The following is a 116735-nucleotide window of genomic DNA, read 5'->3' on the forward strand; positions in this document are numbered from 1 at the left end:
GTTTAGGAGATATTTACAGTACCTATAGGTAAGCCTTATTATAGGCTTACCTATAGGTACAAACATTACGGTGGGGTTTAGAACCTCTTTTTTGCATAGAATGCACCTTCTGCCTTTACAACTCCTTTAAAATACGCTGTTGAGAAAAAAAAAATTATAAACCCTTAATTTATTTGTAAGTGGGAAAACTTACAAAATCTGCAGGGGATCAAATAATTATTTTCCCCACCATATATACTGTAAAAAGCATACGTATATATTTACATGGTATCTCTGTCTATATAAACCTCTATATGTGGCAAATGAGGTTTAATATTGATAAATGTAAAGTTATGCACTTGGGGCTAAGAATATGCATGCATTATACATACTAGGTGGAGTAGAACTGGGGGAATCCATAGCGGAGAAGGATCTGGGTCTTCTGGTAGATCATATGCTTAATAACAGCATGCAATGCCAAGCTGCGGTTTCCAAAGCAAGCAAAGTCCTTTCTTGTATTAGGAGAGGTATGGACTCCAGAGAGAGATATATCATTTTGCCCCTGTACAAATCATTAGTAAGACCTCATCTGGAAAATTAAGTTCAGTTTTGGGCACCAGTTCTTATAAAGGATATCGGGGAACTGGAAAAAAGTGCAGCCAAGGGCAACCAAACTGATAAGAGGCATGGAGGAGCTCAGCTATGAGGAGAGATTAGAGGAACTGAATTTATTCTCTCTTGAGAAGAGGAGATTAAGGGGGTATATGATCACTATGAATAAATACATAAGGGGTACATATAGTGAACTTGGTGTTGAGTTATTCACTTTAAGGTCAACGCAGAGGACAAGGGGGCACTCTTTACATCTAGAGGAAAACAGATTTCGTCTCCAAATACGGAAAGGTTTCTTCACCGTAAGAGCTGTGAAAATGTGGAATAGATTCCCTCCAGAGGTGGTTCTGGCCAGCTCAGTAGATTGCTTTAAAAAGGCCTGAATTCTTTCCTGGGTGTACTTAATATAAGTGGGTACTAAAATTTATAGATAAAGTTGACCAAGGGAATATCAGATTGCCTCTCGGGGGATCAGGAAGTAATTTTTTCCCCTACTGTAGTAAATTGGATCATGCTTTGCTGGGGGTTTTTTCGCCTTCCTCTGGATCAACTGCGGGTATAGGGATGTGTATATGGGATTGTATGGTTGGGTTTTCTTTACTGGTTTTTTTTTTTGTATTGGGTTAACCAGATGGACTTGTGTCTTTTTTCAACCTGACTAACTATGTAACTATATATACAGTATAAATTGGATTTATATAATTACATAGTATCCTATGTTGTCTGTGTATGGAAGTGTATGTATATAATTACATTGTATCCACTCTGAGCCTTCTGCCTACTCTCTGCTTTGCGTCTTATCTCTGGGTGTGAACACAGAAGAAATTTTTTCTAGAATCCTGTAATAATGAATGGTTAGAGGAACCCGTCTAGTTGGTCGTTGCTAGTCATTTTCTGGGATGGAACTGTTTGGCCTGGAGGGAGTGTTCTATTATCTACCGGTAAACCCAACGCTCCCTCACTTTCCCCCTTGTCACGGTGAGAAGTGTTCTCAACATTTCCTATATAAAGCCCGTCAGCCTTCATTTTCCCATTCTTAGGGTTTGCAGAGAGGACATCCTATAGACACCTGATAGGAAATCATGGCGGGTGAGTACCAGGCAGAATCTGCCATTATTTCTGTTGGGGTATGGCTGTCCAGAGACAAATTGCTGTAAGTTCACACCTTCACTAATTGTTTGATGTCTGAGATATAGATGACCTGTGTGAGAGATGTAGGTGACTATGGATTTAGGTTGGTGCATTACAATCTGATTGTACAATCTATGTACAACTTCTATATAATCTCCTTTGAGGGCTCATTCACACTAGCCTTGCTGTTTGAAGAGCAATCCATGCTCAGATCGCTCTTTGGAGAGCATTTAACTAGCAGTGGGATGGCGTTGTATCACCTCTTCACCACCTGCTTTAACTCCTTGGACCCCGCACTAGTGTACCACAACCACATGCTTTGCATGTGATTGCAGGGTGCTTGCAGATTGGCCCCATTAACTTGAAAGCGACAGAGGGTATAGTTCCTGCCTGGGGTGCAATACTTCACCACAGCGTGTGTACACCCCCAACCGCTGCCTCTGTAGCTATAAGGGTAGCAGTTGGGGGATGGTTAAACTGAAGGTAGAACACTGTGTTTTACCGCTCCCTTCTGCTAGTGTGAATAAGCCCTGAAAGTTGTTGGTACATCTTGCAAAAGCTTGTCATACGTGTTACAATCTTACTGTATAATCTGCTTTAGATTCACCACCAAGTATGAATGATTGGATACAAATTGATTGGAGAGTCAGATAAGCCCCCATCATAGGCATGTTCACAGGGTGTGCCAGGTGTGCCTGGGCACACCCTAATCCAGGGTTTCTCAACTCCGGTCCTCAAGGCACACTAACAGGCCAGATTTTAAGTATTACCTTGGGGAGATGCAGATTAGAATACTGCAATCACTGAGTAGCAAATGATTTCACCTGCGATGTATTTCAGTTTTCTTGCAAACCTGGCCTGTTAGTGTGCCTTGAGGACTGCCCTAATCACCCTGGTCTGGGTAGATTCCCCCTGCTGCTTGGCTGCAGAGAAAAGGACTGGGGAATCTCTGTCCTCAGTCCCTTTCTCTGTCTCAAAAGTGAGACATCAGGGGTCTGTTTAGACCCCTGATATTTCACCAAAGCCCAAATATTTCACCAAATGGGGCTCCTAAAAAAACTGTAAAAAAAAAAAAAAAAAAACAATTAAAAAAATGATTGTAAAAATTAATACAATTATAAAAAAAGTAGTAATAAAAAAAAATATAAAAAATAAAGGACTGACATCGTCCGCTGCTCTACCTATGGCCCCCATGTTAGTTTTGGGAACTCTAATGGTGCCCACTCACACTTCAATTTTATTATCCAATCCTTGTGCAATTCGATCAAAAGCATAAACAACTGAATAGCTGCAACATCCAAATTGATTTAAACTCCACTTCGGATTCGATCAAACTGAGTCGATCAGCCAGGGTAGAAAACTATTGATCCTTTTGCATCAATTGGCAGCACTGAGTTACTTTGCTATGAATATGATTCAGATGATGAGATTCCATGGTGGAAAATGAGAGGTGATCAAAAACGTACACAAGTTACATTTGTATCTTTACTATCAACCAAATTCCAGTTCCCCGCGTGTGGCATATAGATCGATGGGTTGTCAACTATTCCTATTGGAAGAAAAATCGATAGTTTATCAAAGTGTGTATGGCCAATCAGAAAGGAGATTATATGGATAATCCGCCCTAAGTGCAGCTGGGCTTCCACCGGTTGGCGTGGGGTTCGATTGACAGTTGACAGCTGCAACTGTCAATTGGACCCCGCATCAGCCGAGGAGTTTTGTAGCTGGGTTGGCAGAGCCTGATACTAGTTTCCCATCAGGGCCGCTCCCCTTGTGATTGACAGCCAGCAGTGGATGGATCCATAGGCAATAGACAGCTAGCTATTGTTTACAGCAGCCTTTCTCAACCATTTCAACACAGAGGAACCCTTGAAATAGATGTCTGGTCTCGGGGAACCCCTGCTAAAAAGTAAACATCTACAACTCATGACACATTAGTGAGACAGTCAGTGGGAGGAATGCTCCTTACTCTTGTTATCATTGGGAAGATTTACCCCCTTACAGATAGCTAAAAGAAACAATGGTGTCATTGGGAACTTATCTGAGAGGCAGAAAATTGCCCATTGCTCAAGGAACCCCTAGCAACCTCAGGACGAGCCCTAGGATTACATGGAACCCTGGTTGAGAAACCTTGGTCTCCCAACGTTCTAAACAGGGGGCCAGCTTACTGTCCTTCAGACTTTAGGGGCACCTTTGGGAGTAGAAAAGGTCCCAACATCAGAAGGGAAAAACAATGACCCTTCTTTGGTGTCAGTGGGAGACATTGTACCCATCGTTGGTGTCAGTGGGAGGAATTGTGCCCCATTCTTGGTGTAATTTTGCCAAATTGTTGGTGTCATTGGAAGGAATTGCCCCACCGTTTGTTTCGTTGTGAGGAATTGTGCCCCCTCATTGGTCTCAGTCAGGTGGAATTATGCCCCATTGTTGGTATGAGTGGATGAAATAGTGCCCCTAGAGCCAGATGAAATGAAGCAAAGGGTCAAATCTGGCCCCTGGGCCGCAGTTAGGAGACCACTGGTCTATAGAATCATCCAACTGCCTGTTGTCAATTACAAGAGAGAGCGGATGGGGAACTAGTGTCTTATCTTCCCCATCAGGCTACGCCTTCTGTTATCTTCACTGGTCCCTTGGAGGCTGTTGGTTGTGAAGCACACAGTGTCCTTAACAACCATTTACAGGTGGGGAGGGGGTGGTTGTGGTGGCAAACAAGAGTTCCTGCAGAGGAAGAGGACTTCTCAGGAATGACCGGAATGAAGAAGGGTTCGGTAGGGCAAACGGCAGAATATTTCTCATTTCATTTTATGAGGAGGTAAGTAAAACCTTGCACAGAGGAGTGGCTGTGGACGTGGTATGCTTGGACAGAGAAATGGCTGTGGACGTGGTATACTTGGACAGAGGGGTGGCTGTGGATGTGGTAAAATTGGGCAGAGGGGTGGCTGTGGACGTGGTATACTTGGACAGAGGGGTGGCTTTGGACGTGGTATACTTGGATGGAGGGGTGGCTGTGGACGTGGTATACTTGGACAGAGGGGTGGCTGTGGACGTGGTATACTTGGACAGAGGGGTGGCTGTGGACGTGGTAAAATTGGGCAGAGGGGTGGCTGTGGACGTGGTATACTTGGACAGAGGGGTGGCTGTGGACGGGGTATACTTGGACGGAGGGGTGGCTGTGGATGTAGTATACTTGGACAGAGGGGTGGCTTTGGACGTGGTGTACTTGGACAGAGGGGTGGCTGTGGACTTGGTATACTTGGACAGAGGGGTGGCTGTGGACGTGGTATACTTGGACAGAGGGGTGGCTGTGGACGTGGTATACTTGGACAGAGAGGTGGCTGTGGAGGTGGTGTACTTGGACAGGGGGGTGGCTGTGGAGGTGGTATACTTGGACAGGGGGGTGGCTGTGGACGTGGTATACTTGGACAGAGGGGTGGCTTTGGACATGGTATACTTGGACAGAAGGGTGGCTGTGGACATGGTATACTTGGACAGAGGGGTGGCTGTGGATGTGGTGTACTTAGACAGAGGGGTGGCTGTGGATGTGGTGTACTTAGACAGAGGGGTGGCTGTGGACGTGGTATACTTGGACAGTGGGGTGGCTTTGAACGTGGTGTACTTGGACAGAGGGGTGGCTGTGGACGTGGTATACTTGGACAGAGGGGTAGCTGTGGACGTGGTATACTTGGATTTTGCAAAAGCGTTTGACGCAGTTCCCCACACACAGCTAATGTGTAAGGTAAAGTCTACAGGCTTGGAAAGATCGGTTTGTAAATGGATAGAAAATTGGCTAAAAGATAGAATTCAGAGAGTAGTGGTTAGTGATTCTTACTCTGAATGGTGTAAGGTTATCAGTGGTGTACCCCAAGGTTCAGTGTCATTAGTGGTGTACCCCAAGGTTCAGTGTTGGGACCCTTACGTTTTAATATCTTTATAAATTATATTGGGTCTGGGATTAAAAGTAAAAGAGATATAATTTTGCCCCTGTACAAATCATTAGTAAGACCTCATCTGGAATATGCAGTTCAGTTTTGGGCACCAGTTCTCAAAAAGGATATCATGGAAATGGAGAAAGTGCAGAGAAGAGTAACTAAACTGATAAGAGGCAAAGAGGAGCTCAGCTATGAGGAGAGATTAGAGGAACTGAATTTATTCTCCCTTCAGAAGAGGAGATTAAGGGGGGATATGATAAACATGTATAAATACATAAGGGGGGATATGATAAACATGTATAAATACATAAGGGGGGATGTGATCACCATGTATAAATACATAACACCCTAACCCTAAAAAAAAAAAAAAAAATCAATAATAATAATAAATAACTCTTATCCAAATCCCAACCCCTAATCCTGACCCTAACCTAACCTTAACTCTAACCCTTTACCCTAACAAAAAAATGAATAAATGAATAATAATAAAAAAAAAAGAAATAAAAGCTAATGAAAAAGCTAAAAAAGCTGAAATGCCTAGCCACAAAGGATGCAACAGATGATAATTTTCTCTATTGGCTAATAAAAAAAACCCCAAAGCTCAAAAACGCTGTATAAAAACGCCCAAATCGCACATAAAAAAACACCAGAAAAATTACCAAAGACGCTACGCTCAAGTGTGAATGCAGCCTAACTGACTATAAAGTGTGAGCTGGAGTTTGGTTTCAATATGTTAGTGTATCTAAATCTGCTAGATCATTTAACTCTTTCCTCCTCCCAATGCTGTGCTCCCTGTGCACCCTGTGCGCCTTCATCCAGAGAGTGTGTGTGTGGTATGTGTGTGTTGGAGGGGGGGGGGGGGGGGGTGCTCTAATACAGGAGGTGCGTTATGACCAGATCACCAGATGAAAACAGCAAATGAAAAAAGGTTTGCTACGCCTGCAGGAAAGCTTGGTCTGTTGAAAACCAACAGACTTGCTGGCTGTTTTACCAGGTGAAAACAGAAGGTGGAAAAAAAGCCAAAAAAAAAAACAACGGATGCAGCCATCACATCTAGTGATTGGAAAGCTGCAATACATTACATTTTAGGTTTGGGTTTAATACCGCTTAAAGGCTACCCAGCAGTAAAACACAAGCATCTTCTAGGGGCACCGTGGTCTTGGGGCAAGGGGCACTGTGGTCTTGGGGCAAGGGGCACTGTGGTCTTGATCTTCAACTGGCCACCTTGCTAGCTGAGCCTAGGGCTACAAGGCAGCTGCAATTTTATTTTTACACCATATCTGTGCATATTTTCAGGAAATTAAAACAATAAAAGGAATTTTGTTTTTTAAATGCTTTTTATTGAAAAGTTTCAAACTTTTATAAAACACTCATAAAAGGAAAAAAAAAAAAGTATACATAGAATATCAGATTATAGAGGACTACCACCAGTCTAATGTCTGAGAGACAACACAGATAGGTGGGGGACATAGCAGCAGAAACAGAAATATCCCAAAATCCCAAATAATAAGTAAATTGCTTTAAAAACAATTGTGGTAATTGTTTTGAATGAACTTAAGTGCACACAAACTCTATATAATACCCAATTTTTGGTAAAAAATAAACAATGGAGTTGCATCAAGTAAATAGATAACAAACATGTCAAGACTCAAAACTGCGTGCGCCCATAAAATAGCAAAAAACTTTTGCACACATTCTTTAATAGGTGATGCTTTAAAAGACACTTAAGATGCAAGACCTACGCGTATCTTTGCATTCTCATGCATCAGGGGGTGAGGGGATCATGCTCTGCTTCAGTATGTCACAGTACATGTTGGCATTCGTGATTCCCTCAATGAACTGTAGCTCCCCAGTGCTGGCAGCACTCATGCAGCCCCAGACCATGACACTCCCACCACCATGCTTGACTGTAGGTAAGACACACTTGTCTTTGTACTCCTCACCTGGTTGCCACCACACACGCCTGACACCATCTGAACCAAATAAGTTTATCTTGGTCTCATCAGACCACAGGAGATGGTTCCAGTAATCCATGTCCTTAGTCGGCTTGTCTTTAGCAAACTGTTTGCGGGCTTTCTTGTGCATCATCTTTAGAAGAGGCTTCCTTCTGGGACGACAGTCATGCAGACCAATTTGATGCAGTGTGCGGCGTATGGTCTGAGCACTGACAGGCTGACCCCCCACCCCTTCAACCTCTGCAGCAATGCTGGCAGCACTCATACGTCTATTTCCCAAAGACAACCTCTGGATATGACGCTGAGCACGTGCACTCAACTCCTTTGGTTGACCACGGCGAGGCCTGTTCTGAGTGGAACCTGTCCTGTTAAACCGCTGTATGGTCTTGGCCACCATGCTGCAGCTCAGTTTCAGTGTCTTGGCAATCTTGTTAAAGCCTAGGCCATCTTTATGTAGAGCAACAATTCTTTTTTTCAGATCCTCAGAGAGTTCTTTGCCATGAGGTGCCATGTTGAACTTCCAGTGACCAGTATGAGAGTGAGAGCGATAACACCAAATTTAACACACCTGCTCCCCATTCACACCTGAGACCTTGTAACACTAACGAGTCACATGACACCGGGGAGGGGAAATTGCTAATTGGGCCCAATTTGGACATTTTCACTTAGGGGTGTACTCACTTTTGTTGCCAGCAGTTTAGAAATTAACGGCTGTGTGTTGAGTTATTTTGAGGGGACAGCAAATTTACACTGTTATACAAGCTGTACACTCACTACTTTACATTGTAGCAAAGCATCATTTCTTCAGTGTTGTCACATGAAAAGGTATAATGAAATATTTACAAAAATGTGAGGGGTGTACAAAGACAGGGTTTAGGTTAGTCAATGTCTTCTGACCAGGGCTTGCTTTCTCACACAATAGGTGTAGGTACTCCTCCCTTGCACGTCAACCCTTGTCTCTGCCCCCTACCCACCCCTGAGCACCCCCTAGCCGCCTCCCAATCTGCCCCTTGTTAAGAACACAGAACCAAGTATAATTTTGTGGTGCTAAGTAATTTGCATGGAATTTGTAAATGATATCAAGAAAAGCAGAAAAGAGATCCTCTCTAGTAATAAACAATAGACCCCTCCCCCAGCAAAAATAGACCCCCCCCGCCCCGCAATAAAATACCCTCAGAAACAATTGATCCACCCCAGCAGCCATGGAACCCCCTGCAACAAAATACCTCCCCAGTAACAATAAATAAACCTCAGCAACAATAGATCCATACCAGCAACAATAGTCCTCCCAGCAGCCAGTATCAATAGACCCTCCAGCAGCCAGCAACAGTAGATGCCTCCCTCCAAAGTAGATCACGCCCAGTAACAATTATTGACTCCCTTCAAGCAACAAATGATCCCACAACAGCAACAACTAACCCCCCCCAACAGTAGATCTCCCCCCAATGGCAATAGGTCCCCCAGCAGCCAGCTACAACAGGCCCCCCAGCACCCCTTGTCATTACATACATTCAGTGCTAGAGGTGTCAGAACTACGTTTCTCCACGTTCTTGCCGAATAAAAGCTCTGCTTCTTACACTTCAAAAAACTGGAAAAACATCCTCTGTCTTTACTGCAATCATCTGAAGTAAAATTGTATTGGATTCAACTTCTGTGTGTTAGTGAAGAGTTAAGCTGCCTGTGGAAGGTGCCATGTAAGCAGGTGCCCATCCAGACAGTCAAGACTTCTAAAGAGTTATGTCAATGCATGAAGCCACATTTGAAATAGAACTATTCTGTCCATCTGTTCCCAGGTAAAACAGCGCTGATTGTTTTAGCTCACCAGGAGCGCACTTCTTTTAATTACGCCATGAAGGAGGCGGCAGCGAGCGCCCTGAAGAAGAAAGGATGGAAAGTGATTGAGTCTGACCTCTATGCCTTGAAATTCAATCCCGTGTCATCTCGGGATGATATTAAAGGTAATTTATTCCACATTGGAAAAATAAATCTACTGCTTTATATTATTATTGATTAGCTTATATGTGTAGGAACATGGTGAGGAACAAAGTGAGGGCGCATTCCCATCGCTGGCCACTGGTGGGCGCTGTGTGGTTAGTTGTGCCGATGCATTGTAAATTATGTATGCTAGTTCCTTTTTTTTTCAACTTCATTGGAGTTTCATAAAGTGGCAGCTCATTCCTCTTTAGGCTTTGTTTACACGTGGTGGTGTGGGGGGGGGGGGGGGGGGTTCTACATCATAGATTTTGAAGCTAATGGACTTCCCCAAAGGAAAACCAAATCCCCCATTAGAAAATAAAAAATTTAAAAACGTTTGTAGCACCCTCCTAGTATAGAGTAGGCTCCCATGTAAATTTAGTTAGCTTCTCTGTAATCAGTGGAGTAGGAGTTGATTATCTAGGGCTACTCAGTGTTTCACATGCTGCTGCTCTGCTAATTCCCCCTGCCTTCTAAAGGATTCTAGAAGTATAGTGGGAGGAAGAACAGAGCAGGGAGTCTGAATATTTATGGAACTCCAGCCAATCCCTGGGGAGGTGTGCCCAGAAGATGGTGAGAGAACCCATAAATAGTGTGAGGCCTGAGCAGCAGCAGTGTTCCTGGGTCCAGTCTTGCTGGAGGGGACCCCTTTGCAGGGGCTCTGCCCCTGGGGCAGCTTTCTGGAAAGATCTGTAGGAAGAAGACACTGAGGTCCCAGTTATGTTTAGCTGGGGAAGGCTATTCACACCTGAAATTCAAGGATTGAATTGGGTCTGGAGAAGCTCACTGGAGGGAGCCATGAGGAAATGGGTGGGAAAGAGTCCAGCTGTCCTATGGTGGTGTGAGTCTACATCTCCCTCACTAGGTAGAGCCTTGTGGATATTCGCAGTAGGCAACCGATGATCCTGTGGCTAAATAAATACCTTTAAACAAGAGAGGGGTTCGGGATACTCCAAAACAATCAATAGAAGGACAGACTTCTAGCACAAATCTTTATAGTTGCAGGCATACAATAAAGACCCAAACCCAGGTCTTTCTTACAATGTCCCAGGAGCTGTCTGATACCCTGCCTCCACAGGTAGATACTCAGTGAGCGAGACAAAAGATCCTTCTCCAGACAAGGACTTCAGGACAATGCCCTCCATGAAATTATCCTTTAGCAATCAAACACAGGCCCTCAGCCCAGTACCTGCTGAGGCCCAGACTGCAGTTCCTTTCTCAGTGTAGCTGCCTCCCAGGGGCAGCAGCCCCAGGAGAACAGCAACCCTTCTAGCAGAGAGGGAACACTTTGGAAAGGCCTCCCAATCACCTCCCCCGCCTCTTTCTGGACACCTTCTTTCAGGGATTGGCTGGGGCATGAAGATATATTCATACTGTTCATTTGACTCTCCCTGCTCTAAGTTCTGGAAGTTTCTCCCAGAATTAAGTGAGAGAAATCAAAAACGCAGCTAGGAAACCCTGACTAGAGGACAGAATTCTAGCATTAATCCTTATAGTAGCAGGCATACATTAAAGTCCCAAACTCAGGTCTTACAATGTCCCAGGAGCTGCCTGATACCCAGCCTCCACAGGGAGATCCTCAGTGAGGGAAATAAGAGACCATTCTCCAGATCAGGACTTCAGGTCATTGCCCTCCAGCCAATTATTCTTTAGCATTAATTTCTAGTGCCTCAACCCAATACCTGCTGAGACCCAATATCAATTCTTCAGACCACTCTAGCTGCCTCCTAGGAGCAGTAGCCCCTGGAACCCTTCTAGCACAGAAAGAACACCCTGGAAAGGCCTCCCAAACAGCTAATACCCCCCCAGCCACCTTCTGGATGCCACCTTCCAGAGACTGGCTGGGGCATGATAAATATTCCTACTGGTCATTTGACTCTCCCTGCCCTAAGTTCTGGAAGCTTCTCCCAGAAACAGGTGAAAGAAATAAAACGCCCAGCTAGGAAAGCCTGACCAGACAAAAACAAGAGATCACTTCCTAACTGGTTACAGTGAGGCCAAAAACTAGATTTAGACTAACAATCTAACTAGAGGAGGGTGCTACATCTAAAAAAACAAAAAACAAATGTGGAACAGAGGGCTTGGGGGTGGTGATTGGATGGAAGATTTAAAGAAAACAGAACATAATTATTTTTTGCTTTATTGCTGATGGGAATACATTGTCGAAGATGACATGGCCCCAAATGTCTGGGGGTGGATAGAAGAGGGAAACAACCAAGAATAAGTCATCAGAGGTTCTAGGCCAAGGGATGGTCTTATAGACCTTCTATAGACCTGATTGTAACCTAAACATTTTCATTTTTTCCGCAGGTAAACCTAAGGATCCAAAACATTTCAAATATGGAGCAGAGACTGCAGAAGCGTATAAGGAAGGCCGTCTTGCCAAAGACATTGTTGAAGAACAGAAAAAGATTGAAAAGGCCGACCTTATAGTTTTCCAGGTATGTCTATTGAAGTATGTCTATAATGTAGTGCTACTTCCATAGGATGGGATACTCCAAAAACAAGAACTATTTACAACCTGAGGACTTAGGTATTCTTTCAGGACAAGCTATAGTCCGTGCTTGTAGCAGACAGTAGACTTCAGCTTTAAGGTAGTAGTAGTAGTAGTTAACTGACCTCTTTTCTTAGAACCAAAAGAGCAGAGTCCCTTTAAGTAGCAGATTAGATGGACAAAGCTCTTCAGGACACCAGCCATTATCCCCTTTACTAGATCCACAGCTGACTCCCTAGCACCAGAGGGGTGGCAGAAGCACAAAAGTCCCCAAGATCTTTCAAAAGTGTCTGCAATTACACAAAGCCCAAGGACAGCTGGTTGCCTCCTTCCAATTTCCAAGGGATTCTATTGATACCAGACTAGATCTTCAGTGGACAACCCCCCACGGGCAGCTTTCTTTCTAGCTCCAGGGTCTTAGCATCCCAGGCCCTCAGGTCCACCACCTGAGGTGCCCACCATACTGGATTAATCTTTTCCAGGAAAAGACCTCAAGCTCAGTGTGCGCCCAGCATACCATCAGACCCGGCCTCTCTGAGATAGGCCAGGGCTGTATCTATAATCATGATTCCATCTGCATAGTTCCACACCTATCATCCAGAAACTTCTCAAGCTTTCTAGATGCAGAGAGAGCTATCAGACTGGCAGCAGCTGAACACACTGAGCAGACCCTAACTAGCAGAAGGCAGCTACACTGAGTACAGCGAGCAAACTATGCTTTTACCTAACAAGCAATCACAGCCACACTGGCTACAGGGTGGCAATAAAATCTACCTATCAAAACAGTTAGAACCCCTGTCAGGTTGTTATTGTTGATACATACATATTCTCCGGCACACCATGGATCTTGCAAAAGCAGTCCAAAAGCTTTTTATTGCAGAGAAGCTCACATCAGAAACAGTGCAATGTTTCGGAGCCTCGCAGTACCCCTTTTTCAGGCATGTTGTCTATACCCCTGAAGAGCAGATTCACCCTCTCTGTTCTGGTGACCGTTATCACGATAGGAAATCCAAAAATGTCACATTTGTACCTGAAACAAGAATAGAGGAGAAAGCGTGTTCTGGTGACAACTAAGTGGGGATTTCACTCACTTCCTCCCACTTCCTGTTGTGTCTCTGGGACAGCAAGTAAAGGAAAAACTACCCCATTGGACAACCAAAAAGTAAAAAAAAACTGAAAGGGATAGGCAACATTGTTGGGAAGTCTAAAGCCGGCCATACACTAGTAAAATTGTGTTCAAAATAGTTCATTTTAAGAACGTTGTTAGATTCTCTGCTGGTTAGTGGGGGTCAAATTGACATTTGTTTTCGACCGTAGTGGCGAGAAAATTCAAAGGAGTAGGATGGACATTTTTTCTTGAATGAATGAATTTCTAATGATGTAGGTGGTTCTCAAGTTATCGGATGTACTGAGAATTTATTACACGAATGTTGGTATGATTGTCGTTCGAAAATCTGGTCATTTATGGCCAGATTTAGGAAGTTTGGCAGAACTGCTTGATGCTGCATGTTGGCTTTGGTCTCCTGAAACCCGTGCTGCTCTGTAATACCAACCCACACCTATCTCCCCCTATTAGTTAATATTGGTTAGTCAGGCTGCCCATCAAAGTAATGGGCAGATTGGTTGTGTGCAAGAGACAACCACAGAAGCATTTACCCAATGCTACCCCATATATTAGATTATTTGCTGGCCATCGTCTTTTATCTTTCTGTAGATGTTTGTTTGGGGTTTGTTATGTGTATTAGTTTAGTATTTGGTGTACATTGTTATGTAATATAATAATGCTTTATATGTAGTGATAATGATAATAAAAGCTATGTGTTATGTATTACAGTTTCCCCTGTATTGGTTCGGGATGCCCGCCATAATGAAAGGCTGGCTTGAGCGAGTGTTAACTTTGGGATTTGCCTACAGTTTTCAGACCATGTACTCTGAAGGACCATTCAAGGTAAGAAATAAACATGGACCATTGCAACGAATAGGGGGCAGGGTGGGGCAGGGAGTGGTCCTGGTGGCCTTTTTGGGGGGTAGGTGGTGCTTCTGGCATCAATGGCAGAAGGTCAGCGCAGGGGAAGGATTCTCCCTCACGCCTGCCCTAAGTGTAGCCCGGTTGGGATAGGGGGCTCGGTTAGTATTGGGGAATGGGGAATTGCTTGTCATAGCAGCAGGCAGAGGTCGATGGGTTTTGAAGGCAGGGGATGGTTACGTTCTTTGGAGAACGATGGGTTGGGCCCTTCTTCGGTATGGGTGTACCTGCCCTCTTAAGTGTCAGAAGTGATGTGTTTTGGATTGGTTGGCTGTATCAGCTGGAGTATTGATTAACAATTGTCCCAGAGCCGGTGTAGTTGCGCCTGGGTGCCGTGGAAATGTGAGTGGGTGCCAGATACAGCCAGTTGGTCATTCAAGGGGTGCATTCATAATCCTAAGACCTGGTGGAAGGCAAATAGTTACATCAGGCTGTTAGGTTATGTTATGTGAATATTATGTTATGAAAAACTGAAAATGTTATTGTTAATTACAGTTGTTGTTTAACCACTTGCCGACTGCCGCATGACTATTTACGGCGGCAGTCAGCCCCTCACAGGCAAAGTGACGTAGAGGTACGTCACTAGCCTGTGAGGCTCTAGGGGGCGCGCTCCCGCCCCCGCTCGCTCCCTAACTTCCCCGCGCGTGTGACCGGCGGACCCGAGGGAGAAAGGCAGGCGGCTAATGTAAACAAAGCCGCCTGTCATTCTCCCCTGTGTAAGTGCAGAGATCATACGGTCCTGCTATGCACATAGCCACATCCCTGCACAGTTAGAATCACGCCCCTAGGGACACACTTAACCCCTCCTTCTCCAATAAAGTTAACCCCTTCCCTCCCAGTGTCATTTTTACAGTAACGGTGCATATGTATAGCACTGATTACTGTAGTAATGTCACTGGTACCCCCAAAAGTGTCAAAAATGTCAGTCAGGGGTCCGATCTGTCCGCCGCAATGTCGCAGTCCCGCAAAAAAAAATGGCAGATCGCCGCCATTAAAAAAACAATAAAAATGACAAAAATCTTTCCCTTAGTTAGTAAACGCAATAACTTTTGCGCAAACCAATCAAAATACGCTTATTGCGATTTTTTTTTACCAAAAATATGTAGCAGAAAACAAATGGGCCTAAAATGTTAAAAAATTTTGATTTTTACATTTTTTTGGGGGGGAATTTCATATAAAAAAATGTGAAAAATATTGTTATTTTTGCAAAATTGTCGCTCTTTTTTTGTTCATAGCGCATGATCAAAAAATTGCACATGTGATCAAATACCACCAAAAGAAAGCTCTGTTTGTGGGGGAAAAAGGACGTCAAATTCGTTCAGGTACAGCGTCGCACGACCGCGCAATTGTCTGTTAAAGTCATGCAGTGCCGAATCGCAAAATACCCCCTGGTCAGGAAGGGGGTAAAATCTTCTGGGGCTTAAGTGATTAATAAAAGGCTGCTATGGCCATTTAAACCCAGTGGTGTTTAATTATTGCTTTGTGGGGTAAAGTATATAAGGGAGGTGTTGGGTTTTAAAAGGGGGCACCATGGCAGCAGCGGTATGGGCATCAAGCAAATAATAAAAAAATATGAGTGCCCTTGGATCATGTAAGTTTTTTATCCAGGCTTGGCTATATTGCATCAGTCCACCCCATTCTCTTCTGTTGATGTCGAAAACTAGTCCTATTATATTTGAACCAGTCTTGGAGGTTTGATTCTGGTGATATGTGGCCAGCTTTAGATGTGGTCATTTCACAAAGAGAAAGGGACCTGGACAATGCAACACAACATAACATGAATGGAAGCCTCATGTTTTATATGACACTTGGTTACCTCTCTATGAAGGATCTGGAACAGAGGATAGTGAACTCGGGGTTACCCTAAGATTTGGTTTTAATTTTTTTTTTTCATGTATTCATTACAGAATAAGAAAGCTTTATTTTCCTTAACAACTGGTGGCCCACAATCAATGTACACAAATTCAGGATTGAATGGAGACATAAATGTCACTCTATGGCCACTCCAGGTAAGGAATTGTCTTTTTTATGTTAAAATAGGAATAATATTAATAATCAGGGTTTTTTTCTCAGGAAATAGGTGCAGGAATTCCCCCCCCCCCCCTTCTGAGTCACTCTTCCTTTCTACTCCCTACCCACCTCCGAGCATCCTTGGATCCACCTCCCACCCACCTCCCAGCACCACCCCTTTTAGAGAATACAGAGCCAAGTATAATTTTGTGCTACTAACTGAATTTCACAGAATTTGTTAATGATAACAAGAAAGACAGAAAAATAGATCCCCTGCAGTGTGCAACAATAGACCCCACCCCAGCAACAGTAGACCTCCCCCCAACAATGATAGACCTCACCCCAGCAACGATAAATCCCCCACACAACAATCGATCCCCCCCAGCAACAATGAACCCCCTGCAACAAAATGTCACCCCAGCAACAATGGATCCTAGCAGCAACAACGGCTCTCCCAGGAGCCAGAAACAATAGAGCTCTCCCTTAACAGAATATCCTTCCCAGCAACAATTGGATAAGAAAAGCCACTCATCTAGGTAGGGCGGGGTGTTATATGGCCAACATCCCAGATAAACTGCAAAGGAAAACCCCCCCTGATAGGGAATGGGACTTTAAAGCGGAGTTCCGGGCACAAAATCGACCTAATCGATTTTGTGCCCATCCGCTGGCTCTTCTTCACCTGAAAAGGAATTGGATAGTTAGGTATAAATTTTTTTTTTTACTCACCTTGTAATTGTAGATAGAAAATACTCACCTATTCTCCACTTCCTCCCTCTGTGCCGCGGCCCGAGCCGTCACTTCCTCTTTGCGATGATTCCTGGGAGCTGAACGTCATCGCTCCCAGGAATCAATGCAACGGCACCGGCCCCGCTCGTCACTTCCGGGGCGACCCGGAAGTGACGAGAGGGGCCGGTCTGGGAGAAGAAGACACGGAAGAGGACGCAGAAGAGGATCGCGCCGGCTTCAGCTGCCCACAACAGAGATGGCAACGCTGTAGAAGAAATTTTATAAGTAAGTACTGTATTTCTTCTTGCAGGTAAGTGCAAACCGGGACAGATCAGAGGCTATCCATTGTGGAATGTACTAGCCCTGACTGTCCCGGGGGTATGTTTATTGAAAAACTGTTTTTGTGCCCGGAACTCCGCTTTAACGGCCAAAATAACACCACAATTGTAAAATTTAAAACATGTTTTTAATGACTAAACATAAAATCAACATAATAGAAAAAACACATGTAATACAAAACATATATCACAATAAAATACTTGTCATACTGAGACTGGGTGTTGGGTGCCCATTGGAAATCTGTGCTTTACTACATTCTTGTCTCAATATGACAAGTATTTTATTGTGATATATGTTTTGTATTACATGTGTTTTTTCTATTATGTTGATTTTATGTTTATTCATTAAAAACATGTTTTAAATTTTACAATTGTGGTGTTATTTTGGCCATTAAAGTCCCATTCCCTATCAGGGGGGGTTTTTCCTTCCCAGCAACAATTGACCCCCTACTAGCAACAGTAGACCTACCCAGAAACAATAGACCTCCACGCAAAAATAGATCCCCACCGGCAACAATAGATCCCCCAGCTTGAAGGAAAGAAAGATCTGCTGCTCCAGGTGATATGAGTGAGTCTGATGATACCTCCTCATGAGTGCTAGCCCCGGCTCGCCTTCGTGAACAATATCAAGATAAGAAGAAACGGCCGCACGTCACTGGAGTTCCAAGTACCTTTATTGTGATTTCCAAGGTAGCACAACAAAACACCAACCTGTCCAGGTAGATAGATCAGCAAGCATCAATAGACCCTCCGGCACACCCCAGCGCTCTTTACCCTTTTGCCATTACATACATTCAGTGCTGGAGGTTCCGGAACTGCGTTTCCCCACATTCATGCTGAAAAAAAGCCCCGATAATAACCCATCCTGACGTCCCATCCTGTCCAGGGTTGGCGATGTATTGAAGGATTTGGGTTCTGTGGCTGATTAGAGATTGGCTCAATCTGATTTGCCACACTTGCCAATATAATCTTACAAAGATTAATGGAAACATTGTAAGTGCAAAAATGTCTGATATTGATCGATACCCAATCAGATACATTAGTCAGAGTCCTTTTCCAGCTTGAAAATCATTCTCCATAAAAGGTCTTTTTTTTTTTTTTTTGCTCCATAACAAATTTACGGCTACAGGATGGGTGCTCTGTGCAGAATCATGTGTACAGTATCTCACAAAAGTGAGTACACCCCTCACATTTTTGTAAATATTTTTATTATATCTTTTCATGTGACAACACTGAAGAAATTACACTTTGTGGTATCCCTGATGAAGTCAATACACTATATTGTCAAAAGTATTGGGACGCCTGCCTTTACACGCACATGAACTTTAATGGTATCCCAGTCTTAGTCCGTAGGATTCAATATTGAGTTGGTCCACCCTTTGCAGCTATAACAGCTTTAAATCTTTTTGGAAGACTCTCCACAGGGTTTAGGAGTGTGTCTCTGAATATTTGACCATTCTTCCAGAAGCACATTTATAAAGCCAGGCACTGCTATTGGACGAGAAGGACTGGCTCGCTCTAATTCTCTAATTTATCCCAAAGGTGTTCTGTTGGGTTGAGGTCAGGACTCTGTGAAGGCCAGTATAGTTCATTCACCCCAAACTCACTTGTCCATGTCTTTATGGACCTTTATGAACTGCTAGAACACCTTTGTTATGAATTAGAGCAAAGACTGCAAGCCAGGCCTCACAATATGGGCTTCTAGAAGAATGGTCAACATTCCCATGGACACACTCCTAAACCTTGTGGACAGTCTTCCCAGAAGAGTTGAAGCTGTTATAGCTGCAAAGGGTGGGCCAACTCAATATTGAGCCTGATGGACTAAAACTGGGATGCCATTAAAGTTCATGTGCGTGTAAAGGTAGGCGTCCCAATACTTTTGACAATACCTCTTCATCAGGGTAGTAGTTTATACTTTGTTATACCTTAGAAAGATATAATGTATCAGTCCACCATCTTTAGGAACAGGCACATAGGTTGAGATGCGTTATAGTTGGGTCAATTTATGGAGTTATATCTGATCACTGTTCTATGCAGCAGGAATAACAATAGGTACCCTCAAATTTCATGCATCACATGTTCATGACCCAACCATTATTGCTATAACTCACCATGATATCTCATTCTATTTGCAGAACGGTATTCTGAATTTCTGTGGCTTTAAAGTCTTAGAGCCCCAAATCTCATACGCCGTGTCACACGTGCCCCAGGAGGTCCGTGTGGAGATGCTGAAGAACTGGGAGAAGCGGCTGGAGACTATCTGGGATGAAAAACCCATCAAATTCCTTCCACTTCAAGACTTTGAAGGCTTTTCTAGTGGATTTTCACTGAAGAAAGAGGTGGAGGAGTCGCTGTCTGAATCAAAGTATGCTCCAACGGTGGGACAGAACCTGGGGAAGCCTCTACCGCCTGACAGCCAGGTCAAAGCAGAATGCTCCAGGTTGTAAAAAGGCCTTATTATGACGCACTCAGGGGATGCCATACTGTGCCATCAGTGGGACTGGGGTGACAGTACAAAGCTGTGACTATGTACTTAGTTTATGAGTGTCTGCAGGAAGGATGGTTCTTAAGCCAACAGCAACCATTGTGATTTTCCTTTCCATGTTTCCAGTGCAAAATGAGAACATGAAATGGTGAATTTGATTGGTTGCTATGTGTAAAAGAAGACTTCCTCTGGACATTTATAAGCCTGAGACGTTTCCAATGGTCAACCTTGGCAGTTCTCTTACCATGTCTTCTATCTTTTTACAGTACATCTGTATTGTGCAACCTAATATTTGTATTGGATGCACCAGGTTGTACCAGATGTTCTTAAAGCGTAACTCCACTTTTGTTGAGAAAAAAACATTCCCCTCTGGGTGATCTCTGTACATTGCAGGGATTTTAGCAAACTTTGTTGCAGATTTCTACCTATTGTTATTTTGTAGAAATTAGGGATCGACCGATATCGGTTTTTCGTTGCTGATACCGATATTTTGGCCATTGCATATCGGTATCATGTGGGGTAGGTCTTTTAGCTGTAATGCACAGTCTTCCCTTCCCTCCCTGCCTGCCAGGAATCCCGTGTGAATCAATTTAGTGTCATTAAAATCCTAGAATCCACTTTATCAGTGTTTGATATAATGTCCAGTGTGTGTTTTTGTAAAAGAATAGTGGGAAATACCTTCATTACATCGCTGCTCCGGCCTCTCCTCGCTAATCTCCCACTCTGCTGTTTTCTCCAATCATAGCTGTCAGGAGGAGGATCTCAGCCCCTCCCGTCTGCAGTGTTCACAGAAGCGCCGAGTATTAGATTAGAATAGTGGGAAATACCTTCATTACATCGCTGCTCCGGGCTCAGCTAATCTCCCACTCTGCTGTTTTCTCCAATCATAGCTGTCAGGAGGATGATCTCAGCCCCTCCCGTCTGCAGTGTTCACAGAAGCAAGGGGTATTAGATTAGAATAGTGGGAAATACCTTCATTACATCGCTGCTCCGGGCTCAGCTAATCTCCTGCTCTGCTGTTTTCTCTTATCATAGCTGTTAGGAGGAGGATCTCAGCCCCTCTGCAATGTACACAGAAGCGAGGGGTATTAGATTAGAATAGTGGGAAATACCTTCATTACATCGCTGCTCTGAAGTCTCCTTGCTAATCTCCCACTATGCTGTTTTCTCCAATCATAGCTGTCAGGAGGAGGATCTCAGCCCCTCCCCTCTGCAGTGTTCACAGAAGCGGCGGGTATTAGATTAGAATAGTGTGAGTTACCCTTGTTACATCTCCCACTCTGCTGTCCTTCTCTCTTCCCCCACTGACAGCTGGGGGTCACGGAAGGGCCAAGCGGCGATGTAACAAAGGTATTTCACACTATTAGATTACAAAAACACACACTGGACATTACATAAAACACTAAAAGTGGATGCTAGGATTTTACATACACTAATATTACATACAGTAATATCGGCAATATCGGTAACCTCCGGGGACAAATCCGATATATTGGGGAAAGTGCATATCGGCCCCGATATATCGGCCTTGCCAATAATCGGTCGATCCCTGGTAGAAATCATTGTTTGTTCCTCTCTGCCTCTGTGCTGAGTGGGTCTAATGGGAGTGGTTTCATAATTATCAATCAGCTGTGGCAGCTGCAGAGCTCTAATGAGGAAATCTGCCGGGCCTGCATCCCTTTAGACGTGTTCCTATTGGGAGTATCTCACCAAAAATGACATTTTTGTTGCAGGGGATGCCAGAAATCTGACTTGTATTTTAGACAGACTTCTGGGGAAATTGGTGAGCCAATCACACAAGCAGGAAATTATGTTTCTGGGGGTGTGGTCAGTATATATTCTGTGTTCAGAGTGCCTCCAGGTGGCCATATTGCATTTTCAAAAAATTACAACAGCTGCAGATTGAAAAAGGAAAGGTCATTTTTTAAAAACATTCAATTACAATATGACTTGTGTCACAATAGTATACTCTATATTGTTTTTTCTTTATTTGCTATTTTTTTTTCCCCATGAAAGTGGAGTTACCCTTTAAAGATGTCAATACCTCATTGTATCTTGCCTATTGTCTTCATAGCTTTTAAGCCGATAACAATAAAAAGTTTTGGAGTGAAATATTTCAACATTAAAATGTTTTATATCAATAATACATGTTTTTCAGTTCTACAAAAATGTTACTACAGAAAAATGTCAGTTTCACCCTAATAAAAAGTTGGAGTGCAACCGGCTTCATGATGCATTTTTTATATGTGCTCTTTCCGTGCCACACCTTTAACCTCTTGATCCCTGGAAGGTTTTACCCCTTTCATGACCAGAGCCTTTTTCACTATTCAGCACTGCTCTACTTTAACTGGTGTTGCGCAGTCATGCTACACTGTACCCAAATTACATTTATATCATTTATTTTTTTCACACAAATAGAGGTTTCTTTTGGTGCTATTTGATCATCACAGTTTTTTTTTTTTATTATATAAAAAAAGAAAAAAAAATCCAAACAAACAATATTTTCTACTTTCTGTTATAAAACATATCCAATAAAATCAAATTTCAAAAATTTTGTCCAAAATGTATTCTGCTACATGTCTTTGGTAAAAATAAATCCCAATAAGTGTATTTTTGTTTGGTTTTGCGACAGTTATAGCGTCTACAAACTATGATATATATACTGGAATTTACGCAGCTATAGACGCCATATTGTATGGGCGGTGTCAGAGACTTAAAGTGTGACTGTGATAGGGTGGCAGGAAAACTGGTGCTAACAGACGCTATTTGGGAGGGTCACTAACTGACACTTATGTCGCTAGTGACACTAATACAGTGATCCAAAGGCGTAACTAGAACCTTCAGGGCCCAGGTGCAAGAAACCATGAAGGGCCCCCTGGACCCCTGGCTGGGGCCCTTCCCTTCAAGCCTGGGGCTCTTCCCACTGATCCTGGGGCCCTTTATTCTCATTATGAGACCCTTTATTACAGTCCTGCAGTGGGACCCTTTCACAAGTTCTGCAGTGGGCCCCCTTCCTGCCATCTTGGGGCCTCCCCACGGTGGTGGAATGCCAGGGCCCGGTTGCAAGTGTGACCTTTGCGATTCTGGAAATTCACCCACTGGTGTCAGTAATTTTTATTTTTTGGTATTTTAATTGTATTTATTTTTATCATTTTATTTTTTTTACAATGTCACTGACTACGACTCTGTCCATTCAGAAAAGGAAGGAGCTGGTAAATTACATATTTACCGACCCCTTACTGGTTCTCTATTGTGACACATCCCCTGCAGCAACCGGCAGGAGAGGGGAGGGAGCACAGTGGGGGGGGGGGGGGGGGCAGGGGAGCACACAGGGGCACAGAGACATCAGAACACAAGTGAACTGGATAGGAGAAGTAGCGGGGGCAGCATACAGAGGAACCAATCGCCTCCATTTTCCTCTTGCAACTACAGGAGGAAAAAGGCGGACAGTGAGTGATTTCTCTATATGCTGCCCCCACCGCCCCTCCTACCCAGGTGTACAGGGGACATGCACAGGCCCCCTGGAGCATGGGGCCCAATTGCAATTTTAACCCCTGTAGTTACGCCCCGCAGTGATCAGTGACAATACTGTACACTGTACTAATGACACTGGCTGGAAAGGGGTTAAAATCTAGGGATGATTAAGGGGGTAACACTGTGCCTAACAAAGTGTAATGTATAAGTGCTAGAGTTGGTACAGCGCTCCCCTCTGGCCTAAATATTACAATACCACACTATAAAAGCACTGTATGTGAAAACTCTAATGTAAACAACAAAACAAAATAAAACAATATATAAAGAAGCAAAAAAATTAAAAAAAAGATAATAAATAAGATCACAAAATAAGTGACACCATAAAACAAAAACTACAATATACAGTATTACAACATAACACCACTGTGATACCAGTGTCCATTAATGTATAATACTGTGCGTTAAATGCACTGGTATAGAAAATAAAAATTTGACCTTACACAGGTCACCATACGCCTTCCCCTTTAAGGGGTATATACATCCTCGAGTGGGTGATTAGATCCTTATTTAGTACATTTAGTGTATCCTATGGTAATCCTGAGTGGTGGTGCTCATAGAGGAATGAAAAAACTCACATAGTGAGTGCTTTTCAGGGAGAAGAAACAGCCAGATCGTTGTTCACTATACACAGAGTTTTGTATTTTTGTAAACACAGAACTCTGTGTGTGATTGGACACAGCCGATCAGCTGACTTCAGCCAAAATTATTGGTTGAATTTAGCTGCCAATCTCGTGCTGTGTCCACTCACAGTGTGGGTCAGCAGGGCACATGCATGCATGCCCCAAATCCAGAAGCGAGCTGGTGACACATACACTCATTGTCATGGTGAAGAAACCAGTGGTGAGATGATTGGAGCTTTGTGACATGGTGCATTATCCTGCTGGGAGGAGCCATCAGAAGATGGGGACACTGTAGTCATAAAGGGATGGACATGGTCAGCAACAATACTCAGGTAGGCCATGGTGTTTAAACTAGACAAAAATGGACAGGAGGTCCCCCTTGGGTGCGGGATTTTTAAGGCAAATACGCTTCCACAAATAAGTAAAATTTAAATAATTTTATTAGTAATAATTTACTAATAAAATGATTTAAATTTTACTTATTTGTGGAAGAGTATTTGCCTTAAAAATCCCGCACCCAAGGGGGACCTCCTGTCAATTTTTGTCTAGATTACAGGGATGTTGGCAACTCACTTCCATCTTTTCATTTAACTGGGGCTTACAATTTTGGTGTTTAAACTAGGGATAGACTGATATGGTTTTTTTCAGGGCCGATACCGATATTTTGGTCACAACGTATCGGTATGGGCTGATATTTTGAAAAATAAAGACAATTTTTGACACAAATCTGGTACTGAACATGTTCATTTTTGTTTAGTGCTTAATGGCTGGCTTGCTGGCACCCTGTGGTGGGTGGCTGGCTGGCACTCTATGGTGGGTGGATAGCTTGCTGGCACCCTGTGGTGGGTGGCTGGCTGTCTGGCACATTGTGGTGGGTGGCTGGCTGCCTGGCACCCTGTGGTGGGTGGCTGGCCGGCACCCTGTGGTAGGTGGGTGGCTGGCAGAAAGGCTGTGGGTGGCTGGCTGGTACAGGGCCTGTGGGTGGCTGGCTAGTACAGTGCCTGTAGCTGGCTGGTACAGGGCCTATGGGTGGCTGGCTGGCTGTCTGACACCCTGTCTGTGGGTGGCTGGCTGTCTGGCACCCTGTGGTGGGTGGGTGGCTGGCTGGCACCCTGTGGTGGGTGGGTGGCTGTCACAGGAGCTGTGGGTGGCTGGCTGGTACAGGGCCTGTGGGTGGCTGGCTAGCTGGTACAGTGCCTGTGGCTGACTGGTAGAGGGCCTGTGGGTGGCTGGCTGGCTGGCTGGTACAGAGCCTGTGGGTGGCTGGCTGGTACAGGGCCTGTGGGTGGCTGGCTGGTACAGGGCCTGTGGGTGGCTGGCTGGTACAGGGCCTGTGGGTGGCTGGCTGGCTCGCTGGTACAGTGCCTGTGGCTGGCTGGTATAGGGCCTCTGGATGTGGGTGGCTGGCTGGCACCGGGCTGCTGTGGTTGGGTGTATGGCTGTGATGCACTCCCGCGAGACTAGTCACGAGGCTGTCCAAGGCGAGGGAGGCGGCTTAAGAAAGCAGAATGACGTCACAAAAATATCGGCAATATCGGCCAGTTCCGGGGCCGATACCGATATATATCAGGGAAAGTGCATATATTTAGCTCTTTGGTATCAACTCAACACCTTGTGTTTGGAGGAGGAGAAATGCTGCTTATGATGACCACAAGAACACCATCCTCACCATCAAACATTATGCTTTGGGGGTGTTTTTTTGCTAAGGGGACATGACTAGGGTATTAAAGAGGATTTGTCTCCATTCTGCTCTGACCATCACTCTCCTCCTCCCTTATAAATAACCACATGACCACAAGTTGACGGCCATAGCAGCCTTTTATTAACAAACTGTATACATAACAGGTAAATAACACGTTAAACCCAGTTTTACTGGAGCCTCAAGGTAGGCATCAAAGAAGAAAGTACCCATGTCCAACTTAATTAGGCCTCCAGCCACCACAGCCCCGACTTGGAGACAACCAGTCACAGATACCAACATACCAACTACTGGGAGCCGTACCTCAGACAGGTCCCAACCAAGTATAAGTTTGCACCATACTAACCTACAAGGACCTTGTACCCCGCTTGCTGCCATGACAAACAACCACCTCAAAAAGAAAAAAGCCTCCTTAAAAAACAAAAACAAAAAAAAACGAGGGGGGGGGGGGGGGTTAACCGCAGAACCAAAATTCAGTAAACAATAAAGTGGAGGGAGGGGGGGTTGGTAAATTTTCCTCAATGCAGCTTTCCTCCGACTGAAGACCTCCTAAGACCTCTAGCTTGAGCCCTCCCTGTAGCGCCACACGTGCCTGGCCAAGACACCAATTTAGTAGGTCCCACCACTTATATTTTCTATCAGTCTGGGCTGAAACCCCTCCTTGACCCAAACCCCTTTAACCCCTGTCATGCCGGCCCTCCATCCATGTCTTTTCTCTCCTTTACTCCGGGCCTCCCTGGACAACTTCACCGCATCCAAGGGACGATGAACTGGGCCATGTATCATCAAATCTTGGGGAGAACCTCCTTCCCTCAGCCAGGGCATTGCAAATGGTTGTGGATGGTTATTTCAGCATGACAATGACCCAAAACACACGGCCAAGGCAACAAAGCAGTGGCTCAAGAAGAAGCGCATTAAGGTCCTGGAGTTGCCTAGCCAGTCTCCAGACCTTAATGCCATAGAAAATATGTGGAGGGAGCTGAAGGTTCGAGTTACCAAACGTCAGCCTCGAAACCTTAATGACTTGGAGAGAATCTGCAAAGAGGAGTGGGACAAAATCCCTCCTGAGATGTGTGCAAACCTGGTGGCCAACTGCAAGAAACATCTGACCTCTGTGATTGCCAACAAGGGTTTTGCCACCAAGTACTAAGTCATGTTTTGCAAAGGGGTTGAATACTTATTTCACTCATTAAAATGCAAATCAATTTATAACTTTTTTGAAATGCGTTTTTCTGGATATTTTTGTTGTTATTCTGTCTCTTACTGGTAAAATAAACCGACCATTTAAATTATAGACTGATCATTTCTTTGTCAGTGGGCAAACCTACAAAATCAGCAGGGGATCAAATACTTTTTTCCCACTGTTTACCTACAGATCACGTATGACTGCTCCCGAGGGGTTGTCAGGGAAACCAGACCACACGGGAATGCATTTAAAATAAAGCAGTTTATTGGAGAAAACAGCAATAATAACACAGCAAGAGTGAGGAAGAGAGAGCAGGAACAAGCGGGGGTCAAGTCCAGGACGGGGTAGTCATCCAAGCCAGAGTTGGGTCCAGAAGCGGGTAGTCTGCCAATGCCGGGTCATCTGCAGATGCGGGGTCGTCTGCCAATGCGTGGTCATCTACTGATGCCGGGTCGTCTGCCAATGCGTGGTCATCTACTGATGCCGGGTCGAGAGCCAGGAAGGTCGTTGACCAAGCCAGGTCATACAAGGAGGAACACGGAGAACAGAAGACTGCTAGCAGAGATGCATCTTGGAGCACAAACACAAGGGCAAGGATTGCAACCCATCAGGTGATAGCTATAATCAGGTGTGCAGCATTAACAATCTGCGACACCCAGGCAGCAGGAAGTGATGATGCGATCAGAGTCTATAAGAGGCAGCAGTCTGCACATGTCCAAGATGGCTGCCAACAGGAGGGCAAGGTAAGACCTTGACAGGAGGCCACAGAATCAGCCCACGGGATGTATAAACAATGCGGTATGATGCTTAGAATGTTAGATCATAATCACAGAAATAGGCTGTGGAGGGGTTACATTCTACCAACGCGTTTCACTGATATGATTCTTCTGGAGAAAGGCATTCTAGTAATAAAACATGAAAGAAAAAGCAAAACAACAAAAAAAGTAAAAGCACATCTGTGATTACACCTTAACATTCAAAATGATTTTGCTAGTGTTCTCTTTTCACCTTTTATTATCAGAGCTGATAAGGGTAATACCCTCCCCTACTCTATCCAAAATGAAAAGAAAAATGTTTTGCCTTTAGTTACACTTTTAAAGCAGGGATCCTCAAACCAGTGGCGGCCCATGCATAGGGGGCACCAGGGCGCCGCCCCCCCTAAGAAAAAAAAAAAAAAGAGCAATAAAGTTTTCCAAAAAAATTGTGTTCGCCAACTTCGCCGCCGCCCGCCTATGTGGAGGCTGGGGGGGGGGGTTACGACTCAGAAGAGGCGCCGATTGGCTGCCTTCTGGGGGCGTAACCTGGGCACAGGGCACAGCGCTTGGACACCCCCACTTCGTGGATTCCTGGCTGTGATTGGTCCAGTCTCCAGCCTGGACCAATCCATCATCCAGGACATCCGATTGTGACGCTGCTGACGTCGCAATGGGGGCGGTGGCGGTGCGTGCATCAGTCACTCACCGTCACCGCCCGGTCAGCTTCCCGCCGCCGAAGAGGAGTCCAGTCCGGAGAAGAAGCCGGCGCCGGTCACCTTCCCGCCGCCCGTCACCCGCCGCAGAAGAGGCCGAGAGGGAGAAGCGCCGCTCACCTTCCCGCCGCTGAACGAAGAAGAGGAGAGGGAGAAGCCGCCGTGACTCACAGGTAAGTGCACTGCTCTCAGTCAGGCACGCACGCATAGCTCTGCATTGGGGAACATGTATACTGGCTGCACTGGAGGCACGCATGCATAGCTCTGCATTGGGGACATGTATACTGGCCGCACTGGAGGCACGCATGCATAGCTCTGCATTCAAGAACATGTATACTGGCTGCACTGGAGGCACGCATGCATAGCTCTGCATTGGGGAACATGTATACTGGCTGCACTGGAGGCACGCACGCATAGCTCTGCATTGGGGGACTTGTATACTGGCTGCACTGGAGGCACGCACGCATAGCTCTGCATTGGGGGACATGTTTACTGGCTGCACTGGAGGCACGCACGCACGCATAGCTCTGCATTGGGGGACATGTATACTGGCTGCACTGGAGGCACGCACGCATAGCTCTGCATTGGGAACATGTATACTGGCTGCACTGGAGGCACGCATGCATAGCTCTGCATTGGGGAACATGTATACTGGCTGCACTGGAGGCACGCATGCATAGCTCTGCATTGGGGAACATGTATACTGGCTGCACTGGAGGCACGCACGCATAGCTCTGCATTGGGGGACAGGTATACTGGCTGCACTGGAGGCACGCACGCATAGCTCTGCATTGGGGGACATGTATACTGGCTGCACTGGAGGCACGCACGCATAGCTCTGCATTGGGGGACATGTATACTGGCTGCACTGGAGGCACGCACGCATAGCTCTGCATTGGGGACATGTATACTGGCCGCACTGGAGGCACGCATGCATAGCTCTGCATTCAAGAACATGTATACTGGCTGCACTGGAGGCACGCATGCATAGCTCTGCATTGGGGAACATGTATACTGGCTGCACTGGAGGCACGCACGCATAGCTCTGCATTGGGGGACTTGTATACTGGCTGCACTGGAGGCACGCACGCATAGCTCTGCATTGGGGGACATGTTTACTGGCTGCACTGGAGGCACGCACGCATAGCTCTGCATTGGGGGACATGTATACTGGCTGCACTGGAGGCACGCACGCATAGCTCTGCATTGGGAACATGTATACTGGCTGCACTGGAGGCACGCATGCATAGCTCTGCATTGGGGAACATGTATACTGGCTGCACTGGAGGCACGCATGCATAGCTCTGCATTGGGGAACATGTATACTGGCTGTACTGGAGGCACGCACGCATAGCTCTGCATTGGGGGACAGGTATACTGGCTGCACTGGAGGCACGCACGCATAGCTCTGCATTGGGGGACATGTATACTGGCTGCACTGGAGGCACGCACGCATAGCTCTGCATTGGGGGACATGTATACTGGCTGCACTGGAGGCACGCACGCATAGCTCTGCATTGGGAACATGTATACTGGCTGCACTGGAGGCACGCATGCATAGCTCTGCATTGGGGAACATGTATACTGGCTGCACTGGAGGCACGCACGCATAGCTCTGCATTGGGGAACATGTATACTGGCTGCACTGGAGGCACGCATGCATAGCACTGCATTGGGGAACATGTATACTGGCTGCACTGGCGGCACGCACGCATAGCTCTGCATTGGGGAACATGTATACTGGCTGCACTGGAGGCACGCATGCATAGCTCTGCATTGGGGAACATGTATACTGGCTGCACTGGAGGCACGCATGCATAGCTCTGCATTGGGGACATGTATACTGGCTACACTGGAGGCACGCATGCATAGCTCTGCATTGGGGAACATGTATACTGGCTGCACTGGAGGCACGCATGCATAGCTCTGCATTGGGGAACATGTATACTGGCTGCACTGGAGGCACACATGCATAGATCTGCATTGGGGAACATGCATACTGGCTGCACTGGAGGCACGCACGCATAGCTCTGCATTGGGGGACATGTATACTGGCTGCACTGGAGGCACGCACGCATAGCTCTGCATTGGGAACATGTATACTGGCTGCACTGGAGGCACGCATGCATAGCTCTGCATTGGGGAACATGTATACTGGCTGCACTGGAGGCAAGCACGCATAGCTCTGCATTGGGGACATGTATACTGGCTGCACTGGAGGCACGCATGCATAGCTCTGCATTGGGGAACATGTATACTGGCTGCACTGGAGGCACGCACGCATAGCTCTGCATTGGGGAACATGTATACTGGCTGCACTGGAGGCACGCATGCATAGCTCTGCATTGGGGAACATGTATACTGGCTGCACTGGAGGCACGCACGCATAGTTCTGCATTGGGGAACATGTATACTGGCTGCACTGGAGGCACGCATCGCATGCATAGCTCTGCATTGGGGAACATGTATACTGGCTGCACTGGAGGCACGCATGCATAGCTCTGCATTGGGGACATGTATACTGCCTGCACTGGAGGCACGCATGCATAGCTCTGCATTGGGTAACATGTATACTGGCTGCACTGGAGGCACGCATGCATAGCTCTGCATTGGGGAACATGTATACTGGCTGCACTGGAGGCACGAACGCATAGCTCTGCATTGGGGGACATGTATACTGGCTGCACTGGAGGCACGCACGCATAACTCTGCTTTGGGGAACATGTATACTGGCTGCACTGGAGGCACGCACGCATAGCTCTGCATTGGGGGACATGTATACTGGCTGCACTGGAGGCACGCACGCATAGCTCTGCATTGGGGACATGTATACTGGCTGCACTGGAGGCACGCACGCATAGCTCTGCATTGGGGGACATGTATGCTGGCTGCACTGAAGGCACGCACGCATAGCTCTGCATTGGGGACATGTATACTGGTCACTGCATTGGGGACATGTATGTTGGTCACTACATTGAAAGGGGGCATTTATACTGGTCACTATATTGAAGGGGGCATGTACTGTGGGGTTTGTGCTAGGGGCCTGTACTGTGGGGTGTATGCTAGAGGGCCTGTATTGTGGGGTTTGTGCTTGAGTTGTTTGTGCTGGTTTGTGCTTGGGGGGGTCTGTACTGTGGGGTTTGTGCCACTCTCAGTCCATGTATCCCATAATAGGGTGTCTCTCACAGTATATCCCATAATAGGGCCCCTGTTCCCTATTATGGGATATACTAGTACTGATGGACCCCTTAATATGTGATATATTGGGAGAATTTGTTCACGCAAGCAAAATACAGGGGACAAAATGGGTGGAGTCTATAAGGGGTGTGGCTTCTGTGAAATGGGAGGGGTCAAAATGAAAGGGCGGAGTCTTGCGCCACCCCATCTTAAAACTTCACCAGCCACTGCCTCAAACTACGGCCCTCCAGCTGTTGCAGAACCACACGTCCCATGACCACTTGGAATTCTTACCTCCATTATAAGAGTTGTCACTACCAGTGGCGGCTGGTGCTCCATGGGCCAGGGGGGGGGGGGGGCGGAAGACCGACCGCACCATACCCCCCCCCCACCGGACCGCACCAGGCCGCACACCATACCCCCCCCTCCCGACCACAGGGAGACAGAGGAGAGGACAGAGAGGACGGACAGACAGGACCCCCCCTGCTAACTCACCCTGCCTGGATGCAGCAGCAGGCGGCGGCAGCTTCGGCTTCTTCCCTGTCTTCTGCGTCTCCTCCCTCCTCCTCCATGCCCAATGGCATGGCTTCTTCTTTCGGCCAATCGGGAAACGGGTCTCAAAACCCGCTTCCTGATTTGCCAGGAGGAGGATCCATGTGACAAAAGCGCATTTTCATTCGCTATTCTCACACAACTGGGTGGGCTCGGGGCGCACTGCTCTGCGCCCCGAGCCCACCATTTTTTTTAGCCATGTGAGAGCCTCTGGCTCGAATCACATGGCTAAAAAAAATAAAAAAAGCCCCATTGAACTCCATGCGTCCAGCACCCCGCATGTAGATTAGGGGGCAGGGGCATGGATAGGGGGGGCGGTGCCCCTGCACCCCGTATGACCAGCCTCCACTGGTAACCACCCTTCATGGGTTAACAACATACCCAAGGGACAATTCTGCCGACTTGCACCAGAGATCAAGACTACATTACCCAAAGTTCACACCTCAAACAAAAGTTCCTAGATAAAGGCTATCCCCACAATCTAGTAGATCAGGCCTATAACATGTACCTAACAGGCAAACCATTGCCGTCCGATAAATCATTAGATAATCCACCCGCTATATTTATCACTAAGTTTCACAACAAATATAAAAAGATGGACGGTATCTTAAATGGACATTGGAATATCCTTTTACAAGATCGCCATCTCTTTAATATTTTGGGCCATAAACCCAAAGTCACTTACAGAAGAGTCCCTACATTACAAAGCAAAATCGCCCCCAGTAAATTGCCTGAACATGAGATATCTCATCCCTTGAGTCTTATTCCCTCAAGGGAATGTATCCATGTCGCAAAAAACTTTGCAAGACATGTGACTTTGTCATCTATGGCCAAAAATCTTTCTCCCATAATGGAAAAACATATCCACTAGACAACTTTTATAACTGTTCTATATAGTTTATTGTCTCACTTGCCCATTCAAGTTATTATATGTAGGTCGTACCATCTGTACCCTCAGACAACGTTTCGGCAAGCATTGCCGATTCATAGAGGAAGGCTCTGTCTGACAAGCATAGTGTCCCTAGGCACTTTTTGGAAGCCCATAACAGATCTACTGAGGGTTTGCGCGTCTGGATTATAGAGGCTATATCCAGTCATCTTCCTGAAGCCCAGTGCTTCTCACAAATATGCCAGCGTGAGACTTTTTGGATTTACACCCTCGATACCCTCAAACCATATGGCCTTAATGAGGAACTAGAGATCAGTACTATCCTCTAGGTACCTGTCTTATTCTTTTTAACCATTTTCCTATCCTCCATTCCCCCCATTAAATATTTATTTATTTATTATTATATATTTTATTATTATTTTTTTTATTTTTTTTTACATTCATTTTTATTAATTATTTCACATAAGTATTATGAATTTTGATTACATCATACATTTTTTACATCTTTTAATGTAGTGTTTTGTGTAGTAGTTTTAATTGTCCTTTTATTCTAGTATGTATAGCACTGGTCTATTCATTGTCTATTACCCTCTTTTCATTATTTGTCTATTGACTGTTATACCCTTAGACACGCCTTTTCCAGTCCTTGTCTGTATATATCAGGCTCATCTCTTGCTTTCCCGCATCTACACTTGAAAAAGAGCGCGCATGCCCATTGTGAGCTTGGCACATGCTCTGAAACGCGTTGTGTGTCCTTACTTGCCTCGTGACATCACGCGGCGCACACTGCGTTCCAGCCTGGTCCTCGGATGCAGCCGAACCCGGGAAGATACCCAGCCGGCCTTACCGTCTCCCGGTCCATCCCCTAGCTCCCACTTCCCTGGACGCTGGATCTGTATTCCTCCCGCAGACCACCGGACCGATGATTTAATTTAAGAGCTTATCTTTTAATCATCATATGTGAGTGTTCAATCACTGTGTGCAAATTGGTTTATTAAATAATACTGCACTTAGAGGCGCTCCGCTTTTTGCTTCTACGCGTCCCATGAGGCATTGTAAAACTCTGAGATTCACAGACATGACTAGGCATGATGGGAATTGTAGTTCTTGAACAACTGGAGGGCCATAGTTTGAAGACCCCTGCTTTAAAGCATAGGCGTGCCAGGTGTGCCTAGGCACACCGTAATCACAATGTACGGTACCGATTGCCCCTACTGCCCAGCCTCCTATGTGCCCACCCCCCGCAACCCTGACGACTTCCATCCTCTCTTCTCCTGTCGGCTACTGTGTTTACTAGGCTTCAGTTTGTGAATGAACAGGAAGCTGCTCAGCATAGAGCACTTCTCATTCATTCTCTGTCCAATGCAGCTGAAGCTGCAGAGAAAGAAGAATCGCTGTCCTCAGTCCCTTTCTCTGGAAGGAGGCATCCAGAAGGTGGCATTTCCAGAGTGTTCTTCCTCTGCTAGGAGGGTTCCAGGGGCTGCTGCCAGGACCACTGACAAGACAGTACAGCCAGCCCTCCTGTACTGGGCCCAGGTCCCATCAGTTCAAGAGGGAGGCCCGGGCACCTGCAGGAGTGAAGGCTTTACTGCTTTATTGCCAACTCCTGTGGCTCCCCCTGCAGCTCTCCCGGCTTATTCTTATTTTTTTCTTCCTCCGGATGCACTTCCTTCCTTCGATGATGGAGGCCATTGTGCTCATTGGAACCTTCAATGCTGCAGAAATGTTTTTGTACCCTTTCCCAGATCTGTGGCTCCATACAATCCTGTCTCGGAGGTTTACAAACAATTCCTTGGACTATATGGCTTGGTTTGTGCTCTGACATGCACTGGTATCTGTGGGACCTTATATAGACAGGTGTGTGCCTTTCCAAATCATATCCAATCAACTGAATTTACCACAGGTGGACTCCAATCAAGTCGTAGAAACATCTCAAGGATGATCAGTGGAAACAGGATGCACCTGAGCTCAATTTTGAGTGTCATGGCGAAGGCTGTGATAGTTATGTACATGTGATTTTTCCTTTTTTATTTTTAATACATTTTCAAAGATTTCAAACAAACTTCTTTCACGTTGTCATTATGGGGGATTGTTTGTAGAATTTTGAGAAAAATAATTAATTTAATCCATTTTGGAATAAGGCGGTAACATAACAAAATGTGGAAAAAGTGAAGCACTGTGAATACTTTCCGGATGCGCTGTATAAAGTAAAGCAGAAGAACTTTATAATACAATCAGAGTATATGAAAAGGTGGCACAATAATCGCCAGTTTACTCCTTAATCCTACAGGAACGCGGTCTGCATTCCTGCATGGTGAATTTTACAGCCCATTTAATGGGCTGCAATTCGCACCGGAACTACTGGTATTTCCAGTAGAGGAGAAGAAGAGGAAAGGGGGATGGAGAGGAGAAAAAGAGGAGAGGGGAAGGGAGAGGGAGAGGAGAAGAATAGGAGTGGAGGGAGAGGGAGAGGAGAAGGAGAGAGGGGGAGGGAGAGGAGAAGAATAGAAGGGGGGAGGGAGAGGGAGAGGAGAAGTAGAGGAGAGCGGGAGGGAAAGGGAGAGGGAGAGGAGAAGTAGAGGAGAGCGGATGGGAAAGGGAGAGGGAGAGGATAATAAGAGGAGAAGGGGAGGGAGAGGAGAAGAAGAGGAGAGGGGGAGGGAGAGGGAGAGGGAGAGGGAGAGGGAGAGGGAGAGGAGAAGGAGAGGGAGAGGGGAAGGGAGAGGGGGAGGAAGAATAGGAGAGGGGGAGGAAGAATAGGAGAGAGGGAGGGAGAGGAGAAGAAGAGGAGAGGGGGAGGAAGGGAGAGAGAGAGAGGAAGATGAGAAGAAGAGGAGAGGGAGAGTAGAAGAAGGGGGAGGGAGGGAGGGAGAGGAGAAGAAGAGGGGAGGGGGAGGGAGAGCAGAAGAGGAGGAGGGGGGAGGGAGAGGAGAAGAGGAGAGGGGGGTGGAGAGGGAGAGGAGAAGAAGAGGAGAGGTAGAGTAGAAGAAGAGGAGAGGAGAGGTAGAGCAGAAGAAGAGGAGAGGTGGAGGGAGAGCAGAAGGAGAAGGAGAGGGAGAGGGGAAGGGAGAGGGAAAGGGAGAGGGGGAGGAAGAATAGGAGAAGGGAAGGGAGAGGAGAAGAAGTGGAGAGGGCGAAGGAAGTAGAGAGAGAGAGAGGAAGAGGGTGTAACGCTCCTGCGTTTTTGTAGTAGGCTGGATTTGCAGCTGCAGAATCTCCACTCAGTAGTCATGTAGAGATGTGTTGAATAACCAGATCCAACTCTCCAGACTCATCACTGTGGGCTTGTCAGCTTCAGCATACAGATATACACACTCAATAAGATGTTCCTGGAGTGATAGGATGTATATAACAGTATGGAGATGATGTGCTGAAGGGACAGGTGTGAACAGTGACAGAGATGGCAAGCACTTGATAGAAATGTTCAGGAGAGTATTAGATGGTATTAGGTAGAATGCAGATAGGTTAGTAATCGAGTATGGTAACAGGTGGTAAGGACAGCAGATGACAAATACAGGATAGACTAACCCAGTGCAAGGATAGATGGTAGTAGACTCAAGAGCTAGCAATCTATGTAACAGTGCAGATGATAGAATTAGTATGCATAGATAGTAACAGTCCTTATGTGCAGAGGTAGATAGTGTAAGTAAGGTTATGGAGGATTCCCCTGTGGGGTACTTATCACTAGTAAAGTTAGTAGTAGCAGGGTCCAGTAGTAAGGGAGTGATCCAGCAGCGAGATACAGGGATCGGTAGCGAGGTTCTGGTCTGTTTCCAAGTAAAAGGGAATAGCTGGAGGTTCCGGTAGCAAGGTAAGCTTGTAAGCATGTGGACACACGGCAGGTTGAACGAACGATGTGAGAGAGAACGCCGGCGGTTGAAATAGCCGCTCTGCGGCGCTCGGCGATGACGTCATCCGTCTTAAAGGTGTATGCGTACCACCTTATTAGAAAGGTGGGACGCATATTTGAAAGAAAAGTGAAAAATAAGGGTACCAGAGGTACCAGAATCTTACAGAGGGGAAGAGGAGAGGGAGAGTAGAAGAAGGGAGAGGGAGAAGAGAAGAAGTGGGGAGGGGGAGGGAGAGCAGAAGAGGAGGGGGGAGGGAGAGGAGAAAAGGAGAGGGGGATGGAGAGGGAGAGGGGGATGGAGAGGGAGAGGGAGAAGAAGAGGAGAGGGAGAGTAGAAGTAGAGGAGAGGGAGAGGAGAAGAAGAGGGGAGGTGGAGGGAGAGGAGAAGAAGAGGGGAGGGGGAGGGGGAGGGAGAGCAGAAGAGGAGGGGGGAGAGGAGAAGAGGAGAGAGGGATGGAGAGGGAGAGGGAGAGGAGAAGAAGAGGAGAGGAGAAGAAGAGGAGAGGTGGAGGGAGAGAAGAAGAAAAAGAGGGGAGGGAGCGGGAGAGGAGAAGGGGAGGGAGAGGAGAAGAAGAGGAGAGGGAGGGAGAAGGAGAGGTGTCAGGGTGCCAGAAAATCAGACCACACGAAGATGCAGGTAAAATAAAGCAGTTTATTAGAGCAACAGAGTAGTGTGGGGATGATATAACCTGGAAACAGGTTGACTTCCTTTGAACAGCCCCTATTGCCATGTCAACCGAAACATTCTCGTGGGTAACCTGTGCCAATTGTAGGGGTTTGCCATCAATCGCCTTGTTGACTATTGGAGAAACACGGGACTGCAAGGGTATGGAATGTGCAGCAGCAATGTTCTGTCAATAAATTAACCGCCAACACTGGAGTCTACCAACGCCTGAGTAACCACCAGTGAGGACAGCTGTAATTAGCGGTTTATCCTTACGGGAAACCGGGGACAAGGAAATTCCACCTGAGATCTTCCCCTGACAGGACCTTAGGTGCAAGCGTTTCCTGGACTGGTAGGACAAGATTTCAGGAAATGCCTACCAAGGCCGCAATACAGGCCCCCGGCTCTTCCTCCTCCTAAAGGCCCCCTTAGCCTCGGAAAGGCGATTGAACCCCAGCTGCATGGGTTCACAGCCAGACGCACCATCCCCAAGAGGCGTGGGAGGAATGGGTAGGGAAGAAAATGTAGAAGCCAATCTGGTAGGAGGCCTCTGCAGGCACTCCTTAAACGATGGTCTCTCCTTGAGTCTGGTATCGATCAAAATCAGGAAAGAAATGAGAGCCTCGAACTCGTCAGGGAGATTCTTGGCCTTCAATGCTTCGGAGAGACCATGAGAGAAGAAAGCCACCAAAGCCTCTTTACTCCAGCCCACCTCTGCTGCCAGGGTATGAAATTCAATGGCATACTCTGCAACGGTTTGTATACCCTGTTGAATGGACAAGAGCAGCTTAGCAGCAGAAGCAGAGTGAGCAGGCACATCGAATACCCTACCGAAGTAGGCAAAAAAACTTGGGTATTCGAGTATCACAGGATTATCGTTCTCCCATCAGGGATTCGACCAGGCCAAGGCCTTGTCCAAGAGCAACGAGGTTAGGAAGCCCACCTTGGACCTGTCAGAGGGAAACGCCTGAGGAACCATCTCAAAATAAATGACCACTTGGTTTAGAAAGCCACGACACCGACTCGGTTCACCCACATAGCACTGCGGGAGGGGGGCTGAACCAGTCATCCCTCTGGTAACAGCGATTCCACCTGCAGGAGCAGGAGTGGCAACAGGAGCAGCAGCAGGAGGAACCACTGGCCTAGTAGTACCAGGAGCAAGGTGTGCTGTTCCTTCAAGCAACGTCTGCAACGCATGAGCAAAGCGACTCAAAAGGTGATCTTGTTGGTCGAGCATGGAAAACAGCATGGGGAGCGTAGGAGCACCTGCATCGTCAGGATCAATGGCCCTTGTGTACTGTCAGGGTGCAGGAAACCAGACCACACGAAGATGCAAGTAAAATAAAGCAGTTTATTAGAGCAACAACAATAAACACATAGCAGGGGTCGAGTCGAGAGGCGGGTAGTCTGCCGATGCGGGGTCATCTGCTGATGTGGAATCAAGAGCCAAGAAAGTCGTCTGCCAAGCCAGGTCATGCATGGAGGAACACAGAGAACAGAGGACTGCTATCAGTGATGCACCTTGGAGCACAAACACAAGGGCAAGGGCTGCAACCCATCAGGTGATATATATAGTCAGGTGTGCATCATCACTGAGTGACTCCAAGGCAGCAGGCAAGTGATGATGCAAACAGAGTTTAAAAAAAGACAGCAATCTGCATGTGTCCAAGATGGCTGCCAGCAGGAAGGCAAGGTAAGACCTTGACAGGGAGGGAGAGGAGATAAAGAGGAGAGGGAGAGGGGAAGAGGAGGAGAGAGGGAGGGGGGGGAGAGGAGAAGAAGAGGAGAGGAGGAGGGAGAGGGAGAAAAGAATAAGAGGAGAGGAGGAGGGAGAGGAGAAGAGGAGGAAAGAGGAAGGGGGAGGGAGAGTAGAAGAAGAGGAGAGGTAGAGGGAGAAAAGAAGAAGAGGAGAGGAGGAGGGAAAGGGAGAGGAGAAGAAAAGGAGAGGGGGAGGGAGAGGAGAAGGAGAGGGGAGGGAGAGGAGAAGAGGAGAGGGGGAGAGAGAGGGGAAGGGGAAGAAGAGGAGAGGGTGAGGGAGAGGAAGAGGAGAGGGGGAGGGAGAGGATAAGAGGAGAGGAAGAGGGAGAGGAGAAGAAGAGGAGAGGGGAGGGGGAGGGAGAAAAGGATAAGAGGAGAGGAGGAGGGAGAGGAGGAGAGAGGAAGGGGGAGGGAGAGGAGAAAAGGAGAGGGGGAGGGAGAAAAGGATAAGAGGAGAGGAGGAGGGAAAGGAGAAGAGGAGGAGGGAGAGGAGAAGAAGAGGAGAGGGGGAGGGAGAGGGAGAAAATAAGAAGAGGAGGAGGGAGAGGGAGAGGAGAAGAAAAGGAGAGGGGGAGGGAGAGGAGAGGAGAGGGAGAGGAGAAGAGGAGAGGGGGAGAGAGAGGGGAAGGGGAAGAAGAGGAGAGGTGGAGGGAGAGGAGAGGGGAGGGAGAGGAGAAGAGGGGGAGAGAGAGGGGAAGGGGAAGAAGAGAAGAGGGGGAAGGAGAGGAAGAGGAGAGGGGAGGGGGAGGGAGAAAAGGATAAGAGGAGAGGAGGAGGGAGAGGAGGAGAGAGGAAGGGGGAGGGAGAGGAGAAGAGGAGAGGGGGAGGGAGAAAAGGATAAGAGGAGAGGAGGAGGGAGAGGAGAAGAGGAGGAGAGAGGAAGAGGGAGGGGGAGGGAGAGGGAGAAAAGAAGAAGAGGAGGAGGGAGAGGGAGAGGAGAAGAAAAGGAGAGGGGGAGGGAGAGGAGAGGGGAGGGAGAGGAGAAGAGGAGAGGGGGAGAGAGAGGGGAAGGGGAAGAAGAGGAGAGGGGGAGGGAGAGGAAGAGGAGAGGGGAGGGAGAGGATAAGAGGAGAGGGGGAGGGAGAGGAGAGGGGGAGGGGGAGGGAGAGGAGAGAGAGAGGAGAGGGGAGGGGGAGAGGAAGGGAGAGGAGAGAAAGAGGAGAGGGGGGGGTGAGAAAGAGGAGAGGGGGAGGGAGTGGGATAAGAGAGGGGGTGGGAGAGGGAAAGGAAGAGGAGAGGGGGAAGGAGAGGGAGAGGAGAGGCGGACTGAGAGGAGGAGAGGGAGGGGAGGGGAAGGGAGTGAAGAGAGGGAGAAGAGAGGGGGAGGCAGAGGAAGTGGAAGAAGAGATGGGGTGGAAGAGGAGAGGGGGAGGGAGAGGAAGAGGAGAGTGGGAGGGGAGAAGGGGACGGAGAAGAGGAGAGGGGGAGGGAGAGAAGAGAAGAGAAGAGTGGAATAGGAGAGGAGAGGAAAGGAGGAGGGGGGGGGGGGAGAGGGAGAGGGAGAGGAAAAGAAGAAAAGAGGGAGAGGAGAGGGTGAAGAGAGTAGAGGAGGGGAGTGGAGTGGAATAGGAGAGAATAGGAAAGGGGGAGGGAGAGGAGAAGAGAGAAGAGAAAAGAGAGAGGAGAGATCATCTTTAATGACATGTGATTACAATATGACTTGTGTAGCAATTGTATGTTATAATATCTTTTACTTATTTTCTATTTTTTTCCCACGAAAGTGGAGTTACACTTTCAGTAAATGTTTGCATACAGCTTGGAGAATGCTGACTGGAAGGATGAATATTGTGTATGACTTTGCTCCTGATATATGATATATGATATATGATATATGATACTTGACGTTTGGCAGAGGGGAAGTATAATTTTGGCCCAGTCCCCTCCCCGGGGTGTGAATGGCGCAGTGTATGGGACAGGAAGTAAGCTGAGTGATTCAGCTGTAAGATAGGGAGGAGGGTTTATCCAGAGTGGTGGAAAACAGCCGGAGAGACAAAGCACACAGTGGGCCCAGCACGGCTTCTTCTGATTGGCTGCAGGCAAGTAAAATGACATTTGAAGGCAGCAGGGGCAGGCTGGAAACAGAGCTGGGTTGGCTGTTTCATGCAGACACTTGGAGGGCTCTCCCGGGGTACAGGGGGGTTTCTGGGCACCGGTTATCCCCCTAAGTGTTACAAGCTGACTACACACCTTACAATCTGATTGAATTTAAAAAAAATCTGACATTCTAGAAGAGAGAAAACATTGAAAGACACAAGACTAAAGGTGTGATGTCATTTAATGCTGACCTTTCACCTTTTTTAAAACTTTTAAGCAGTGGTTGTCAACTGATGAGCTACAGGGGGCCACAAATGTGGCCCCTGACATCATCAAAGGGCCACATACAATTTTCAGTATATGTAATACTGGAGAGGAGGAGGGTCAGAGACTGCAGACCTAATAGAGGAGATGGGGGTCAGAGACTGCAGACCTAATAGAGGAGATGGGGGTCAGAGACTGCAGACCTAATAGAGGAGATGGGGGTCAGAGACTGCAGACCTAATAGAGGAGATGGGGGTCAGAGACTGCAGACCTAATAGAGGAGATGGGGGTCAGAGACTGCAGACCTTATAGAGGAGATGGGGGTCAGAGACTGCAGACCTAATAGAGGAGATGGGGGTCAGAGACTGCAGACCTGATAGAGGAGATGGGGGTCAGAGACTGCAGACCTAATAGAGGAGAAGGGGGTTTAGAGACTGCAGACCTAATAGAGGAGATGGGGATCAGAGACTGCAGACCTAATAGAGGAGATGGGGGTCAGAGACTGCAGACCTAATAGAGGAGATGGGGGTCAGAGACTGCAGACCTGATAGAGGAGATGGGGGGTCAGAGACTACAGATCTGATAGAGGAGATGGGGGGTCAGAGACTACAGATCTGATAGAGGAGATGGGGGTCAGAGACTGCAGACCTGATAGAGGAGATGGGGGGTCAGAGACTACAGATCTGATAGAGGAGATGGGGGTCAGAGACTGCAGACCTGATAGAGGAGATGGGGGTCAGAGACTGCAGACCTGATAGAGGAGATGGGGGTCAGAGACTGCAGACCTGATAGAGGAGATGGTTGTCAGAGACTGCAGACCTGATAGAGGAGATGGGGGTCAGAGACTGCAGACCTGATGGAGATGGGGGTCAGAGAGTGAGGATACATTGCTCGCTGGGGAGATGCTGCAGAAGACAATATTAATCTGGGAATGTTACATGAAGCTTGTAGGGATCAGTGCTATTATCCTAATCAATCTTCCCACTACAGACTGCTGAGATCCAAGGGCCACACTTCATATATCAAGGGGCCACAGGTTGGGCATCGGGGCTTTACCTCATTGCACTCCGACCCCCTTCATATTAGATGCTAGGATTTTAACTTTTTTATACCTTAACCGCTTCCGGACCGCCCACCTTGTATTTATATCGGTACTTTGACGTTGAATACAGCGGTTATGGCAGCAGATGTTAAAGTGGTTGGTCCGCTTTAACATAAGGGTGGTCCCAGCAGCGGATTTGCCACAGGATCACCTTTATCGGCGGCAGAAAAAGGTTCCCCCCCCCCCCTGCCACTTCCCGATTGTTTTCCCTGCTTACCAGAGCCGCCGGACAATTTAGACATTGTCACTTAGGGGTGTACTCACTTTTGTTGCCAGCGTTTTAGACATTAAAGCGGAGTTCCGGCCACAAAATCGACATAATCTTGCTTTTCTTTACCTGAAAAGGAAAGGGGTAGTTACGATTTTCTTTTTTTTTTACTTACCTTGTTATTGTAGAAGATATACTCACCTTTCTTCCACTTCCACCCTCGGCGGCCGCGGCCTGCGCCGTCACTTCCGGTTTGCAATGATTCCTGGGAGCTGAACGTCATCTCTCCCAGGAGTCAATGCGACGGCATCGGCCCCTCTCGTCACTTCCGGTGCACCGGAAGTGACAAGAGGGGCCGGTGCAGGCGCATTCTGGGAGAAGAGGACACGGAAGAGGACGCAGAAGAGGATTGCGCCGGCTTCAGCTACCCACATCAGATATGGCAAAGCTGGAGAAGAAATTTTAAAAGTGAGTATTTCTTCTTGCAGGTAAGTGCAACCCGGGACAGATCAGAGGCTATCCATTGTGGAATGTACTAGCCCTGACTGTCCCGGGGGTATTTTCATTGAAAATATTTTTTTGTGGCCGGAACTCCACTTTAAGAGCCGATTCACACCGGGGCGACTCAAAGTTTGAAGCCGCCCGTGCAGCACGACTTCATCGTGGCTTGCAAACGACTTCTCTAATAGAAGTCAATGCAAGCCGCTCTGACTTTGCCCAAAAATAGTGCAGGAACCTTTTTCTAAGTCGGAGCGACTTGAGTCGCTCTGATTAGAACGGTTCTATTGCACAGAATGGAGCGCTACTTGTCAGGCGACCAAGTCGCCTGACAAGTCGTGGCAGCGTGAACTGGGTCTTATGGCTGTGTTGAGTTGTTTTGAGGGGACAGCAAGTTTACACTGTTATACAAGCTGTACACTCACTACTTTACATTGTAGCAAAGTCTCATTTCTTCAGTGAGCTGTATAGGAGGCTGAGATTATTTTTATAGGTTTGTTATAATTCTTGTTTTTTTTTTTTTTTTTTTTAGTACTATTCTATTCTTATCTTGTTAAATATTCTTTTTTGGCTCCACATGTTTTTTTAATGATTCCATCTGTCTGCACATCCACAATAAAGGGAGCGCATGAATAACACATAAGCCACACCCACAGGAGCTAGCTAGAGTTACCTTTCCAATATATGACCATATCCTGATAGACGATCCCTGGGTCCATTCTCACTCTGGTGCCCAGGAGTCAGGTCAGGTACGTTCTTTTTCTCATTCCATACTTGCCAATCTACCCGCCAGCCTGGTGACTAGGTTACTTCTTACAATTCATATCTAGCTCCACTTTTGTAGCAAATTTTGTATATACACTCACCTACTCCTTTATTAGGTACACCTGTTACATAGTTACATAGTAGGTGAGGTTGAATAAAGACAATAGTCCATTCAGTTCAACCTGTGTAAGCGCGCGTGGCCGTAATCATCTCTCATACCCCTGAATGTTCTGATCCTTGAGATGTACATCTAAGAGTCTTTTGAAAGCCACCATACTTCCCGCAGAAACCACCTCTTGTGGTAGAGAATTCCACAATCTTGTAGCCCTAACAGTAAAGAACTCCCTGCGTTGCCTGAGGTTAAAACGCTTCTCCTCTAATCGCATTGTATGCCCTCGAGTCCTCATGCAATCCTTTCGACTGAATAGCTTTTTTTCTATACTGAGATCACCATTGAGATATTTATAAATTGCTATCATGTCCCCTCTCAGGCGTCTCTTCTCCAGGGAGAATAAATCAAGCGATTGCAGACGCTCTTCATAATTAAGATCCTCCAATCCCCTAATTAGTTTAGTTGCCCTTCTCTGGACTCTCTCCAGCTCCAACACATTCAATTGCTTTGTAACACAAATTGCTTATCAGCCAATACCATGGCAGCAACTCAATGCATTAAGGCATCTAGACATGGTGAAGATGACTTGCTGAAGTTTAAATGGAGCATCAGAATGGGGAAGAAAGGGGATTTAGGGTTTCTTTGAAGGTGGCATGGTTGTTGGTGGCAGACGGGCTGGTCTGAGTATTTCTGGGATTTTCACACACAACCATCTCTCAGGCTTACAGAGAATGGTGGGAAAAAGAGAAAATATCCAGTGAGCGACAGCAGTGCCATCTTAAGAGCATTAAAGGGCCCCGGGCAATGCAGTGCACTGGGGCCCCGCCTACACAATCCCCCATGAGAATAAAAATGCAAAATATAGATAAGGACATATTTATTGGTAAAGCAGTGCCGGGCTAATGATAGCTTCCAAGTTGGGCGGCTGGGTCCGGTGAACACACACACGGATGAGAGTCAGACTGGACTGTCCTGTGTGCTCCTGTTCCCATGGAGGCGGACAAGTATTCCTGCAGTTGTGGGCTCCCCCTCCACGGCCCAAGTGGCCCGACAGCATCGCAGGACCAACAGGCACTTGCCACCTGCTAAGTTCAGTAGCGGGATGCACACGGGAATCAGGAACTAATGCCTTGCTGGGGCTGGGTCGCTGGGCAGGTGGGGCTCCCCAGACAAGTGGGGCCCCCGTGCAACTGCCCAGCGTGCCCATTCGGTTAGATGGCCCTGAGCGGCAGTTGTGTGGAGGAAGTTCCAGAAAAAAAAAGTACAGCATGCTGTATTTTTCTTACACAGAACAATACTGGAGCGCTGTAAAATACATCAAAAAAGCGTTAAAAATGCTCATGCGGAAACGCATCCAGGAACGGATCTGGAGGAAGTTTTTGTGGTAATGGTAAGGGCCGGTTCACACTCTTGCGAGTGCGGCGATTGCATGTAATTCGGAGTGCACTGCTCCTTCATTACATGCGATCGGATGCGCGGATGCAAATTCAGCCATACACTTTATATGGCTGAAATTCGCACTGCACCCGCACAAAAGACGCACAGGACCCTTTTTTCCAGCCGCATCAGGATCGGATCGCACAGTGGTTCACACTTGTGCGATCCGATCCTGTGCGAACTGTCAGATCGCACTGCGATATGCGATAAAACTGGGGGTGTCGTTAACATTTAATTGACACCCCCTGCGTATCGCATATGGCAGTGTGAACTGCCAGATGTGCGTTTGCGATGCGGGAACAGGCTGCGAATTCGCAGCCTTCCCGCATCGCACAAGTGTGAACCGGGACTAACTTTGATAAAAAATAAATAAAAAAAAATTCTGACAAAGGGAAATGACCTTTAATGACCTGAAGGTATCCTTCAGACTCTTGCAACACTTTGCAACATTCTACCATATACAATTTACCCGATGAGATACATCTGCATTTACTAATCGGTTACATCAACAAGATGACTGCAGAATAGTAATTGTCTTTTTTTTTTTTTTTTTTAATTGAAAATTTGCAATTTACAAGTCTCAACCAGAAACAGAAAGGGGTAAATTTACAAAGCTAATCTAATAATTATTTTTGTATCCTCTTTTATTTCTGTAGGTAATACTGAGTGTTGACTGACTCCTCCCATTTATGGTACGTATATAACGGTGTCCTGAAAATGAAATATATCTATATGTATTGTGGCATTTTGAATAGTACAGGAAGGTTAGAAATTAAAGTGATAATAAAGTCTGTTGTGTTTTTTTTTTTTTTTTTGTTTTAAATAAACATTGTATACTTACCTGCTCTGTGTAATGGTTTTGCACAGAGCAGCCCGGATCCTCCTCTTCTTGGGTCCCCCTCTGGTGCTCCTGGCCCCTCCCTCCTGTCAAATGCCTCCACAGCAAGCAGCTAACTATGGGGGGCACCAGAGCCGAGCCGTTGCTCTGTGTGTCCATTCAGACATGGAGCTGTGGCTAGGCCCCGCCCTCTCTGTCTCCTCATTGGCTCATTGACTCTGATTGACAGCAGATTGCTGTGTCTCAGCCTGTCTGGAGGGAGAGTCCCAGACAGCCAAGTCTCTCATGCAACATTGCTGGATCGAGCTGGAGCTCAGGTAAGGTTTAGGGGGGCTGCTGCACACAGAAGGTTTTTTTATCTTAACCTCTCTGGCGGTAATCCCGAGTGTAGCTCAGGGTTAATTTTCGTTACCAAAAGTGGTAACCCCGAGCCACACTTGGGGTTACCATGTAGTGAAACTTACTTTGTCCCTACGATCCCCTGATGTCCTCCCGCTGTGTCCTCCAGCAGATGCTGGCATCCGTCTTTCAGATTCCCTTCCCAGGGAGCGCCGCAATGCAGGGGGGGTGGAACCTGGCGGTAAAAACAAAAAAAGTACACGACACATGACATGATACATTGTAATCTGTTTGATTACATTACTGTATCAAATCATTTCACCTCAGTTTTGTTCCTATTGCTTTGTCCAGTGCCCTGCCTTCACTTTTACTGTTTTATTCCTTTTATTTTTATTCATTTTTTAATAATAATAATAATAATAATAATATATTAATTTATCAATTAATTTATTAATTTATTTTATTCATTCATTTATTAATAATTTATTCATAATTTGTATTCACTTTTACAGTTCTATTCCTTTTATTTTATTTATTTTTTAATAATAATATATTAATTTATCAATTCATTTATTAATTTATTTTATTCATTAATTCATTCATTTATTAATAATGTATTCATAATTTGTATTCACTTTTACTGTTCCTTTTTTTTTTAATAATAATAATAATATATTAATTTATTAATTCATTTATTAATTAATTTTATTCATTCATTCATTTATTAATAATTTATTCATAATTTGTATTGATAATCATAATCATAATGACATAATCAGACCGCCAGGGAGGTTAATGCGTAGAATAATGCACCTTCTGCCTTTACAATCTCTTTGACTCATAGCATTCAACACAATAGATAAGGAACTATTAGATCAAAGTAAAAAATTGTAGGAAGCTAATAATAATATCAGCAAATGCTAAAAAATCTGGAGACTGCTCTGGTTTTATATGGTTTTCGGTAAATAGATCCTAGCAGGTGCCTAAAATGTTGTCTATAATATATTATCACATACTGCATGGTGATACAAGTTAACTTCTTGCTGTCCATGTTACATAGTTTCATAGTTAGTAAGGTTGAATAAAGACACCAGTCCATCCAGTTTAACCAGTGTCAGTATGGGTGTTTTTTTGTGTTTTTCTTTTTTATTTTAGTTTTCAAAGGAGAAGTACGGGGAAAGCTCGTTTGGCTGTACTTCCCCTGTGGATCACAGGAATGCAGTTCGTTCTGTACTCCTGTGACCCGTTTTCAGCTGACAGTGGGCTAAAGTCTGCTGTCGGCTGACACTACAGGTCCAGACTTGGGAAAGATTGTGACCATACAGTCGGGATCCGTCCAGGAGCCTGGACCTGTGCCTGGCTCATCTTGCTGACAGCGGGTTAAAGTCTGCTGTCGGCTGCAACTCACAGGTTCAGACTTGGGAAAGATCATGAACATACAGTCGGGATCCCTTCCAGGAGCCTGGACCGGTGCCAAGCTCATCTTGAACCTGAGCTAGGCACTCCCGTCCCCTCCACAGCCCAGCGCTCCACTGAGTGTGGAGGGGCAGAGCAGAGATCAGTGACTGACAGTCAGCAGATCTCTGCTCAGGGAGCACTGAGAACTGAGGTGATCAACAGTGTTGGATCGCTCAGTTCTCCACCTTAGAGCCATAATAATAACTTGTTTTATTGTATATGCACGAAAATAAATACATGTACATTCACAATGCAAAGTTGTAGAACATCAAGTAATTGATAGTACTATCAAATGCAGTGATAGGGAGTCAAACTTCACAAGAGAAGTACAGCATATATGTAGCACCCTCCTAGATAGGTGCTAGGAAAAGCATAGTTTTTGCTCCATCTGCTTATCAGGGGAGCCTGATCGATAGTTAGGCCTGTTACATGTGTCCATGTGTGATTTACCTGGTCTGAGGGAGTGTCCCCACTGTATCCAATAGGGGAGCCGGTTGGACAGTGGAGGAAACCCAGCCAGTGACACACAGGCTTTTGTGGCTGTCCCAGTGGGAGGGCACAACAGTGGTGCATCCTGGGATAGGTCATAAATGTGACAGGGTGTCTTTGGGCGGGTAGCCAGGTCCCAGGAGGGGGGTAACAGCTGTCTCTCCTCCTGTCAGTGTGGAAAGTGGTCACAGGCAGTCAGCCTAGTGGACCAGAGGTGTGGTGCTGAGCTAAGAAGTCCAGAGGATACTGAGCAAGTGGCAGAGCAACCTAAAGGAAAAACAGTGTCCCTGAGTACCAGGGAGCTTGCCAGGGGTCTGCCCAGGAAGGGGATCACTCCGGTGAGAGTCAGTGGACAGGAGCTATCACACACAGCAAGTAAGAAAGGGGGTGCCAAGTTAGACCCTGAAGAGTAATCTAAAGCAGAGTTCACTTTCTATATCTTCACTTCAGTGGCAAGGTGAAGCAGCGGCCTTGCCGCAAACACTACAGTTAGATGTTTTCAAGATTTGTGCATAGTTCTTAAGTTGGAGTATCCCACTCATCCCTTCTCCCATCCCAGTTCAAAATAAAACACAAAACCAAATCCCCTGGACTGTTCATTGACTGAGCCAAGGACTTAAATTGATGGGTTTAACAGACTGTTGCTATGGGTAACCCAGGGGAATCCATGATCAGCAGCTCCCAAGGGGGCAGTGCTACTTATAGGAAATGATCAACCAGCTGTGCAGAGAATACTGTAGGTGACACATACAATCAAGTGATATATGTAAAAGAACAATCCTACTCCTAAATTTTGGATGAAAACAAAACCAAGGTAGCATCATATAAAAGTAGGAAATTACTTGCCAGATTATGACTGTTTTCACCTGCCATCTTTACCAAATAGGGTGTAGAGCAAACTATACCCATGCCTTGTGATTTTTACTCATATTATTCCTTGGAACGTTATAACTGGGGGTTTCTCTAAAGTGGTGGGTCAGTAATCAAGGACAAATGGGAGTTGCTTGTATGTTGACTATCTAACCAGGCACCCCAAATTTTATATAAAAAAATTTTGGACACCCTCTAGCCCAATTCTGATTATTAGTTTTTTTCCACATAGTAATATGAAGGGATTATGTTTGTATTTGCAGCACCCTCCAGTGTGCTAGCAGTGTAAATAGGTTTTTCTCATTTAGAGTGAGTAAATTTGTGCAGGCTTGGCTTCCCGTCCAAAGACACCCTGCCACATGTGCCCTTGGCTTTTACAGCCTATCCCAGGATGCACCACTGTTTGTGCCAACCCACTGGGACAACTACAAAAGCCTGCGCATCACTGGCTGGGTTTCCTCCACTGTCCAACAGGCCTCTCTATTGGAAACAGTGGGGACACTCCCTCAGACCAGATGAATCGCACATGGACACATGCAACAGGCAAAACTAACAATCAGGCAACCCTGATAAGCAGACAGAGCAAACTACCCTTTACCTGCCTAGCACCTATCTAGAAGGGTGCTAGACTGGCATTGCTCATGTCTATTTAAGGGCTCCTCAGTCCCCTGCCAGGCCCACTTCCTGGGATATGAGTAAGAGCCCCTAAATATGCAGGGCAACCCCCTTCGCTTCCGCCCACTAGTTTTTAGAACATTCTCCAATATTCTAGAAATGGGGAGGCACCAGAGAGCTGCCAGGATGGGTCCTCCAGGCCTGAACTCTAGTAATCCTGACCCATATTCCATGGCTCATGCTTAGCCCTGGGCCAGACTAGAATTTACTTACACTAGTAGACCTCTAGAGGGTGCTACACAAATATTGGGGAGATTAAATGTGGATGAAATAATGGCAGTAATAAGGGCAGTAATCTGGGACCACAAAGGCCTAACTCTATCACAATCCCAGACTATATGCAGAAAATCCCGAGGATATGTAGAACATTTAATGGTAAATAGGTGTGTCTCTTGCATGTGGAACAAATGTTGTGGGGTTGGGTGTTTATGTCAATACCATTTCCCATATCTCTGTATATTGCGTTCATTAACACCTTCCCTCCCGGCCTATAGCTGAATGATGGCCGGGCAGTGGTTTTACCATCCTCACTGGACATCATGTGATGTCCTTCACATTCACGGTGCTTGTTCGCACCTTCAGGGGAGTGCAACGCGGCGATCAGTGGTGAGCTGTGTTCCTCGGACACAGCGCGTCACCGATCAGGGTAAAGAGTCGATAAAGTAGGCTGTTTACCATGTGATCAGCTGTGTCCAATCACAGCTGATTACATGTAAACAAATGTCGGCAATCGACATTTCCTTTCCTCAGCGCTGTCAGTGTCTGAGGAAAGGAAAGCCGATAACCAGACACAGCGGACATTTACACTGATAATCAGGGCACTGATCATCAGTGCAGCATATCAATGTCCATCAGTGCAACATATCAGTGCAGTCTCATCAGTGCAGTCTCATCAGTGTAGCCTCTTTAGTGCCCATCAGTGCAGCCTCATCAGTGCACATCAGTGAAGAAGAAAAATTATTATTTGCAAAATTGTATAACCGAAACTAAGGAAAAGGGTTTTATTTCAAAATTTTCAGTCTTTTTTTCCTTTGTTTAGCAAAAAATTAAATCCCAGTGGTGATTAAATACCACCAAAAGAAAGCTCTATCGGTCTCGAAAAAATGATAAAAATGTCATATCTGTAAAGTGTTGCATGACCGTGCACTTTTCATTTAAAGTGCAAATGAAAGCGCTGAAAGCTGAAAATTTGGCCTGAGCAGGAAGGAGGTGAAAGTGCTCGGTATTGAAGATGTTTATGTAACATGCCCAGCTAAGAGTTTTTGGAATGATCAACATTTCCTACTGACCCCACTGATTGTGAAAGGGTGTTCCCTTCCACATAACATTCAAACAGCACAGTGTAAGGTAGGCCTAAAGCCCAGCTGCCACACGTGGGCGTCCATTGCGGCATGAGGTTTGGGTGCTGAGAGAGTGCTGATGCCGCACTATTAGCACACTGACCACGCTCACCAACGGCTCTCAGTCAAGCCTTTGGATTGGGAGCCAGAGAGATCTGACTGAGAGCCAGTCACAGTGGTTTTATGATACAGAAGCTGTGCCGCCTCCCAGGTATTCCCAGGTAAAGGACACTTAAAGGGTGATAAGGGGTTAAAATTGCACTTTTGGGCTGGAACCGGAGAACATAAGAACTATAAATAACCACCCTGTACTTTCCAGTTTCCTCAATCTTATTTGTTTTCTATTATCAGGCTGCTATGTCGGGGAAGCCTGTTGGGTTTGAAGGCTCAGAAGGAAGTCCTGCTAAAGATGTGCGATTGCCTTATCCTGAAACATCTGCGAATCTGCCTTATCCTGAAACATCTGTGAGTCTGCACATCAAAATGGTTCACTACATAGAAATAATGGGAAAGGGTTGTTTCCTTCCAGCTATTGGATAGCTAGAACCAAGAGCCAAGAGACTTGATATTTTGAGTAACCACAAGTCTAACTTATTGTGGTGAGAAGACCCTCCACATGGGGGCAGCCTTCTCACCCAGCATCCCTAACTAGGTGATCCAGTAGGTACAATATCTGTCAGTCTTGACCCGGCGCTCAGCATCGCTCCTCCAAGGTGACCCTGAACCCTGCCACTGACTACCTACTACTGGTTGGTCACACCCCCAAGGCCAGGAAGGCACGAACAGTCCAGAAACTGGCGCTTGCAGTGTCCTTTTCACTGGCAACACTCAGCACCCAGTTTTCCTCTAACAGGAACTTCGTTTTCGGAGCCTGAGCAACCGATCAGTCCTGTAGGGGTTAGTAGTTTCTTCAGGGGCCCCTGGCACCAGGGCACTCCCCCACCAAAAGATTCTCAGATTGCTGCCTACTTCTTCCAGGCAGCCACTCACAGAGTTCTGTCACTGTCCCATTGGCCCAAGATAGTTCACTTAGAACTCTTTACAATTTGTAATCCATGATCCTGGCCCGATGGCCCAATGGATCTCTTGAACAGCACATTGCAGTCCTTTCCTCCTGGAAAATTAGAGGGTCGGCCCTCTGAAGTGAGTCCACTAGCCAGTGGTGTCTTGTAGCTTCCTCAACCCCTTCTGCAAGAATAGAAGGGGAAGGGATAACGGGAATAGGGCATAAGCCCCAGCAACAACTGAACTTTGAACTTTTCTCTCTTTTTTTCTTTTTTTCCCTGTATGTCTCTCAGTTAATGAGCATAGGCTAGCCAGCTTCAATTGGGTACAACAGTCTCTTCTCAACAGTAGAAATCCAGTTAGGGGATTTGCACAACTTTCCCCTCCTCATCCCGAACTCTGACTGACCAAGCCTGGCCAGATCCATGTGGGTGGCGGACCTCTATTTGGTCTATGTAGATAGCCCGCCCTGATTCCACTGCGCCTTCACCGACAAGAAGGTCTTCCATAAGTCCAGCTTACACTGATTGCGATAGGGTTTGGGGGCAAAGAGAAAGTCCCACACAGCCTCATCACACCAGGCTTCTCTTTTGGCCTCTATCTCCAGCATGACCTCCCGTGGAGCATAGGCATAGTCATACCCATACTCTAAGGCCACCTTCCGCTGTATCAATCTTTGCATCCTGGAGAATCTGGGGAGGGTTTTCCGGTTACCTCTCCCAGATGGGGGAATATAGGGTCTCCTCTCTTTTGATGAGGGAGACATAGGCCTCATTTTGATCCCGAGCCCGCCATAGTTTCGAAGTGGGGATAGATCTGGGACCCGATTAGTATAGGCCTCACAGAACCCCAGATTCTTGGTGCACTGTCCTCGCACTACGGAATCCCTAGTCTCCTCTTCAGGAACACTTGGACTGGCTGAACTGCTCCGGTCATCCGACCCCCAGTCCTATTCAGTTTCTTCCTCCAATTTCTACACATCCAGTCCTTCCTCCAAGGATCCATACTGATGCTGGAAACTGGGAGACCCCACATTTATGACCCTGGCCTCTTCCTCATCTCTGAATATTGCGTTCTTTAACACCTTCCCGCCCAGCCTATAACAGAATGATGGCCGGGTAGTGGTTTTACCATCCTAACCGGACATCATGAGACCTCTTTCACATCACGGTGCATGTGCGCACCCTCAGGGGAGTGCAACGGGGCGATCCGTGGTGAGCTTTGTTCCTCAGACAAAGCGCGTCACTGATCAGGGTAAAGAGTCGATAAAGTAGGCTGTTTACCATGTGATCCGCTGTGTCCAATCACAGCTGATTACATGTAAACAAATGTCAGCATTTCCTTTCCTCAGCGCTGTCAGTGTCTGAGGAAAGGAAAGCCGATAACCAGACACAGGGGACATTTACACTGATAATCAGGGCACTGATCATCAGTGCAGCATATCAGTGCCACCTTATCAGTGCAGCCTCATCAGTGCCCATCATTGCAGCCTCATCAGTGCCCATCAGTGCAGCCTCATCATGCACATTAGTGAAGAAGAAAAATTACTATTTGCAAAATTTTCTGTCTTTTTTCCTTTGTTTAGCAAAAAATAAAATCCCAGTGGTGATTAAATACCACCAAAAGAAAGCTCTATCTGTCTCAAAAAATGATAAAAATGTCATATCTGTAAAGTGTTGCATGACCGTGCACTTTTCATTTAAAGTGCAAATGAAAGCGCTGAAAGCTGAAAATTGGCCTGAGCAGGAAGGAGGTGAAAGTGCTCGGTATTGAAGATGTTTATGTAACATGCCCAGCTAAGAGTTTTTGGAATGATCAACACTTCCTACTGACCCCACTGATTGTGAAAGGGTGTTCCCTTCCATATAACATTCAACCAGCGCAGAGAAAGGTAGGCCTAAAGCCCAGCTGCCACACGTATGCGTCCATTGCGGCATAAGGTTTGGGTGCTGAGAGAGTGCTGGTGCCGCACTACCAGCACACTGACCACGCTCACCAACAGCTCTCAGTCAAGCCTTTGGATTGGGAGCCAGAGAGATCTGACGGAGAGCCATTCACAGGGGTTTTATGATACAGAAGCTGTGCCACCTCCCAGGTAAAGGACACTTAAAGGGTGTCAAGGGGTTAAAATTGCACTTTTGGGCTGGAACCAGAGAACATAACTATAAATAACCACCCTGTACTTTCCAGTTTCCTCAATCTTATTTGTTTTCTATTATCAGGCTGCTATGTCGGGGAAGCCTGTTGGGTTTGAAGGCTCAGAAGGAAGTCCTGCTAAAGATGTGCGATTGCCTTATCCTGAAACATCTGCGAATCTGCCTTATCCTGAAAGATCTGTGAGTCTGCACATCAAAATGGTTTACTACATAGATATAATGGGAAAGGGTTGTTTCCTTCCAGCTATTGGATAGCTAGAACCAAGAGACTTGGTATGCATGGATGTGTTCTTCCCAAGGTGTGAAGTTCAAAGAAGCCTCCAGTCATCTGTGAGTCCAAACATATGGGACTGTGTACGGGCCTGCACCTCAAAATGGTTCAGTATACAAATTTAATTTTAGGGCTAGGTGTTTCCTTCCATCTATTGGATAGGCAAAACCAGTAGGCAGGAGGCTTGATGTATCAAAGTGTTCTTGCTTTGATATGGAGTTCCAAATAACTCAGCCTCCAGTCATCTGTGAATCCAAACCTTTGGAGTTGTGTATGGGTCTGCACATCAAAATAGTTCAGTATACAAGTTTAATTTTAGGGTTAGGTGTTTCCTTCCAGCTATTGGATAGGTGAAATCAGGAGGCAAGAGGCCCAATGTATCAATGTGTTCTTCTTAAGATGTGGAGTTCCAAATACCTCAACCTTTAGTCCCATTCAAACCAGTCCTGATACTTAGAAACCAGTAGTGGTGGGAAAAAAACTCTAGTTCTTTGTAGAAGCACTAGGTTCTTTGTAGGAGCCAGTTTCAATAGCATTACAAACACATGTAACAAATTCAGGTAGTACTTACTACTGCCACTTTAAGAACCTATTGCTATGACAGTGACCGTTTCTTTAAGAGTTCAGATTCGGAAACTGGCGGTAATTAGGATCAGCTTCAGGAGATTCCCCAGCCAACAGCAATGTCAAATATGGCAAAGTTCATATTTGGGATTTGACTTGGGTCAAAAGAGAGGCAGAACCGATGGGGAACTAATCCCCACAGTCAAAGCGCCTGTTAAGTAGGTGGAGCCTGATGAGGAACTGAGACACTAGTTCCCCATCAAGTCCACCTTGATTGACAGCGGATGGCAGTAGGGGGATTCAAATGCCGCTATTGCACTGAATAACGACTGAGTCCGCCTATACTGGAAAGGGAGAAACACCACCACACATCGAGTCAACAAGATGGCTCCAGCCTGATTCAACCCAGGACTTGCCTCTGGTGCATTTCACCCCCCTCACTGCTTTGAACTGTCAATCACAGGCAAGATGTACCTGATGCTGAACTAGTCTTTTGATTCCCAATTAGGCTTCACCCACCCTACTACAAAACCTCTCGGCAATGTGTCTGTCTATGTGATGGACGCAGAGGCTGCGTGGGGGGGGGGGGGGCACTGAGGAAGGAATGTCCAGTATGGACACTTCAACCTCGAAGAAGGCCTCCAACAGATTCATTTTTTGACAGATACATAAATCTGGCACAAATGCCGAAAATTACAGTTGGGAGGCCAGATAGAATTCCAAAAGGTGTCTACACATCCTTTATGAATTCCCCCTTTATGGTTTTTCACAGAAAATACCATTGGAGGGAGCACTTTATTTATACACTTGGAAGATACTTTAGCAGCACGTAATTGATGCATTGTGAAGATACTTTATGAGTAGTTTGCTCAAACACTGTGAAGATACTTCAGGTGCATTTCATTGGTACACCATGAAGATACTTTAAGAACACTTTAATGATATAATGTGAAGATAATTTAAGAGCACTTTATTGAAACACTGTGAGGATACCTTGGGAGCACTTTACTGAAGATACTTTAGGAGCACTTTACTGAAGACACTTTTGTAGCGCTTTATTAATTACACCGTGAAGATCTAATCAGCACGAAAGAGGGGTAATAAGCAAGCAACTAGCATTTTTAGAAGGAGGGCAGCAATTACAGTCCATTACAAGCTTACTTTAAGGCACAAGTGATCCCAGCACGGTCATTGTCCCATTTTTATAAATAAGAAAGGATATTTCAGATCTATTTTCTCAAATTTGATGTCCTCTAAGAATTTCTTTTTCCAATCTCTTACAGGCCCTTCCTGATGTGGGAAAAATAATGAAAGACTTGGGCATTCAATCAACTATCCCAAAAGAAATTCCAGAAGGCAGTTCAGTAAGTATCACAGATGGAGGACATTGGCCCACAAAATGTGAAATTTCTTTTCCCTAATTCTCCCTTCTCCCTTATAGCCCAGACCAGATCCTCAGTAAAATCCCTTAATCGGTTCCAGCAGGTTTTAGCAGAACAGGCCCCTCAGCTTTTAATATAGCTGGGACCTGTAATGCTCCTGCGTTTTTATAGTAAGCTGGATTTGCAGCTGCAGAATCTCCACTCAGTAGTCATGTAGAGATGTGTTGGAATACCAGATCCAACTCTCCAGACTCATCACTGTGGGCCTGTCTGCTTCAGCATACAGATATACACACACTCAATAAGATGTTCCTGGAGTGATAGGATGTATATGGCAGTATGGAGGTGATGTGCTGAAGGGACAGGTGTGAGCAGTGACAGTAATGATAAGCACTTGATAGTAATGTTCAGGAGAGTGGTAGATGGTAATAGGTAGAATGCAGATAGGTTTAGTAATCATGTATGGTAACAGGTGGTAAGGACAGCAGATGACATATACAGGATAGACTAACCCAGTGCAAGGATAGATGGTAGTAGACTCAAGAGCTAGCAATCTATGTAACAGTGCAGATGATAGAATTAGTATGCATAGATAGTAACAGTCCTTAATGTGCAGAAGTAGATAGTGTAAGTTAGTTATGGAGGATTCCCCTGTGGGGTACTTATCACTAGTAAGGTTAGTAAGTAGAGGGGTCCAGTAGTGAGAGAGTGATCCGGTAGCGAGATACGGGATCAGTAGCGAGGTTCCGGTCTGTTCCAGGTAAAGGAGAGTAGCTGGAGGTTCCGGCAGCATAAGTCAAGCTTGTAAGCATGAGGTTTGAATGAACAATGTGAGAGAGAAAGCCGGCGATTGAAATAGCCGCTCAGAGCGGCGCTCAGCGATGACGTCATCCGGCTTAAAGGTATATGCGTTCCACCTAACTAAAAAGGTGGGACGCAATATAGAAAGGAAAATGGGCAATAAGGGTACCATAGGTACCAGAATCTTACAGGACCTTGATGAGCACATGTAGAAGTACAGCTTAACTGCCCAAAAGGGCAGCAGCTGTTCGGGCTGGGAACTTCTCCTGGACAAGAAGAGGGCTACCTCAGGTCCTAGACTATTTATGCACTCCTCAGCCATCTACTGGGCATCCTCCATCAGGGATTAGCCAAGACCACATAAATACAGTATTTAGGCTGTGGGTCTGCCTCTTCCATCCCACTACATTCTAGAATCCTCCAGAAGGCAGGAGGAAGCAGTCGAACCCACAGCCAGTGAAGTCTAGAACAGTCCAAAGCAATCACAAACTGCTCCACTGATTACAGGGGAGCAAAAAAAAAAAAAAAAAAAATTCCTAACCTTTCTAGCAACCTACCAAGGTGTGTGCTACAAACCTATAAAGAAATACTAGATGGTGATTTCAGTAAGGCAAGGTAAGATAGGTACTTATAAAGCTGAGTGCAAGACCTAATAGGTCTTTGAATCTGGGATCGGAGAGAGAAGAGGGATAGCCACACATCCTGCAGTATGTCAGTCTTTCATAAGCTGTAGTGACGTATAATAAGGGTTTTCTAATATTGCATTAGAAACATGAAAGGGAGAACCTGATTGGCCCAAAGAACTGTTAACTCTTCATACATTAAAGTACACTTGTCATTTTGCCCACTCCAGGTAAATTCCTTACCTTGATAGCACTTCCCCCATATGTTAGCACCTTACCTCCCAAAATCTTCAGAATGATTTTCTTTACTCTTACCAGGCTGATGCATCAGTAAAGCCTGGTGGACTTGGCTTTGGAGACTTTTTTGGAAGACCCGGTGAAGATGTGGGATTTCCTTCTTGTGAAACATCAGTAAGTCCAATTGTATTGCATTGAACTTGGCTCCACACATCAAGATGGCATAAAGGCTCAATGCAGGGGAGGACTGGGCTAAGGGTCAGGTGGGCATTTGCCCCCCAGATCAGTACAAACTACACATTATACGTTGACCTGGTGGTTCTGGGTGGGGACATCAGTTGCATATGGACTGAACCTTTAAGTTAACATTTGTGTAAAGTGTCCCAGTAGATATGAAGCTAATATAGGTAGCTACCCTAATTAAGTCAAACCCTTGATTGGGGATGTGTAGTGTGGTGCAGCAGCAGTAAACACGCAAAGTCCAGTTGCAGAGAACAGAACTTGTATTACTGCCGAATCGAGTAATTCATAACAACCCATGGAAAGACACCCAACCAAGAACATTTACAGCATATAACAGCAGTGTGTAGAGGAGTAGGTCCCAGATGTTGCAACAGTGTCTGTCTTGAGAGGCGGAATGTGACCTGGCTGGTCTGTACCCAAATGGGGTCGTTTCCAGGAAGGGCTTGCCCCTAGTCTTTCCTACTCGTCTAGAACCTCTCCCTGCCGCTAATCACTGTCTGATGGGTGACGTGTCTCTATACTACCCACATGCGAAATGCGTGCCAAGCTCAGGAGCCAGGACCTTAAATAGACTCTGTCTGACCCAACATGGTCGCCAGAGTCACATGAGATGGCAGCATCCAATCAGATAGCTCCCCTAGTGACCAAGGAAACCATAGAGTAACCATGTTCCTCCTGACTTCCTCTCCGCTGCAATACTGATGCGGTTTAGAGCCACCTGCAGTGGAGAAAGTAAACTGCACCTGCCTAGTACCAACACTTGCTTCAGTAATGCTCCACCACCTGTACCCTTATTTGTCGACCAGAAGATTATGGCAAAGGACTAATTAGACATGATGGCCAAAAAAAAGTCTGCTATGTAACTGCTATTAATTTTTGTCTATTCTCTAGAATATTGTATCATTTTTATTTCAGGGGGAGTTTCCAAATGTGGAAAAAATCATGAAAGATTTAAGCATTGAGTCACCTGTCTGTCAGGAACCTCCAAAAACCATTCCGGTAAGTTCTGTACACTGTAGCCCTGGGCAAATGTGAATGAAGGTACATCCATGGACAAGCTCTTCCCCCCTGTGATATGTGATGACACCTTGGAACTTTAGAAGGCAATGAGCCTGTGATTCCTGGTATATCCATCTCCAGATGGGAACAGCCAGTTCCCATCTGGAGATGGATATACGGAGTATACCACCTTCTTCCACGATGGCCGGTCTTTTCAGGAGAGTGTGGTAAGCATCCAAAGAGGCACGGTCTATTAAGGGGCCCCCTAGGGTTTACCCCACTGTGGAATAATCCTAATTATTTTTATTGAGAAAATTTTACATAATACAAGTAACAAATAGTCGAGTAAATGACATATACAAGAACTATACCTGTCAACAATTTTGTCAGGTGAAGCGTAAATCTGTGACAGAGTCGAAAATGAAGTCAGTATACAATAAAGAACAGTCTAGTAACAAGAGTAATTATGTGTCGAAAACTATGTCCGGAATGTGAACCATGGTTGTCTCGTTCAACTTATAGGGCAGTGATGGCGAAGCTTGGCACCCTAGAAGTTTTGGAACTACATTTCACATGATGCTCATTCACTCTGAAGTGTAGTTGAGCATCATGGGAAATCTGGTGCCAAGGGTCTCCATCACTGTTATAGGGTGTTTAGGGTCTGTAGGTGTTTGTTTCCAGTGTGATCACTCATGGAATCATGGTGGAAATAGTTGGTGTATTAAATGGTACCACTGCAGCCAAGGTTGCCATAGGGAAGGGGATTTTCGGCAGGAACCTCAGCTAGATGCAAGCATCTATTTATATGAGCAATGTTTGTGGGTCAGATCCAGGGTATCTACTGTTGAAGGAGGTTGCTGTTTCTTCCAACGCCTGGTAATACTGAGTCTGGCTGCTAGGAGGATGTGTTACCGAATGTCGAGCAAATGGTGGGAAGGTTTCTATTGTCAGATTTAGTAGGGATAAATTAGGTGAGGGGGAGATTTTGGTGTGGGTCACCATTGAGATAATTCAAAATATCCCTTGCGAGTAAACATGAAGGATCGGGCATTCCCACATTATATGAAAGATGTCGCCTGCTTGTCCGCAATTTCTCCAAAATAGATGAGATGTTTGTTTGTAAAATTTTGCCAGCTTAGTGGGTGTTAACCACTTAAGCCCTGGAGGATTTGGCTGCTCAAAGAACAGGCCCTATTTTGCGATTCGGCGCTGTGTGACTTTAATGGACAATTACGCGGTCGTGCGACGCTGAACCCAAATGAAATTGACACCTTTTTTTCACCTTTTTTTTGCGCAAACCAATTTTTTTTACCAAAAATATGTAGCAGAAAACAAATTGGCTTAAAATGTTAAAAAATTTAGATTTTGAAATTTTTTTTTGAGAATTTCATATAAAAAAATTTCAAAAATATTGTTATTTTTTAAAAATTGTCGCTCTTTATTCGTTTATAGCGCAAAAAGTAAAAATCGCACAGGTGATCAAATACCACCAAAAGAAATCTCTGTTTGTGGGAAAAAAAGGACGTCAATTTCATTTAGGTACAGCTTCGCACGACTGCACAATTGTCCGTTAATATCATGCAGTGCCGAATCGCAAAATAGGCCCTGGTCTTTGAGCAGGAAAATCCTCCGGGGCTTAAGTGTTTGATAAAAACTTTATACTTTTACGAGCACATGTCTTATTAATGAACTGCTGCCTAAAAACCCCTGGGGGAATCTCTTCCTGCTTTTTTTCAGTAGAATTTGGGGTGTGCATCCTCCTTAGCTCCTAGTGCATGTTTTTTGTTTTGTAATGCTGATAGCATATTCTGCCTCCCGTTTCCTGAGTGTGCGCAACAGAATCAAAAATCAGAACCCCATAGGTAAACCCCCAACTAGATGCTCGCTTTTTTTTGTACATCAAGTGAAGGGAACATACTGCACACAGCTGGTCTACTGTGCCCCCTGTTAGGATCAGCAGGTAGAAGGTGAAATGTTAATACAAGTTGAAGATTATACATTAAGAAATATCTATAGAAATTTGTCTCTTTTGTCACAGGTGGCACCGAATGTTTTGGACTCTCCTTCATGCTTGTTTGGTAAGTCCTACATTTTGGACACAGCTAGAAAAGCTATTCACAGCACCCAGACAACTTTACTGAACAAAATTATAAATGCAACACTTTTGTTTTTGCCCCCATTTTTTATAAGCTGAACTCAAAGATCTCAGACTTTTTCTATGTACACAAAAGGCCGATTTCTCTCAAATATTGTTCACAAATCTGTCTAAATCTGTGTTAAGCCCCGTACACACGTACCGATCGTCGGCCGACCGATCGGCCGTCTTTTGTCCAGGGATGTCCTGTCCGCTGAAAAGTGCCAAAAGACTGCACACGAATTTTGTCGGCCAACAACAGCCGACTGCAGAAGTGATGTCATGTGATAGTTAACTTTCCCTGTCTTTTTTCTTCTCTGAGCATGCCCAGTCTTGCAAATCTGCTGAATGTTGGCCGAATTCTGTACTGACTGGCGAACAATCGGCCGTTCTGGTGTCGACATACAAAAATTTTAATGCTTGCACGACAGATTCTGTTTGGCCGAAAATGCGCTGTCGGAAGCATCATACTAACAAGCCTACAATCGGCCAATCGGTCGTCGGCCGAATATTCACGGCCGACAATCGGTATGTGTGTACGGGGCTTTAGTGATCACTTCTCCTTTGCCGAGATAATCCGTCCACCTCACAGGTGTGGAAGATCAAGATGCTGATTAGACAACATGCAGAGGTGGGGGACTTGAGTCACATGACTTGACTTAAAGCGGAGTTCCGGCCACGAAAACGTTTTTTCAATAAAAATACCCCCGGGACAGTCAGGGCTAGTGCATTCCACAATGGATAGCCTCTGAACTGTCCCGGGTCGCACTTACCTTTTACTGCCGGTTCACACTACCGCGACTTGTCAGGCGACCAAGTCGTGCTCCATTCTGTACTATGGGAACCGTTCTAATAGGAGCGACTCCAGTCTCTTCGACTTAGAAAAAGGTTCCTGCACTACTTTTGACCGAAGTCGGAGCGACTTGCATTGACTTCCATTATGTGAAGTCCGTGCAAGTCGCGCCGAAGTCGCGGTGCACGGCGACTTCACTAGTCGCCCCCGAAGTCGTGTCGCCATAGTGTGAACCGACTCTTAGAAGAAATTCTTACCTTGAAAATTTCTTCTCCAGCGCTGCCATCTCGGATGTGGGCAGCTGAAGCCACAGCGTCCTCTTCTGCGTCCTCTTCCGTGTCCTCTTCTCCCAGAATGCGCCTGCACCGGCCCCTCTCGTCACTTCCGGTGTGGGCACGTCATTCCCTGCTAAACAGCTTCTGGGCATGCCCAGAAGCTGTGGAGGGATGACGCGCCTGCACCGGAAGTGACCAGCGGGGCCGGTGCAGGCGCATTGATTCCTGGGAGCGATGGCGTTCAGCTCCCAGGAATTAATGCAAAGAGGAAGAGACGGCACGGGCGGCCGCAGAGGGAGGAAGAAAGGTGAGTATATTTTTATTTTTTTTCAATAACAAGGTAAGTAACCAAAAAAAAAAAATCGTAACTATCCATTTGTTTTTCAGGTGACCAAAAGCAAGCGGATGGCCCAAAATCGACTATGTCGATTTTGTGGCCGGAACTCCGCTTTAAGTCAGACTTAAGTCACCAGTTTGAAGACTTGAGACTTGCTTGACTAAAATTAACAAAAGACTCGACTTGACTTTGACTTAAGACATACAGTGCATTGCGAAAGTATTCGGCCCCCTTGAACTTTTCGAACTTTTGCCACATTTCAGGCTTCAAACATAAAGATATAAAACTGAATCTTTTTTTGAAGAATCAACAACAAGTGGGACACAATCATGAAGTGGAACGAAATTTATTGGATATTTCAAACTTTGTTAACAAATAAAAAACTGAAAAATTGGGCGTACAAAATTATTCAGCCCCTTTACTTTCAGTGCAGCAAACTCTCTCCAGAAGTTCAGTGAGGATCTCTGAATGATCCAATGTTGACCTAAATGACTAATGATGATAAATAGAATCCACCTGTGTGTAATCAAGTCTCCGTATAAATGCACCTGCACTGTGATAGTCTCAGAGGTCCGTTTAAAGCGCAGAGAGCATCATGAAGAACAAGGAACACACCAGGCAGGTCCGAGATACTGTTGTGGAGAAGTTTAAAGCCGGATTTGGATACAAAAAGATTTCCCAAGCTTCAAACATCCCAAGGAGCACTGTGCAAGCGATAATATTGAAATGGAAGGAGTATCAGACCACTGCAAATCTACGAAGACCTGGCCGTCCCTCTAAACTTTCAGCTCATACAAGGAGAAGACTGATCAGAGATGCAGCCAAGAGGCCCATGATCACTCTGGATGAACTGCAGAGATCTACAGCTGAGGTGGGAGACTCTGTCCATAGGACAACAATCAGTCGTATACTGCACAAATCTGCCCTTTATGGAAGAGTGGCAAGAAGAAAGCCATTTCTTAAAGATATCCATAAAAAGTGTCGTTTAAAGTTTTTATATCTTTATATAAAAAGATATATGTGTTCCTTGTTCTTCATGATGCTCTCTGCGCTTTAAACGGACCTCTGAGACTATCACAGTGCAGGTGCATTTATACGGAGACTTGATTACACACAGGTGGATTCTATTTATCATCATTAGTCATTTGGGTCAACATTGGATCATTCAGAGATCCTCACTGAACTTCTGGAGAGAGTTTGCTGCACTGAAAGTAAAGGGGGCTGAATAATTTTGCACGCCCAATTTTTCAGTTTTTTATTTGTTAACAAAGTTTGAAATATCCAATAAATTTCGTTCCAATTCATGATTGTGTCCCACTTGTTGTTGATTCTTCAAAAAAAATTACAGTTTTATATCTTTATGTTTGAAGCCTGAAATGTGGCAAAAGGTTGAAAAGTTCAAGGGGGCCGAATACTTTCACAAGGCACTGTGTATGACTCGAAAGGACTTTTTACGTTTTTTAAATATTTGCATTTTCTCAAGATGTCTTAAAGCAAAAGTTATGTTTCTGACACCACAGTCACTTAAAACACCTCAGTGTGTTCTGATTTTTAGGACACTGGCTGTTTAACAATGGAAATATTTAACATGTTTTTAGTGACTGTGGTGTTGAAACATGACTGGACAAAGGATTTTGAGCTGTTTGGGCATTCAAAGTGTTTCTTTAATATGCCAAGAAAAAAAACAATAAGTAGTTTTGCTAATGTTGAAAATAAAACAAAACCTTTCCTGACCACTGACTTTTAACTGATTTAAATGTGAAAATTGGGGTAGATCAGTATTTTGACTTGATTTGTGATTTGACCAAAATAAATGACTTGACTTGCTTGACTTCTAGCAGGGACTTGACCTTGACTTGCTTGCTTTTCGCCTAAGAGCCCTTTTCTCACGGTCCGCCTCCGTAGGCGGATCCGTGCTGCTCAGAGGGGATCGATCCGCCGATCCCTGCTGAGCCGGGCGGATGACAGCTCCGTCTCCGCTTGCAGAGCGGAGAGGGAGGTGTCACAGCTCCCGCTGCTCTCTATGGGAGATCGGATGAGAGCGGACCGTCTGTCCGCTCTCATCCGATCCGATCCGATCCCTGAACGGATGGAAAAATAGGGTTTCCATCCGTCCGGATTTCACGGACAGGATCGGATGCGGATGGCAGCGGGTGTCAGCGGAGGTGTCTCCACTGACATCCGCTGCCCCATAGAGCTGCATGGAGGATCCGATCAGGCGGATCTGATCGGATCACCCGTGTGAAAGAGCCCTTAGTACCTTGGGACTTGCTTGAGATTTGAAGGTTAAGACTTGAGACTTGCTTGTGACTTAAGGCCCATACACACGTAGCGATTGTCGGCCGTAAATATTCAGCCGCCGAACGATCGGCCGATTGTCGGCTTGTTAGTATGATGCTTCCGACAACCGACTGCGACTTTTCGGCCGAACAGAATCGGGTGTGCAGGCTATAAAATTTTTGTTGGCTGTCACCAGAACGGCCGATTGTTCGCCAGTAAGTACAGAATTCGGCCGACTAACAGCAGATGAGCAAGACTGGGCATGCTCAGAGAAGCAAAAACACACGGAAAGTTAACCATCACATGACATCACTTCTGCAGTCGGCTGTTGTTGGCCGACAAAATTTGTGTGCAGTCTTTAGCACTTTTCAACCGACAGGACAGCCCTGGACAAAAGACGGCCGATCGTTCGGCCGACATTCGGTACGTGTGTACGGGGCTTAAAGGGCCATACACACTATAAGATTTTCTGAAGACTTTTTCCTTCAGATTTACCTTTTCTATGTAGTGGAAGGGTCGGCCAGATTGCATACAAGTTGAAAGTGTTTAGGTTTGACCTCATATTATATGGTTTTGGGAAGTCTAAAGGAAAAAGTCTTCAGAAAATCTTATAGTGTGTATGGCCCATTAGTCCCATGTCTGACAGCATGATTACTGCACAGGTGGGCCTTAGGCCCTGATTTACATTGTGTGTTTATTTTGTAGGTTTTAAAGAGGAGGTGCTGAACGAAAGCAAAGACCCTCAGAAAACGAAGAACCCGTCTGATGCCGCACCGGCCGCCTCCGAGAAAAAACCCGCTGTAGATGACCTAACGAAGAAGGCAGAAGTTGGGAAACAATCCTGATTTTTTTTATTACTGTACGCTGCTTACAATAAAACCAAAGACTTTGGAATTTCTTTCCCTTAAAATGTATGTAAAGCAAAAACTTTTTTTTTTTTTTTTTAATAGACTAGGGAAGGGTTAGGACCCCTGTTAGGTTCAGGGAGATTTCTCTTCACTTCCTGTCCTGGAGACACAGCAGGAAGTAATAAGAGATCTCTACAAAGGGAGGGTCAGGTTTCTCCATTGGAAGATTTTCTTTCACTTCCTCCTCCTGTGACAACTTAAAAATGTTGGGTTTTCCATCACTTTCTTCACTGGAGACAATCACTACCTGAAAAAAATAAAGATGGTAAAAGGCTGACAGGGGCTCTACCCCTTCCATACTCTGTCCAAAACTGGAAAAAAGGTTTGGTTTTACACTTGAATGTTCGTCAAATATCTGGCAAACTTGAAATTTCCTCCTCCATAATACTTAGATTATCCCAGAAAAAACTTAAACCCCGGAATAGCGGAAGTCATAAAAATGACTCGATGCTACAAATGCGCCATTAATAGCCAGTATAAATGTGGTTGTAAACATTTAAAATTGAAAATGAACATAGCATATCCCTCTACAGTGTATACTAATCTCAATCCAAAGCACCAAGTGTGATTTCTGTCTCCATCATCATTCCTCTGCTATCCACATGACTCACTTCTAATAGGTAATGCCGACACCAAGCAACCCTGGGAGAAAAGCCCCCCCCAGCATGCAGCAAGTGATTGACAGCCTCGGCTGTGCATGTTTCCTTATGAGACTGTGTAGAGGAGGGTGAGCCCATTACCTCCACTCAGGTCTTGTAAATTCGTAAATTCTGTACTTTGAATGGCGTTAAAGTGGGCTGCAGATAAACAGGTACAACATTTGAAGGATTGTTTTTATAAGGCGTCATGCACACTGCTGCTGTTAAACTCACGTTTTGTTTTTTTTGTGAATTTAGACATTTTTCTTTCTGCCCTTAAACTCCCCTAATGTTATCCTATGTGTTCATGCACACGTTTTTAGCAGTTTAGTAGCAAGTGGAGTTTAGAGGATGTTTTCTGAATGCCCTAAAATCGTGTTCAGGAGAGGCAATTCGGACCACAAAAAATGCTAAACGCTGTTAAACGTGCATAAACACGCCTAAACACTATACGCGTTTAGCACTTTATTTAAATAGCCAGAATAAATTAACCACTTAAGGACCAAGTCTATTTTTTGTTAGAAAATTATTTAGAACCCCCAAACATTATATATATATATATATATATATATATAAATGTGTGTGTGTATATGTGTGTATATATATATATAATCTACATTTTATTTTTATTTTTTTTTAGCAGAGACCCTAGACACCTTAGAGCCCTAGAGAATAAAATGGAGATCATTGCAATACTTTGTCGCGCCGTATTTGCGCAGCGGCCTTACAAACGCATTTTTTTTTTGAAAAATAAAAATACACATTTTACATAAAAAAATAGGAAAACAATAAAGTTAGCCTAATTTTTTTTTTTTTATAATGTGAAAGATGTTACGCCGAGTAAATAGATCCCCAACATGTCATGCTTCAAAATTGCGCACACTCATGGAATGGCGACAAACTACGGTACTTAAATATCTCTATAGGCGACATTTTAAACATTTTTACAGGTTAGCAGTTTAGAGTTACAGAGGAGGTCTAGAACTATTGCTCTCGCTCTAACGATCGCGGCGATACCTCACATGTGTGGTTTGAACACGGTTTACATATGTGGGCGCTTCTGCGCTCGAGCTCAGAGGGACAGGGCGCTTTACATTTTATTAATCTTATTTATTTTCCTTTTTTATTTTGACACTGTTCCTTTAAAAAATGTTTTTTGATCACTTTTATTCCTATTGCAAGCAATGTAAACATCCCTTGTAATAGAAATAAGCATGACAGATCCTCTTTATTGTGAGATTTGGGGTCAAAAAGAAAGACCTCAGATCTCTCATATACACTTAAAAGCAAAAAAAAAAAAAAAGCCATTTTACTTTTTCTCTTTTTTTTTTTCGGTGGAAGTGATGTTTGACGTCGCTCCAGTCCTCCAGGGACATAGCGTTGAGTGGGGGCCATCTTCCTGCTCATTACTGCACAGGGCCGGATCGCTTTTGCCGCTACCAAAGGCTCTGGTAAGTGGGAAAAAGGACCAGGAAGTGGTGTTGGGGGGGGGGGGGGGGTACCTCTCCCGCTGCCCATAAAAGTGATCCTGTGGTGAACCCGCCGTGTACCAACGTAAATATAAATACACGGTGGGCGGTCCGGAAGTGGTTAAAATTCTAGCCAATAAAATAAACACCCAAACTCCAAACTCTGCTAAACTCACCTAAACTGTTTTGAAATATACTGCTTAGGTGAGTTCATAACGCAGATTTTCTCCTGTCAGGGTGAACAGCGTTTACAAAAAAACCAGTGTGCATGAAGCCTAAGAGGGCTGCAGATAAACAAGTAAAGCTTACACTTGAAGATTTTTTTGGGCGGGCTACAGATAAACAGGTACAACTTATGCAGGAAGATTTTGTAGGATTATTCAGATAAACAGGTACAACTTATGCAGGATAATATTGTGGGACAGCTGCAGATAAACAGGTACAACTTATGCAGGATAATCATGTGGGAGTGCTGCAGATAAACAGGTACAACTTATGTAGGTGGGTTTGTTTCATCTCTGTGTATCACCTGAGACCAGTCACTTCACTGGGTATTTGGAAGGGTTTACAAACAGTTTAATTTTGTGTTTTCTCTTTTTGGGATGCAAAAAAAATAAATAAATACAGATTTTTCCAAAATGTTTTTCCTATAGAAAAATGAAAGAAATTGCAATCACTCGATGGCCGGGTAATCCTCTCTCTATTTTGTTTTCCATTCCTAATGTACTGCCTGATAATATCAACTATTTTGTCTATGAACATGTATGTATGTTCAATTTTTATTGCTGTATAAAATTGTTTAAATCAGAATTTCAGGCAAAATAAAATAAAAATTAGAGCCAAGTATAAAAATAAAATAAAACATGTTTTAGCTGCAATGTTCAACTTAAATCCTGAGATTACCCCTGCAGTGCTTTTTTGTTTTTGCTGCCGGGTGTCCTCAGTCTGATGTCCAGCATCATTCAACCTGCTTCCTCTGAGCCCAGGTCATTCTGGACCTGCCCCAGACTATGGCTGGACAGTGAAAGGAGGAGCAGCACAGCCATGAGCTCATCTGTTACTCTGCTCTCTCCTCCTATTAGGATGCTTCTTGACAGCACATGAACTGACTGGTGCAAAAAAAAAAAAAAATGGTAAAGCAGTGTACCTTCAGCTTTACCGACCCCTACACCAATGGGATTGCCCCAAATATTGTATGCAAACAAGGCCTGTCAGCATTTGCATAGGGTTTAGTATCCCCCGCCCCCGAGGAACAGGGTGTGGGGTTTTGTGATAGGCTAATCAGCCACCAAACACTGCCTGTGTGAACTTTTTGTTTTTTTTTTCTGCAGCTTTTATTATGTTATACTGCTTAGCATAATAATTTATTATGTATTCTTGTACTCTCAGATTTTTGTTTCTCTTTATTTGCTATTTCTGGTTTTATTCTTGCGTTTTAAGCCTACATTTAAATAAAGAATTTATAAACAAAAGGATGGGACTGCTGGCTGCAAAATTAATAAATCATCCCCGGTGATATCAATAACAAAGGGATATCTCTGTATATCTCTTGGATCTGTAGAACGTGCGTTAGGGCAATGCGCATTAATGCATGCATTGCTATTTATTATACGCACCTGCAGTAAAGTGCACCACAATGCACATAGAGAAGAGAATGGAACAACAACCCTCTATGGGACTGTAAGGGGCTCACATAGAAAAGGTATATAAATAAACAAATTTTATTTTACAAAATGATAATGGTACATACAGTATAAATAATTCATGATTCATACTGTATGTACTATTGATCGACCGATATCGTTTTTTTTTACCGCTGATACCGATATTTTGGTCAACGGATATCGGTATTGGCCGATATTTTCGGACATTAAAATTTTTTTTTTTTGTCTACTCTACACCGTGCATTGGTTTCCAACCTGCGGCCCTCCAGCTGTTGCAAAACTACAAGTCCCATGAGGCATTGCATGGCTAACATGTGCAAACATGGCTCCCAAAGGCAGAGGCATGATGGGACTTGTAGATTTGCAACATCTGGAGGGCAGCAGGTTGGACACCCATACAGGTACTGTGGTGAAGGGATCTGGGGGTCTAAAAGACCCCAAACCCCTCCTCTGCACTTAAAAACATTCAAAACGCCAAGTTTGGCTGTTTTGAATGCTGTAAGTTTTTTTAATTCGGCACCGCCAGTACCCGGAAGTGATGTCATATGACATCACTTCCGGGTACTCAGCGGCGCCGAATTAAAAGAAATGGAGACCCGGTCAGACGGCGGCAGTGCAGATGGAGACCCGGTCAGACGGCGGCAGTGAAGGTAGGATGCCGGGGGTCTCCCGGTTGGACAGGAGACCCGGGCGAGCCACGGAAGGCGGTGGGAGGGGGGGGACGTCCCCTCCCGCTCCTTGTAATGACAGCCGAGTGGCTTCTCAGTCGCATCGGTAGTCATTACAAGACAGCCGACCGTTGGCTATGGACGCCGGTACCGGGGTGATGCCACTAGCTGCAGGCATCACTTCGGTACAAGCACTTTCCCGAAATATCGGCAATATCGGTAAATCAAAAGGCAGATTCCGATATATCGGGGAAAGTGCAAATCTTGCCTCGATATATCGGCTTTGCCGATAATCGGTCGATCAATAGTATGTACCATTATCATTTTGTAAAATGTGTTACTTTATATACCTTCTATATGTGTGTATTACACTAGAGCCCCTTAAAGTCCTATAGAGGGTTGTTGTTCCTTTCTCTCCAATTGTTACTGGGATGTAGGCTCAGCAGTTTCAGGTTTTTACCTCTGGCTTCCCATTATATATAATGCACATGGTGTTCGTATTGCTGCATTGCTGGAAATGCTGCGGTTGCATTTCTTTCATGCATTACGGAACATTGCCAGCACATTCGAAAGGAGAACACAACTAAGCCTCAATGGTTCACTTAGACAAAGAGGTCCCATTAAAGTATCTATGGCCTAAAAAAAAAAAAAAAAATAATAATAATAACAATCTGGTAATGCAACACATAAGGGTCTATTTTTAAAAAAAATGTGCTATCCCAACATTTGCACAAATAATCCCTGTAATGTCTGAAATATGTGTGGAATGTCCTTTCCCATGTATTTCTTATGATCGTGAGCTCCATCTAATGACCTTACTGCGGTATTTTCCTGATTGCGGTCGTCCAGTACAATACCGCTTTAGGGCCAATAGATGGAGCTGACAGTCATAGAAAATAGATAGAAAATGACATATTACAAACATTACGGGGATTATTTGTGATGTTTGTGTGAATGATTGCTGATACATTTACTTAATGGATTCTATATAAATAGACCACATAGTGGGATTGGACCCTTAGAGTGTCAGATGACCCATAATTGATATTCAGTTTTAAATAAATATTTAGCAGCTGAATTGTTCATCAGCTTTTTAGATATCTGTGTTGGGAAATGCAGAGAGAAAAAAAAATGTTCTATGTGTAACAAAATACAGTGGGGAAAATAATGATTTGATCCCCTGCAGATTTTGTAAGTTTGCCCACTTACAAAAAAATGAAGGGTCTATCATTTTTATCATAGGTGTATTTTAAGTGATAGGCACAGAATGTCCAGTGGCAGCTGGTGCATTGGGGGCGCAGGGGCGCCGCCCCCCTAATCTACCTGCAGTGTACATGAGTTCAATGGGGCTTTTTTCTTTTTTTTTCAGCACGTGGTTAGAGCCAGAGGCTCTAATAGGCTAAAAAAAAGGGGGGGGGGGTCTTGGGGTGCAGAGCATTGCGCCCTAAGCCCACCCAGTTGTGTGACAATAGTGAATAAATATTTGCTATTGTCACACGGATCCTCCACCTGGCCAATCAGGAAGCGGGTTCTGAGACCCATTTCCCGATTGGCCGAAAGGAGAAGCCATGCTATTGGCCATGGAGGAGGAGGGAGGAGACGTAGAAGACTGAGGGGGAAGAAGCCGAAGCTGCGTCTGCCGCTGCTGTTGCTGCCTGCCCTCCCTCCCCATATCCAGGCAGGGTGAGTGAGCCGGGGGGGGGGGGGGGGGTATGGTGTGTGGCCTGGTGTGGTCCGGGGGGGTATGGTGTGGCCCATCTGCCGCCCCCCCCCCCTGCCCGTGGAGCACCAGCCGCCACTGACAAATTCAACCGAAAACCTACATGTCTCTGACAGCCCCCTTGCAAAGTATAAACATTCATTGACCAAGCACCTACTGAATGCAGCTAAGTCTCTAGTCCCGAAGTACTGGAAAACAGATCAAACCCCCACTATAGGGGAATGGCTGAGATCAGTAGAGAGGATTTATAACCTAGAAGAAACCCTTGCCATTGCTAAGGATCTGACCAACAAATTTCATAAAACGTGGAGAATCTGGTGCCTGTTCAGTTACTCAGAGTTCCAGAGCTTTGACAAGGGGTGGGCAGGAGGGGCGGCTGCCCTGGGTGCCATGGTATATTGCAAGGATGGGGGAGCCCTGTTCCAGTTGCTTCTGTTACAAGGCTGACAGCAGTAGTGACATCGACATCACTGCTAACACTAACTAATTATCACTGCTAACCTTAACCATCCATCCTCTCCCTGCCTTGTACCTTAGGCCACCTTGATTGGTTGGGCCCAGGCAGAGCTGGGACAATGGGTGGGAAGGAGGGGTGGCTGTCCTGGACCTAATGGTATATTGCAAGGATGGGGGAGCCCTGTTCCAGTTGATTCCGTTACAAGGCTGACAGCAGTAGTGACATCGACATCACTGCTAACACTAACTAATTATCACTGCTAACCTTAACCATCCATCCTCTCCCTGCCTTGTACCTTAGGGCACCTTGATTGGCTGGGCCCAGGCAGAGTTGGGACAAGGGGTGGGCAGGAGGGATGGCTGCCCTGGGCACAATGGTATATTGCAAGGATGGGGGAGTGCTGTTCCAGTTGATTCCGTTGCAAGGCTGACAGGAGAAGTGACATTGACATCACTGCTAACCTTAACCATCCATCCTCTCCCTGCCCTGTACCTTTGGCCACCTTGATTGGCTGGGCCCAGGCAGAGCTGGGACAAGGAGGGGGGTCAGGAGGGGGGGCTGCCCTGATCACAATGGTATATTGTAGGGATGGGGGTGCACTGTTCTAGTTGATTCTGTTACAAGGCTGACAGAAGTAGTAACAGCAACATCACTGCTAAGGTAAAGGGAGGAGAGGAGTTTAGCTTCTTTGCCCTTAGCACAGGATAACCTTTCCCGACACTGCAGAGGACTATGATAGGCTCACCACGGGATGAAAGATTCCACGACAGTCTGGAGCCTCGGTGGTACTCAGTTGTGTTTGATACCTGGACCAATCAGTTCACCCTGGAATGTCACTGGAGATATGTTACCTGTTTCTTTCTCTCTCTCTCTTATTTCTTTCAAAACTCACCCTTCCTTTGAAAACAGAGTATTACCTACAGCCTAGTAAAAATATGGTTGCATACAACATAAATGTTGCACCAATACCTGTTACGCTTTTACTGTTGAGCTTTAATTTGTCAAGTTTTATACTATTAATGTCATAAGCAATATGATACATAATGTTACTTTGTTTTTATTGATCTTTTCTCTCACTGTTACTATAAAACTCTAATAAAACTTATATTGCAAAAAAAAATCCCATAAAAAAAACCCTATAAAACAAATGTTATAAATGAAGTTGCAGTTTAGTGAGTAAAATAAGTATTTGATCCCCAAGCAAAACATGACTGAGGCTAAGTTCACATTTAGGCATTTTTGGGGCGTTTTTCTGCTCTAGGATCAGCTCAAAAAACGCCCAACAAGACAAATCCTATTCATTTCAATGGCCCCTGTTCACATCTGAGCGTTTTGACGTTTTAAGCAAAATGCCCAACACTCAAAAAAGTACATGAGCTTCTTTTTGGGCAGATTACAGGCGTTTCTATTTTTTTCCATTGGTCACTTGTCAACCTAAAAAACGGCCATAAAAACGCCTGAAAAAAACGCCTAAAAAATGCCTGTAAATAGCAACGCCAAGATGTGAACGTAGCCTTAGTACTTGGTGGCAAGCACAGAGGTCAGGCGTTTCTTGTAGTTGGTTACCAGGTTTTCACACATCTCAGGAGGGATTTTGGTCCACTCTTCAGATTTTACTTTACAGATTTTCTCTAAATCCTTAAGGTTTCTTGGCTGTCTCTTGCCAACTCGAAGTTTCAGCTCCCTCCATATATTTTCTATAGGATTAAGGTCTGGAGACTGGCTAGGCCACTTCATGACCTTAATGTACTTCTTCTTGAGCCACACAGGGCGAGTCGAGTTAATGTAAAAGACCTTCATTTTGGTCTCATTTGACCACAGCACTTTCTCCCAATCCTTCTCTGAATCATTTAGATGTTCATTGACATGACTGTACATGTGCCTTCTTGAGGAGGGGGACTTGCCGTGTTTGGAGGAAGAAAAATGCTGACTATGACCCTAAGAACACCATCCCTACAGTCACCATCCCTACAGTCACCGTCCCTACAGTCACCGTCCCTACAGTCACCATCCCTACAGACACCGTCCCTACAGACACCGTCCCTACAGTCACCTTCCCTACAGTCGTCATCTCTACAGTCACCTTCCCTACAGTCACCTTCCCTACAGTCACCTTCCCTACAGTCACCTTCCCTACAGTCACCATCCCTACAGTCACTTTCCCTACAGTCACCTTCCCTCACTCACCATCCCTACAGTCACCTTCTCTACAGTCACCTTCCCTACAGTCACCGTCCTTACAGTCACCTTCCCTACAGTCACCATCCCTACAGTCACCTTCCCTACAGTCATCATCTCTACAGTCCCCTTCCCTACAGTCATCATCTCTACAGTCCCCTTCCCTACAGTCACCTTCCCTACAGTCACCTTCTCTACAGTCACCATCCCTACAGTCACCTTCCCTCAGTCACCATCCCTACAGTCACCTTCCCTACAGTCACTGTCCTTACAGTCACCTTCCCTACAGTCACCATCCCTACAGTCACCTTCCCTACAGTCACCATCCCTACAGTCACCTTCCCTACAGTCAACATCGCTAGTCACCATCCCTACAGTCACCATCCCCTACAGTCACCATCCCTACAGTCACCATCGCTACAGTCACCATCGCTACAGTCACCGTCGCTACAGTCACCGTCCCTACAGTCACCTTCCCTACAGTCACCTTCCCTACAGTCAAGCACGGAGGTGGAAACATAATGCTTTGGGGCTGTTTCTCTGCTAAAGGTACAGGCTGACTTTACCGCATTGAGGGGCCAAGGGTCCGATCTGTCCGCCGCAATGTCGCAGTACCGCAAAAAAATCGCAGATCGCCGCCATTACGCGTTAAAAAAAAAACAACAAAAATGACAAAAATCTTTCCCTTTGTTAGTAAACGCGATAACTTTTGCGTAAACCAATAAAAATACGCTTTTTGCGATTTTTTTACCAAACATAGGTAGGATAAAACAAATTGGCTGAAAATGTTAAAAAATTTTGATTTTTACATTTTTTTTTTGGGGAATTTCATATAAAAAAAATGTGAAAAATATTGCTATTTTTGCAAAATTGTCACTCTTTTTTTGTTTATAGCGCCTGATCAAAAAAATCGCACAGGTGATCAAATACCACCAAAAGAAAGCTCTGTTTGTGGGAAAAAAAGGACGTCAAATTCGTTTAGGTACAGCGTCGCACGACCGCGCAATTGTCCGTTAAAATCACGCAGCGCCGAATCGCAAAATACCCCCTGGTCTTTTAGCAGGAAAATCCTCCGGGGCTTAAGTGGTTAAAAGTTGGTGGAAAACTTGAAAAAATAGTGCAGCGCTAAAAAAAGTGTATAAATAGTCCATGAAAAATACACAAAATAGATTAAATGAAAATGGAGGTGAGTCCCAAGTGAAGGAATGAAATTGACTGTCCAAAGACTCCTTCACTTGGGACTGACCTACATTTTATTTAATCCATTTTGTGTATTTTTCATGGACTATTTATACACTTTTTTTTTAGCGCTGCACTATTTTTTCACATGTTTTCCACCAACTTTTTGTCAGTTGATTGTGCTAGCAGCCTTATTTAAATCGTTTACGTTAGCGCAGTTTAATATTCTTTATCACACCACTGCTTGAATGCACATTTCTCCTCTCTTGATAAATACTTATGGATCTCTGCAGTCTCATGTTATCTCCGCCCTCATCCAGCCCCCCTCCAGCTCTGCAGCTCTCCTTGGCTCTCCTACGACTCATCCCTCCTCCCTTGCTGGCAAACTCTCACGAGAATGAGAGAGCTGTGCATGATGTTGTTAGCCTAGACAAATTACCAGACAAGAAAGAGGAAGTGGGCTGTATAAAGTATTTCCTGGCAGAAAAAAATGTTTTACTATCCAAAGTTAAAAACATTAAGGGCAGAAGATTTAAGAGATGGAAAGATGAAAAAAATGACTGAAGGTCCGCTTTAATTACTGTATCATCTTGGGGGCAGCCTTGAAAGAGTTATTTTCGATACAATGTGGCATATGCGGTGTCATGCTGACTATTAGAAGCAAAATAAGAGGCTCTATAAATATGCAACCTCTTAATTTTTTAACATTTTTAATGAATATGGTTAATTTTGCCTAGTAGAATGGGGGGTTTTGGTTAAGGAAATAAAAATGTTTGTATATTTGTTTGCATACGGCGTGATACCTTACACTATTTCTAAAAGGTCCCAAATGAATATTGTATATGAAAGTAGGGTGTCTTTCAAATACCGTAATCGATGCCCATTTTTTTCTCCCTGATACTTCTGTAGCACTGCCCCCTGCAGGGACTGCTAGAAATTGCCTTGATGGGCTCCCCTGGTTACCAGCACACAGTTGTAATTAGATCAAACTCCTGAATCCCTCCTTGCTCCTGTTGGCTCTTCACAGAGATAAACAGTCTAGGGGTGTTTGTTTTATTTGTTGTTCAGTTTGTAATTGGGATAGGAGAAGGGAATAGTGGGATACTCCAATCGAACTATTCACATAGATGAGGACTTCCACATTCAGAACTTCTTTAGTACTTAGGAACGGCCAGGCCCTTAATCCACACTGCCACAAGTGTAGATGGGGTTAAGTCTCTTGCTCTCTTCACTCTCTGACAAGATGACTTGGGGATTGATAGCTTATCATTAGGACACTCTCACTAGCATCCCCTTTCAGCTGACACCCGTCCACTGACTATCCTAGGAGCAGGGGTGGCCCCCCTCAGGTCAGGCCCCTTGACACGAGTCCCTGTACTCACGATACTGCAGAAACAGGACCTTCAGTGTGTCCCCTCTCAGTCCGCTTCCATGGACCTCTGGGTTCAGCTCGTCTCGACCACTTCTCCGGCCCTCAGAACGACCTCCAGAGGCCGAATGGCACCTCTACAGAGAAGGAGGCAGCCGCCCCACACAACAACAGGGGTTGCAACTGCAACCGGGCCCCATGCTCCAGGGGGCCTATGCGGCTCCCCTGTACACCTGAATAGGAGGGGCGACGGGGGCAGCATGTAGAGAAATCACTGTTCTCCTTTTTCCTCCTCTATCTGCAGGAGGAAAATTGAGGAGATTGGTTCCTCTGTATGCTGCCCCCGCCGCCCCTCCTATTCAGTTCACCTGTGTACTGCTGTCTCTGGGCCCCTGTGTGCTCCCCTGCCCCCCCTCACACTGTGCTGCCCACTCCCTCCCACTGTGCTGCCCACTCCCCCCCACGTGCTGCCCCCTCCCCCCCATTGTGCTGGCCCCCTCCCCCACTGTGCTGCCCCCCCTCCCCCTGTGCTGCCCCCTGCCCCCCTACTGTGCTCCCCCCCTCTCCTGCCGGCTGCTGCAGGGGATGTGTCACAATAGAGAATCAGGAAGAGGTCGGTAAATATGTAATTTACCAGCTCCTTCCTTTTCTGAATGGACAGAGTCATAGTCAGTGACATTGTAAAAAAATAAAATAAAATGATAAAAAAAATAATACAATTAAAATACCAAAAAATAAAAATTACTGACACCAGTGGGTGAACTTCCAGGATCACAAAGGTCACACTTGCAACCGGGCCCTGGCATTCCACCACCGTGGGGAGGCCCCAAGATGGCAGGAAGGGGGCCCACTGCAGAACTTGTGAAAGGGTCCCACTACGGGACTGTAATAAAGTCCCCGCAATGGGAATAAAGGGCCCCAGGACCAGTGGGAAGAGCCCCAGGGTTGAAGGTAAGGGCCCCGGCCAGGGGTCCGGGGGGGCTCTTCGTGGTTTCTTGCACCGGGGCCCTGTAGGTTCTAGTTACGTCTCTGCCTCCGGGACTCCGCTCCCCAACGACAGACCTCAAACACATGTGCTCCTGGCTTTTATACAGAATCCCAACATGCACCGAGGCATCCTACCCTCTGCCAATCATCAGGACTGTATCAAAAGCCCATGCACCCATTCGTCAGGTTTCCTTCCACTGTCCAATATGCCCCCCTATTGGACCAACGTGAAACACTCTCTAGACTGAATGAATCGCATACTGAGCACACTGAGCAGATCTCACTAACAGATCCTGCTCTCTGGTAGGCAGAGAACAAAATAGATTTACCTGCTGCTCCTCTGGTAAGCAGACAGAGCTCAAAACGATACGCTCTCACTAACACCTACCTAGGCGGGTGCTACACTTAGCAAAGGATTAGGCATTCAGAAGGCAGATACATTACCTTCCACATACATAAAAATAGCAATAAAATTTATACTTTAAGCATGCAATGATTTTCTTCAGACTATTTCCTTGTCAAGTTAAATTTCTCCAGAATGGTATTTATTGCATGAATATCGATATCTGCACTCCCACAATAAGATAACGAATGAGTCCCACCCACAGACCAGCGTTACCTATGGAGTTATGTGAACATATCCTGAACACTGAAGATTCCTGTACTGTCCAGGACCAGGTAAGTCAATAATTTTATACCTGCCAAGCTGCATGGCCTGCCGAAAAACAGCTAATTATAACTGTAGACTGTTGTAGTAATTATTAAACATAAAAAAAAAAAAAGCATTTGAATATTTTATTTTTTTTTGCATTTACATTAAACGTTGATCATTGCAGCATTTTTAAAATGAAAACTCAGTTTACCAGGGGGGAAAGAGGGCGGGCACGCAGGATTGCATGCACGGGGACAGGATAACTACCATATATACCCAAGTATAAGCCGACCTGAATATAAGCCGAGGCACCTAATTTTACCACAAAAAACTGAAAATGTATTGACTCGAGTATAAGCCTAGGGTGGGAAATGCAGCAGCTACTGGAACCAACTGGACCACCACCACAAGACCTGAAACAGGGGCTGCGGGCATAGTGCAGGGGCTGCGGACATGATACAGGAGATGCATGGCTGTGGGCATGGTACAGGAGATGGTACAGGAGATGATACAGGCACGGCACAGGAGATGGTTCAGGCACGGTACAGGAGATGGTACAGGCATGGTACAGGAGATGGTACAGGCATGGCACAGGAGATGCTACAGGCATGGAACAGGAGATGGTTCAGGCATGGCACAGGAGATGGTATAAGCATGGCACAGGAGATGCTACAGGCATGGCACAGGAGATGGTTCAGGCATGGTAGAGGAGATGGTTCAGGCATGGTACAGGAGATGGTACAGAAGATAGTACAGGCATGGCACAGATGGTATGGTACAGGAGATGCAGGGCTGTGGGCATGGTACAGGAGAGGGTTCAGGCATGGTACAGAAGATGGTACAGGAGTTGGTACAGGCAGGGTACAGGTATGGTACAGGACATGGTACATGCATGGCACAGGAGATGGTACAGGAGATGGTACAGGCAGGGTACAGGTATGGTACAGGACATGGTACAGGCATGGCACAGGAGATGGTACAGAAGATGGTACAGAAGATGGTACAGGAGATGGTACAAGCATGGCACAGGAGATGGTTCAGGCATGGCACAGGAGATGGTATAAGCATGGCACAGGAGATACTAAAGGCATGGCACAGGAGATGCTACAAGCATGGCACAGGAGATGGTTCAGGCATGGCACAGGAGATGGTATAAGCATGGCACAAGAGATGCTACAGGCATGGTACAGGAGATGGTACAGGCATGGCACAGGAGATGGTACAGGCATGGCACAGATGGTACAGGCATGGTACAGGAGATGCAGTGCTGCGGGCATGGTACAGGAGATCTCCTGGGGAGATGCAGGAGCTGAGGAGGAGACTCACTTACCTTTCAGAAAGGGGCCTTACATTTAAAAATGGCGCCGCTTAGCACCAACACGTCACCGCGCATGCGCCGTCTGCCCAGGAATAGCTGAATGTGTACAGGCTTTCCAGAATGGTGGCAGCGCATGCACACTAACCGGGGAAAAGGTAAGTGAGACCATGACTCGAGTAGAAGCCGAGGGGGGCTTTTTCAGCATAAAAAAAACATGCTGACAAAGCCGGCTTACACTCGAGTATATAATTATGTAATCTATTAATCTTTGAGAAAAGAGGCAATTCATGTGGAAAATAATCACATACAGGAGCATCTCATAAAATTAGAATATCATCAAAAAGTAATTTTATTTCAGTAATTCAATTCATAAAGGTAAACTCATATATTTTATATAGATGTGTTACACACAGAGTGAGAGATTTCAAGCATTTCTTTCTTTTAATTTTGATGATTAGGGCTTACAGCTAGTGACACCCCAAAATTCAATATCAGAAAATTAGAATATTACATGAAACCAATAAAAAAAGGAGATTTTTAATACAGAAATGTTGTCTTAGTGAAAAGTCTGTCCATGTACAGTATAGGATGCACTCAATACTTGGTCGGGGGTCTTTTTACATGAATTACTGCATCAATGCGGCGTGGCATGGAGGCGATCAGCCTGTGGCACTGCTGAGGTGTTATGGAAGCCCAGGTTGCTTTGATAGCGGCCTTCAGCTTCTCTGCATTGCTGGGTATGGTGTCTCTCATCTTCCTCCTGACAATACCCCACAGATTCTCTATGGAGTTTAGGTCAGGCGATTCGACTCTGGTGTCCCCATAGCTAGCTGCTTGTTGTGGGGGCACTCAAAGGGAGGGAGGGGCCAGGAGAGCCGAAGATGAACTCGAGAAGAGGAGGATCCAGGCTGCTTTGTGCAAATCCACTGCACACAGGAGGTATATATAACATGTTTGTTGTTTTTATTGAAAAAAAAAATTAGATTTTACAATCACTTTAAACAAATGGGGCAGACTCGATTGACCACTTGGTCTTTTTTCTGCCATCATTCTTCTATGTTTCTTTTTGATTAAAACTGCTGGTTACTCACCTATTGTTCAATCAATACCACTGCTTACATCAAAAAATCTTCCAAATGATGTTACATATACACTCTTATGGAGGAGTTATATACAAGGCTTTTTAGCAGTCAATCATTAATACTTTGGTCATTGTGTACTGTATCTTCAATATATAGTTACGGTAAATAGTTCCACCCTCAAAATTGACTTTGGCCCATCCGCTTGCTCTATGTCACCTGAAAAAGAAATGGATACTCCCAATTTTTTTTTTTTTTTTGCTTTACTTATATTGTTATAGAAGAAAATATACTCACCTTCCTTCTACTTCCTCCCTCTGCGGCCGCGCCCCGTGCCGTCACTTCCTGCTTGCGTTAACTCCTGGGAGCTTAACGTCATCGCTCCCAGGAGTCAATGCGCCTGCACCGGCCCCGCTCATCACTTCTGGTTCAGGCGCGTCATTCCCTGCTGAACAACTTCTGGGCATGCCCAGAAGCTGTGCAGGGATGACGCGCCTGCCCCGGAAGTGACGAGCAGGGACGGTGCAGGGCATTCTGGGACCGAAGAGGACACCGAAGAGGACGCCCTGGCTTCAGCTGCCCACACCTGAGATGGCAGCGCTGGATAAGACATTTTCAAGGTAAGTATTTCTTCTAAAAGGTAAGTGCGACCCGGGACAGTTTACAGGCTATCCATTCTGAAATGCACTAGCCCTGACTGGGTATTTTTATCTCAAAAACGTTTCAGAGGGTGGAACTCCACTTTAAGACTAAGGGACCTGAAGGTACCGGAAAAAAGTCATAAAGTACATAGAATGTGATAAAAATTGATAGGATTTATTTGAACAGTCAACACAACTGAGCCAGACACATGAAGACTAAGGCCCTTTTCACACATGCTGTCCGTTTGTCCATTTTTCATCCATCCGTTGACGGATGTAAAACGGACATCAATGCATCTCTATCTATCTCTGTTTTCATCCGCTTCCATCAATTAAAACAAGGGATCTTCCTAACAATTGTAGAAACATCCAGTAGCGCAATCTGATAGTACAATAATGGTGGCACCCTCCTACCACATCTCAATCATATGCCCACTAAGCACACATGTAAGAAATCTGAACAAAAAATAAAAAATATTTGCAAAGAAATTCAATAATGCAATAGTGCAATAATGGTGGCAACCTCCTGCTCCACATCAAAACATATGTTGACATAGAATATAATGAACAGACGTAATAATCATAGCATAATACATATACTGGATGAAGAATATATTGACATGCAATCTAAAAATCAAGTCCATATGATGAACAAGCCAAGGAGTATATGATATATTGAAGAAAGTGCAGAAACTTATGGGTCACCGCTGTCCACCATCACCGTGTCCAAGAAAATAGCTGAAAAACTCACTCACCAAATTAAATGGCTTAATTACTCTCATAATCAAGCTAAAATGCAAGAGTCATAGTATCACACTATCTCACTTCCATAGGCAAGATCCCGGTCATATATTCAGCCAGGCACATTGCTGGGACAATGGCTGTACCTGGCACGGAGCAGAGCGCTGTGTATAGAACGACCTTCCCTCCTGCTGCTCTCTCCTCACACTGCTTCCATCAATGTTCATTTTTTGGAACGGATGAATGCCCTATTTTTCATCCGTTCAAAAAAAAAAATGGATCGGACAAAAAACGGATGTAAACGGACAAACGGTCAAAAAAACGGATGAAAAAACTGATACATTTTTTTAATCAATAAATTTTTATTTCGTTTTGCACAAACAAACAGAAAAAAAAAGTGAAAGGACATGACAATCTCAATATGGTGCAACATGCACTATTAAAACAAAAAATACACAGGATATACAGTAATTATCAAATGCATTACAGTATCTCTGTACAGTCAGAAAACATGTAAAAAAACTAGTATTAGAATGAGGAACATGGTAAAAAAGCCTCGTAGACAAAAAAGAAGATAATATCTCGTAGAATTAGGAGGCGGTGCACCGATCGTTCCTCCAACATCCCCACTCCTCCCGCACCCCCAACGGGAACTAATTGTACAATAGGAGAGGGAACATCGGTATCCCGACCAGTCCCCACCGTAACGAAATGTCCATCTCTAGTGGATAGTGAAGTGATCAGTTAATTGTTTTACCCTCTAAAGTCAGTCCAAATCTTCCATCTGTTACCGAAGGCTACACATGAGCCCTGATTAATTGCTAGTAGGTGTTCAAACAGGTGATTGCGATAAATCGCCAATCTAACGTCAGATACATTAAGTAGGTTTTGAGTGCCCCAATTGACTAGAGTATGTGACACACAACTTGTCTCATAGATAATGGAAATTTATCGATCCCAAGATTGAGTAGGGCTAGTCCCATTAAGGGGTTTTGTATAATCCCTGTTATGGAGGAGATCATTTTAAAGATAAGCTTCCAGTATCCCGTTAGACATGGACATTCCCACATTATATGGGTTAAATTTCCCACCTATCCGCACTGTCTCCAATATTGGTCAGAATGATGGGGCGAAAATTTGGAAAGTTTGTACGGCGTGTAATGCCATCTGTGAAGCAATTTAAGCATCATTTCCCAATGTCCCACACATTTAGAAAAGCGATAATTAGATTGAATCGCCCTCTGCCAGTCTGATAATGAATGTGACGTGTCCAGATCTTTATTCAATTTCTGAATAGCCACTGAAAGTTGGAATTCCAATTTATATTGGAGAGCATTATAAATAAGAGAGATTCCACCTTTCCTATGTGTTGGAGCCGTGAGGAAAGTCCAAACAGAAGGAAAAACGTATAAAACAGGTAAGGTGTATTTTGACAGGTATTGCGAAATGTAATATAATATATAATTTGGGAGGGAAAAACGACCCTGCATGTCAGACCACTTACGGGGATGACCATCTGTGTAAAAATATTGAACATATTTGTTTCCATAGCTGAGTAGAGGTTTAGTATATAGAAAGGGGATTCTGGATTCCAAATTTTGTATTGGTATTGGTGGAATATCGATAGGGGGTTCCCTATCGGCCCTGGCCATAATATGGCAGCATGCAATTACAGAAGCTGCCATGGGTGGAGAAAGGGAGGAGGTATTTCCAGGGACTAAATGATCCATATATAGAACTGATGCCAGATCTGGAGCATTGCATAATGACGTCTCCATATCTACCCATCGAGGTCTATCGGATCGCTTAAACCAGTAGCCTAATTGTTCTATAATGGCCGCTAGTCTATAGTCATGCAGGTTCGGGAGCCCCATACCCCCTGTTTGTTTGTGAGCATTAAGGTGTTTCCTTGCGCACCTTGGTTTTTTGTGTAGCCAAATGAACTTTTTGAAATTTTGTGAGGGTCGTTATATACCTTTTTGGGATGGGGATGGGAAGGACCCTAAAGAAGTACAGAATCTGTGGAAGGATAGACATCTTGTATGCCGCAATTCTACCTACCCATGATATAATAGAGCGTTTCATGTTGATCAGTTGCGAATGACTATTAGTTATCAAAGGTTTGTAGTTTGAGCGGGCCACTAGACTTAGCTTGGGGGATAATGTGATCCCCAAATAGGGGATTCCGTCTTGCGCCCATGTGAATGGGTAAGACGACTGAAGCTTAAATTTCCCTTTAGGGGCCAGTCCCAAGTCAAGAATAAGAGATTTAGAATGGTTAATTTTATAATAGGATATGGAACTAAAATCTTCAAGTAAATTGGTCACTGCAGAACTTCTGGTTCGGTCAGGAGGAGAATCACGTCATTAGCAAAAAGGCTGACCACATGATTCTCCCCCCCCCCCAACCTGGAAACCAGATATTGAGGGGTATTGACGAATGGACTCAGCCAGTGGCTCAATCATGAGGTCGGAAATAGTGGGCGAAAGCGGACAACCTTGGCGGGTACCATTAGAGATTGAGAAGGATTTAGAGAGAAGACCAGATGTGTACACCCTAGCTGACGGGCAAGAATACAGGGCCTTTATAGCAGACTTAATTTCCCCACAAAACCCGAAATGGGATAATACCATATCCATAATGCCATTCTACCCTATCGAACGCCCTCTCTGCGTCTAGGGATAACAACAGAGAAGGTGTTCGGGAGGTCTCTGCACAATGTATCACATTCAGGATTCTTCGGGTTGGGTCTGAGGGCTGCCTCCCCTTTACAAACCCTTGTTGATCATTCTTGATCAGGAGTGGAATAATGTCTGACAATCTAAGGGCAAGAATTTTTGCATGAACTTTGACGTCTGAATTTAAAAGGGATATGGGTCTGAAATTAGCTGGCGTGGTTGGCTCTTTCCCTGGTTTGGGAATGGTTATTACGTAGGCTTGCAGCATTTCCTTGGGAAAGGCGGAAGAGGCAGCCTCTCGGGCGAACACCGATGACATATTAGAAGCAAGGATCGTAGAAAAAGATTTATAGTACTCATTAGGTAGTCCATCAGGACCAGGGGATTTGTTCTGTGGGAGAGATGCTATAACTCTGCAAATTTCTTGCTCTGAAATAGGGTCACTAAGTAGTTGCAATTGATGCGGGGTCAAGGAAGGAAGGTTAAGAGTATCCAAGAAATTAGAAATTTGGGATTCAGTAGGATGAGACATACTATTATCGTCTCTTAAGTTATACAGGGTACCATAATATTAGGCAAAGTGGTCTGCTATATCTTGGGGATTATGAATTGTTTGTTTAGATAAGGGGTGTATAAGATACGCGATCCTGTTTTTAGTTCTAATGCCTTTCGATCGATTAGCCAGGTATTTACCAGCTCTGTTGGCATTAGCATATGTGGTGAGTTTCAATCGTCTAAGGTGCATGTCATACTTCTGCGCAAGATGGAGACGGAGTTCCTCCCTCAATCGCAAAAAAGTTTGTGAATGTGCCATAGACGGTTTCAGTTTGTTCTGTTGTTCTAGGGTATGAATATCACCTAAAATCGAGTCAAGGCGAGAGTTATAGCATCTCCGTAATCTGGCCCCCTGTTGCGGCAACATTCCCCTAAAATACGCCTTATGGGCGTTCCATAAGGTGAAAGCATCAGAAGTATAGGGGGCATTAAAACAGAAATACTCTGTAAGATTAGCAGATAATTTCTTAATACATTCAGGGTTTTGTAATAGTTTAGTATTACATCGCCAAACTAGGTTGGGGTTACCGCCCTCCGGGCCATCAGAAACGGAGATCAGAATGGGTGCCTGGTCAGACCATGTGATATCAAAAATATGTGATCTTGCGACCTTCTGGAGCAGCCATTTGTCCGTTAGGAACAGGTCTATTCGAGAGTACGAATTATGTCTGGGGGAAAAAAAGGTGTAGTCTCTCTGGTTTGAATGGTTGCATCTCCACACATCAAATAAGTCCTCTCTGTGGAGCAGACTACTAAGTTCCTGGCGAACTCTAGAAGGACCTTTGGAAGCATCCAGAAGTGAGTCAGGTACAGCATTGAAGTCTCCGCAAACAATAATTCCACTGTATTTAAGACGTTGTATTTTTTTGAAAAGCTTATTGAGGAAACGAATCTGGTGGACATAGGAGCGTAGAGGGATACAATCGTGTAAGGCTTAGAGTTGACATCACATGTCAGTATGATGAATCTTCCGTTTTCATCAATGGTGGAGCTATGGAGGTGGAAACTAACCGTATCCCGCACTGCAATTAAGAGTCCTTTTGTTTTATTGCTTGCACACGAGAGGAAGACATGGGGGAAATTATGATTGGAGCACGTAGGACTTTTAGAGGCTTCAAAGTGTGTTTCTTGAACACATAAGTAGTCCACTTTATGTGTGAGGGCTTCCTGCCACATGGAGCGGTGTTTGGCGGGGTGGTTTAGACCCTTAACGTTGAGTGACAAGCATGTAATCATCACAGAAAAAATGGGTTGAAGGTTTGTGCAGTAGAAAATGTGGTCTTACTTGGATCCAAGGCTAGCAGTGGATAAATCCTCATTGCTGCTGTCCAGTGACTGTGTATTTGATCGTCAAGGCCTGGGTCACTCGGGATAAATGTGGACTGTAAAGAATCCCATGCAGACGGTGGAGAGTATCCTGTGTTAAAACAGTGCGCAAAAACAAAAAGAGCAAAGAAAAAAGCAAAAGCAAAATAAGAACCAGGAATAGAACCGGGGATATACTAACTGATATCCTTAAGAACATGGGGTATGGTGGAAGAACCACTAAGAACCGCTGAGATTAGGTGGAATGTCGAGAAGTGGGAGAGGGACCCGCTTCATGTCTCATCCTGTGTGGAGGGCGTCTTCGGGTTACAACTTGCCAGTCATATTGAGACGTGCTTCTAGGTTGGATGGGAATGAAGTTTGTAGAGGGAAACATTTCAGGTAACATGTCCCATTGCCTTAGGAAGGCAAGACCTTCATCCATTGTGGAAATAGGGACAGCGGTACTGTTATGTGATATAAGCAATGTTGCGGGGTATTTCCATTTGTGAGAAATTTGGTGATTTCTCAAAGCCTTGGTAATGCTGGCCAGTTGTCTCCTAAAACTGATACATTTTGACGTGACTGAACTGATGAACTGAACGGACCGTATGTGTGAAAGGGGCCTTACACAAAATAAATCAAGAACTATACCACCATGCTCATATTCCTCATGCTGTCTGTCTATTATTTTAATAATTACAATAATGCAATATGCCCTGATGCACGCCGTGACGCACCTCCATCCCTCAATAAGATAGAAAGTTGCAAAGATTTGCCCTTGGAACTTTTAATGAGGTGCGACACGCCCAATGATACAATGCAAAAAGTAAGTTTATTGGAACATACAATGTCAGCAAGTAAACACAGGCAGGTACCATATTATGAAACAGATTTGAAAGATTATAGATAGTATATAGTTATAGATAGTATATTCATATTCATAGTCAAGTTCAGTATTCCATAGAGCAGGGGTTGATGCGATACATGGTTTCTAGGAAATAGACAGTTTGTAGCATGTTATAAAGATAGTAGATAATGTTATGCTGATGCAAGACCTCCAGCTGTTGCGGAACTACACGCCCCATGAGGCTTGTAAAGCTCTGACATTCACAGACACGACTAGGGATGATGGGAATGGTAGTTCCTGAACAGCTGGAGGGCCATAGTTTGGAGACCCCTGATATATACTATCTACAGAATACAATAAAACAAAAGTACAAATGCATTATTTTATTGTGTACTTACAGACATGCTAAAAACCATCCAAATGCAATCATGCGGACATCAACATTTACAAGACAAGAAAAAGGGAGAAGGTGCTGCCAGGGACAGCCACTGTCTATGGCTTTACCTGGATACATTAAGTAACAATAAGAACCCCTGTTGAGTTTCTACTTCTGTTTTTCCTCCCACTGGAAGCACAAATCAAACGGGGACACAGACAAAAACACTTATTCAGCAAAGAGAGAAAGGTTTAGAAACTGTATTAGTCTTTAACCACTTAAGCCCCAGAAGATTTTACCCCCTTCCTGACCAGGGCCTATTTTGCGATTCGGCACTGCGTGAATTTAACGGACAATTGCGAGGTCGTCTGTACCTAAACTAATTTGACATCCTTTTTTTCCCACAAACAGAGCTTTCTTTTGGTGGTATTTGATCACCTGTGCGATTTTTTGATCATGCGCTATAAACAAAAAAAGAGCAACAATTTTGCAAAAATAACAATATTTTTCACATTATTTATATGAAATTCCCCCAAAAAAATGTAAAAATCAACATTTTTTAACATTTTAGGCCAATTTGTTTTCTGCTACATATGTTTGGTAAAAAAAAATTCATAAAAAGCGTATTTTGATTGGTTTGCGCAAAAGTTATTGCGTTTACTAACTAAGGGAAAGATTTTTGTCATTTTTGTTGTTTTTTTTTTTAATAAGTAATGGCGGCGATCTGCGATTTTTTTTGCGGTACTGCGACATTGCGGCGGACAGATCGGACCCTTGACTGACATTTTTGACTCTTTTGGGGTTACCAGTGACATTACTACAGTAATCAGTGCTATACATATGCACTGTTACTGTAAAAATGACACTGGCAGTGAAGGGGTTAACTTTTTTTTGAGTGGGAGGGGTTAAGTGTGTCCCTAGGGGCGGGATTCTAACTGTGATTGGATGTGGCTTGATGTGTAAGAACAGAGATCAATGGTCCTACATAGCAGAACCGTTTGATCTCCATTCTTACACAGGGGAGAATGACAGGCGGCTTTGTTACATTAGCCGCCTGCCTTTCTCCCGGTGTAACGGACGATCGCGAGTGACCGGCGGACATCAGGTCCGCCGGGCACACGCAGGGGGGTCCGTGACCGAGCGGGAGCGTGCCTTCGGGGGCGCGCGCTCGCTCCCTAGAGCCTCACAGGCTAGCGACGTAGTCCAACGTCACTTTGCCTGTGAGGGGCTGACCGCCCCAGTAAATAGTAAATGCGGCGGTCGGCAAGAGGTTAATTATAGTTTCTGTCTTTCTATCCTGGTGACACGTGTTCCCTTCATTGCCTAAGTTGGTGGCACAGAGACAGGAAGTGAGGGAAAATCTTCCCAATGTGTTCATTCCCAGCAATAAAAACAACACAAAAACCTTTCTCCTCCATCCAAAGCTAAAAGAAAAGAAAAGTGCACTGAAGTTGGGCTTTTGCATTGATTTTTGTTTTCTAATAACAGAAGCAAGATGTTCAGAGAGAAGTTTAAAGCAAAACATTTGTCTTCAAGCCTAAAAGCTGCCATAGATGAAGTGCAGAAAATGAAAACTTTAAAAAGTAAGTATATTTTTATCTGATGGGTTGAAGTATATGTTGGCTTAGATCAGTGGGTGGTGATTGGCCTGGCTTAGATCATAGGATCTTAGGGACATGTTCAGAGTTTCATAATTTATTACATACGTGTGCATCTCAAAAAATTTGAATATCATCAAAATGTTCATTTATCTTAGAAATTCAATTCCAGAAAGTGAAACTCTTATATTATATAGATTCATTACACAAAGAGTGATCTATTTCGAGCATTTCTTTCTTTTAATTTTAAAGATTATGGTTTACAGCTAGTGACAAATTATCACAGACTGTGGAAAATTTTGCATTTTATTTGGAAATCAAGGTCCGGGAATCTGGAGGAAGAGTGGAGAGGCACGTTATCCAAGTTGCATGAGGTCCAGTGTGAGGTTTCCACACTCAGTGATGATTTGGGGAGCCGTGTCATCTGCTGGTGTTGGCCCTCTGTGTTTTATCAAGTCCAAAGTCAGTGCAGCCCTCTAGCAGGAAATTCCAGAGCACTTCATGCTTCCCTCTGCTGACCAGCTTTATGGAGATGCTGATTTCATTTTCCAGCAGGACTTGGCACCGCCCACACTGCCAAATCTACCAATACCTGGTCACATGATCATGGTATCACTGTGCTTGATTGGCCAGCAAACTCGTCTGACCTAAACCGCATAAAGAATCTGGGGGGGATTGTCAAGAGTAAGATGAGAGACACCAGACCCAACAATGCAGAGAAGCTGAAGGCCGCTATCAAAGCAACCTCGCCTGACCTAAACCCCATAGAGAATCTGTGGGGGATTGTCAATCGGAAGATGAGAGACACCAGACCCAACAATGCACAGAAGCTGAAGGCCGCTATCAAAGCAACCTGGGCTTCCATAACACCTAAGCAGTTCCACAGGCTGATCGCCTCCATGCCACGATGCGTTGATGCAGTAATTCATGCAAAAGGAGCCCCGACCAAGTATCAAGTGCTTACTATACTGTACATGGACAGACTTTTCACAAGCCAACATTTCTGTATTATAAAACATTTTTTATTGGTCCTATGTAATATTCAAATTTTCTGAGATACTGAATTTTGGGTTTTCACTAAATGTAAGCCATAATCATCAAAAATTAAAGAAATAAATGCTTTAAATATCACTCTGTGTGTAATAAATCTATATATGAGTTTCACTTTTTGGAATTTAATAACTGAAATGAATTACCTTTTTGATGATATTCAAATTTTATGAGACGCATCTATACCTCTGAAAAAAGATCATTGGTTACTTACCAGAAAGATGGCAAGAGAGGATCCATTGGTTCCGTATGGGTTCTATTTGGCGATCCATTATTGTGCACCAGTTCACAACACATATGCTGAGGTCCATCAGGCAGGAGATCAACCTACCACTGCTAAAGGAAGCCCTAGCAATCTCTGAACAAATCCAGAGAGCCCCGGCTGATAAAGGCTGCTCTAGAGAGCAGCAACCATGAATAACAACAAGCTGTTTCTATGTCCATGCAGGTAAGGGGATGGAGATAACCAGGAATGAAGTAATAGGTCATTTAAAGGAAAAGAAAATACTTCTAGCTGAAGTGTGCGTAGAGCGCATAATTCGAGAGGACAACATGTTGGTGGCCATGGAAATAATACAGATGTTATGTGACGTACTCTACAAAAAAATTGGATTGATTGAATCAAAAGAGTAAGTAGAGATACTTATCGGTTTATAAGAGCAAGAAATAAATCCCGTCATTGTCTTTATGTTTAACTTTGCTGGTGACATGAAGCCAATTGTTAATGAACCTTCTTCATAGACAGATCCTAGTCTTCTGACAGACCTTTCTAAAGTTTCAATGTGTAATCCACCATGGGGTTTTTTTCTCAGTCCATCATAGTAGGGGTTTTCCTTCTCCATAATAGAAAATATATTAACCACTTACTACCTGCCCGCCGTCAAATGACGGCGGAGCGGTGTAGCTATTATCCTGGGACGCCGTCATATGACGGTGCACCAGAACAGCCTCTCTCACGCTCCCTCGGGGGCGAGCGGCGATCGTGACCCTGCCGTGTTGCTAGGACACAGCGCGATCCCGATCTCGGTAAAAAGCCAATGACATGACTCTTTACCCATGTGATCGGCTGCGTCCAATTACAGCCGGTCACATGTAAATGAGGAAGTGCCGTTATTCGGTGTGTGAGGCGAGGAGAGCCGATCAGCGGCTCCTTCTCATAGGGGACACAGGGAAATGTAATCAGGGCGCTGATCACCAATGCCCTGATTACACAAGAGTGAAATAAAGTGCCATAACTGCCCACCATCAGTGCCCACAGTGCCCACAATCAGTGCTGCCAGTCAGTGCCCATCAGTGTCTGCTCATCTAGGCACTGATGGGCACTGACTGGCAGCACTATGGGCACTGAGGTGGCTGCCCATTAGTGTCCATCAGTGACGCCCATCAGTGCTCATCGGTGTCACCCGTCAGTGTCCATCAATGCCACCCGTCAGTGTCCATCAGTGCCACCTGTCAGTGCCACCTCTCAGTGCCCATCAGTGCCACCTCTCAGTGCCAATCAGTGCCACCTATCAGTGCCGCCTATCAGTGCTCATCAGTGCCGCCTATCAGTGCCACCTATCAGTGCTCATCATATTAGTACCTCCTCATCAGTGCCACCTCATCAGTGCCCATAAGTGCCACCTCATCAGTGCCCATCAGTAAAGGAGAAAAATGTATTTATTTTCAAAATTTACTCACAGAAAATAAGAAACTTTTTTTTTTTTTTAAATTTTCTGTCTTTTTTTCTTTTGTAAGAAATAAAAAACCTAGAGGTGATTAAATACCACCAAAAGAAAGCTCTATTTGTGTGAAAAAAAATGATAAAAATTTCATATGGGTACGGTGTAGCATGATCATGCAATTGTCATTCAAAGTGTGAGAGCGCTGAAAGCTGAAAATTGGCCTGGGCAGGAAGGGGATGAAAGTGCACTGTAGGTGTTCTGTTCTCACTACACGTATGCCCCAGGCGTGTGCAGCTCAACATACAGCTAAACCTTCAATCCTATACTAACCAGTCCTGTTATAACTTAAGGCTTTATTCCAGTGAAAGAATGGTGGTCACATGAAACAGGATAAAAGTCAGATGAATATGCAAATAAGATTGAGAATAGGATTGATTTCAGGTGAAACTGTAAATAAACAGATAAAGGCATATAATCAGTATATAAACATAAACAAGCATAAACATGCACTGTATGCAGCTAACAGTTCTGAGGCATACCAGTGATGCTTCCAAGAAGCATCCACAGACACATGGGATGCTGTCTGCTTGTCCATGAGGTCTAAAATGAAGATTTTCTCAGAGAGGGGTGGAACTAATATCCAGTAATAGAGAGCAAGAGATACCATAAAGTACTGTCCAACAATAGTCTTTGTCACAGTGGCATCTTGTGGACAATATTGGTATTGCAAGTTCCACTAACATGAATTATTTCTTAAGCTGGAGGCATGACAGTAGGCAAGTGGTTGAAATCCAAAAGGAAGAGTGGAACCCCCTTGTAATGGCAGCAATAGGCTTGCAGACCCAAGAATTGAAGTGCAGAGGCCTCACCAACAAAGTTGAGAGACATAAAAAATAAGAGCATTTTCAGATAGATAAACATGATAAAATTCACATTTTATTACACATTAAATTCACTTTAACATATGAAGGAAATAGAATGTGACCTTGGGGTCTATAAAATTGTAGTTAAGGGAGGAGCATGATAAGAGTGCCCTGTATGTACAATTTCTGCCCAGATATGTTTAAACTTTTCTGCTATTGCATTAAAAGGTCCCTAATTTTGGTAGTTGTTCCATTGTGTACAGAGATGTTGAGGAAAGCCTGTATGAAGCTGTGTCAACTGTGATCTGGGCTGCCCCACATCTGGTAACAGAGGCTCCTGAGCTACAGAATGTAAGTGCACCATCTGCGTGTTAGGGACACAATTTTGCTGGAAATTGCACCTGTATATACTAAACATTGATACACTATATTGTCAAAAGTATTGGGACGCCTGCCTTTACACACACATGAACTTTAATGGCATCCCAGTCTTAGTCCGTAGGGTTCAATATTGAGTTGGCCCACCCTTTGCAGCTATAACAGCTTCAACTCTTCTGGGAAGGCTGTCCACAAGGTTTAGGAGTGTGTCTATGGGAATGTTTGACCATTCTTCCAGAAGTGCATTTGTGAGGTCAGGCACTGATGTTAGACGAGAAGGTCTGGTTCGCAGTCTGCGCTCTAATTCATCCCAAAGTTGTTCTATTGGGTTGAGGTCAGGACTCTGTGCAGGCCAGGCAAGTGGCGCCACCCCAAACTCGCTCATCCATGTCTTTTTGGACCTTGCTTTGTGCACTGGTCCAAATCATTTGGTGGAGGGGGGGATTATGGCGTGGGGGTGTTTTTCAGGGGTTGGGCTTGGCCTCTTAGTTCCAGTTAAGGGAACTCTTAAGGCATCAGCATACCAAGACATTTTGGACAATTTCATGCTCCCAACTTTGTGGGAATAGTTTGGGGATGGCCCCTTCCTGTTCCAACATGACTGCACACCAGTGGGTTTAGTAACACTTTAACTGTATTATGGAATTGTATTGTCTAAAGAGACTCTTCCCTAAATGGGCAAAGCGATGGTCTTATAAAAACCCACCAATTGGGCTTACTTATACTCACCTTTTCCTAGCTATTAGAGCTTCAGAAAATACCCAGTGCTTTTGGATCCCTCACTATGTTGCAGTGCTCAATCCTGCACTCATTTGCAAAGTGTGAGTACCTGAGTATTGTGAGTACCTGAGTAGTGTGAGTACCTGAGTAGTGTGAGTACCTGTTTAGTGTGAGTATCTGAGTATTGTGAGTATCTGAGTATTGTGAGTACCTGAGTAGTGTGAGTACCTTAGTAGTGTGAGTACCTCAGTAGTGTGAGTACCTCAGTAGCGTGAGTACCTGAGTAAGGTGAGTACCTGAGTAGTGTGAGTATCTGAGTATTGAGAGTATCTGAGTAGTGTGAGTATCTGGGTAGTGTTTTGAGTACCGAGTAGTGTGAGTAAGTTGGGTGAGTATCTGAGTAGTGTGAGTACCTGAGTAAGGTGGATACCTGAATATTGAGAGTATCTGAGTAGTGTGAGTATCTGGGTAGTGTTTTGAGTACCGAGTAGTGTGAGTAAGTTGGGTGAGTATCTGAGTAGTGTGAGTACCTGAGTAAGGTGTATACCTGAATATTGTGAGTATCTGAGTAGTGTGAGTATCTGAGTAAGGTGGATACCTGAGTATTGTGAGTATCTGAGTAGTGTGAGTATCTGAGTAAGGTGGATACCTGAGTATTGTGAGTATCTGAGTAGTGTGATTATCTGGGTAGTGTGAGTACCTGAGTAAGGTGGATACCTGAGTATTGTGAGTATCTGAGTAGTGTGAGTACCTGTGTAACGTGGATGCCTGAGTATTGTGAGTATCTGAGTAGTGTGAGTATCTGGGTAGTGTGAGTATCTGTGTAGTGTGAGTACCTGAGTAAGGTGGATACCTGCGTATTGTGAGTATCTGAGTAGTGTGAGTATCTGGGTAGTGTGAGTATCTGTGTAGTGTGAGTACCTGAGTAAGGTGGATACCTGCGTATTGTGAGTATCTGAGTAGTGTGAGTACCTGAGTAACGTGGATGCCTGAGTATTGTGAGTATCTGAGTAGTGTGAGTATCTGGGTAGTGTGAGTATCTGGGTAGTGTGAGTACCTGAGTATTTTGAGTACCTGAGTAGTATGAGTATCTGAGTAGTGTGAGCACCTGAGTATTGTAAATGCCTGAGTAGTATGAGTATCTGAGTAGTATGAGTATCTGAGAATTGTGAGTACCTGAGTGTTGCGAGTACCTGAGTGGAGTGACTGTGTAGTGTTGAATACTCTTGAGTAACTGTGTGTGACTAAGGAGTAACTGTGTGCTGAAAAATCAGAGTCAGGAAGCTAGTAAACAGCTAAGCGGACAAAATCAAATTACCAATCCACATTAAATTAGTGGGTACGATGCCCGACGTGATGTTGGGGAAGATAGTCAGGGACTAGCATTGCCCAAGATACAGCTCTGGTCTACAGTCTGTTTAATAATCCTGTGTGCCCCTGTGTATGTGTTTTAAAAAAATAAGCCGTTCTTTACCAGTTTTCATAGCGCAGATCGCCACTCACGTGACCTGCCGCCTCTCTCCTCCTCGCGGCCCCTCCTCCTCCCCTCCGGACTGACGTAAGTGGGAAATCCTCGGCCCCGCTTGCTGCAGGCCACTGTCAGACAGAAAGAGGAGAGAGCCGCCGGGTCATGTGAGCGACGATCGGCGCTCTGAAAACTGGTAAAGAACGGCTTATTTTTTTTAAACACATAGAGACACAGGGGCACGGGCACCGGCACATGGGATTAATAAACAGACCAGACAAGATGGTACAAAGTGGCTTAACAACCACTTTAAGGGGGAGTTGAGATTCCGGGGGGGGGGCACTTGCCCCCCCCCTTGCGGACGCCCATGTCCTTGCTCCTAATATACTTTATGGAAAAATCCATCTCTCCCACTGGTTTTTGATCATTCATTCCTCAGCATTCATTAAATAATTACATTGCCGGTCAACAGAGTGGTGGGCATGAAGTGAGAAAGCAAAGTCCTCTTCCTCTACCAAGATGTCCATCGTCATACAGGGATGCAGTGCCAAAAGAAGTGTGGTATATTGGTCCTGGGAAACAGATCAGCTGCAGTAGTCCTATAAGCACTACTGGTGATTAGTCCTTGGCCCTCCACTGGACTTTTTTTTGGGAAGAGCCTCCATTGTTCAGGTTTTTTTTGCAAACATCATCATCTCAAGTACTGAATTGCCCAATAATGCTTGGGGTGTTATTGAGTGTATTAGGTGATTGGGTAATGTGTGCTGTAGTAAAGCAATAGAAAATTTACATTGTCATTAGGGTTCTGAGGACTTTGTTTCGCTGTGTTGCAGGTGTCTCATCAGCTCTGTCTTAAGTACAGCAGACAATATGGAAACCAGTGTCGCTCTGGAAAAACAGGATTCGTCAATAGCATAGTAGGTGTACAGTATATACTCTGGCTGTAACTGTTAGCTGGCTCATGGATGCAATTTTGGTTGCCATTTTGAATTTACCTACTTACTCACCTTGCCTGTCTCAATCTTGTTTGAACCCTCCTTGCTCTGAACTTGTCTCTTAACCTCAGGGCCGGTGCTTCCACTAGGAAAACTAGGCAGCCGCCTAGGGCGCATTGCAACCTAAGGGCGCAGCCATGAGTCGGCACTCTCTGTCCATCATGAATGAGCCTTGTGAGATGAGGGCAGGGGGCGGCAGTGGGGGAGGAAGCATGGACAGAGGAAGATGCCAGGTGTCTGGGCAGTTCCTGAACTACCAGGCCCTGGCTTTCCACCACTGTTGGGGGGGGGGGGCCCAAGAGGCAAGAAGGGAGCCCACAGGAGTGCTGCCTGCATGATGATCCTCTTTGGCTGGAGCTGAGTGGTGTAAACCCTGGGCAGGGAAGTGACCCTCTGCACTGAGCTGGTGGGCAGCCGTTCATTTCCCTGGGTCGGTATTAAGCAGGGAGCGGAGAAAGGCTGACCCTGACCCCAAGCTTGGCACTGGAGGGCGGTACCTTTACTGGAGCAGAAACGACGAGGAACCGGAATGGTCTGAGGAGGTTGGGGATTAGATACGTGCAGAGCTCTCTGACTGCTGCTTCTCCCTTCACCAGGATCCTGTGGTGAGCACTGTGGTCCAGGAGAGGAGCATCCTAGGAGAAGGAATGAGCAGGATCACGGTGAAGGAGGGCAGAGTGCGGGCCACTCTCTTCATACTGCCCAGTGAGTGTCCCCAGAACAGGGGATCAGGGTCCCTGGGTGTGACATGGAGGTTCCCTGGTGTGAAAGGGAATCAGGGTCACTGGGTGTGCCATGGGGGATAGGGGTCACTGGGTGTAACAGGGTTTCGGGGTCACCAGGTGTGCCATGAGGAATTGGGGTCACTGGGTGTGCCATAGGGGATTGAGGTCCCCAGGTGTGACATGGAGGAACATCAGGGTCCCCAGGTGTGACATGGAAAAACATCAGGGTCTCCGGGTATGACATGGAGGAACATCAGGTGCCCCTGGTGTGACATGGAGGATCATCGGGGTCCCATGGTGTGGCATAGAGGGACATTAGGGTCCCCAGGTGTGACATGGAGGAATATGGTGGTCACTGGGTATGACAGCATAACATAGAGGAGCCATCAGATCAGGGTCACTGGGTATGACATAGAGGAGTTTTTAACCCCTTCCCTTTTAAATTTTATTTTTTTGGGGCGGGGGGGGGGGGGGGGGCGCAAGTAGCTGGTCTTGCCTAGGGCGTAAAATAGTCTGGCACCAGCCCTGCTTAACCTCAACTCTGCTCCTCATTTTGGCTCTGATTCTTGGCTAGGCAGTAGCTTTTGAATGAGCTCCTGTGTTATCCCTTGGCACTGATGATGTTTGGCTGGATTGACCCCTGCTTAGACCCCAATGGGCCACTGTGTAATGACTTTGCTAGTTCGTGGTCTTTCTGGTAATACCAAGGACTGCTCTCACACCCGCTGCTCCTTGCAAGCCCCCCATTAGGAAGCAGTGGCCAAAACCAAATTCTGAGAAACACTAATAGGAATGGACTATGCACATAGGGTGCAACTGAAAGTCACACAGGCAATGACCATAGCATTGTATAAAAAACGGAAATTGAAACGCCACACCACTGCTTAGAGGTCCAGGTACAACTTTTTTTCAATAACAGACAGGGGGACGATCTAAAAACTATCCAACACATTTTGGGGGTCCAGGAATACCTCATTCCTCAATGTTTTATTCACAGCAATCTGAATAGGCTAGAAGTGAAGTCGACCTATAATGTTATTGTTTTTCCTTGTGTGATTGCAAGCACAGGCCTCAAGGCCAAACCAACTACTGACAGTGGTGTGAAGGGGCCCTAATACTTATCCTAACCCTTTGTATATTAACAAAGTCATCCAACTACCATGTCATCAATGACATGTTGGGCAATATTGACCCAATCCTTGTGATTCTTTTTTTTTTTTCACCTAAATTAGAACATTAGTCAGAAAATTAAGTCCTGGTAGATCACTTCATGCTGGTCCCTTTTGCAGATATAGCTATGTAAAACATTGAAAATAACTGTTTAAAATCCAACAACGCATTGTCTCACCCTGCTCTGCACATGCTCAGTTGTCCTGTATTCTCAGCACTGTGCCAATAATCAGTGAATCACCAAAGGTCTGACAGCTTTAGGATTTACTGCTGCTGAGGGTGGGTGAAGGAAGTAAAGGAGTAACGCAGACTGTGCTGATGAAGGACAGATTATGGAGGGAGAAAAGAAAAGCAGGAGAGGTGACAAGACAAACTCTGCTGTCAGGGAGACGCAACGAGTTAAACTTACAAGGTTAGTGTCGTATCTTATGTAGCTCCCTCCTAGTCAGGTGCTAGGTAGTATAGTTTTTGGCTTTCTCTGCTTAACAGGAAAGCAGTAGGCAAAGCATTTGTGCTCTCTGCTTATCAGCGAGCTGGATCTGCTAGTTAGGCCTGCTCCATGTGTTCAATGTGCGATTCATGTAGGATGAGGGAGTGTCCCCCACTGTATCCAATGGAGATGTACATTGAACAGTGGAGGAAACACAGCCAATGACACACAGGCTTTGATACTTTCCCATGGGTTTGGCACAGAGAGTAGTGCATCATGGGATAGGGTATAAAAGCCAGGAGCACATGAGGCAGGGGGTCTTTGGGCGGGAAGCCAGGTCCCGGAAGGAGGGTCACGGCTGTCTCCTCGCCTGTAGCAGTGGATGGTGGTCACAGGCAATCGGCCTGGTGAACCAGAGAGTGTGACTGAACCCAGAAGTCCAGGAGAAGCTGACTGGAGGAGTTGGAGCTGAAGTGAATCTGGAAAACAATGTCCGTGAGTACAGAGGAACTTGCCCAGGGGTCTGCCTAGGAAGGGGACCACTCCAGAGTGTAGAGCCAGTGGACAGGTGTCAGCTTCACAGTGAGAAAGAAATTGGGTGCCAAGTTAGAACCCTGAAGATAACCGCATATAGGGACACTTTTATTATCTTCATTCCAGTGGCAGAGTGAAGCAGCAGCCTTGCCGCATTCGCAAGTTAGATGTCCTCAATAATGTGAATAGTTGCTAGTTGGAGTATCCCGCTCATCCCTTCTCCTATCCAAGTTCTAAATAAAACTACAAAACAACATCCCCTGGACTGATCATTGACTGAGCCAAGGGCTTGCAGTACGAAGTTTCTACAAGCAGTTGCTACGGGTAACCCAGGGGAATCCAGAAAGTGTTATATCCAGCAGCCCTCTAGGGGGCAGTGCTACACTTATATCCGTGATATTGCCTCCTTTGACAGTCAGCCTGTGAACTTCAGCACTGTAAAATTCTTGTCAGCCTTCCTCTCTAGCTGAGCCAAGACATACAGTCAAAGCTGAAAATTTACACATTTTATTTGCAGAAAGTGATATATAGTTTCTTAGACCAAAGAGAGGGAGATAGTTTCCAAAAAGGACGTGACTGCTCTAGTCTGCAACAAAGTGGTGGCCTCTGGCATGAAGAAACAGGAGCAATGCTGGTTTAGCACACACTAATTTTGATAGCATAATTATTAAAATGGAATGTATGTTCTTTTGTTACAGAACAATAATTGTTATCAAACTGTTAGAGCTAAAGTTATGTTTTAAGTAGTCCACATGACAAAATGTATGGCTAATTTTGATCACATTTTAGCAATGGGGAATCAGTAGATTTGAAGCAAAAACACAGCAAAATCACTCTGTTCAAACCTAACAACCATAATCTAAACATATACAGTAGGTGACTCATCACATAATATTGAGCCAAGCCATATGCTGGCAGTGGCCCATTGGAACCATCCTTTTTATTTTGCTGGATGGACTGGCTGGGAAAGGGGAAAGACTAGGCAATCTAAGTGTCTAATAAATTCGGAAGAACTTATCACCTTCTAAGGATACCCTAAACGGCTTCATCCACTCCGGAGCAATCCGGTTTTCGAATTAGGGAGGGATTGGCCACCCAAACTCTTCCTCCATATTAACTGGTTTGTATCCACAGGTAATGCAGAAAGTAACAGCTGAACCCCCTTCCAAAACTGAGGTGGAGCAACGCCTGAGTAATATCGCCAAGCAGGCTGGAGTTGAGTACCAACCAAGTCCTGGAAGATCTGGTAATATCCCTCCTTACCCTGAAGCCAATGTGCCATACCCTTCCAATTTGCCATATCCTAAAACACCAGTAAGTACTCATATATGGGACTATATAGGGGTTTGCATATCAAGATGGCTAAATATACAAAATCCAGTAGGTGTTTCCTTTCAGCTATGGTCCGGACTGTTCCACGAGGCAAGGCAAAAGTCTCCTCCTGGTAGTACCTTAAAGAGGTAGCATGCAATAAGGTTTTTACCTTACCTACTGAACCCTCAGTATGCAGATATACCTGTCCCTGGAAACAGAAGAAACCCAGTGCAGGTATGCAGGATCTGCACCACAACAAGTTGTACCATGTCCGCACAGCCTCTGACATGTCCTGTACCATGTCCGCACAGCCTCTGACATGTCCTGTACCATGTCCGCACAGCCCTTGACATTTCTTGTACCATGTCCGCACAGCCTCTGACATTTCCTGTACCATGTCCGCACAGCCTCTGACATGTCCTGTACCATGTCCGCACAGCCTCTGACATTTCCTGTACCATGTCCGCACAGCCTCTGACATCTCCTGTACCATGTCACAGCCTCTGACATCTCCTGTACCATGTCACAGCCTCTGACATCTCTTGTACCATGTCCGCACAGCCTCTGACATCTCCTGTACCATGTCACAGCCTCTGACATCTCCTGTGCCATGTCACAGCCTCTGACATCTCTTGTACCATGTCCGCACAGCCTCTGACATCTCCTGTACCATGTCCGCACAGCCCCTGACATTAACAACAACAGTTTTAGATAATTTGCACATGTTTGTGAGAACTGAAAAATGTTAATGTGAGTGTGTGTGTAAGTATGTTTTAGTTATTGTGCACTTTTTAATGTATATTTGATTTTATGGTACAGTGGTGTTTTTTGCAAATGTTCAATTGTTGAAAATGTTCAAATTTCTAATATATTTTTTCAAGCAGTATTTGCACTGTACTCATTTTTTATTTATATAAAGTGTGGGTGAACTTAAACTGTATGGCTATGCTGTGGTTCCTGTAGGCTTTGCGTGTGTGCGGGGGGGCCTCCATGTCCATTTTGCTTGGGGCCCCCAAATTCCTTCAAACGGCCCTGACAACAACCTATCATGATTCATAGATATACTGTACACTCACTCACACCACTTTATTAGGTACACCTTGCTAGTACTGGGTTGGACCCCCTTTTGCCTTTAGAACTGCCTATATTCTTCGTGGCATAGAATCAACAAGGTGTTGGAAACGTTCCTCAGAGATTTTGGTCCATAGTGACCTGATAACATCACGCAGTTGCTGCAAATGTTTTGGCTGCACATCCATGATGCCAATCTCCCGTTCCACCATCTCAAAGGTGCTCTATTGGATGAGATCTGGTGAGTGTGGAGGCCATTGGAGGACAGTGACTTCATTGTCATGGTGAAGAAACCAGTGGTGAGATGTTAGGAGCTTTGTGACATGGTGCATTATCCTGCTGGAAGGAGCCATCAGAAGTCACTGTAGTCATAAAGGGATGGACATGGTCAGCAACAATACCCAGATAGGCCGTGGTGTTTATACCATGCTCAGTTGGTACTAAGGGGCCCAAAGTGTGCCAAGAAAATATCCCCCACACCATTACACCACCACCAGCCTAAACCATTACCCCCCCCCCCCTCCTCCCCCACACCATTACACCACCACCAGCCTAAACCATTACCCCCCCCCCCTCCTCCCCCACACCATTACACCACCACCAGCCTAAACCATTACCCCCCCTCCTCCCCCACACCATTACACCACCACCAGCCTAAACCATTACCCCCCCCCCCTCCTCCCCCACACCATTACACCACCACCAGCCTGAACCATTACACCCTCCCCTACCCCCACACCATTACACCACCACCAGCCTGAACCGGTGATACAAGGCAGGATGGATCCATGCGCCAAATTCTGACCCCACCATCTGAATGTCGGAGTTGAAATTGAGACTCATCAGACCAGGCAACGTTTTTCAAATCTTCTATTGTATAATTTTAGTGATCCTGTGTGAATTGTAGCCTCAGTTTCCTGTTCTTAGCTGACAGGAGTGGCACCCGGTGTGGTCTTCTGCTGCTGTAGCCCATTTGTTTCAAGGTTCGATGTGTTGTGCCTTCAGAGATGGCATTCTGCATACCTTGGATGTAACAAGTGGTTATTTGATTGAGTTACTGTTGCCTTTCTATCATCTGGAACCAGTCTACCCATTTTCCTCTGACCTCTACAAGGCATTTTCCTTCACACAACTGCCACTCACTGGATATTTTCTCTTTTTCCCATCATTCTCTGTAATCCCGAGAGATGGTTGTGCGTGAAAATCCCAGAAATACTCAAACCAGCCCGTCTGCTACCAACAACCATGCCACGTTCAAAGTCGCTAAAATCCCCTTTCTTCCCCATTCTGATGCGCGGTTTGAACTTCAGCAAATCGTCTTCATCATGTCTACATGCCTAAATGCATTGAGTTGCTCCCATGTGATTGGCTGATTAGCAATTTGTGTTCCCAAGCAATTTAACAGGTGTACCTAATAAAGTGGCCGGTGAGTGTATTTAAATTTTTCATGTTGAAGCATTTAGGTAAATCAGCCATCAGTTCCAATAACACGGAATGGCATTTATGGCAAATTAAAGAGAATGTGAGTAATGGTGCATGATCTATGCAATGCTGTATAAAACAATAATGGACAACAGCCTTGGATTATAACAATAACCATCTTGGTGGTAGCTCATGGCTCTAACAGAGCCCAGACCTTTCACTTTTAGAACCACTGGTTCAAATATGACTTTTAAAAAGAAGGGCACCAAGGTTTAGTGGGCCATTTAAGCACATTCCAATGAATTATTTGGGAACTAATATTATCAGTGAACCTAGAAAAAACATTGGGTCTCTGTTCAGGCTTTCACAGCCCTGTACAATGGATCCTGCTGTGGGTGCACGCTAGGTGGGAGCCAGTCCTGACTGAATACATAATGTAAAAGCATTAGAAATGTCTAAGTCACCGAACACACTGTGCAAATCGGTATGTCATAAGAGTGATAGCAAACTTCATCCAAGCCACTCCCTCAATGCGTTTCGTCCCACCCCACTCTGACTCTCTAAGATGCTCTATTTACACCAAATCAATTAAAGTGACATTAAGAGCCGGTTCACACTACCGCGACCAGAAAGTCGCCTCATAAGGGGCGACTTGTTAGCGCGACTTCAGCGCGACTTCATTGCGACTTGTGAATTATTTTTAGCGACTTATATGATAGACGACTTTGTATTTGGCCAATAGAATATGATGTGTTGTGACCTAATTCCCCTTTTCTGTTTTTTTTTACTCATTTCCTCATTGCCCACCAGCGCCACGTATCAGTCTACCAGTGCCACTGCCAACCAGTGCAACGTATCAGTATCCACCAGTGCCACGTATGTGTCCACCAGTTCACTGCCCACCAGTGCCACGTATCAGTGCCACGAATCAGTGTCCACCAGTGCCACATATCAGTGCCACGTATCAGTGCCACGAATCAGTGTCCACCAGTGCCACATATCAGTGCCACGTATCAGTGCCAGGAATCAGTGTCCACCAGTGCCACGTATCAGTGCCACAAATCAGTGTCCACCAGTGCCACGTATCAGTGCCACGAATCAGTGTCCACCAGTGCCACGTATCAGTGCCACAAATCAGTGTCCACCAGTGCCACGTATCAGTGCCACGAATCAGTGTCCACCAGTGCCACGTATCAGTGCCACAAATCAGTGTCCACCAGTGCCGCGTATCAGTGCCATGTATCAGTGCCACGAATCAGTGTCCACCAGTGCCACGTATCAGTGCCACAAATCAGTGTCCACCAGTGCCACGTATCAGTGCCACGTATAGTGCCACGAATCGGTGTCCACCAGTGCCACATATCAGTGCCATGAATCAGTGTCCACCAGTGCCACATATCAGTGCCACGTATCAGTGTCCACCAGTGCCACATATCAGTGCCACGAATCAGTGTCCACCAGTGCCACATATCAGTGCCACGTATCAGTGCCACGAATCAGTGTCCACCAGTGCCACATATCAGTGCCACGTATCAGTGCCAGGAATCAGTGTCCACCAGTGCCACGTATCAGTGCCACAAATCAGTGTCCACCAGTGCCACGTATCAGTGCCACGAATCAGTGTCCACCAGTGCCACGTATCAGTGCCACAAATCAGTGTCCACCAGTGCCACGTATCAGTGCCACGAATCAGTGTCCACCAGTGCCACGTATCAGTGCCACAAATCAGTGTCCACCAGTGCCGCGTATCAGTGCCATGTATCAGTGCCACGAATCAGTGTCCACCAGTGCCACGTATCAGTGCCACAAATCAGTGTCCACCAGTGCCACGTATCAGTGCCACGTATAGTGCCACGAATCGGTGTCCACCAGTGCCACATATCAGTGCCATGAATCAGTGTCCACCAGTGCCACATATCAGTGCCACGTATCAGTGTCCACCAGTGCCACATATCAGTGCCATGAATCAGTGTCCACCAGTGCCACGAATCAGTGTCCACCAGTGCCACTGCCCACCAGTGCCACTTATCTGTGTCCACCAGTGCCACTCACACAGACCAGGCAGAGATAATGGTATATAGGAACTGTAGGCATGGCTGCAATGTGGGGAATGCCTGGCTAATTTTCCTTCTTCTCCCTGGAAAGTCGGAACACAAGTCGCTTGACAAAAGATAAGGATCCGACTTGGAGGCGACTCCCATTGAAGTCTATTGGCACAAGTCGGATACAAGTCATCTCAAAGTAGTGCAGGACCCTTTTCTGAAGTCGGAGCGACTTCAGTAGTGCCAATTAAGACGGCACTCATTGATTTACATTGCATTTATTATGTCAAGCGACTTGGGGCGACTTGAGGGCACACAAGTCGCCTGACAAGTCGCGGCAGTGTGAATGGAGTCTTAAGGTACAGATTTTTTTTATTTAAATAACAAACATGTTATACTATTGCACAGAGCAACCTCAATCCTCCTCTTCATGGGTCCCCCGCTGGCGCTCCTGGCTCTTCCACCTTGACCAGTGCCCCCAATAGCAAGCTGCTTGCTATTGGGGGCACTGGTACGTGCTCCCTTTCCGAACCCAGCTCTATGCATTTATATGATACATAGAGCCGCGGCTCAGCCCCACCACCCCACTCTCTCCGCATTGGCTCAATGGCTGTGATTAACAGCAGTGGGAGTCAATAGCAACCACCGCTGTTTCAGCCAATGAGGGGAGGGAGTCCAAGGACAGTTGAGTCTCTTGTGCACATCGCTGGATCGAGAGGGGGTTCAGGTGAGTATTGGGGGGCCATGGGGGGAGCAGCACACAGAAGGTTTTTTACCTCCATGCATAGAATGCACCTTCAGCCTTCATAACCATTTTAACCTAATTAGTTGCAAAATCTTCCTGCTAAATCATGTCCATGTGCAGCAAAGAGTATGAATATAAAGTGACTGAAGGTGATATTTCAAGAATAATAAGTGACTGTTCTGTGAAATCCAAATGGTGTCATGCAGGGTGAGTAAGATATGCAAACAATAGGTGCAATGGCCGCTCACCTCTCATCACACCAGTAAAAGCATTCTTTTTATAGTGGTAGCCACTCGGGATTGGGGATGGTGGATTCCTCCTTATTCTCCTTTTCAGGTGGGACTTTCAATTGGGGGCTCCCTCGATATTCACTCCTTGGGTGGGTACTCGATATTGTGAAGATCACCGTGCTTATTCCCAATTACTCAAAGAGACAAAGTGGGCTTCCATAGTGAAGTATGTAAAAATTTATTGCAAATAAAACAAGTATAAACTCACATTTATGCAGAGGACAGCAAGTAGCTGCAAGTTGCGGTATGTAAGAAGGGAACTTCCGGTTTCGGCCGTAACCGGAAGTGACGTCACCCGGTTCCTCCCGACGCGTTGCGTCACTAGTCATGTGACTTTCTCAAGGGTCCCTTTTGGTTGTAACATGACAAAAGAGTGAACCTGTATGGGAGTGACTTTACAATTAGCAATCAGCTGCTGCACTTGCAGGGCTCTATTTGGGAAAGGGTCTGCATTTATCTCACCAAATCCGACATTTTTGTTGCAGGGAATGCCCAAAATCTGACTTGTATCTTTGCACAGACTTCTGGGAAAATCAGTGAGTCGATCACGCAAGCAGGAAATGACATTTCTGGGGGGTTGTTCTGTATACATTCTGTGTATAGGTGGCCATATTGCATTTTACAGAAAATTACAGATTGAAAAGGAAAGGTAATTTTTAACCACTTCTGGACCAGTAGATTTTCCCCCTTAATGACCAGGCCATTTTCTGCGATTCGGCACTGCGTTATTTTTAACAGACCTTTTTTTTAGCACTGATTACTGTAGTAATGTCACTGGTCCCCGCAAAAATGTCAGTTAGGGGTCCGATCTGTCCGCAGTCCTGCTAAAAATCGCTGATCACCGCCATTACTAGTAAAAAAAAAAATAAATAAAAATTACATAAATCTTTCCCATAGTTTGTAAACGCGATAACTTTTGCGCAAACCAATCAAAATACGCTTATTGGGATTTTTTTTTAACCAGAAATATGTAGCAGAATACAAATTGGCCTAAAATGATGACAAAAATCGATTTTTAATTTTTTTTTTATTGGGAATGTTATATAGCAGAATGTGAAAAATATATATATATTTTTTTCTTTTTTTAAATTGTCGCTCTTTTTTTGTTTATAGCGCAAAAAAATAAAAATCGCACAGGTGATCAAATACCACCAAAAGAAAGCTCTGTTTGTGGGGGGGGGGGGGGGGGGGAAGGACATCAGTTTTATTTGGGTACAGCGTCGCACGACCGCGCAATTGTCAGTTAAAGTTAGGCAGTACCGAATGGCAAAAAACGGCCTGGTCATTAAGGGGGAAAATCCTCCCGGGGCTGCAGTGGTTAAGCCTGGTGGGACTGCGTGTAAAGAAGTGAACATCCTGTACTGAAAAGAATGGGATCCCTATTGCTGATCGTTGTTCTGCGTAGACTAAGGTACATGTACACATATCCAAATGCTCAGGCGGGAATGGGGGCTCTTAATGTAAGCAATAAAAAAAGTGGTTATTAAATACCACAAAAAAAAAAAAAATCAATCTGTCTTGAAAATTGATATAAAATGAATTTGTGTAATCTGTGTATAGCGTTGCATGGCCAAGTAATTGTCAGTCAAAGTATCAAAGCACTGCAAACTGAAAAATGGTCTGGTAATGTAAGGGTTGAAACAAGTCACTATTGAGATGTAAAGCCTTGAGACAATTGGTATCTTAATTTTTTTTAATTCTAAGAATGTCCTTTTTTTCCAGTTGCAGAAATTTCCTATTCCGGAGAATATAATGGAGGAACTAGGAATGGATTCCCCTGGAGTTTCAGAAAACAGTTCAGTGAGTCTTATGCGCTGATTGCCTTACAGCTTTAAGTAGCTAATGGCTTTTACTCTTTGTTTTAAATAAGAATCAACAGGGAAGGGCAGGAAATGTTCATAATTCCTTTACTGCTTTTATGCCCAAATTAACTTTCAGCTAAATCCAGTCTAGGTGCAAAAAAAAACAAAATATCCCTACATTTCCTTCCTAAAGCAGCTGCAGCGCTGCGTGGGTAAGCAAAGCCTGTCCCCCTGCCAGCAGGTACAGAGTTTAAGAGTGGGCCAGCCATGATCTCTCTGCAGGGATCCTCTTTGAAAACGCCCACTTTACGGGTGAAACGCGTTGACGTAATTTCCGGCACACGGGTACGCATCGTCACATCCGGTTTTACTTCCTGGATTCAGTGGAACGCACGCCGTCAGCGGCGCTCCTCATTTCTTGTATACATCCAATGCGAGCTTTGTTCGTTCATTTTGTAAGTATAATACATGCTTTGGGGGAATAAAATTTTAAAAAAACGTTTTACACTATTGGCCCCCTTTCTTTTCTTTTATCTGGGAACAACGGAAACCCTTTTTTTGGAACGATCCTAACTAAGGCATTCCTTTTCTCTGGGACCATCAGTTATCTTGCCCTTAAAGTGTTACTAAACCCAGGACTCTGCATCCACTCTATCTGCTCTCCCACAGAAAATGGAATTGCAATTATTTTAGTAAATATAAACTGCTAAATACCTTTTCTCTTAAGCAGTATATACAGTGTCTCACAAAAGTAAGTACACCCCTCACATATCTTTAAATACTTTATTCTATCTTTTCATGTGACAACACTGAAGAAATGACACTTTGCTACAATGTAAAGTAGTGAGTGTACAGCTTGTATAACAGTGTAAATTTCCTGTCCCCTCAAAATAACTCAACACACAGCCATTAATGTCCAAACCGCTGGCAACAAAAGTAAGTACACCCCTTAGTGAAAATGTCCAAATTGGACCCAAAGTCTCAATATTTTGTGTGGCCACCATTATTTTCCAGCACTGCCTTAACCCTCTTGGGCATGGAGTTCACCAGAGCTTCACAGGTTGCCACTGGAGTCCTCTTCCCCTCCTCCATGATGACATCACAGAGCTGGTGGATGTTGGAGACCTTGCGCTCCTCCACCTTCTGTTTGAGGATGCCCCACAGATGCTCAATAGGGTTTAGGTCTGGAGACATGCTTGGCCAGTCCATCAACTTTACCCTCAGCTTCTATAGCAAGGCAGTGGTCATCTTGGAGGTGTGTTTGGGGTCGTTATGTTGGAATACTGCCCTGTGGCCCAGTCTCTGAAGGGAGGGGATCACGCTCTGCTTCAGTATGTCACAGTACATGTTGGCATTCATGGTTCCCTCAATGAACTGTAGCTCCCCAGTGCTGGCAGCACTCATGCAGCCCCAGACCATGACACTCCCACCACCATGCTTGACTGTAGGAAGACACACTTGTCTTTGTACTCCTCACCTGGTTGTCGCCACACACGCCTGACACCATCTGAACCAAATAAGTTTATCTTGGTCTCATCAGACCACAGGACATGGTTCCAGTAATCCATGTCCTTAGTCTGCTTGTCTTCAGCAAACTGTTTGTGGGCTTTCTTGTGCATCATCTTTAGAAAAGGGCTTCCTTCTGGGATGACAGCCATGCAGACCAATTAGATGCAGTGTGTGGCGTATGGTCTGAGCACTGACAGGCTGACCCCCACCCCTTCAACCTCTGCAGCAATGCTGGCAGCACTCATACGTCTATTTCCCAAAGACAACCTCTGGATATGACGCTGAGCACGGCACTCAACTTCTTTGGTGGACCATGGAGAGGCCTGTTCTCCAGTGTGGAACCTGTCCTGTTAAACTGCTGTATGGTCTTGGCCACCGTGCTTCAGCTCAGTTTCAGGGTCTTGGCAATCTTCTTATAGCCTAGGCCATCTTTATGTAGAGCAACAATTCTTTATTTTGAGATCCTCAGAGAGTTCTTTGCCATGAGGTGCCATGTCAAACTTCCAGTGACCAGTATGAGAGAGTGAGAGCGATAACACCAAATTTAACACACCTGCTCCCCGTTCACACCTGAGACCTTGTAACACTAATGAGTCACATGACACCGGGAGGGAAAATGGCTAATTGGACCCAATTTGGACATTGTCACTTAGGGGTGTACTCACTTTTGTTGCCAGCGGTTTAGACATTAATGGCTGTGTGTTGAGTTATTTTGAGGGGACAGTAAATTTACACTGTTATACAAGCTGTGCACTCACTACTTTACATTGTAGCAAAGTGTCATTTCTTCAGTGTTGTCACATGAAAAGATAAAATAAAATATTCACAAAAATGTGAGGGGTGTACTCACTTTTGTGAGATACTGTAGCTTGTGGCATCTAACGGTGTCCGGATAAGCACTGGTTAAAGCTTGTAGGAGGAGTTTTCATTCTCCTCTGACTGTCCTATGAGGCTGCATGACCTCTGACCCGCTGTCTGGACAGTGCTGATTGGTCCTATGCTGATCACAAGCATGATACCAAAAAAGAAAAAAGAAAAAACTCTCTAGCAATACACACCAAAATGAGCATGTACAGAGTGCCCCCAATGCTCTGTTCTATGAGGAGAAGGATTGGGGACTGTGGAAAAAGGGGAGGATCAGAGAGACAGGATCAAACTGCCTTTTTGCACAATGTGGATGATAAACCCCTTAGGTTCTACAGTGAGTATAACCAGCATGCTTTACTGCATATACACACTGATTTTACTGTTGTGGGTTTAGTAGCACTTTAGGCCACCTTAGAATTCCCGATGCCTTCTTAGAAACCCTGGGAGGGGTAGGCGTTAATAGTAGTGATCGACCGATATCGTTTTTTTACCACCGATACCGATATTTTGGTCATCGGATATCGGTATTGATATTTTCGGACATTAAAAAAAAATATATATATATTTTTTTTTAAATGTCTACAGGTACTGTGGTGGAGGGATCTGGGGGTTTAAAAGACCCCAAACCCCTCCTCTGCACTTAAAAGCATTCGAAACGCCAAGTTTGGCTATGTTGAATGCTGTAAGTTTTTGAATTTGGCGCCGCCAGTACCCGGAAGGGATGTCATGCCATGACATCCCTTCCGGGTACTCGGCGGCGCCGAATTCGAAGAAATGGAGACCCGGTCAGAAGGTAGGATGCCCGAGTCTCCCGGAGGGACAGGAAATCCGGGCGAGCCACGGAAGGCAGCGGGAGGGGGGGGGGCGTCCCCGCCCGCTCCTTGGAATGACAGTCGAGCGGCTTCTCAGCTGCATCGGTCGTCATTACAAGACAGCCGTCCGTCGGCTATGGACGCCGGTACCGGGGTGATGCCTCTAGCTGCAGGAATCACTCCGGTACAGCACTTTCCGAAATATCAGCAATATCGGAAAATCAAAAGGCCGATTCCGATATATCGGGGGAAAGTGCATATCGGCCCTCGATATATTGGCTTTGCCGATAATCGGTCGATCCCTAGTTAATAGCCAATCATATAGAAATGTGGGCTGGCCTATCTAGACCAGAGGTACTCAGCCTTTTGTTTATTGGGGCCCAAAGTGTCAGTATACCCATTTCCTGGAATCTCAACAGACAGTCTGGTAATGTTCTTGGATATGTTATAGTGGTGGTTCCCAAAGAAGGCAATGAGATGATTATATTTCCCTAACAGGAATACTTCAGATGGAGTTTTCATGCACATTCAGGGTCCTCCGAGCTAAAAATCAGTCTGACATCCAGGGCCGGGACAAGGGGTGGGTAGGAGGGACGGCTGCCCTGGGCGCAATGGTTTATTGCAGGGATGGGGGAGCCTTGACCCTAAGGGAAGGGGGAAGGGGCGCAGTTTGGCATCTTTGCCCTGGGCTCTAGATGACCTTGTCTCGCCACTGCTGACATCAATCAGATCTATTCTTGACATATAAGTTCTCTCCTTGGTTCTATACTGTGATGGTAATGAGGATGAGGAAGATAACATAGTGGACCTAGAACTAATCAGCTAAATGTCACCAGACTCTAACAAAACTGTAAGAGAGATGAAGTCCCTTATTTTGTCTCTGATTTTTTTTTTTTACAGGAAACATCAAATACCAAGTCAGACCCGCCTCCTTTTAATTGTGAGTACTGATATTTGGGATCATTAAACTGTATCTAAACTCAAGAACAAAAATCTAATATAATGCATGTCAGCAGGTTAAAATATGTTGGTCTAGTCAGTGGTGGCTGGTGCTCCATGGGCCGGGCGGGGGGAGCGTCTCCTCCCTCCTCCTTGGCCACTAGCATGGCTTCTCCTTTCGGCCAATTGGGAAACGGGTCTCAGGACCCGCTTCCTGATTTACCAGGAGGAGAATCAGTGTGGCAATAGCGAATATTCATTTGCTATTGTCACACAACTGGGTGGGCTCAGGGCCCATTGGAATCCATGCGTCCGGCACCCTGGGGGGGCGGCGCCCCGTGCCCCCAATAGATGGGCCGCCACTGGTTCTAGTGCATCAGCAGCTGGCCCAGGTTGGGGGAAAGAATTATAACTGTTGTAAGCTCAGTTCCCGGGCTTTTGGCCCTGGCCAGCCCCACCTATATGATATAACCACTTCAGCCCCAGAAGATTTACCCCCCCCCCTTCCTGACCAAGCCATTTTTTGCGATACGTCACTGCGTTACTTTATCTGACAACTCAATATTGAACCCTACGGACTAAGACTGGGATGCCATTAAAGTTCATGTGTGTGTAAAGGCAGGCGTCCCAATACTTTTGGTAATATGGTGTATATATAAATAAATAAATATATATATATATTGATACACATATATGTATACATTGGACTTGGGCTTTGCTTTACACTCCATTCACACTAGTACAACTTATCAGGCGACTTGGTCAGCCTGACAAGTCACGCACGGTCGAGGTCCATTGTGTGGTACAGGAACGGTTCTAATAGGAGTGACACAAGTCGCTCCAACTTAGAAAAAGGGTCCTGTACTACTTCGGGGCGACCTGGAGGCAACTTGCATAGACATTCATTTTATGAAGTCTGTGCAAGTCGCGCCGAAGTCGCGCTGTACGCAACTTCACAGGTCGCCCCCTTCAGTGTGAATGCGGTCTTACAGTGCTTTAAATAACACGGTTTACCATAGAGAGAACATGGGAAGGTGACTGGTGATTGGCTACTATGGAGGTTTGCATGCTGCTCTTTATCCTACATTATTCGCTTTTGTGTTTATAACTTGTATTGCAATGTTTGCTGTTTTTAGGTGACATTGGTTTTAAAGGCGAAGTGTTGAATGACAGCGAATAGGACCAGGTGACCGGTCTGATCTCACCCCCAGCAGCTGAAGTCACAGCCCCGCTACAGATGAACAAAAAATGTACTCAGAGAACGGAATTCCATTATAATTTATTGTAAATTAAAATTAAAGCCTAATTTTCTCACAGCTTGTATTCCTTCTTGTACCCCTATACTGTGCAAGCCAGTCACGTTCCTCTACCCCAAACTCGCTCATCCATGTCTTTATGGACCTTGCTTTGTGCACCGGTGCGCAGTCATGTTGGAACAGGAAATGGGGGAAGAGGATTTGTGCTAGAAGGGGGGATTTGGGGAGTTTTTGCTAGAAGTGGTGATATATTAAAGGGGGGAGGAGAACTGTGCTAGGAGGAGACATTGTTGTTTGGGTGGGGATTTGTGCTAGGAGGGGGGATTTGGAGTAGGGGGGGGAGAGAATGTGTACTTGGAGGAGAAATTTGAGGGGTAGAGGATTTGTGCTAGGAGGGGTGACTTTTTTTGGGGAAGGGCATTAGTGTTTGGGGGATGGGGGGTAAATATTTGTGCTTGGAGGGGGATTTCAGCAGGGGGCGGATGTGTACTGGGGGAATTTATGCTTAGAGGGTAAGCATGCAGATTATTGCTCAATTTTTTTTATTTTTTTTGGGGGGGGTGTTCACTCATGCTCTAAATCAGGCACGTGCAGGGGGGGGGGTGGGGCGGAGGGTGCTTGAGCACCTGCCCCTTTGCCCCTTGATGCCCAAAGTGCCCTTTTGTCAAAGCAAAAGTTTCGCAGTTTTGCCCATAAACAGTATGGCTGCGGGCCGACAGTGCAACTGCGCATGCGCCATTCCCGAAGCCACCACCTTCACCATGTCCTCAGCCTCTGACCACCCCCTGCAACATGTCCGCAGCCTCTGACCACCCCCTGCAACATATGCGCAGCCTCTGACCATCCCCTGCAACATATCCGCAGCCTCTGACCACCCCCTGCAACATATCCGCAGCCTCTCACCAGACCACCACCTGCACCATGTCCACAGCCTCTTACCACCCCCTACACCATGTCCACAGCCTCTGACCACCCCCTGCACCATGTCCACAGCCTTTGACCAGACCACCACCTGCACCATGTCCACAGCCTCTTACCAGACCACCACCTGCACCATGTCCTCACCCTCTGACCACCCCCTGCAACATGTCCGCAGCCTCTGACCACCCCCTGCAACATATGCGCAGCCTCTGACCACCCCCTGCAACATATCCGCAGCCTCTGACCACCCCCTGCAACATATCCGCAGCCTCTCACCAGACCACCACCTGCACCATGTCCACAGCCTCTTACCACCCCCTACACCATGTCCACAGCCTCTGACCACCCCCTGCACCATGTCCACAGCCTTTGACCAGACCACCACCTGCACCATGTCCACAGCCTCTTACCAGACCACCACCTGCACCATGTCCTCAGCCTCTGACCACCCCCTGCAACATGTCCACAGCCTCTGACCACCCCCTGCAACATATGCGCAGCCTCTGACCACCCCCTGCAACATATCCGCAGCCTCTGACCACCCCCTGCAACATATCCGCAGCCTCTCACCAGACCACCACCTGCACCATGTCCACAGCCTCTTACCACCCCCTACACCATGTTCACAGCCTCTGACCACCCCCTGCACCATGTCCACAGCCTTTGACCAGACCACCACCTGCACCATGTCCACAGCCTCTTACCAGACCACCACCTGCACCATGTCCTCAGCCTCTGACCACCCCCTGCAACATGTCCGCAGCCTCTGACCACCCCCTGCAACATATGCGCAGCCTCTGACCACCCCCTGCAACATATCCGCAGCCTCTGACCACCCCCTGCAACATATCCGCAGCCTCTCACCAGACCACCACCTGCACCATGTCCACAGCCTCTTACCACCCCCTACACCATGTCCACAGCCTCTGACCACCCCCTGCACCATGTCCACAGCCTTTGACCAGACCACCACCTGCACCATGTCCACAGCCTCTTACCACCCCCTACACCATGTCCACAGCCTCTGACCACCAACTGCACCATATCCACAGCCTCTGACCAGACCACCACCTGCACCATGTCCGCAGTCACTGATCACCTCCCACACCATGTCCGCAGCCACTGATCACCCCCCGCA

At 45.5% G+C, this 116735-nt stretch overlaps 2 protein-coding genes across 2 annotated transcripts; both read left to right on the forward strand.

The window, feature by feature from the left end:
• Positions 1–1525: 1525 nt before the first annotated feature.
• On the forward strand, positions 1526–19982 carry LOC309565729 (NAD(P)H dehydrogenase [quinone] 1-like). Its single transcript, XM_082270708.1, has 6 exons — positions 1526–1680; positions 9397–9561; positions 11888–12018; positions 13906–14019; positions 16005–16106; positions 19307–19982. The coding sequence occupies exons 1-6, from the start codon at positions 1674–1676 to the stop codon at positions 19616–19618; spliced, it is 831 nt and encodes a 276-aa protein (XP_082126834.1). The 5' UTR covers positions 1526–1673; the 3' UTR covers positions 19619–19982.
• A 21027-nt stretch (positions 19983–41009) lies between these two features.
• Positions 41010–66461, forward strand: LOC309566036 (uncharacterized protein). The gene is made up of 8 exons (XM_082271059.1): positions 41010–41098; positions 46130–46165; positions 51834–51947; positions 56762–56842; positions 58603–58695; positions 59680–59795; positions 59905–59990; positions 66288–66461. Exons 2-8 carry the CDS (start codon positions 46163–46165, stop codon positions 66425–66427), a joined length of 633 nt encoding a protein of 210 aa, XP_082127185.1. The 5' UTR covers positions 41010–41098; positions 46130–46162; the 3' UTR covers positions 66428–66461.
• Positions 66462–116735: the final 50274 nt, after the last annotated feature.

This window comes from Pelophylax lessonae (genome assembly GCF_965119305.1).
Source record: "Pelophylax lessonae genome assembly, chromosome: 10".
In the NCBI taxonomy this organism is placed as follows: domain Eukaryota; kingdom Metazoa; phylum Chordata; class Amphibia; order Anura; family Ranidae; genus Pelophylax; species Pelophylax lessonae.

Excerpts from the sequence above, each read along its gene's own strand:
- LOC309565729 (XM_082270708.1), top strand. Across the intron at positions 9,562-11,887 it reads ATCTCGGGATGATATTAAAG|GTAAACCTAAGGATCCAAAA; the intron begins GTAATTTATTCC and ends TTTTTTCCGCAG. Across the intron at positions 16,107-19,306 it reads TCACTCTATGGCCACTCCAG|AACGGTATTCTGAATTTCTG; the intron begins GTAAGGAATTGT and ends TTCTATTTGCAG.
- LOC309566036 (XM_082271059.1), top strand. Across the intron at positions 58,696-59,679 it reads TTCCTTCTTGTGAAACATCA|GGGGAGTTTCCAAATGTGGA; the intron begins GTAAGTCCAATT and ends TTTTTATTTCAG. Across the intron at positions 59,796-59,904 it reads CACTGTAGCCCTGGGCAAAT|ATGGGAACAGCCAGTTCCCA; the intron begins GTGAATGAAGGT and ends ATCCATCTCCAG.